Here is a 144,179-nt window from a genome sequence, read left to right as displayed (position 1 = left end):
GCAATGGTTTAGAAACAGTGCCAGACCACCAGCTAATTCACATAAGCATCACAAGAATCTTAGTCTTGCACAACTACAGAACTTATCCTCTGGGAAGAGGCACCAATTCTGCAATTGGGAGAAAACATTGCTGCGAGGAAACAGTCCAGTACTCTCTGATGCTTCTTACCCTTGTACTCCTCTTGTTTTTGGACATTTAAGCCAGGTTGCTGTTACCGCCCTGATTTTAAATCCCATTCTTTGCATGCAATAAACAACAAATGAAGCTGCCAATGCCTAACAAAGGTCTTTAAGCAGTATAATAGTTGCCTGATCAGGCCTCTTGCAGACTCGTCGTGCAGTGGAATATGAGTGGATAAGCATGGCGTAATTTGAAGAAAATAAATGGCTTGTCAACAATCTGAAGTCTGGGACAGGTCCTGATTAAACATGCTTGTTTAACTCAAGCACAGAATGTCCCAGCACTTCTGCAGACTTTCCAATCCTCATATGGAAATCCCTTTTGCAAGACCCAAACCTTTCATTTGTTACACTTTATGATGTAAAGTGTTTAGTTAACTGGGCTTTTTAGCAAGGGTCTATTAGTGTCACTTTAAAGTGATGTTTTGATAGCAGTGAATCTGAAATTAACTTCCTGATGTAAATAGTAGTTTTTAATGAATTGGGGTTGGCTCATAAATTACCTGTTTCAAAGATAGGAAAGCATTTGTGCTTTTGCATAGAACTAAATATTTACAGTCTTCGCTTTTGTTAGAAGATATTGCTTGACACAGTGTAGGTCATATACGCACAATTTGACAATATACACAGTTTGACTACACAATGTTCATTGGGAATGGAGTCAGCACAGCCTGGGGGGTCATTTTATGATCTCACTTCCCAACAACTCACTCTTTCTAGTTCCTGAGCAGCTGTGAAGCTCAAAGAGATTATGGATCCGATTTGGCCAGAACCTCATTTCCCTTTAAACCCCATTCCCTGATGTGCCAAAACATAATCCCTTAAATGGTTGATTTGAGTAGTCGTTGCTGATCACTTTGCATTACTATGAGGGATATTCCTTTCCTTGTTTGGCAGGAGATCTTCAGATGTGATGGTGCTTGTGTTTATCTCTTGCTCGTTCACTAAGTGCCAAACAAATATATAGCTTCCACTGATCATGCATTACGCTAGTCAACTTGATTTCAGCAAATGTTTTCTTTCAGAAAACTTTAAGTATAATTGCAGTTGGTCATAATAAAAAGAAATGCATTTTTACAATTGATAGACCAACTGTATCAGCCAGACTGATTAGCCTGTCAATATTTAGCCATTTTAATCTAACTTATACTTACAGAACAGAGATGTTCTTTAGAGATTCTGATAACACCTGATAGCAGTATCAGAGAGTAAGCTCTAATTTAAACTTGAGATGAACGTATGCGTGTGTTAAATGAGGATTTGTCTGTAGTGTTTGTTAAACGGGTTAATTATTCTTGTCATGAAATGCAGACATAATTGAACGGCTTAAGGTGGCAAACCTGCTGAGTGCGCAGTAGACCTTTGCAGATAGCAGTGGTGATTTCCAGGTGAATGCAAAAACAGTTCAACACAAATAGATGCAGTGTAAACCTGTGATTTCAATGACTCATGTTTAAAGCTTACGTTTGATTCTACAAAGCGCACAGTAACCCTTAATCTCCATAACATCAGTAAGAGGACTGTTTCCTCCCTTCAAACGATTCGCTGTCTTTGAAGGCCACAGCATCTCTCTTCACTAGACATTAGACAGATGACAGTGTATGAATGGGATCCTAAAATCACCCATTTATAGTGAGATTTCTGTCACACACAGGTTCTGCTCCAAAAAAAGTCCTGTTTCAGTTATTGAGGACAGTTTTACGCAAAATTTAAATTGAGAAACTGTTTGAACTTTACAGTATATACTGAAAATTCTGGCAGTAATTTTAAAATATTCATATAGCACAATTATTCAGACCTTGAAATTACCTAAAATATTAATTTAATTTAAAATTAAAATGTAATGAAATGCTTATAGATTTGTTTCAGGCAACACTGATTGAGTTTTCTGCTTCACTTTTAATTTTCCAAGCTGATTAACTATAAGTATTTCTAAACAGCGCTGAAAGACCCACTGACACTTGTGGAGATTTAGGCACTAACATGCCTAAGACTGACCCCATTGATGGGGTAATTGAATGGGCCATTACACAGTCTTCGGTATCCAAAAACTACTCCCAAAAACAAAAAAGATCCATGTCACAACATCTAAAATCTTTCCATGTGTTTTCTCTAGGGGTCAGGGGTGTGTTCGACCCCCACTCTCTGCAACCACTCAATAAAGTGAGTTCATTTCATGGACTCATAAGTCAAATCCATTTGTTACAGGTGCTATATGCAGCATATTTGTCTTAAAATGTATTAATACACATGGACATTTTGCATTCTGTGACTCAAACAAATAACAGACTTGAAAACTAAAAATGATTCATTATTCATCTGTTGTTCCAAACTTGTATGCCATGATGGCAAGTGAGATTTTATTATGTATTGTTTTCTGGCTTATAGAGCAGGGTTAAATAGGCTTCCTCGATCTCTATTAAAACGTATTCTAATGTTTCACTGTGTTTGAGAAAAACATGCAAAGGTCAGAAAACAGTTCAGCCATTCATAATGAACAATAAGGAGATGCTCTGTTCTAAATAATACAAAGAGTCTTTCTGATTTCCTACTATTTTGTGATGTGTAGCAAATGACTGAGAAATCCTTTTTTTCTGAAAAAGAACACTGAATAATTTGTGCACGATGTAAGAAGGTATTTTAGAAATATCCTATTTGATCTCAACATGGCAGCCAATTAAACATCTCATCTAGGGCACTGATATGACTGCAATCTCATGTGAGTGGACATCATTGGAGGTCAAACTACGACGATAGATTTCCTACAGCATTCATCAACATCTTCCACGATTTGTGTTTCCTAATGGTCAGAAATTTGTTGTGACTTATATTTGTATTTACCAAACTGTTTGCTTGCACCTATATGCAACAATGGGATTGAAGCCAGGGACGCAAAACATAATTATTATCCTAAAATTAGTATGTTTACTGTACTGTGGCCACTTGTATTTACTTGAATATTTACTGCCTGCAGCTATATTTTTGGCAAGTATTAAATGCAATATTTTAAGTGGAAAAACTTACTGCATCTTTAAGGCTGCATTAGTTTCATTCACGCACCATTCATTTAATGGTGGGAGGGAACGCCAGTTGTGTAAATATAACCTTTTCATTCAGCTTGCACATGCTTCTTACTGTTCTGTAAGTATGTTCCATGTTCGTTTAAGGCAATGTGCCTCCTATTCATAGACTGCAGCATGAGGAAAGGTTCTGTGCTGAGTGCATAAAGAGCCTTTGACTTGGCAGCACTACCTGGGTGTGTTAACAAAGGTGCTCAAAAGGTGGACTCATAAGGTGAGGCTGATGGACAGCAGATGGACTTTTGATCAGGCAGCAGATGGATACTCAGAGGGCAAAAACTGGGTTACTATTGGTATATCTGTTTTATTTGAAAGCTAAATATTCTGTACTACAAATAAACTCTTAGTTTGAGAGATTATTTCTCCTAGCGGTACATGGGGCGGGTTCATGGTGGTCCACCCTCCCGGCATCTCATTAGAGTTCTGTGGGTTTTGACGTCACCCTCGCACCACCTTAACACACACAAAGAGTCTTCAGTGCTTATGCATAAACTACAACCGTCTCTCTACCGCATCTCCAACCAATCCACACACTGCCTCGATAACCCGGATACTCTTCCACATAATAAATGAAAAATTCTGTAAAGAATTGTGCAAAATACTGTCTAGTTACTCTGACTGCATGCGTTACTTTTACAGGAATGAAGCATATTTAAACATCTATTAAAACTGAAATATGCTATTTAAAGCATCCTCAACAAAGGTCAGCCTGTAACGGTCTCAGTCCAAATAGACGTTTTAGAATGTATTGCAATCCAGTCTTAAAAGGCATGTTTTTATTTAGAGTGCCTGTTGCCATCTTACCTTTTGAAAATCAACACACCCTTCACTAGAAATGAAGGTCCCACTTAAAACGAATAGAATTTTATACAGTATAGCTTGATGCTATAGGAGAACCTTCGTAAGTTTCACCAAGGCTTTTATAGTGTCCAAAAAACCATAACTTGCTATCCCGATACAATGAAAAATGTGACCCTGGACGACAAAACCAGTCTTAAGTGTCAATTTTTTCGAAATTGAGATTTATACATCATCTGAAAGCTGAATAAATAATCTTTCCATTGATGTATGGTTTGTTAGGATCGGACAATATTTGGCTGAGATACAACTATTTGAAAATCTGGAATCTGAGGGTGCAAAAACATCAAAATATTGAGAAAAACGCCTTTAAAGTTGTCCAAATGAAGTTCTTAGAAATGCATATTACTAATCAAAAATTAAGTTTTGATACACTTACGGTAAGACATTTACTAAATATCTTCCCGGAACATGATCTTTACTTAATATCCTAATGATTTTTGGCATAAAAGAAAAATGGATAATTTTGACCCATACAATGTATTTTTGGCTATTGCTACAAATATACCCCAGCGACTTAAGACTGGTTTTGTGGTCCAGGGTCACATATGGTTCTTCAAAACCAGATGTTCCTTACTAAAAAAGAACCATTAAAGAACATTCTGATCTGCAGAACTAATCTCTGGACAAAACACAGCGATAGTTTTACTCAAATCCACTTAACAGCATGAAATGAGCAACGTTTAATGAGATAAAACAGACTCTCTGAATGATGACCAGGGGTGAAATGAATTGCATCGCCCCAGGCCACCCTCCTTTACATCACAGCACTGTGGAGAATAAGGATGAAAGGTCACGTGGAAAATCGGCAGGTTTAATGTGTTCTGCCAACCATGTGAGGAAAAAGTCAGAGTTCAACCATGGTCATCACAGACCACCAGACACATCTTTGAGAAAGCTGTTGATATGACCTTGAGATCAGCAGCCAAACAGCTGCCAGACAGATCCGATTAACCACCGCTAAATAGCAAACAATGCAACATGCATTACATTAACCAGCTTTACATAAAGAAACACAGTGTCTGCTGAAACAATGGTGCTACCAACTTAAAGACCAGGCAGATTGAAAAGGAACTATGTAGTTGCAGTTGTACATACATTTGTAAACTTTTAGCATGTCATAAATGACATAAATATATGAAAGTGCATTGTTTCAGCTCCAGGTCTGTCTATTTTTAACTTGGGTAAAAAAGTTGGGCAAGTTTCACCATAGTGGTTCACTGAAGCTCCAAACCGATAGATGGCAAACTCAGCACTTCATGCAACACTGAGTGCTTCATTCATGTCTCAAATAAAGCCATGCATTATTAATTTATACTTTTAAACACTCTTGGCCCCCAATATTTGTTTAACCAGCTGTTCCTTCTCAGCACTTTTGCCTGTATTGAAGTGGACCCTCTGTATGCGCCTATTTTGCGCTGTAAGAACATTCTGTCATTGCATTGACTCAACAAGCAAGCTTTTCACTCTGCAGAATGTGGGCTACACTTGTTGGTCTCTTTGGAGCCAGGCTGTCTCATAATTCATTGAGAAATAACAAGGGGAAGTTGTTTGTGTTAATGTTAATGGGAGTATTCATGAATTGACTCAACTGCTGGTATACCACTAAAGAGCCATAAAGATAAAACAAATTGAGGGAGAGATTGAGACCAAGATGTGGCCAACATGAATGCAATTACAGTTCTTATTAAACCTCAAAAGATTGCCAAATCATAATACCGAGAAACAATATTGCTCATATGTAAATAATAGGCTACTGGAAAGCAAGTTTACATGGCCTGCTTTAAAAAAAAAAAAAATTGAAAAACATTTTATACCCATACACATTTGATTTATTATTGGTTTAACAATCATCTGAAGAACACTAAATATTTTCTTTCCAATACTTGATTATGATTTCTTGTCACATGACAATAAAATGGGTTACTGTATGTTGGTTATACCACACTGACACGTTTTTAAATATGCATATTTTAATATTTAAAACAAAAATTCTTTACTGTTTTTTTTTAAAGAAGTAATAATAAAAGTGTATTCCTACTATACCTAAACTTTTCTTTTTTAATATAAGCCATCAGAACATATCAAAAGAAGTCACTTTGTATCAAATGCATTTGAATCATACTTTTTTACGTAAAAGTTATAGTGGATTTCCAAATTCAAGTATGCTAAAATCATGCAACAGTTTAATACGTTTATGAATGTGAGGAACATGCAGACGGTCGGTCATTAATAACATCGGTTGTTCTACAGGTGTTTTATTCGTATTGCAAAACTGACGCGTCTTTCTTAAACAGCCTATATTGTGTTATGATCGCTAATAAACGCGTAAATTGCCTGAACAGTCGGTCTAAATGAAGAAGGGATGTGTAATGACAGGCTCTTACCTAGTGAAGCAGAGCTCTGCGTCCTGCTGAATGATCTCTGGTGGGCTCCAGCATCAGAAATGCTCGCTGATTTTCACACACGTCACAGAACGAGGCAGACCCCGCGGGAAAACACGCACGCGCGCGCGCGCACACTGACAGAGAGGTGCTGAGAGAGACGCTGTGCGTCATCAAGAATGTTACAAAGTTACAGTAACACGTTACAATACCCTTACGAAAAAGAAGTTTATTCAAGTGTGCTATACTTCTTTTAAACTAAAAAACAGAAAAGTATACTTTGTCCACTTTTCATGAACTTCTCAGAAATGGGCTTCATGTACTTCTCAGAAATATATTTAAAATGTTTTTTTTTAAATGTTAAATTGTTTTCATTGTTATATGGTAGGGGGTAGTACACATATTCTGTACAGAATTTCCACAACAACAACAACAACAAAAAAAAAACACGCACAAGCAGTGTTGGGGGTAACGCATTACAAGTAACGCGAGTTACATAATCAGATTACTTTTCTCAAGTAACTAGTAAGGTAACGCATTACTTTTTTAATTTACAAGAAAATATCTGAGTTACTTTGTTTCCCCATTTATTGACTGACAAGTCTCCTGTCCCCATGTTGGGAGAAATAAGAAGCACAGAGGCATTGTATGTGAACATGATGTTACTGTAGATGTACATCAAAATGAATTAAAACAGTGAAATGCAAACTCAGAAAATGACCTGCAATAATTAAATATGTTAAATAAAACAAATGTATCTAATCTCATTTTATTAACCAATGTCTTTGCTGCTGACCTTTGATGATCCAGTTCAACCTAATAAGCAAAAATGACTTTAGATAAACTAACAATTGTGCTTCATTGTTTTTTATTGCTGAAGAGTGTTGAACTTTCTTCTCCTGTATTCTACTGTACAGACGTTAATTTACTTTTCCTTCAGCCTGAGGTTTATTCATTACACGTTTCGGTGTGAAAGGGCTTTTACATTTGCTATAAATAAAACTTTTTATATTAAAAACAAAAAATCAAGCCCTGCTCATATTTAAAAAGTAACGCGAAAGTAATGCAAAAGTAGTGTACTTTCCATAAATAGTAACTAAGTAATGTAATTAGTTACTTTTTTAGGGAGTAATGCAATATTGTAATGCATTACGTTTAAAAGTTCCCCAACACTGCACACAAGTGAAGAAGAAACCAAAACAACAGATGCTTCCATGTGTTACAGTCTATGGTTAAAACAGCGTCAAAACTGTGTAACGTTATGGAATAAAATGTCGACCAATGAAGAGGTAATAATGACTGTCAAGCTTTGGGGTGCTAATCGACTCCATCTATGTTTTGATTATCATTCTGAATCCAATTCATAGTCTTTTTTTCAGCTTTTTGTTCAAAATGTTGTTTATTTCTTGATTGTTTATTTATGAAACTTAAAAATAAAAGAATGCATGAAACTAGAATAAAATGTTTTTGTTTACAAGCAGATACCATGTTCTTTCTTTTGATGTTTTGTACCTTCAGATATTCAAAATATATACAAATTAATACCTAAATAGGGACATAGTAGTATACTTAAAGTATGATGTAAAGTTCACTTAAAGAAAACTTACCAGTATACTTTCAGTATAAAACTACTAAACTGAGACTATATTTCAAAGTGTACTAAAAATGCTACTACAAGTATTTAATTAGTAAACTATCAGTATACCTATAAGTTCACTTTTAGTATAGTTGCAGTACAAGCTAAAAACAATGATGTAAACTAGTTGTGTGCTCAAAGTCTACTACTGTTATACTTCAAGTATACTTAAAAGTATACTTTTATATACTAGAAAGTGGGCCAATTTAGTCCCAAGGAGTATTGAAATAGTACACTTACAAGTGTACAACTAGTACACTGATATTTGTATACTTACTACATAAAGTATGCTTGAACTTTACTTATACTTAATAAAATAAACTTGAAGTATACTACTTTTTGGTAAGGGTAGCAGTGGCGCGATAAGTTGTTTTTCACGTATAGCTCACGATTATTTATATATGGTGAATATGAGGTTAATTGGTACATTTTTTCTCTATCAACTCAATGGCAAGATGCCATTACCTGAATTTAACTGTAAGAATATATAAAGAAATGATTATTACACGTTTCTTGTCAAGTAATCATAACATGCTTTTGATGCTTCTTATTGAAATATCTTTTTTATGCTCCACAGAAGACAGAAATGCATAGCGAGTACAGGTTTGCATGGATATGAGGGTGAGTATACGATGACAGAACTTTCATTGCTTTGTAAACTGTGACTTTAAATATAGCCTAGCATTTGTTTTACTTCTGTTTTCTGTCATTGTTAATATCCTTCACAAACACACTCTCTAAGGACACTTTGCTCATTATGTCTAGATTGTTTCAAAGGTTTTCAATCCTCTGAAAGGCTTGCTCAGTTGGGGACACTTCATTTCTAGCGATTATTGTCGATTTGATTGCACAGATACTATTTAAACTTAACTGAGATAGATAATGACATCAATGAATTCAATAATGAAATGCCTTTAACTGAAAATTGAGTGTTTAATCTTATCATTATACATTACTGACACTTTATCCTCCAGTTTGATAAAGTTAAGTGCTTTGACGCAATCTGTATTGTTAAAAGCGCTACATAAATAAAGGTGACTCGACTTGACTTGAAATCAAATATCCTCTCTGCAGGTTACTAGATATGGTCAAAATTAAAATTGATGGTTGACATAATGTTGTACTTTTTTGGATAGAATTTGGAAAGCATGCCGATTTAATTCCAGCCTAATTTGGTAAAAAAATCTTAAAACATCATTTGCAATATGCCATTGCTTCACTTAGAAAAAGCAGTCTTGGATACCTTCATCGCATAAAGATAAGGTTGCAACTCTATTTTTGGTGATTTCTTTCAGCACAGTTTCTTGGAGAGTTTTGGCAGCATTAGGGCATTCGTTCTTTCACCTGAAGACATTTTTAGCTTTAGAAGGAAACTTTCACCCAGCTGGTTTCCACATGACAAAGCATTCTTTCAGTTTAAGAGGTAACTACAAAACTAAACATAATCATTGCTCAAGGATTAATGCAGAATAATTCCACTCTGAACATACAATAAGATTGTATGAAGAAGATATTTGTCCTTCATAATTCATAATGTAGCAGGATGCCCAGTGTAACAGTGATCACAGATCTGTTTAATTGTTGCTACATAGTCTCAGCTTTACACCTGTGTTTGAAATAATCAGTATTTATTTCTTTTGGACAGAAAAAAAACAAACATTTATATTAAGTCTATGTGCATCTTCCACATATTTCTGTTGTGTTTTCTCAAGGTGTTTTCAGACTTTCCTGCTCTTGAATGGCATGTAAAACAATTGTAAAACATTCATTGTTTTTCAATATTGTTATTTTATTCAAATATTTATGAAAATGTATATGAATGCATAAGGGAAAGTGTATATTTAGGATGATGAAACTGTAAACTGTAAGTGGGTGGTTTTTGGCCAGAATGCACTATGTGGACTTCATTTCATGCCAAAAATCTGGCTGTGCGAGGCTAGATCCAACACACTGGTCTTATGTCATCAACACAGCTAATTCTCCGACCACAAGACAAAATATGAAAATATGACATTCCATAGATGTTTCAGTACTTGAATCACTTCTGTGTCCAAAAGACAAGATTATTTCATAGATCCAAAATATATAGGGAAATTGTTGTTTTGGGTCAAGGTATGTCGTGCTAATTTTAAAGCATTTCTTCTGTGCCCACAGCCAAAAGTTGGCACAGGCGTAAGTGGAGGGCCGTAAACACGAGAGAATGCAAACGCTGAGCCTGTAAAAGTTCAATCCACTGGGAGATGAACTGACCACTTCTCTGTGGGGTTTATTGACTCTGGCATACAACCAATTGCATTATACCTCAATCCACTGTATGTCGTATCCCAAGAAATTCTAGGAGGCTGTGAAGAGGAATGTTATACGTATTGCCTGTTTAGATTATGAGCTCGACGGAAAATACAAACACAGAGTTATTGGTTACAACCGTTTAAAACAACCTATTAATCGCATAGCAGAATAGCTTGAATTGAAAATAGCTTGGCATTGAGGAAGCAACTTTTGCGAGAGCAAACAACTCTGAAAATTGTATCAGCAACTCATTTACATACACACAATGAGGTAATCTTGTTGGATTTGTTGAATATCCATGGTCTATACTTTTCAGATTGGCCTGTCTATATAATTCTCTATTTGTATTTCAAATGACCCAAAGATTTAAATGGATAGATCAGCCAAAAAAAATTAAAAAAGAAAAGAATAAAAAAAGCAATGAAATTTTATGAAAAAAACAAACAAACATTTGTATAACTTCCCAAAGGATTTATCTTCTGTCAAAAAAAAAAAAAAAAAAAAAAAAGTGGACTAGACTTGATGTGAGATTACACTGTAAAAAGTGATTAGTTGACTTAACTTAAAAAAAAAATTGAGGAAACCCGTTGCCTTAAAATTATTAAGTAAATTGACAATTCACTTAACTTATTTTTTTTAATTATCATTTACTTAAAAATTTTAAGGCAACGGGTTTCCTCAATTTTTTTAAGTTAATTCAACTTATCACTTTTTACAGTGATAGGTGCCATACAGTCTATGATGATTTACTTTACGGTTCTTAAGAGAATTATGAAATATTTCTGAAATGATAAGCTCATCTTCTCAAAATTCTTCTACATTTCCCTTTTTGTGTTCCATATAAAAGTTTGGAATGACACAAGGCTGAGTATAAATAATGAGAGAAGTTTGATTTCTGCGTAAGCTCTCAGTAAGTAAACAGCACAGCACTTCTGACAACTTCAAAGCTAGAGTTCATCAACTCTATAAGTCCACAAAAAGAGGAAAGACAGAAAAGCATTCGACGTTCCTCTATGCCTGAACTTCACACGTGCTGTTTTTGGGACGCACGCATGAGAGCCGCCGCTGTTTACAATCAACACACACAAAGACACCTTTCTGCTGCGTTCGTACCTCACAGAAAGAAACACGTTCCATTGCGTTTCTCAGAGGCACAGGTTTGCTCTTAGAAAGCCGGTACTGTATGTTGGCTACAAGGTCTGATTCATTTTAGAAAAGCGAGCCGCGAGGAATTTCGCAGCGCAGCTCCTTGAGGTCGGCGGTTTACTTTCTTCCTCGCCTGCTGAAATTGCTGGGGGCTGAGCACAAGGAGTTTAAGAAGCTGTCAGAAAGCTTTGTAGGCTCCTGGGCTCGGATAATCTTATCGTTTCGTAAATGTCTGTTATGTTAGTTTCAGGAATGTGTTGAAGAGCAAATTTTGGAAGAATTGCTGAGGTATAAATCATCACATATGGCATCCAATGTCACTTAAAGATCCAATTTGCTGCCTTTTATTGACAGAAGACCATCCGTACAGAAACGTGTAGCAGAAAGTCCTCAATAGAACAGACACGTGGCGGCAATCTGGGTTAAATGTCGCGGCTCCAGGGCACGAAGGTCATATAGGAAGTGGCTTTCGGTCAGAGAGAATGAAACGCTGTTCTGTGCGTTTATTGTTGCTTTACTGTGTCTGCACCGGCACATTTTGACTTCTTACACTCTGAGATTGCAAAAGAACCGAGGAAACATTTCTTCAAACTGTTTGTGATATGTATGTGAAAACAGTGAAACTGTATGTGTTACTTGCAGTTTTTAACATATATATATATATATATTGAACAGTGCAGGAGAACGTTTGAGTGAAAACTCTTTCTACACCAATTTTTTTTTTTTAAACAGCAAAATTGTGAAATATTATTGCAGTTTAAAATTCATGATTCATTTGCATCACCATTCAGAAGTCCGCTTGTGGCATTTTTCATATATTCAAATGTTTTTTCTTTTTCTTTTTTTTTTTTGTAATAAATAACAATATTTACCTACGCTACTATTCAAACGTTTGGAGTCTGCAAGATTTTTATTTTTAATGTTTTTTTTTTTAATGATTTTAAAAGTATCCTATGTGATCAAGGCTGCATTTATTTGATTAAAAATACAGTACAAACAGTGATATTTTGAATTATTTTGAATTTATTCCTGTGATGTGCAGCTGTATTTTCAGCATCATTACTCCAGTCTTCAGTGTCACATGATCTTCAGAAATCATTCTAATGAATATTTCTGGTTATCATCAATATCAAAAACATTTGTACTGCTTCATATTTTTGTGGAAACTGATTTTTTATTTATTTTTTTTCAGGATTCTTTGGTGAAGTTCAAATGAACAGCATTTATTTGAAATAGAAATCTTTTATTACATTATAAATGCTGTCATTTTAACACTCTTCTCAAGGTGAACCACGATGAGGAGCTTTCTCACGTCTATAAAGGCATGACGTCTGTCCCTCGTCTGGCCCTAGAGTTTTTGTAAATGTTTAGTTTTTAAGTTATGTGCACCAAAAAAAAAAAAAAAAAGTATGGGATAAGGAATTGTTGCAAACTGCTAGGCCACAGCTTCAACATTTGAATTGCTTTATAATAAGTATACTATTATTATTATTTTTTTTTATTTTTTTTTTTAAGCAGAATTCTGTCATCTTACATTGTAAATCAGGGTCACTCTTGTTCAGTTCAGTTCCAGTGATGTGGTTCTTCCGGGAGTGTTTCTGCTGATTTTTCCAGATGTTCATGTTAATTGGTTTCGGTAGTCAGCAGTTTTCCAGCAGACACACCCCGTAACACAGTCCAGTCAAACGGCTCCGCTAACACACGCCCCAAAATCAACATTCAGCCGCTGGATGCCATGAACAGCCTATTTGTCCTGATTTCCGCGCCGAGCTGAAGTTGGCTGAACGCGTGTTAGGAAACCTTCCACGAGACACACGGCCAACATCCACTGCTACGAGACGTTACACCTCAGAATAGCTCAGAATCTCTGAAGCTAATGAACAGGGAAACTGTGCTAAAGTCAGTACAAATCACAGCGTTGTCAAAGTGGAGTTTTTCCAAAATTTCATTAGTGATGCTCACATGCTATTTTTAGCATCGAGATACCATTCTAGTTTTTTAGTTTATTTTAATTTAAGTTGAATTTTAGTTTTTTTTTGTGCTATTTTTAGTTTAGCTTGTTTTTATTTTGTTTTATCATTTCTATTCATTTTATTTTTAATTATTTTAGTACATCTAGTTAACTGAAAATGAGAAATGTTGGCAACTAGCTGAAATAAATTATGACTGGATAAATTTATGAATAAATTTATTTTATATGGCCTATATATTTTAAAATTTATTTCATAATAGTTTTAATTTCTGTCGTATTTATATATTTATTTATTTTTTAATTTGTCTATAGTGTTTTTCTCCCCTTTTTTCCTTTTTTTTTTTTTTTAATGTATATAACCTCTATTCATTTTTAAAGGTATTTTGGTGCATTAAGCTACACTAAAAAAAGTTTCCTTGGCAACTACCTAGTATGTTTGTACTATTATGTTTTTGTCATTTTTAATATTGTTTTAACTTTCAAATGTTTATATAGTGTTTTTGCCACCTTTTTTTTTTTTTTTTTTTAAACATACAGAACTGTGAGCAATCACCGAGTAACACCATAGAATCCACTCAAAACACATTAGAAATGTATTAGCATACGTTCAGCTTTAAGTTTAGCAGGCATTCTCTGAGTTTGCATTTAATGCATGTGTTTAGCTTTTCATGTGAGCAAGTTCCGGATCTGAGATCACGGATTCTTCTTCTTTTTTATCGCGCTCTGTCTGTTCTTTATCACTAAACTAACACAGCGGGTCTCAGTGACTCTATTGTCACGCGGCTGATTTGAAGTGGGCTCTTTCTGGACCCAAAGGAGCTCTTTGTTTTCACAGAAGCCTCTGTCACTACTTCCTGTTGACACAAGATGAATGTCCATCTCATCCTGTGTCCAGCGCTGGTGCCTGGTGTTCGCGGTCTGATTGACAGCTGAATGAATGAAGCCAAAGCTATCTTCTTTAACAGAGACAGAACTGTTTCCCGTCTGCGGACGTGACCACATTCAACTCGGTATGACAGGTTATCCTAATTTGTTCAAACACTATATTCGGACACTTAAAAAAAAAAAAAATTATATAACATACCTCACATGTGCAGTTGTAAACTATCAGTACTAATGCACTGTAATGAATCTGAACCGTCCTGAAACTACCAGTAGAGGGCAGTCGTGTTCTTTGATGCAATTGCCATCTATCACCACGAGAGGGCGACAGCAGTGCACTTTTATTTTTTAGCCTGCTGTCATTATTGTAGCAGCACAAGAGACTCCAAATAACTTTATTGATAAACCAAAGTGCTAAATAATAATAATAATAAAATCTTGGTTGCGAAATGTGGTTAATAAATAAATATAGTAGTTAATAAGTAAATAATAAAACTGCCTTGGTCCTTGGTGTACAACTCAGTGTTATTTTAGCATCACTGATATACATATAGTTTTTGTCAATTTTTTTTGTCCAGATTTGTTTTCATTTTAATTTTAGGTAGTTTTGTTGTGTGGTTTTGTATTTTGTATTTTATTTATATATTTTTAATATATCTTTATACTTTTATACTTTGTATTATGTTTTAGTTTATTTAGGTTTAGTTTAGTATTTCAAGTTGAAAATGAAAAATGTTGCAGTTTTTTTTTAATTTTTATATTTTAGTTTTGGTTTTACTTAGTTTAGTACTTTAACTTTAAAATAAGACGTTGCCTATAGCTGAAATAAAATACATTTAGCAATTGGCTGAAATGGAAAGTTGTTTTTTTTCTACTTTATTTTATTTCAGCCAAAATCGTTTTTTATGGTTTAGTTTGTTACCGATAACAATCCTGGTACAACATTCAATGTAACAGATCAGCACAATTTACAGTTGTTATACACATTGTGTTTGAATGATTTAATTAATGATAACTAAATCATGCTATTCAAAACTTCAACCCTGTTTTTCTTGCAACCTCTGCCTCGCTGATTGTATAATTACTGTAGATTGAACGTACAGTTACATATAAAGTCACGATTTGCTGTATACGTAAGCAAACGTATATTGCTTCATGGTTCCGTTTCTTGTTTGCAAAGTTATTTCCAGAGCTGCTTATGTGGTTCAGACGGTGATGGAGATGTTAGTGAGGCCTGGTCTCTGAGGAACTGTCCTCTTTCGACATGATTTACAGGCTAAAATTTACCCTCGCTCCTCCAGCACTTAGCATTCGCTCATGATTTCACAGACACTGGGGTCATTTTCATCAAATAGATCATAACAGCAGCACAGATCGTTTAGTCCGATGAGAAATGTTCATATTAAGATCTGACTGATTTCAGACCTAGAACTACAAACCATGTAAGACTAGCTACCGCCTGTTTTATCAAGAAATACAAATATTTGGATTATTGTGCCATGATAGTCATCTGGAAATTGAAGTGCAAATGTGCAAAGATGCAAATCGACTGTCAGCATGTTAAGAAGCTAAAAAGGAAGAAAAAATGTCTCACATTAACACCTGAAGACTACACTCGTCTTCATTCGCCTGCTTCATAATCAGAACTGACAGACGTGATAAACAGAGACTTTGACTTCATCTACACGAGCGAAGCAACAATGCAAAGATAAAACACAATGTGATCACACGGAATGTGAGACTGTTTCAGTTCTCAGCTGTAATGGACAGAGGTTAACATGAATTCATAAGGTTTCTGAAGCAATTAAACGCGCAGGCGCTTCCTCTGAGCCGAAGCACATGAAAAATGCATGAGCCAATCTTCTTCTGCATCTCTTGATAATGTCAACAGTAAGAAAGCACACTGCGGCTCTCTAAAGCGCAGAAACATCTGATGCTTTGCTAAATCACTTCAACTCAGATCATTTTCAACTTTTTATTTTTTCACAGTTTTATAGATCACATGAGGTTGTGCATAAAGTTTTTGCATAAATGGCTCATGTAGAATAAAGCGGTTTATTTAGACAGTCTAAAACTATTAGCAGTGATGTTAATTAAAATAAACTGAAAAAAAAAAAAGAAAAAATTTTAATGTTGCCTTGGCAACTAACTAAAATAAACATGTTTAAGTATAAATGTACTAAAAATATATTAAAGCTAAATAATTAAAAATTTAATTAGTAAATGTCAGCTATTGTTAACTAAAACTAATACAATTAAACCAGCTGCTCATTTATGGTCATTAGCTGGTCTGCGCTGGTTTAGATGGTCTGGATTTCGATCTGGTAGACCACTTTAGACCAGCAGCAAACCACATGCCAGGTTGCATAAAGCAGTTCACGCATTTCAGATTGGTGTGAATCAGAATTAATACACAGCACAAAGTCTTGCAGAATATACATGAAACTCCAGTCCTCACCCAATAACTTTCCCATGCATATGTTTTGAAATTTCAGGGATCGTGCGCTCAAGGTCAGGCTTTGTGCTTGTTGTGGTTATTGAAGTATGCAAAGTGAAAACATCAGCGAAAACGGAATATATTTGCAGCAACTAAATGTCCTTATACATGTTCAGACTCGGTGGATAAAGAAGCGTAACTTGCCAGAACGGTCTCACAGTTTGATTTTTATTGTTAAAATGACCATTAAGGGTTCAGTAATATTACAGTACGGTATAATCAGGTCTGTTCAATAACTGTCCAGTGAATACAGCAATGAAGAAATAGAAAGCTAGTATAGATTATACCAAACTGCTCTTGCGTTATATCGTCTTGTATTTACAGGTTTTCAAAAACACTACAAAAGAAGGAAAAAAAGAAAAAGATTGTTGGTTTATTCTCACTTGTTCAAGTTAAAGTCAACATGAAACCCATTTGACGTGACACATTTTTGAGCAAAATGGTACAATGGAACTGATTTAATTTTGATTTCATGTTAACTTTAAGTTGTTTCTGTGGATATATATATATATATATGGAATACTGAACGCTACATTGTGTTGAAGTAATTCTACCTGCAGATGTAGGAGAGAGTGGGGTAAGATGTGTCACCCCTAATCTAGCAAACTGCATCATTTTTGTAGAATAAGCTGTAAAAAATATTCTGAATATTAACCCTGTTTTGGGGCTGGTTTGTGAAAATCATGTCAAAATACCTTTTACCCCTAACATGGGGCAAGTTGTGTCACTGAACCACTATTATCAGACACTTATTCCTTATTTCAGTCAACGTCCCGAAATATAAGTATTAAGGTGCGGTCATTAGCAATATTTTGCAGCAAAAAAGGTCCATTGTCTATCATCAATACAGCCTAAATTTTAAATTTCTGAATTTGAGTTGCATATAAAATTTCCATCCATTTGAAATACACCGTTTTAACATAAACTAATAAACGTCTTGAGATGCATATTTGTTAGTTATGCATAAATGGAACGGATCAAATTATGGCATGTTTTTTTTTTTTTGTATTATTAACTATTGCACCTATTTGATTTCATTTAAATAATCGTGTTTTCAAAATGCCTTTATTCAAACTGCTTAGAATTGGTTTTAATTTGTTCATTATGAAATCAAGTGAATTTATTCACTTAAAAAGTATGTACATGAATAAAAAAAAAAAAGAAATAGCTAGCTGTAAAAACAAGCAATTTAAAATGTATGAGATTGAAACAAATTGGTTTTACTGACAATAAATGTGGTTATTGTGTATCTAAATATGAATCATTTTAAGTTTTGAAGGTTTTTTATGTTAAAACTGTGTAATCCAAATGGTTGGAAATTTTATTTAGATTAGAATACATAAATCAATACAAATTTAGTTTAGTAGTGTGGCCAATGTGAAACCGCAGGTAAATCACTGAGGGAAAATCTTGCAAACATTCCCAATCGTGGATTTTACCCACAAAAAAATTGCTAAACAACCGTAGATCTGACAACAAACTGCAGTGCGTGCTTATAATAAACAGAATGATATCATGCATTGCATGGACGCTAATATAGTTAACATTATTGTTTTCGTTATAGCCAATCCATGTGAAGTCAATCTTGATATTCGGCACGGTTTACCCCACTCTCCTATACTTCTCATTCATCAATTTTGCATGATTGAATTTGAATAAATTACAAATGACACCATTTAGTAGTTAATATACATAAATTTATAAGAATAGCAACAACAGTTCTCAGCTCCTCCTTATATTCATAAATCATGTACTTGAACTATTCTAGCATGTGACCTTTGACCTGAGTGAATTCAATTGACCTATTTCTGATAATATTCTAAATTAGTCCGTTGTACAGTGAGAATAACATTTGAAAAGCATCGTAAGTCGTAGCAATTTCCAGAGCAAAAAAAAAAAAATCCATTCAAAGTCATCACAATCATTGACTATCATCGACTGTAATCAAAAGATCTTTCATTTTCGATTCAGACCTTGAAAGATCACCATTAGAAATGTTATTTTTACACAGTCATAGAGTGTGCCGCGGTTTCACTGGTCCTCCGGACACCCCAGAAGCTCCGCCCTCATAGTGATGCGTCCGTACCACGACCACGGAAGAATCCGGATGAATCGGGCGTAGATCGGCGGATCTAACACATTCTTTCTGTGTGTTTCGTTGTCAAAGTTTCCTTGGAAGATCTGTCAATGACACAGAAGGACAATGCATAATTAAAAAAATGCTGAATGAGGCGTTCTGATGTCATTTAAGAGTGCACAATAATGTGGCGGTAAAATATAAAGCGGACGTTTGGCTTTCATACACCCTTAACCTGAGCTCTTTTAATAGCACTTGTTAAAGGACGTCGGTCACAGATTAGTCCTCTGAGAGAATCTATTCCAGTGGACTGTTTCTTATCAGCGCTGTCAGAATAGATTACCCAGCCAACACCACTAACCACCCCCAACCACCACACTCATGACCTTACAGTGTGTGTGTGTGTGTGTGTGTGTGAGGACAAAAACTGTGTCTCTGTGTGTTGAGGCAGAGAGGAAAAGATCACATGACTGAAAAAATGAAAATTCTGAAAAATTCCCCCACATGAGTAAATCTGTATGACTTCATTTGTTTGACGTTATAAATGCAGGGCCGTATCCACCATAGACATTGAGCTTTTTATATATATACACTGCCATTCAAAATCAGTTAGACTTTTGCTGGAGTCTCTTATGCTCATCAAGACTGTATTTATTTGATCAAAAATACAGAAAAAAACAGTAATATTGTGAAATATTAAATATTGGTTTCCTATTTTAATGTAGTTTAAAATATAATTGATTTCTGTGATCAAAGCTGAATTTTCAGCATCATTACTCCAGTCTTCAGTGTCACGTGATCCTTCAGAAATCATAATAATATGCTGATTTGTTGAAACTGTTGTGCTGCTTAATATTTTTTGGAACCTGTGATACTTCTTTTTTTATTCTTTGATGAATAAAACGATAAAAAGAATAGCGTTTATTCAAAATAGTAATATTTTCTAACAATATACATCTTTACTATCACTTATCCAATTAACACATCCTTGCTGAATAAAAGTATTCATTTCTTTCTTTTTTTAAAGAAGAAGAAAGAAACAATTTACTGACCCCAGACTTTTGAATAGTAGTGTAGCCTATATTGTAACACAAAATTTCTATTTTGAATAAACACTGTTCTTTTTAACTTTTTATTTATCAATGAATCCTGAAAAAGGTATCACAGGTCCCCCCAAAAAAAAAAAAAAATGACGCAGCACAACTGTTTCCAACATTGATTATAAATGAGCATATTAGAATGATTTCTGAAGGAAGACTGGAGTAATATTGCTGAAAATTCAGCTTTGTTTCACAGGAATAAATTATATTTTAAAGTATATTAAAATATAAAACCGTAATTTTAAATTGCAATAATATTTCACAAAATGACGGGTTTTAATTTTTTTTATTTTTGATCAAATAAATGCAGCCTTGATGAAAGAAACTTCTTTAAAAACATTAAAAAAACTTACTGATCCCAAACTTTTGAACAGTAATGTATTTGTATTGATGCATATAAATGAAAATGTACCACATAGCAGAGGTGTAAAAAGTACTCAAAAATTTTACTCAATTAAAAGTACAAGTATTTGTCCAAAAACATACTTGAGTAAAAGTAAAAAAGTACAACTTTTAAATTGTACTCAAGTATTTGAAAAGTAGAAGTACTTTCTTTTCTGACAGACGTTCAGAAGTTTGGTTAAAGGGAGTAAACGAAACAAAATGCAATGGCACAGGTCAAACACATATATCTAGTGCAACAACAACAATTCAAATGCAGCACAACAAAATACAGGGACAGGGATTAAAAACAAACTCCATCCTTTCCACCCTCATGCCATCCCACATGACTTTGATTTATCAGATGAACACAAACTAAGAGTTTTAGAAAAAATCATGTGTATGGGACGTCCAAAAATGACACTTCAAAAACTACACAAAGTGAATATGACAGTAACTCATGCAACCCCTGCTAATGAATCAGTGTCTTCTCAAGTGAAACGATAGGCATGTAAGATGGATACAAATATACTAATATTTTAAACTTGACCGTCATGTTCACTTTGTGTGGGTTCTGAAGTGGTTCTGTCCCCTTGCATTATATGGACTAAAAATATTTGCCTGTGTTCATCCGAAGAAAGAAAGTCATAAACATCTGGGATGACATTTTCATTTTTGGGTGAACTATCCCTTTGAAGAGCAAGATGTGATTCAGACGCTAGAAACATATTCCAGGCAGAATACAAGAATGTGTTGAATTAATGAGGAGAGTCATAGAATTACAACATTAACGTTTTGAAAGGCCAATTTTTTTGTGTGTAGTCTATTCAACATCACTGTCTAAAAGGATAATTAATTTTTTTATTGTTTATTTGGGGTATTTATAATTTTTTTCTCAGCAAATATTGATACATGATTATTTGTGACTAATTAATTAATTAATGAGCAAATCATGTAATTATTAAAATTTTAAAAAAGAATTAATTGCCTAATTCCTACTCAATGTGTCATATAATGACATTTATAAATACAACTTATCCACTACCTGGTAACAACATCACTAAACATGAATTACAATTAATTAAACTTACAATATTTATTTAAACACTTTTAGAGATTTTTATTTAATTAAAATATATATATATATATATATATATTCCCACAAAAATATTAATTGTATTTAAATTCTCATCACTGATTATATTTGCACTCAATCTTGTGCATTCAGCCAATATATTACACAGCTATGGCTCTATCAAAACAGAACGAATAATGAATAACATTTTTTTGGGGAAAACTCAACTTTGCTACCTCAATATGCTTCCTCGGATTTGATGGTGAACTTTTGAAACCAGACATTTACCTGATGAAACTGGAGTAGAAATGTGTGTGCTTGATACATAAAAAAAAGATCATTGGTTCTCATGTCAAGCACGCACGTTTGAGCTTCCGTTTACCGTATTTAATGTGCATAAGATAAAATAAAAATGTAATGTACTTTTCAAGATGAAATAAAATTGTAAGGAGTAAAAAGTACAGTTTTGTCTTCAGAAATGTAATCAAGTAAAAGTAAAAGTAATCAGTTTAAATTGTACTTGAATAAAGTACAGATCCCCCAAAATAATACTTAAGTAAAGTAATCAAGTAAAATTACTCAAGTATTTTACACCTCTGCCACATAGCAACACTGGCAGCCATGTACAACACTAGCGTCAGTCTAGTTGTATCTGTCTAATGAATGCTGAATTTTCAATAGAAATAACTCTCTCTTTTCTCCATAAAAGGACTCATTGCTGGAGTTTTGTGTCTGAGAAAAGCTGCCGCCGCTCCGGATGGAAAGCATGGAGGTGATTCTTCAGCTGGAGGTGAGAGATTGTTATAAAAATGCTGAGAGGTTGGAATTTTTCTCACGGCTAATGCTCATGTCATGTCCTTCACAGAGTCTGTGTGAGAAGCTCCATCTATTCCTTACAATAGGGTGACTTTTTAAATTTTTTTATAAAAGACATTTAAATATATACTTTAAATACTTTAGAATACTTTATAAATACTAAATACTTTCATAAAAAATGATGGCATCTCCCTCAAATGTTCATGTACACAGCAAGTGTCCTACCTTATCCTTCTGTTGTTTCTCATCCTGATATATGATCCATTTCTCTCCATCATTACTGAACGCCACTTTATAGGAACCGACAAACTGCACATGCCCGAAATCTTTGGCTCCTTGGGTGATAATTCCTGTGATTTTGGTGGTAATCAGCAAATCCACCTGGTGATAATGAGAGAGAGAGAGTTTTGTGAAGAAAACAGCAGATAATGCATTCAAGCCCACATATATTACTGCAGAAGTACATTTTGCATCTTTAAGAGCCCTCCACAAAAAAAATAAATAAAATACTTGTAAAATATTACTGTGTTTTGTCAGCATGCACATCTAATTTTTAATGGCAGTTCATGGAAAAAATTATGGAAGTCTGTTTCTCCCACAGAATAAAAAAAATATAAAAAGGTAATTTTGACTTTTTTTTTTACCTCGCAATTCTGAATTGCAAGATATGAACATAGAATTCTGACTTACTTTCTCGCAATTCAACTCTAATCTGAGTTTATATTATAACTGTTGTGACTAATGACTTTTTATCTCAGAATTCTGAGTTTACATCTTGCAATTTTGTGTTTATATCTCACAATTATTAATTTAAAAAATAAAAAAAATAATAATTTGTGACTTTTTATCTCACAATTCTGACTTTTTCTCACAATTGACACAAGCCCCCCTTTGTCACTTTTGCTATGCGCTTTCATGTTCTCACGCAGTGAAAAATACATCGAGGAGCAAAGAGCAAACTGACAACGTGCTGACAGACAAGACAGAGCAGGTATGAAAAAAAAAGTCATTTCTCTTTGTCATTTTTTAAAGAAATTCAAACAATAATTACCATTTTGTGGCTCTTTAATGTTTTGTGACAGATCTCTGTAGAACCTCAGTTCAAGTGGCACATGAACGATTCCTCTTTACTAGTTATATCATGAAATAAACATGAATAAACATCAGAAGGTATCTTGTTTCAACCGCGGAAAGACATCAACACACACCATTTTTCAAGTTGAAGTCCCCCGACGTTAATCTACTCTACTGTCTGGTTTGTTTGTCGGACAAAAATGGACAGAAATTTATATCTCACAATTCCTATTTTTCTTCTCAGAATTGCGCATTAACGTCATGAAATTCTGATTTCTTTTCTCAGAACGGACTTTTTTTGCACAATTTTTATTTATTTATTTTTTCTCAGAATTGCAAGATAAAAAGTTGGTTGCCTTTAAAAAATTTTTTTTTAAATTAACCCATGGTGGAAATGGGCTTCCACTGTAAAGAGTGTAGTTATGGTGTCATGAGCTCAAAGATAGATTTCAGCAGCGATAAAATAAAATGAGAAAAAGGAAAAAGTAAAACTGCAGGAGTAGCTGTGCAGAAATAGAAACGGGGCATCCGACATCAGCCGCTTGCGATGTAGACAGCTCTGCTCATGCCTAAAAGTGTCATTGTAAAGTAGGTTATACCTCTGCAAATGACGAGAAAGGTGTCTGAAGGTAAAACAAATCTCACACCTGCTTTGGTGAGACTGTCTCTCAACCTGTTATCTGTTTAATACAGCTGGAATTCACTGCCCTTCATGGAATGATGGACATCAGACTAAATCACAGCCCTCGTCTGCACTGCAGAGTTCCCCTCGGAGGACCGGAGTTAATCAGTGCCACTGACACCGCAGGAACGTCTTCAGGCCGCTGAATTTTGTAAGTCTATTACTTTAGTGGTATTACAGGATTTCAAGGCTGCTGTAATTAACTGCTCTGGAGCTTCTTGTTTTTGCTAAAACAGCCAGTCCTGATTAATGAACTTGGCTTTTATTAAAATAAGCCGTGCCTCATGAAAATAAGATGACATGATGCCTAAAGCATGCTTCTCTAAGTTCGCTATATGCATTTCTGCATGGTTAGGGTTGGCAAAATTCAGAATTTGTCTTTTTTTTTTCTATTGATGAATTGGCCACACCCACAGGGTGTGTTTATGTAAATATTATGTATTTAAAACAATAAAAAAATACAGCAATTTAGACTATTTATGCTTAATTATTTAGGCATAATTACTCAAATTATTTGATCATGTGACTAATTATAATAATAATAATTCTAATTATTTGAATAAGTATATTTTAACTGAGTACTAAAAGTAATTAACATAAACAAAGCAGAATTTAATTACACTATATTGTTTTCAGAACTCTAAAAATGATGACATCAGAATTCTCATTATTTAATACATAATTTGAGTGAATTAAAATTATTAAATATGATGAAGAAAAAAAACATACTTAAATATGCAATAAGCACATTTGTATATTATTTTTAATGAATTCTCATCATAGAAAAACTTTTTTTTTTGTTGTATTATTTTTATAATTTTATTTTAAAATATTACTTATTGTATTGTTAATTGTTTTTACAGTATTGTAATTAGTTTACAGAAACATGTCTACTCAGTTGGGAAAAACATATTGGTCTGAATAAATATTAAACTTTATATAATTTATATAATTGAATGTTTCTGGAAATACCTTATTTGATAACATTTATGCACTGAAAAAAAAAACTGGTGTAGAAATAATTTTTACTCAGGAATTGTTAGTAAATGCCACAAATAATTAGACAGAAATGGCAAATAATGCATTGAATTAAATATGAAATTTAGAAGTAGAAAGACTTAAAATAATCACTTTTTACAGCATAGATAATTCATATTAAACAATAATATTTAGGCATACTATTAAAATCTACAGCTATTTTATGAATATTTTTATTTGGTTTCCTGTATTGTGAATAGGACACAACTGTGCAGTCAGTACGGCCTCTCTCTCGCTGTATTATTCTTTCATGAGGACTCAGGTTCTGCTTTCTGACCTGGACCGACGTGAGCGGCATTCACAGCAGCTCTGCAATCTCAGAGGACCGTTTGAGCGGCCGGGCTCGGCTCTGCAAGCGTGCAGGTGTAATATAATATATACATTAGCCTGTTCTCTCGGATCCAATTTCCCGATCTCAGTTCAATGGCAGCAGACTCAGCCATTTAATGATCACGGCTCTTGGGTCTGAGAACGAGCTCACATTTACAGTCCGTTATAACGGCAAACAATGAGCAGCCCACCGGTTTAGTTAGATTAGTGATGTTTGGTGGTACAGTAGCTGACCTCAGACTGACCTGTGCGGGTGTATATGCAGAAATGAAAGACTGTCCTGCAGTGTATTGAATGCATAAGGATGAATGTATTTATGTGGCATGGAAAATCATATACTGAGCAAGGTTGATGCCATATGATATATCCTGCCACCCACCCTGTGTTAAATTCAGCACACTTGGAGCCCTAAATGATCCCATTGGCTGAAATAACTTTTGTGATATGGTGTAACCTATTTGGTGCCCAATTAGAAATCCCAAAATCACCACGTAAATATTCTCTGGTTGTCTTAACAATAATACTGTCTGTTTATCACTCTGAACATGTTTAACTCACTCAGAGGCCGAACCTGAACAGGAAAGTTTCTATAGCTGTGCTAAGTCGTGTGAATATTTAATGAGGCAAGCATTGTTTAGTTAATGATAAATTAAAAATAAAATAAAAAATATATATATATTACCGTTCAAAAGTTTGGGGTTGGTGTGACTTTTGCTCACCAAGGCTGCATTTATTTGACGAAAAATATAGTAAAAATTGTAATGTTGTGAAATATTATTATAAGTCTTATAATAATATATAATATTATATAATAGTCTATATAATAATATAAGTCTTCAATGTCACATGATCCTTCAGAAATCATTCTGATATGCTGATTTGATGCTTAAGAAACATTTCTTATTATCATCAATGTTGAAAACATTTATGCTGCTTAATATTTTGGTGGAAACCGTGATACATGTTTTGATGAATAGAAAGTTCAAAAGAACAGCATTTATTTGAAATAGAAATCTTTTATTCCATTGACCAATTTAATGTCCTTCCTGAATAAAAGTATTAATCTCTTAATAAAAAAAACTCACCCACAAACCTTTGAACTACAGTTTTCATATCTGTCTCACCTGCAGCCATTGGGATTGGTCATTATGGGCTGATGTCCATGCGTTGACCTTGCCCTGTTTGTCCAGTCTGGCCTTGGTTGGTTCCCAGGAGAACATGTCCATGTTCAGGGTCTGAAACACACTGGAGGAGGTGATCTGATAGTCCTGGATGTGTCCGGTCTTCATCCCCATGGGCTCTGAGCATCCTGAAAAATACAATCGCAAGAGTCAACATAATTCTAACTCAGGAGTCAGGACTGTGTCGGAGACGAATACTGCATGCTTCAAAACACAGACCTGTGAGCTCACAGCCCAGAAGCTCCGTTCGAAGTGTGCAGTGCTTCCTGCAGACTTGTGGGTAAATGCGGATGTACTGCGCTTCGATTGGTGGACTGAAGGAGTTGGCCGAGGGAGCGTTATTATCAGTATTTCCAGTGAATATCTGCAGTAAAGTAACATAAAACTTGCTATTACTAAAATAGCAAAATGTTTAAAATTTATACCTGTATACTACCTTTCATCCACTGTTTAAAAAAAAAAAAAATTATTAATACTTTTATTGAACAAGGATGCATTAAATTGATCAAATGTGACATTTAAGACATTTGTAATGTTACAAAAGATTTCCATTTCATATAAATGCTCTCTTTGTAACTTTCTATTCATATTCATATTTACACATAAATATTAAGCAGTTTTTTGAACATTGATAATAAGAAATGTTTCTTGAGCAGCAAATCAGCATATTAGAATGATTTCTGAAGGATCTAAAGTAATAACGCTAAAAATTCAGCATTTCATCAAAGGAATAAATTAATTTAAAATATATTCAAATAGAAAAAAGTGATTTTAAGTTGTAATAATAATTCAAAATAATACTGTTTTTCCTGTATTTTTTATAAAATAAATGCAGCCTTGGCGAGCATAAGAGTCTTCTTTCTTTAAAAACATTTAAAAAATCGTAACGACCCAAAAAAGTTTGAACACGTATTTTAATGATTTAATATTATATTATCATTTTAATGATATAATTTTAAATCAAATCATATACATTTATTTATCATTATTGTAAAACATGAACTAGCTGTCATAGACTTCAAGAAATTATAATAAATGCTACGTATAAGTAATAAAGTAGTTCTCATCCACATTACAGGAAGATCTCTCACAGATATCTAAAACAAGAAGAGTCTGACTGATAAAAATAAAACCTGAAAAAAGGGGCAAGTTGGCAGGAGAACTTCTTAAGCGGACAGTTTCTTAATTTAAAAAAATCCCCCTCGGGCTCTCTCATCTCATCTGGAACGAACAGCGTGCCCCGTCTTACCATGTCCTCATCCGTGTCCTTGACTTTAAACATGCTCCAGGCCTTCCCGTCGTCGCTGTACGCCACTTTATATGATTTCACGTACTCTGGGCTTCCGATTCGCTTGGCACCCTGTGTTATCAGTCCGGTCACCCTCATCCTCCGCTGTAGATTTATCTGTGAGGGGACAGCACAAAATCGATGGCCTTAGCTCACAAGATGAACGAGTGAAGCCTTGTGGGCTGTGGAGTCATAATTTGTCCCTATCAGAAATTGCTGTGGTAGAGACAATGATGGCCATGCATCTGGAGAGGGGTTTTGTGGAGGTTATGTGTATGTGTATATAATATATATATATATATATATATATATATATAGTCATGGCCAAATATATCGGCACCCTTGGTAAATATGATCAAAGAAGGCTGTGAAAATTAATCTGCTTTTTTTTTTTTCTGCATTTATTTGCTTCCCATTATCAAAACATGATAATGGGATAATGGGATGATATACATATATATATCATTATTATTTATTTTTAATAAATATTTTATTTGTTTAATTAAAAAAATATTTTAATAGTTTTGTTTTTAGTACGATGACATTTAATTTTGAAAACAAAATCTTTGTCATGCTTAGTTTTATTATTATTATTATTATTATTTGGGGATCTAATCATTTGAAAATCCATTGTAGGCTGGAACACCACCTGATGTCCAATGCAAACACAAAAGCAGCTCTAAAGCAGCAGTAAGAACATCTAAGGACTAGACAAACAGGTACCGCAGTTTTCCAGCAACAAATTGAGGTCTTATTTAAAAGCATATGGACATCAAAGCCATCTTTAATCTCAAAGGCACAAAAATAGAGTCAGGAGCACACAGGACGCCAGCAGAATAAGGCCAGGACGCTGGTGTTGTGTGGGCATAACTGATGGCAGTGTGCAGTTACCATTTAAGTCATTACAGTGGCTGTGAACATTTTTTGTACACCCACACTGTTCTTTCTGTGTGTCTCCTAATGAAATCTCACACGGACATGCCTTTGGAACTCCTAAAATCCCTAATGAGATTTGCCTCCTAGTATAAACTAATTACTGTGGGGTGTTTATGCTTTTCCTTGAAAGCTGTAGTTGTGTTGGATGGCTGGCACACAGCTCTGAAGTAATGCTATAGTGATTTGTTAGTTGTTAGCAAGCATTGCTTTTACTGTTGCTTGTATTCTACTCATGAATTGATATTCAATTATAAAAAAGTAGAAGTTTCTTTTTCCATTAATGCAGTCAAAATGTGGCAGGATTACCTGAATCCATGGGTATCGATCACCCTCGGCTGCGCTCCAAGCATTGACGAGGCCCTTCTTGTTGAGTCGGGCGAAGTAAGGAAACCACTTCTGCAGGCCGAACAGAGCTCGATGTGTGGAGGAAGCTGTTACCTGCTGGTTCGAAATGATCCCCCCCTCCATCCCTAAAGGCCCAGAACATTCTGAGAAAAAGATTAGAAAAATCACATGTAACATCTCTTAAATATTCTCATTTTAAAATACCCAGTTGTTTAATTCTCATAGACAATTAAATGGAGGGATTTTGCTCAAATATCCTTCTTAAACGCTTGTCCTCAGAAAAAGCCCTGTATTCTCTAAAGAGAGTTTCAGGAAATATCTAAGCAATGTCTCATATTCCAAAGTATACAGTCAAATGTTGAATAGTTTTATATAAACTTAAATGTTTCAAATTAAAACTAAATGTTCACCTTCATTTTATGACTCCATAATATTACTGTGTGTCAATGATTGTATAATTTTTTGGACCGTTTCCATTTTTAAAACAAATATCGGTAACTATTCTGACGGAGTTTCCTGTGATATTTATTCAACAGTGCTACACGAGGCTAGTGTAGGCACAACGCATATGACTAATTTTGTCGTGTTGTGGCTTGTTTCTGTCGTACTGTGCTAATTTCGTCGTGTTTGTGTTAATTTCGTCGTGTTGTGCTAATTTCGTTGTGGCTTGTGTCTGTCGTACTGTGCTAATTTCGTTGTGTTGTGCTAATTTCGTTGTGTTGTGGCTTGTTTCTGTCGTACTGTGCTAATTTCGTTGTGTTGTGTTAATTTCGTCGTGTTGTGGCTTGTTTCTGTCGTGTTGTGCTAATTTTGTTGTGTTGTGCTAATTTTGTTGTGTTGTGGCTTGTTTCCGTCATGTTGTGGAGATTTCTTTTTGTGCTAATATTGTTGTGTTGCGACTTGTTTCCATTATGTTGTGCAGATTTCGTCGTGTTGTGCTAATTTCGTTGTGGCTTGTTTCTGTCGTACTGTGCTAATTTCGTTGTGTTGTGCTAATTTCGTTGTGTTGTGGCTTGTTTCCATTGTGTTGCAGATATTTCGTCGTACTGTGCTAATTTCGTTGTGTTGTGCTAATTTCGTTGTGTTGTGGCTTGTTTCTGTCGTGTTGTGCTAATTTTGTTGTGTTGTGCTAATTTTGTTGTGTTGTGGCTTGTTTCCGTCATGTTATGGAGATTTCTTTTTGTGCTAATTTTGTTGTGTTGTGCTAATGTCGTTGTGTTGTGGCTTGTTTCTGTCGTACTGTGCTAATTTCGTTGTGTTGTGCCTTGTTTCCATTGTGTTGCAGATATTTCGTTGTGTTGTGTTAATTTCGTCGTGTTGTGGCTTGTTTCTGTCGTACTGTGCTAATTTCGTTGTGTTGTGCTAATTTCGTTGTGTTGTGCTAATTTCGTTGTGGCTTGTGTCTGTCGTACTGTGCTAATTTCGTTGTGTTGTGTTAATTTCGTTGTGTTGTGGCTTGTTTCTGTCGTACTGTGCTAATTTCGTTGTGTTGTGTTAATTTCGTGTTGTGTTAATTTCGTGTTGTGGCTTGTTTCTGTCGTACTGTGCTAATTTCGTTGTGTTGTGCTAATTTCGTTGTGTTGTGGCTTGTTTCTGTCGTACTGTACTAATTTTGTTGTGTTGTGCCTTGTTTCCATTGTGTTGCAGATATTTTGTCTTACTGTGCTAATTTCGTTGTGTTGTGTTAATTTCGTCGTGTTGTGTTAATTTCGTTGTGTTGTGTTAATTTCGTCGTGTTGTGTTAATTTCGTCGTGTTGTGTTAATTTCGTTGTGTTGTGGCTTGCTTCCATTATGTTGTGGAAATTTGTTTTGTGCTAATTTCATGGTGTTGTGGAGATTTCGTTGTGTTGTCCACAATTGCTGTGCACCGTGTAGTTTGATTTCTGAACTAATGATTCTTATGAATTGGTTCTTACTGAATCAAAACCCTAGAGCGCCACCCGTGTAATTTGATTTCTAAAGGGATGAGTCTTATGCGTCGGTTCTTTTTAGTAAATCAAAAAGCTCTACCAATTTAGTCTGATTCTAGCACAAATGACTCTCATGAGCTGATGCGTTTTAGTGAACAAATCACGTACAGCTTACAAATGAAAGCTTATTAATTTAAATATGTCTACATAGTTTTTATTAAATTATTTTAGTTGTTATTTTAGCATATCGAGTGAAACTATTCAAAAATTAGAAATGTTTTCTTGGCAACAAGTAGAAATAAGCTTACGTTTTTTTGTATATTTTATTCTATTTCATTTAATGTTTATTTCAAGTAACAAAAATGCTTTTTTTTACCATTTTAAAACCCCATTGGATTGCATATGCCACCTCTAAAAGATTAAAAAGATATTTAAAAAAGTGAAAAACTTTAAAAAGTAAACAAAAAAATATGCAATAATTGATTTAAATCAAATTATCATCAAAAACATATTATTTGCAAAAGTCTCCTGAAATATATATTTTTTTATTATTTCTTACAAATATAGTTAACAAGGTTAATTATTAAACAAATTTAACAAATATAGTTAGTTAATTAAGCAATTCAAAAGAATACCACAAACGCAGTGTTCTTTGGCCTCGAGTGATAATATGATAACATTATTCTTGCTCTCGCTGGTTCTTGCCACAGACTCCGTATCGACCCCTGAAATGCCATCTTTCTCTGTTTTGTCCTCAAAAACATCCGGCAGGTCTGAAGTTTTGGATGCAATGTCCTTGGAATCGTCGATGGATATCGTGTCCTTGCTCTCACACACAGAGATGCTGTCTTCACTCTCGAAGCCTAACATGTCCTCTCTAGTGTCATTGCTGTCGTCGGTTCGTCCACCTGCGGAGATGGCGCCCGCTCGCTGGTGCTCCGGGGAGAACATTAACAGAGTACTTGAACCATCTCCGCCAAACGATCGCACAGACTGGGGAGATTCGAAGAGGAGCCGCAGGCTGCTCAGACTTGCCCGCAGGGAGCTTCTGCTGCTGTGTTTGGACAGCATGATTGCAAATCAAACCTTCTCGAGGGGTGTAACTTTATATACGCTCCTCAGAGCCGTGTAAGTAAGAAAGCATGACAGTAATCTTCAACTAATTCAATTATATGTTCATTGATGTGTTAAGCTACAGCTGGGACCTTCTTGTTTTGAGTCAGCACAAAACATACCAGCGAACAAGTCATAGTTACACAAGTATTGGCAGTGCCACGTTAAGCCTTGGCGGGCTAACACAGCTTCGGGGGCTCCCTCCCGTTACACGCCAATCAAAATCAAAAATGCAATCAAACACTGTATAAAGACACGCACGATATAGGCCTACTCGTGAAATAAAAATAAACAAACAATGCGCACGTCACAATCCCATGGGAGGCTAAACATTATGTACATAAATTAAAAAATATTATCAAGTAATAATCTTACAAATCAGCAACAGCCCAGAAAATACAATTAAATATCACTCACCACTAAAGGGCTTCTTCCTGCTCTTCTTATAATAATTTTAAAAATGTATAATTTTGTTTCTCTATTTAACAACATGAACTTACTACAATAGTGAGAGACATTCCCTCGGGTATTTGTATTTGTATTTATTAAGCACCGATAAACACAACAGCAGTTGACCATAGTGCTGTACAAATAAAATAAAAACCAGTAAAAAGAATAACATCAGTAAACTCAAAAGATCATTTAACAAAGTTTAAAAACCCAAGGTAAGAAAATAAGATTTCAATTTAGTTTTAAACTCAGACAGAATTTGAAGCTTTCACAGATAAAGGAAGGTTATTCCATAGCCTCGGTCCAACTAATGCAAATAGTAAAAGGTAGCCAGATAGGATGTTTTCTAGCTGGATGTTGTGCTTACGATCAATAATCACGTCTCACGTGAAGTGGGAGCGATAGGCGGCGGAGGATTCCGCTTGGTCTTAAAGCCTTCCTTGAGCGGCTACGTTCGCAATTCAAACAATGATGTGTAAAAAGAAAAATTTATTTGTTATTTGTATGGTTTAGGTGGTCATACGGTGTATGCCTGCAAATACGGGACAGACTGATGCCTTAAATATGGGATGATTCCGTGTTATACGGACCGGATGGCAACCCTGTATAAAATGCAAAAGAGAATTGACTCGGGGCCCCCTAGTGTTCGGGGCCCTGGGCTGCAGCCCATGTTGTCCATTAGGATAATGCGGCCCTGAGTATTGGTATCTCTCAGTTTCTGGCACACTTTCTGGAAACCGAACGTCCAGGAAATATTGCATGGACAAAAATACGCAAAACAGAATCAGTTCCCTGCCTGAATTCATGGAAATGACAGAATGATTTCACAAGCGATGTGGTTCCCTACTCAATCAATGTCATATTGGCCTCATTCACTCAGATTCTCCCAAAAAAAAGCTGTCGAAGGCAGATGGCTCCCATCCCCAAGCCAAGCCACGCTGAATCCAGTTTTAGTTTGAGTTTGCTCCTCAAGAGATTCCATGGTTTGATAGTGAATATTTAAACACATGGGTTTAATTAAATGAGGTGATGAAATCGATTCGCACTTACTGTACTGACAGTTCCGCCCCATGTATTCGCCGGGACACTGGCAGGTGTAGTTTGCTCGCAGATCTGTGCAGCTGCCTCCATTTTTGCATGGATTTTTCTCACACTCGTTAACATCTGAAAATACAAGCAGACATTCACAGACACATCGGGAAATTATTCAAAGCGACAACCTGGAAAAAGCTACAAAAGGTCAAATATTGTTTCTCATTATGGTTGATTTTTAGACGGTGATGAAAAACCTCTCTACCATCATACCAGTTTACATCGAAGGGTGCTTATTTATGCATTGAATACCGAGAGGGAATATATTATTGCTTAAGTGTTGCTCACATGAGACTTTGATTATTCTTTATGTTTTAAGTATCAATAATTTTGTCTCGGATGTTTCTTGCTAAATTGCTTCAGATATTGACACAGAACAGGAAAGCTAGTGTAAAGCTATAATAAATATACATAGTAGAATATACATAGAATATATATAATGAATGTACATAGCAGCTCAGACTATTTGTTCATGGATGAAAATGTTCATACTGAGATCTTGGACTTTTGATTGCAGGCTTATCTTGATCAATGAGCACAGTTTTGAGACATTGTTGAGATCTCTTCTGAAAAATCTCTTCTTTAGGAATCGTGAGATTACTACAGTGTAAAAAATTACATTTTAGAAAAGTACATTTTAGAGTAAAATGCAAATTCAGTCTTTCAAATTCAAAATTTCATGTTTCAACTTAGCGTTTCTTTGTAATCATATGTGAAATATACTAGCAATTACTAAGTGAAAAATTAAATGACCTATGTTTTATCAGATACTAAATAATGTTGCTCACTGAAGACTTCAATATTGAAGTATCAACTTCATCTCAGACGTTTCTTTTTTGGTGATACAAAGCAATTTGTTCTTGGAAAAATATGATGAGAAATCTTTGAGCTCAAACTGAGACTTTTGACTGCAGAATTATCTTGACAAATCTGAGCACAGTTTGAGGCGTTGTTGAGCTCATTTATGAAAGATCACTTCTTTAGGAATCAATAAAAATGAGTTTTCGAAGTTGTAAATTAAGCATTACTGGAGTACGTTTTACAAGAAAATACTATCTCAATCTTTCAACGGTAAAACTTCACATTTAATTCAGTGTGTTACTTGCCATCTCTTTGTAATCTGTGAAAAGTGTAAATCCTAAACTCCTAAAGTCCCAAACTCTCCAGGTGAAACAGTTGAGATATTAAAGAGACCTCATTTGCATTTTTTTTCTTAATATGCAAAAACATATTAAGCGTAAAGGACACCCTTGATTCATTTCCAACTCAAATTTCTTTTGGTGAATTGGTATGATTTGAGTCATATGGTAACATAGCATATAGCATAAAGGTCCACCTCTAAACCGAAGGCTCAGTGGAACGCAAGCAGATCAAAGGTAAACATAAAAATGAGATCGTACAAATTCATATGATTTCACCATGCCAAAGCGTAATTTTAATGAGAGTATGTTGTTCATTTTATAAGCAGGCTTTGTAACAGCTTGACTCCTGGTAGCAGAGGTCACGGTGTCCTATCTCAGAGTTCTACATCTCTCTTTGATTTTTAAGCAGAACGAAAGGAACTCAAGAGACTTGTTACAGACAGCAAGCCGTGGGGTCGCCCGAGCAGAAATTCAGGGATCTGCAAGGTGGAGCACAGGCTCAATTCTATCAGGTATCTGGCAGAGATAAACCAACACCTTTGGGTTTACCACAACAGAAGAGTACTGGAGGGCAACAACCAAATCCACAGCTTAAACAGGGTCACCTCATGAGCACTGAAAGCATGGATGAACACAACAAATATGGGATTTAAGGATCTGATGTTAGATTGCACTGATCCTCTCGTGAGGTGGTGTCAAAATAAAAAGAAAAGCTAAAGGAACAAGACTTTTATTGTCTATCAGACATTATATGCAAAAGAACTGGATTTGCCATTTCAAAACCAGACTTTAATTTTTCTGAGGTAAATGTGAGTGGGTCTTGCACATGTAAAAACTGTCGTCACGATGCGGAGTGTTATGGAAGGTTTCCAGCGCTTTGCTGCAAAGGCTTTCTGAGTAGTTTTAACATGTTGCTATGCAGTTGCCATACTAAATCAGATATTCTGTTCTCTACACTCAAAAACATTTGGTGTAGAAACAGTTTTCACAAACTATTGAACACATTGAATTAAACGTGAAATTTTAAGTCTAAAAACTGAAATCTTGTAAATCTTACTCCAATAATCTTTGGAAAGCCTCAGGTCCCCTTTCAGAGTAAATCTACAGGATTTTCACGTTTTTTAAACATGAGGAATAGTGATAATGGTGACACAATCTCACCATAAATGTATTTCAGTTTAGTCCTGGAACATTACAGGGGCCACATTCTATACTTTTCTTGCATTTCAGGGACCTTTCTTTCACTAAAGAGTATTTTACCCCAAACCATGCTCTATTTTAATCAGAATAAATTTGAATCCAGTAAATGTAAATCTAAATGAATTATTCAAGTTTTTAATACTGAACCTTTAAGGCCTTAAGTACGTTATTAATGTCCTCCGTTATGAAAAGCATTGATGTGAGTGGTCATATGTTAATTTGCTCATACTGTACTGGAGTTTAGTTTTGCATTGTACACTACCGTTTAAAAGTTTGGGGTCAGTAAGGAAAGAAATTAATACTTTAATTCAGCAAGGATGCATTAAATAGATCAAAAGTAACAGTGAAGACATTTATGTTACAAAATATTTCTATTTCAAATAAATGCTGTTCCTTTAAACTTTTTCTTAATTAAACATCCAGAATTAAAAATAGCAGCACAACTCTTTTCAACATTGATAATAAGAAATGTTTCTTGAGCAGCAAATCATGATTTCTGAAGGATTATGTGACACTGGAATCACAGAAATAAATTATATTCATAAAAATATTCAGATAGAAAGCAGTTCTTTGTACTTGTAATAATATTTCACAAAATTTACTGTATTTTTGATAAAAATAAATGCAGCCTTGGTGAATAGAAGAGACTTCTTTCAAATACACAGAAATTTTACTGATCCTAAACTTTTTTTTTAATGGCTCTGTAGTAACTCTTTTATTTTAAATCAGAAACAAAAATACTGATATGACTCCCAAAACAAAGCATTGTTTTTATGTTGCCGCATTCATAGTGAGGAACGACCATTGGCATTCAGCTTCATGCCAGTCATGTGCATCCAAGCACTGCTGTCAGTTGCGATAGAACGAACTCGTCCTGATTGGTGGGATTCCCTCCGTGGGGCCAAAGTCCAGCCAGTCAAGCAAGTAAATTGGTGTGAGGAACAGAGGGGGGTTGGTCAGCTGTCACGCTGGATTTGTGGTACTGGACGCTTCTTCCATAGTAAAACACAGAGCCTATGACCCAATAAATGTTGAGATGAATCTGAGATGCCCAAGTTCCTTTTGGTTGCCTCTTCTCCTGATCAGAGCCCCGTCTGGGAAACGATTTCCGTGCCATTATTGAATGCATGCTGATTTTAGCAAAGAAACGTTTAAAGAACGCATATTCAATATGTCGAGTTTTGCCAAGACAACTAGGTTAATGAAGTCAGTGGTGCTTCACTCAGTCAGAACCAGCGGCGGATCCTGCCATAGTTGATATAGATGAGGATGGCAGCGCTCCCTGAGGTGGCACGTACTTCACTTCTTTATGGCTCTTCCACAACACTTTCACCAGATTGCACCAGCTCTCCTGTGAACCTCTTATTGAAAATGAATTGTGATCTAGCAGGTAACTGTTTCAGAGCAGCTCTCTGTGCTATAATTTTCATTCCCTCTTCTGCTGCTGTCTGTCTGTCTGCTCGTGGTAAAAGTCACCAACATACATGTGCAGTTTTTCTTGGTCTATAAAAAATAAATGAATAAATAAAAGGAAAATATATATACAATCATAGCCAAAAATATCGGCACCCTTAAATATGATCAAAGAAGGCTGTGAAAATTAATCTGCATTGTTAATCCTTTTGATCTTTTATTAAAAAATTCACAAAAATCTAATGTTTCATTGGGTAATAAGAATTAAAAATGGGGGGAAATATCATTATGAAAAAAAAATGTTTTCTCTATAATGCACATTGGCCACAATTCCTTCATCCAGAATCACTCCAGACCCTTTAGATTCCCAGCTCCACTGAGTGGAGTTCACTCATTTTCTACAGGGTTCAGGTCAGAGGACTGGAATGGCCAGCAGAAGCTTGGTTTTGTGCTCAGTGACCCATTTTTGTGTTGTTTTTGAGGTTTGTGTTTGGATTATTGTACGGTTGGAAGATCCAAACATGGCTCATTATAAGATTTCTAACAGAGTCAGTCACTTATTGATTTTTTATCTGTTGGAATTTGATTGAATCCATGATGCCATGTGTCTAAACAAGATGTCCAGGACCTCCAGCAGAAATATAGGGCCACAACATCAAAAATACAGCAGTATATTTCATTGTACACGTGGGGTACTTTTTATCCCTGTGCTCACCAAACCCATCTTGAGTGTTTGCTGCTAAAAAGCTAATTTTTTAGTTTCATCTGACCATAGAAGTCAGTCCCATTTGAAGTTCCAGTCGTGTCTGATAACTGAATATGCTGGAGTTTGTTTTTGGATGAGCTAAGATAACGCTTGTGAAGCTCAGATAGCGCGGATTCAGAACGCCGTTGCCTAAGCATCCATCTGGCGAATCTCCGCTCTCTACCCAACAAAACGGAAGAACTCCTTCTGCTCTCCCGGATAAACAAGGATTTTTCAAACTCGGTTGCTCTGTGCTTCATGGAAACCTGGCTGAACGACGCCATTCCAGACAGCGCGTTAAGTCTGCCGGGCTTTCAGCTGTGGAAATCGGCTTTACAGAAACTCACTGATATGATCACAGAGAGTGAGCAACAACACCCGGACTCTGTTTTAATCATTCTCGGGGACTTTAATAAAGCAAATCTCTCACGTGAACTGCCAAAATACAGAGAGCATGTTACATGTCCCACCAGAGACAGTAATATACTGGATCACTGCTACACAGCAATAACGGATGCATATCACTCCGTCCCACGGGCAGCTTTGGGGCTCTCTGATCACTGTTTAGTTCATCTCATACCGACCTGCAGGCAGAAACTGAAATCAGCTAAACCTGTATTAAGGACTGTAAAAAGATGGACTAATGAAGCAGAGTGGGATTTACAAGCCTTTCTCTCTCTCACTGATTGGACTGTTTTTGAAGCTGCTGCCACCGATCTGGACGAGCTCACAGAGACTGTAACATCATATATCAGTTTCTGTGAGGATATGTGCATTCCTACCAGGACTCATTTAACTTACAACAACGACAAACCATGGTTCACTGCAAAACTTAGCCAGCTCCATCAGGCCAAAGAAGATGCTCGCAAGAATGGGGACAGAGTCTTGTACAAACAGGCCAAATACACACTGGAAAAAGAGATCAGAGTGGCAAAGAGGAATTATTCCGAAAAGCTACGGATTCAGTTCTCTTCTAGTGACACTCATCTAGACAGACCAGGGACTTATGTGAGGATCCTGTTTGTGGACTTCAGCTCGGCCTTTAACACTATCATTCCAAACCTCCTCCTTCCCAAACTAACTCAGCTCTCCATACCCACCTCTGTCTGTCAGTGGATCAACAGCTTCCTGACAGACAGGCAGCAGCTAGTAAAGCTTGGTAAATTCTCATCCAGCACCCATACGATCAGCTCTGGTGCCCCTCTACACCAACGACTGCACATCTAAAGACCCCTCTGTCAAGCTCCTGAAGTTTGCAGACGACAGCACACCGATCGGCCTCATCCAGGACGGTGACGAGTCTGCCTACAGACAGGAGGTTAAAGAGCTGGCTGTCTGGTGCAGTCTTAACAACCTGGAGCTCAACACGCTCAAAACTGTGGGGATGACCGTGGACTTCAGGAGAAACCCCCCTGCTCTCCCCCGACTCACCATTATGAACAGCACTGTGACTGCAGTGGAGTCATTCAGATTCTTGGGCACCACAATTTCTCAGGACCTGAAGTGGGACAATCACATTGAGTCCATTGTAAAAAAACGCCCAGCAGAGGTTGTACCTCCTTCGCCAGCTGAGGAAGTTCAACCTGCCACAGGAGCTGCTGAAACAATTCTACTCGGCCATCATTGAATCCATCCTCTGTACTTCAATAACTGTCTGGTTCAGCTCAGCTACCAAATCTGACCTCAGAAGACTACAGAGGGTAGTCCAGACTGCTGAGCGAATCATTGGTACATCCCTCCCTACTCTTCAAGAACTGTACTTATCCAGAGTGAGCAAAAGGGCTGGCAAAATCACTCTGGACCCTCACATCCAGCACACTCCCTCTTTGAACTGTTGCCGTCTGGTCGATGCTACAGAGCTCTGAGCACCAGAACGACCAGGCAAAGAAACAGTTTCTTCTCTCGGGCAATCCATCTTATGAACACCTGACAATAAACGTGGAACACACAACACTATTTATACACTTATACACTTATTTATCTAACGCACATACTTAATTTACATTTCGATTTTCCGCATAATATACCTGTACATACAAAACTGTCTATTGTAATATACCTGTACACTGTAAAAAATAAGTGTAATTTTAACTGTAAAATTTTGTAAAAACGCTACTGAAAAAAAACTGTTAATATGTTAACAGTGAGTTCCTGTACTATTTACAGGGAAAAACTGTAAAAGATCTAACCAGACATTTCATGTAATTTTACAGCAAAATGCTGTTAATTGTACAGTTTTTAGAAGTAAAAATAACAAATCAATGTATAATTTACAGTCAAAAACTGTAAACTGATATTCCCAGAATTCCCTGCATGACACTCCACATTTGAAAGTATTTTGTTTAAATAATCATGTTTTTTTATAGTTTTTGTTATCAGTTATGTACATTTGGGCTTTATGTTACATCTTCTGTTGTTTAATGAAAGTGTATTGCATTATTTAAATATCGTGTGTGTTACCACGATGGTGTTTTGTGTTTGCATGAATGACTCTGCGCACCTTCTATATATTAGTTTATACTTCTACTTGTGGTGAAGCTACCTGTGATGAGCTTTGATTCTTTGATTCTTCATGTGGCTTTACCACCTGCATTATTATGGGGGTTGTCAGTATGTTAAAGGTACAAAACAGATTTTAATAGCAGTGTGTGTTGTTGAATGTAGTGGTTTACATTCAAATTTCCTTGTTTGTAAATTACAGTTTTATACTGTAAATTTTACAGTTTTGTTCTGTAACCACAGCTGCCAGAATTATTTTGTAAAAACTACGGAATTTTTTTTACAGTGTACATAAAACTGTCAATTTGTATATTGTTATTCCCTATTGTTCTATTTTTATTCTTTTATTATCTGTGTTTTTGTTCTGTCGCTGTCATTCTGTTGCACTGTGGAAGCTTCTGTCACGAAAACAAATTCCTCGTAAGTGCCTCGTAACATACCTGGCAATAAAGCTCATTCTGATTCTGAATATATTATTATATATATTATAGAATTTTATTGAACTGAATTGAAATTTAATTTAATAATTATATGATTCTTTCATTTTTCATTGATTTTTATTTCATTAAAAACTTTTATTTCATTTTTTCATTTTCTTGGTGGAGCTCTAGCCATTTGACATCACGTATTATTTTCATTTATAGTTTACATTTAATATAATATCAGTTTAGTTTAGTTTAATTTAATATTTATTTTAGCTGTATTTAATTCTCTGTGGGTTTTTTTCTTATCTTTTCAAAAAAGTCTTCCTGAAACTTCATGCTTGTAGGTAGGTTTTTTTTTTTTTTTTGTCTAGTGACATCCCTGGGTTTTTTTTTAATAAATGTCACACTCAGATAAACATCCTACATGAGGTCAATATGCTGTGAAGTCTAATTATTATGACAAAAACTGAACAGGTCATGGGGTCCGGGGCAGATAATGAGACCGAATGTCATTCTCCAAAAATCCGACCAAAAAAATAGTCTGAAATTTCTAAGGCCGCTGCTCAGTCTGTTTTCCAGCCCCCTGCTACTAACCGAGCCTCAGTGTCTTATCTTAGCTGTACTTTCACTCCGGCATTAATTATAGACTACTCATAGAAGTCATTTCAGGAGACAGTGCAAATTAAGGTCACGGATGCACATGTGTGATGTGTATTAAGCAGTGCAGAACAGAGCTGAATATTCTTTCTCCCAATCCATGAATAATGCAGGCGGTGTGAGGTAACCACAGAAACAAGGGAATCAGGACAAAAACAAAACAAATAAAAATAAGCTCTGACAGCAAACAGATAAAAAATAGCTCTTTGTTAATTACGTTCCTGTCACTTTGCTAAGTGTTCTGGCACAATATGCTGTAGAAATTTTTTTGTTTGTTTTGTTTTTTTTTTAGACTAACTGAGACAGAAATTTTTTTTCATATTAATGTGCATTGTGCATCTACATTAGTGAAATTAAAGCCATAAAATACACTACAGTAAGTGAGCGCACTATATTCACTATACATATATTTGAACCCAATTTTTATATGTATAGTTTTTATATATATTATTAATTATAAATATATATTTTTATATTTATAAAAAATTCAGATGTATATTTTTATATATTTTTAAAACAGTTTTCAAATTTTACCCTTTTTATGAATTTAATCATTTAACAAACTAATAAACGGGAACAAAAAGCTGTTATATTGATTATATTATATTATATTATTAGATATATAAAAGTATATATATACTGTGTGTGTGTGTGTGTGTGTATATATATATATATATATATTCAAACGTTTTACATTCATTTTAATTTATTTAATTTTAAAGTGTGTGTGCATATGTGAATAATAAAAAATAATAATGAACGTTAAAAGTAATGTTTATATTTTATTATAAAAATTATATAGCATTTTAATTAATATAATTAATTGTGTTGTGTGTATATATATAATATGATCGAAAATAAATATATAAATTAAAAAGTCAAAAAAATTTAATTTAAAATTTAATAAAAAAATTGTAAACATTTATTTCACTTTAAAGTGTGTGTGTGTGTATACACAGAATTTAATGATAGAAAATATAAAGTTTTATTTCATATACACACAATTTTTCATAATTGAAATATATTGAAATATCTCTAAAAATGACAAAGTTTCTTACTGTGTTGGCAGTGGATACCATCGAAGCCAAGTGGACACCTGCACAAATACCCGACAAAAGTGTCGCCGCGGTAGGTCTCACTGGGTTCACACACCCCTCCGTTGTGACAGGGGTTCGGGCGGCAGGGCCCTGAAGGACAGAAACACACAGTATCTGAAATCTGCAGGGTTCATTTGAAGTGCTATTTAAAATCCTACTAGAGTTTATAGCAGGTTGATGTGTAAGTGAACTTGATGCTCAGTGCGCTTGATGATGACATGCACTTTCCCCACACGGTCATTATTATTTCATGTTTTTGAGCTCACTCTGAACATCACACTAAATACTACATCAGCTACAAAAGACGACTCCAGAAAGTGTGAGTTTCTAATGAACGCTAAGCAGATGTTTAAATATGAATTAACTAGTCAATGGAAATCGAGGCTGACATCATTTATGTTCACGGCTCATAAGCCGAACACGAGCCATCTGTTTAATATGCCATTCATATCTGAAGTCTCAACGAGCAAAGCGCTCTCGAACCTTTTTTAAAATGAGGAAAACAGGCTACAAATAAACAAACTCACCAATTACAGATTGCTCTTCCCAGCCTGATGCTGTTGAAAAAGCAGAACGTACAATTTGTGAGATTCTGACATATTCTATCTGCACTATTAAAAATAAAAATGTCAATTAGATGGAATCTTCTACAGCTCCACTACAAACTTTTTATTATTTAGTTCTTTAAAAACATCATTTACTGCACTAATTTTTACAGGGGGAAAAAATTTAAAAATGCTGGAATAAAAACATGGTATTCACTCCAAAGATGACAACTACAATGAAAAATATAAAGTTTTATACAATATACAATACGCTAACAACACAGAGGAACGCTAGTATCACTTTCAGAATGATTTTTCCCCCCAGCTGATGAATGATAAAATCACTGACAGCCAATCAGAATCAACCTTTAAAGAGCTCGAGCATTTAAAGCACAACAGAGTGTTATTGTGTGTTATGATAATATCTTTATTGTTTTAGTTATCTTTAAATTTAACATTCTTGGTGTGAACGTGTGAAGTTAACTTATCATATATGTTTTATATGTTGCATTATACTGCACGTAATTATGAGGTAAAATACTCTAAAATATAGATTTTGCAAGTAAAAACTATGAATTACTATTTCATTTATGGTGAAAAACTCTAAAAAGACATTCAGTCACATTTGACACATTACATATGATTATATTTTATATAAATAATTGTGTTTTTTCTAATTTTTTGTTATATAATGCACATTAAGTGTTAAATGTTCTATATTTATAAGCCAAAACTCTAATCTGAAGAATTTACACTAAATTTAAATTAGAATTTATTCTAATTTACACTGTTAAAAAGTAAGGTTCTTTACTGGCATCTACAGTTCTATGAAGAATCTTTAACATCCCTGAAAACTTTCCAATCCACAAAAAGTTCTTTAGTAGAAATTTTTTTTTTTTTTGATTATTACAATATACACACTAAAAAAGCGGGTTTATGGCTTTTAAGAACCGTTCACAGAAAGGTTCTTTGAGGAAATAAAATAGTTATTTCTATTGCGTACAAAACCTACATTTGGAACCTTTATTTTTTAGAGTGTGTGAAATGCCAAACTTAATCTTCAAAAACCCATAACTCAAAATATGATTCTTGATAAATCTCGTCTACGTGTAAGAGTGTGGAGAGTTAAAACATCTAAATCATGTGAACTCATGAATGATATGTTGTCAGATAATGAAGAATACTCATAGCGATGCAACAGAAGAACCATTTTTGGTTCCCCAATGAACCTTTCCATGAACAGTTCCTAAAAAACAACTTTTTTCTTAGTGTGAAGAACATTTCAATATTCTAAGGAACATTTTGTCCAGAGGAAAGGTTCTGTGGATGTTATACGTAGGTTCTTCATGGAACCATGGATGCCAATAAACAACTTTTATTTTTAAGAGTGTAGGTAGGCAAACTCAAGCTCAACTCAGAGACACATACTGTACAGTATCACTCCATAAATTTTAAAATGCGTTTTTAAATTGCAAGAAATGAAATCTCATGGGCCTTTAGGGTTCTCAAATCCAAAAGGACAAAAACTCACAAGCAACATTTTCATCAGCTGGTGCACTGGGACAGTCAGCACTGTTCTCACACGGAACCGGTTCGCATACTTCACCTACAAAACATGAAGAGATATAAACAGGAAAGACAAGTCACCTCTACAGCTTGGAAAAAGTGTGTTGCGGAGTGATGCACGAGAGTTTGTGATGCTATATACATACAGCCACGCTGTCATTTCGGCCTGAATTATTCAGCCACAAGAATCTGGAGTAACTTTGAGTGTTTACACAGGTGTCCATGTCGGCCAAACTTTGGAATACACTTGCCGACTCTTAAAGATGCAGCGCAGATGTTTGGCGATGACAGAATGCCAGTGCTTCAGAAGTGTGTAAGGTTAAGTGAGGTGGAAGATTAGAGAAAATCTTTTGTGTTAGGAAAGAAACACGGCTGACGGAGCTGTCTTGTTTCACACTGATGCGATACAACCTGAGGGCATGAAACTCACTGTGGATTATAGTAGCACGCTACACACTGCCTTGTGCTTTCCAGTACAATGAATTTCACACTGCCATGATATTTGTTGTGTTACTTGCATTGATACAAAAACACTGGCACTGGAAACTTGTAGCAATTTGATTATGAATAACACAGTGAATCGGGAAGGAAATGAATGTAACATGGTAATTCAGTTTCCACTAAAAAAGTAGTTATTGCTGCTGGGATAAAACTGTGGTATACTGTAACTTCAAAAAAATTAATACAGTTACTATAGGTCATACCATAGTTGTGTCAATTACCATGATTTTTCTTTTAAGGACTCACTAAATTGATCATAAGTGACATTAAAGACATTTATAATGTTACAAAAGATGTTCTTTTGAACATTCTATTCATCAAAGTTCCTAAAAATGTACCAAATGTATCAGTTCCCACAAAATATTAAGCAGCACAACTCACATTTACAATAATAAGAAATGTTTCTTGAGCAGCATATTAAAATGATTTCTGCAGTGAAGATGCTGAAAATTCACAGGAATAAATGACATTTTCAAATATATTCAGTAATATATTTGAAAATAATAATATTTCACAAAATAGCTGTTTTTAATCATTTTTGATTAAAATGCATCCTTGGTAAGCATAAGAGACTTTCAAAAAAATCATACCGACACCAAACTTTTGAACAGCAATACTACTCAATGGTAAATACTATGGTAAATTAATTTGATAATCATATACAGTTTGAATGAGATCCCACAATGCATTACATATTTTACTGTAAACCTGTAATAAGATATTTTGCTTGGAACTATGATTTATAAGTACTGTTTTTGACTTATAAGCACAACAATGATTATAATCATTGTATTAAATTACTGGCATGCAAAAACAACAGTTTTGAAGCTAGAAACAGCTCTAATTAGTAATATTACAATATAACAACACTAACCCATGCAGGTGATTTCATGAAAACTCAGTGACAGTCCAAACTGAGTCATTCTATGTAAAGGTCAGCCAGAGATGCACAGTATGACATTTAACACAGTCACATTGGGCTCAGCTATTAAAAACACAAGGAGATGTTTCAGGCTTAGTGTTTAGATGACTATTTATTGTGCAGATGACCTCTGGATCACCTTAAAGTAACATCAAACAAATATCCCAGCACTGTAACATGCACAAGCAGGCGCTTTACTATTCATTGCCATCTTTAATGTGTCAAGCAGATGTGCTTGCATTAATGTCATATTTAATTGAGCGTCTGTTAGAGGGCGCTGATAAAATCATATGCCAGAAATAACCCGACATCTCATTATCGTCTCCCTCATGAATTATATCTGAGGACATTTGAATAAAACGCTGAAGTGATGCTGCATATGTCCGAGCTGTGAATAAACGCACCAAACGTTGTCTGGAAGTTCTGATGTGTGTTATAAACTTGGTTCTGTGCAAATGCGAGGTGTATGTTGAACACACAAGAGTTGTGTTCCGTGAACTCACCCGCGGATGTCGGATGTGGGATGGACGCGCCAATGCGGACGACCAGGAACAAAAATAAAGGCACCATCGCGGGGAAACTTGTGTATGTTCTCCTGCTGGTTCTCCTGTGCAGCCCCGATGCGTCCCGTGTTTCAGCTGTGATGCAGATCTAATGGCAGAGAGACTCGCAGATGCTGTGACTCCGAGCAGTGATGCTGATGCTGCTGCTGCTTCTTACTGCAGTGATGAAGATGATGATGGAGACTCGACACTGGCAGGATTCACAGCATCAGTGTAGACGCACCCACTGATCCATGCATCCTCAGAAAAACACAACTTTTCATAGAGTGCATTGAAATGTTGCTACTTGATGTAGCCTACTTTACAAAACCAACATTAAAAATATTAAAAATTATAAAATAATAGAAATGGGGGCCCTTATTTAATTTGACTTCCGATATTCCTGACTGACACGTGCAAATGTAAAATGTTTTAATGTCCCATAAACACATGATAATATTATTACTTCGCACAATTATTGTATTAGGCTACCTAAAAAAAAATTAAAAATCACGTTTTAAATCACGTAGATAATCGTGTTTTTCCACTGGCGTGCTCTTAATTATTACAAAAAGGTTTATTTATTAGGCTACACATATTATAGCTACTACTTCATATAGCCTAGCGTATTATTCATATATTTAACAATAATTATTTAAAAGTTGTGTGTGTCTGTCGCCCTCTGTAGGCCCAAAGGAGTAAGTAACAGCATTCGACAATAATATTCGTTCCTCCTCGAATTAATTTATCATTTTAACCCGATTAATGTGCGTGTTTCGAATAGATTGCTTCTAATACTGTGACTTGTTATGAAACCGAGAAAATATTTTCTAGAATATCATATTTTAATATAGTTTATACAGGCGGTTACCTCAGTAGGTTATTGTAAATCTGTGGTATTTCGCATAAATTGCCTCTTATACTAAGCAAAAGGAATATTCTGATTATACGTGTATAATTATACTCATCTTTAATGATTAAAAATGTATAACTTGTTATAAAACCGAGAAAATTGTTTCTGTATAACAATTTATATTGTTATTGTTTTACCTCAGTATTGTAGATGGGCGAGATCCTTTAAAAATACATTAATTACATTTAAATACAAATTAAATTTAAAAGAAACCCTCATATCTGTAATTTATTGTGATGACTTGGCTGTCGCAACAATAACTTAAGGTGACTTTTGTCAGAAACTTGTTACCATGGTAGTTTTTTGTGACGCGGCATAAAACGGGCGCGCGCCTCACGGCAGTCAGGAGCACGGCAGGCAGGCGGGCGGGCTCACGCGAGGTGGGAGTGTTTGAGGGGCGCAAGGGCTGCGCGAGACTTCACAACAACTCTCAACATGAAACTAGCCAAAGTGAGTGAGACAAAAGTAACGCAAAGCTTCCTTAACATCATCTTTAACATCTTTTCCCAACCTTTTAACACTCCTACCTCACTGTAAATAAGCCTAAGCGCTCAACTAACCTTAAACGCCGGACTTTTGTGGTGTCAAACTTGGCCAGAACCAAACTAAGCTAACGAGCTAACGCACATAGCCGTCATCTGTATGCAGATTTAACTTTATTCTGTTTTTGTTTAGTCTTATTCTAGCCGAAAATGCAGTTCCTCATAATAGATCTGATGTTTATTCCCATATAAAAAGATCGGGTTGTGATTAGAAAGGCAAAAATGCGCTAGCATCATGTGTAAACAATGATACTTCTATTACAATATTTGAGTTTTTCTGACTGTGTTCGTCCTTATTTTCAGATTAGGAGAAAAGCAAACAATGAAGACCTGAAGCTGTCTGTCGTGTGTTAGACCCAAACCACCACAGTGAATTAGAGAAAACTCTCCTAAAAGGGAATAAAGGTGTAGTTGTGGGTTTCAGGAGGGGAAACCCTCCTGAACATTGTCAGCTTTCATTGTCAACTTCCCAGGGTGACAATGATGGCAACCCATGGTGGCAGCGAGGAGCCTGATCCCTTTTCGGTGGTGACCCGGATGGCTGGGGCAGGGGGAGATGGGTCCACACATTTACCAGCCTGTCGTGGTCAGGGTATACAGATCTCGGACCTGGGCTCAGCTTTGGCCGTCCATACCACGGTTTTACCTCCTAAACAACCTCCTGGGGTCACATATTCTGTATTTGGAAAGGATCCGAGACCTGGAACAGTCATGTTTGCCTCAAAGGCAGGTGGTATTAGTGCTGGACATGTTATATTGGGGTCTGTTTCAGGAGTTGGGAGGGGGATGTCAGATCCTCCACATGAAGGTGCTGTCGGTCGGATAGCATCCGCATCGCTGAGTCCTGAGGTGTGCCTGGCAGCCCCTTCATTTCTTCCGCTGGGCATCGTTGAAGAAGGTGATGCTCTGGATGTACAGGAAATTGGGGAGGATGAGGAAGTTGTTTTAACCCTCACTGCGCCGCCTCCAAATCAGTGAGTCATGTAATATGACATTATGCATCCCATGAGTGTTTAAATAAAAACAATGGCTGAAATACTAGCCTCAGGCCATATAAGATGTAGATGAGTTCATCCGAACAGATTGATCATTACAGCACTTACTTACTAAAGGATCCTCTGCAGTGAATGGGTGCCGTCAGAATGAGAGTCCAAACAGCTGATAAAAACATTACAATAATCTACAAGTAATCCACACCATTTCAGTCCATCAGTTATCATCTCATGAATTAAAAAGCTGAGTCTTTGTAAGAAATATAACCATTATTACACTCTTTTAATTTTTAACTGTTGCTTCTTTCCAAAATATAAGTCTGTAATCCATAATAACGCTTCCTCCATTGGAAAAGTCCATCTCCTTTGGTCTTCTCACATCAAAATCCACCCACATATTTGTTTAGAACTATTGCTTGATCTGTGTGTATTTCTCTCCTGATTCAGATGACTTTTTCACTGGAGAAAGCAATATTATGGATAAACAGATCCATAGAATGATGGATTTGTTTCTCACAAACACACAGCTTTTCTCTTCACAAAATGTTAATTGATGGACTGGAGTGATGTGGATTATTGTGATGTTTTTATGAGCTGTTTGGACTCTTATTCTGACGGCACCCATTCACTCTATAGGATTTATTGGTGAGCAAGTGATGTAATGCTAAATTTCTCCAAATCTATTTTATTAATGAAACTCGACTACATCTTGGATGGCCTGAGTGTGAGTCAGTTTTTAGTACATTTTCATTTTTGGTTGAAGTATTGTTTTTACTTTGATCTGTGATAAAAAATAAAGATTTGTAATGGAGTTTGTAACTCGACAGGTGGTATCATGGGAAGCTGGACCGGATGATCGCAGAGGAGCGTTTGCTTCAGGCCAGGACAGCTGGCAGCTACCTTATCAGGGAGAGTGACCGCCGACCCGGCTCATTTGTGTTGTCTTTCTTTAGCATGACCAACACAGTCAGTCATTTCAGGTGTTTGTTTATCTGTTATCTTTCTCTCCAGCTTCAGAATCGAATCACGTCTTTAAATTGAACTAATCACTAATGATCATTGCACATCTTTATTTGCAATGTGCTTACAGTTTAATCTGAAAGGTTTTGTGTTTAGATAATGAGATGGTTTCTGTGACCTGAGTAATGAATGTTTGCAGGATCATCGCCATGTGTGGAGACTACTACATTGGAGGCCGTCGTTTCTCCTCTCTGTCGGATCTGATTGGTTATTACAGTTACGTGTCCTGTCTGCTGAAAGGAGAGAAGTTGATATCACCAGTCGCCCCTCCAGAGGTAGACATACTGTGTAAACATTTTGTAGTATTTATTAACAGAAAAATTGACAGTCATTTTCACAATATATTGAAATACATTTTTTTTTGTTTGTTTGTAAGCCTGTTGAAGACCGCAGGAGAGTGCGAGCAATTCTCCCATACACCAAAGTGCCGGAAACTGATGAGATCAGGTCATTTGATTTATATAAAGTTTGGGGTCAGAAAGTTTTTTTTTTTTTATGAAATTAATACTTTTATTCAGCAAGGACACTTCATATTGATCGAAAGTGACGGTATAGACATTTATAATGGAATAAAAGTTTTATGTTTCATAAAAGAAAAAAAACAATGTATCATGGTTTCCACAAAAATATTAAGCAGCACAACTGTTGTTTTTTCTATTGATAATAAGAAATGTTTCTTCAGTATATTAAAATGATTTCTGAAGGATCATGTTACACTGAAGACTGGAGTAATGATGCTGAAAATTCAGCTTTGTCATCATAGGAATAAATAGCATTTATAACAAGTATGTTCTGAAAGTTTACTTAATTAGACTTCTTGTGCTCACAGTTTCTTCAAAGGCGACACATTTATAGTTCATAATGAACTGGAGGACGGCTGGTTGTGGGTGACGAATGTCCGAACAGATGAACAGGGTCTTATAGTCCAAGACCTGGTGAAGGAAGTGGTGAGTAGAAACACTGTTTAGTACAAAAAAAATCAAATAAACACATGTCCATAACTGGATGAATATGTATATATACAGAATTATGACAGTGTGTCCTATATTGACACATTCACAGGGGCGTGAAGAAGACCCACATGAGGGGAAAGCGTGAGTTTGATTATTTTGTTTTGATCCCTGGTTGAGTGGTGTTAGTTTCCAGTAGTAATACAAACTATACACTGCATAAAGTTAATAGAAATATGTGACCCGGGACCAAAATCGCCTTTAAAGTTGTCCAAATTAAGTTCTTAGCAATGCATGTTACTAATCAAAAATGAAGTTTTGATATATTTACGGTAGAAAATTTACAAAGTATCTTCATGGAACATGATCTTTACTTAATGTCCTAATGATTTTTGGCATAAAAGAAACATCCATACAATGTATTTTTAGCTATTGCTACAAATATACCCCAGCAACTTAAGACCTTAATATGTGGTCCACGGTCACATATATGATTATATTCATGCCTTATCTCTTATGATCTGCTCAACATCATCTGTCTTCTTCAGCTGGTTTCATGGCAAGATCAACAAGCAAGAGGCTTACAACCTACTGATGACAGGTCAGTCCGAAAAATGTTAAAAAGCAATAAACCGCGAAGGGTTACACCTGCTTAACTCCTGTAATCGCTCTCCCCAGTTGGGCAGGTGGGCAGTTTTTTAGTGCGCCCGTCTGACAGCACACCTGGGGACTATTCGCTGTACTTCCGCACCACTGAGACCATCCAGCGCTTCAAAATCAGCCCCACACCCAGCAACCAGTTTATGATGGGAGGCCGATACTACAACAGGTACATGCGATTTGTGAGCATTTTATGGCGTTTGGAATGTATAAAATCGAGTTTTATGACTCATATTGCTTGTGTTTTCTTGGTTTTGTTTGTACAGTATTGATGACATCATTGAACACTACAGGAAGGAACAGATAGTTGAGGGCCACAACCTTAAAGATGCCTTATCTGTCCAAGTATGTGCAACCACCATTTTTCTAAAACTCTGATTCATTTTATTGATGTTATTGTGTGAATGATTTGAAATGTGTGATTTCATCAGCACCAGGAGCAGGTGCTTACTGACACCGTCGAAGGCAAAGAAATCTACAACACCATCCGTAGAAAGACCAAGGATGCTTTCTATAAAAACATTGTGAAGAAAGGATATGTCTTGTTCAATAAAGGTATTGCTAACATTTCAGTGTAGTTTTACATTGAATACATTATCAAAATCATTATACTAAGATATTTAGTCTTGTGTCTTTTATAGGAAAAGGAAAAAGATGGAAAAATCTATATTTCATCCTTGAGGGAAACGATTCCCAGCTGATCTACTTTGAGAGTGAGAAACGAGCAACCAAACCAAAGGGTTTAATCGACTTGAGTGTTTGTTCTGTGTACGAGGTCCATGACAGCATGTTTGGCAGGTTTGTTTCCCACTATATTATGCACTGATAATAGTTCAACTTTAGGTTTGAGTGAAATACATTTAGCTATTTTATTTAATTTTTTTTCTGCAGGCCAAACTGTTTCCAGATAGTTGTACAGCACTTTAGCGAGGAACAGTGTATCTTTTACTTTGCTGGAGAGACCCCGGAACAAGCTCAGGTACTGATGCCTTCATTAATACACTTTCATCAGAGTAACACTGGGTCCAAATGATAGATTTTCTGTCTTGAGTTTAACACATGAAATACTGCGTTTGTCCCAAAGTGGAATTTCATACAAACCCAAATCCAGCTCCACATACACTACTTTTCAAAAGTTTTTGGGTCAGTCAGATTTTTATTTTTATTATTATATGTGACCCTGTACCACAAAACCAGTCTTAAGTCGCTGGGGTATATTTGTAGCAATAGCCAAAAATACATTGTATGGGTCAAAATTATCCATTTTTCTTTTATGCCAAAAATCATTAGGATATTATGTAAAGATCATGTTTCATGAAGATATTTTGTAAATTTCCTACCATAGATATATCAAAACTTAATTTTTGATTAGTAATATGCATTGCTAAGAACTTCATTTGAACAACTTTAAAGGCGATTTTCTCAATATTTTGATTTTTTTGCACCCTCAGATTCCAGATTTTCAAATAGTTGTATCTCGGCCAAATATTGTCCAATCCTAACAAACCATACATCAATGGAAAGCTTATTTAGCTTTCAGCTTTCAGATGATGTATAAATCTCAATTTTGAAAAATGTACACTTAAGACTGGATTTTTATCAAATAATTGCAGCTTTGGGGAGCATAAAAGACTTCTTTCAAAAGTATTACAATATCTTACTGAAATCCAAACTTTTGAATGGACGACGTGTGTATATATTAAAATTAGATTTAAAAATCTGTTTGGCTGTAATAATGTCATCTTGCAGCAGTGAGGATAGAAAAATTGCTTTTGTTGAACACTGTAAATATAATTCTGTTCCATTTATTCTTGTTCATTCCTTACACCCTTCAATTGTGTAGGACTGGATGAAATGTCTGCAAACTTTTTGTAGTAACCTTAGGAAACCGAGCCAGCCCTGCTCAAACAAACGCCTGCGTCAGGTAAACTCTCAGTTGCTTCCTGTTGTTTAATGTCATATGAATTCCAGCTGTGTTACTCCTCATGTCTTACTCACATGTATCTTTACAGGTCAGTAGTTTATTTCTAAATGTTGAGGAGGCTCACCACCTTCCTAGTAAACATTTCACAAACGCCTACTGCAACATTTACCTGAACAGCATTCAGGTAGCAAAAACCCATCCGCGAGAGGGCCAAAACCCTGTGTGGACAGAGGAGTTCATTTTCGAGTAAGCCACTTCCTCAGATATTGATAGCAATTCTATAAAATCCAAAGTTTTTATTAATGTTTCTCGATACTCCTGCAGTGACCTATCCAGCGAAATCAACAGGTTTGAGATCAGCCTGAGCAACAAGACGAAAAAAAGCAAAGAGAACGATATTTGTACGTTCCTTCTTATTACTTTATGCTCAGACTCTCAAAACTTTCATATAAGGAATAACGCATGCTCTTCTCCCGCAGTGTTCATGTGCTGCCCTCTGTGTCGGCTACAAAGGGGTCAGATGATTGACGAGTGGTTTCCTCTGAGTTCCCACGTGCCTCTGAAGAACGTGGCGCCCAGCTCACTCCGCCTGAGAGTGCGCTACTCTGTGGAGAAGATCATGCCTGTGGAGGTGTACAATGAGTTAAAAGAGGTTGGCTACATACATGAGTTGATATATAAACAGGGTCAACATTTAACTAACATTCAGTGACTGGACAGTTGACTAGTAGTTGTCCTAGAATTTACAATATAAGAACATTAATCTGACCCCTGCTGATGAAAGTGCAATTATTTTTATTCAAATAAAAATAAAAAATGCTGATACAAGTAACTGAGGAATCAATGCAATGTTGCGACAAAAAAAATCGATATTTTATTTTATGATATTGATTATTCAATGCAAGTTGAAGGTTTTTTTGCCCATTTTATTGTCCGCCATATAAAAGAAAAAGAAAAAAAGCCACATTAATTAAGGTATCATTGATCATCCTGTCATGTCCTGAATGCACTATATAATTTCCCACAGAATTTCCCTAATAAATATTTCACATTATTATGAAAGCCTATTTCTGCCATGGAATAAAAAAGAAAAAGGTAATTGTGACTTTTTATCTCACAATTCTGACTTTTCTCTCGCAATTCTAACAAATAAAAACAGACTTGCAAGATACTGTTAACATCATGGCTAAATATCAGCTTGTATATGCAATAAATTACTGTTTTTATTTTATTTTTATTTTATTTTTTTGGTGTAAATAAAAAAATGTCACACTTGAAAAATGTAAACTCAGAATTCTGAGGAGATTTTATTTATGAAAATACAGCGTATGGCCAGTGAGAAATATTTTTGGCTGTTGAGACCATTTGATATTTTAGTTAATTGCTTATTTATATATTTTTAAAGTATTTTATGAAACATTTTTAGAATTAGATTTTTATATTTTCAGATTTCCTTTTGAATTTTAGTTATATTTTTTTAGTAATTCTGTTGTGCTTTTGTCATTTTTATTTTTTTATATTACTATTTAGTAGTGCTGGGCAACAATTAATCACGATTAATCGCATACAAAATAAAAGTTTTTGTGTACATAATATATGTATTTGTACTGTGTATAATTATTATGTATAAATGAATACAAACCCATGCATGTATATATTTAATAAAAATATGTTATGTTTATATATTTATATATAATATAAATTATATTAATATAAATATATACATGTAAATATTTTTGAAATATATACTTTATGTGTGTGTATTTTATATATACATAATAAATATACAGTACACACATAAACAAAAACCTTTATTTTGGATGTGATTAATCGTTTCCCAGCACTACTATTTAGGTTTGACTTTAGTTTAAGTTTTTGTTTATTTCCAGTTAGTGATTTTAGTGCTTAAACTTATTTCTGTTAGTTGTGAAGTAAAGTATTTCGTTTCATTTCAGCTGTAATTCAATTAACACAAAAGTTTTTAGTAGTTTTAAACAGTAATAACTCTGGTAGAGACAAATAATAATTAGTAATTGTTTTATGTTAGAACTGGCAACTCATTCCAGCATATTATATTTGATCTTTTCCAGCTGGTTCTGCTGAAAGAGTTGCATGTGATCAGTGCTTTGGCCCACGTGTGTGGACAGGACCGCACTCTCCTGGCCAGCGTCCTGCTCAGGATATTCAGACACGAGAACATGGAGGCCCAGCTGCTCAGAGAGCTCAATGACCGTGAGATCAGCGCTGAAGGTACTTCTTTTATTCCTCTTGTTATGCTGCATGACTGAATTCATCAGAATTATTCACAGAGTTGCTTGTTTTTCCAGATGAAGCGACGACTCTTTTTCGTGCCACCACTCTGGCCAGTACTCTGATGGAGCAGTACATGAAAGCCACGGCCACTCCATTCGTTCATCACGCTCTTAAAGACACCATCCTCAAGATCATGGAGTCTAGACAGTCCTGTGAGGTATTGCTTAGATTTTTTTTATGTTAGCCAAAATCACATAGAGATCATCATGCTTAAATATCCATATCCTCCTTTTGTAGCACTTTTTTTTTTTTTTCGCTGAGGTCCTCTGATAAGAGGTTTCTTGCACGAAAAACTATGGATTTAAAAAAAAAAAAAAAAAAGGAATTTTTATCTCACAATTCTGACATTTTTTCCCGAAACGTCTGTATTGTGGGATACAAATTCACAATTGTGGAAAAAAGTAAGAATTGTGATATAAAAGAACAGTCTCGATTACCTTTATTTTCGGCATTAAGTGAAAGGAGGTCAGAATTCTGAATTGCAAGAAAAAAATCTGAATTGTGAGATTAAAAAAAATAATAATTATTATTTATACTGTAAACCCAGAGGTTAAAAAGTCTGAACTGTGAGATTAAAAAAAGTACCTTTTACATTTTTTTTTATTCTATGGTGGAAACAGTCTTCCATAAAAAAACAATTTAATTATTATCATTGATTAGCATGTTATATTCCAATTATTTAATTACATTTAATTATTAATTAGATATTAACATCCTCTCTTTAACACTTCGAATTAACCAGAATATTTTATGTTTAAAAATCTAAATGACCTATTATGATTTATGACAGGCTAACATGTTTGCATGTCAAATTATGTTATCAAAAAGTTTAAAAAATGAATGAACCCTTTGAAGCGGACGCGTCTTAGTTCAGTCTTGTAGATCAATCATTTGCCTGCTAAACATATGTTGTTTCCACTGTAAATTAGCTCAATCCATCTAAACTGGAGAAGAATGAGGATGTGAACGTGAATCTCGCTCATCTCCTGAGTATTGTGTCTGAGCTGGTGGAGAAAATATTCATGGCTGCTGAAATCCTCCCTCCGTGAGTCACTGTGTATATATAAATATACTTCTGCCAATAAACTCTGTGATCACAGATATAATGTGAGAGTATGGAGGTTTATACATGTTGTTGCCTTTTTTGCAGGACTCTCAGGTTCATATACGGATGTTTACAGAAAGCTGTACAGCAGAAGTGGCCCAGAAACACAACCATGAGAACTAGAGTTGTAAGGTATGGAAATATGTTTTGTTGGAGGACACAATGTGATATAATGGATTTAATACAATTAAAATAATACATTATATTAATTAGTATAAATGTATCGACAGCTATACAATAAAATGTTTTACAAAAGTAATTTTTTTTCTTTTCCAGTGGATTTGTCTTCCTCAGATTGATCTGTCCTGCTATTGTCAACCCCAGAATTTTTAACATCATTGCAGGTGAGCTGTGATTGGGCAATTCAGTTTGTTCAGTTTTTATTAATATACATGCATCAGCAACATTTTGGCAGACTTTAAATATAGAAACGTATACATCTTTTTAATGTAAAAAAAAAAAAAAAAAAACTTGGTCTATTTCTGCAGATCCACCTTGCCCTATCGCATCCCGGACTCTCACTTTAGTGGCCAAAGCAGTCCAAAATCTGGCCAACCTGGTGGAATTTGGTGCAAAAGTAAAATAAACACTTTTAAATGGATTTGAATAGATTTTAAAGACTTCTCTGGTTGCTTTCTTTAAATATTTCATTTTGTCCCATCTCAGGAGCCGTACATGGAAGGAGTAAATCCATTCATCAAGAGCAACAAACACAGAATGATCAAATTTTTGGACGAACTTGGGGTTTGTCAACTTCTCTAAAACTCGTGTAGTAGTAATAATTACAACGAAAAAGCAAGTAACACATTGAATTAAACAAGGATTTTTTTTTTTTTGTAGTCTTTTGAATAATACCTTTTTTTTTTTTTTTTTTTATTTACAACTTCAAAAAATTATGTTTATAGTGTAACTCAGTCTTATAAGAAAGAAATTAGATGTCCTCCAGGGGGCGCAAATGCATCATTATCTTACAGTCTATGATCATTATCCACATTTTTCCACACAGCCATGAGTTAAAATGGAATTATAGTCAAATGTATTTGTTTATTTATTTATTTATTTTCCAGATAACCACAATGATTGTCATATTCACATGCCCTGTGCCATATTTGCATGCATTTGCTCTTTTCAGAATGTCCCAGAGCTGCCTGAACCCACAGAGCACTTTAACACTGACCTGGCCCGTGACCTCGCTGCCCTACACCAGCTCTGTGTCGCACACTTAGATGAGCTGAGGATACTCAGTAATGAGAGGGGCGCGCAGCAGGTACCATTATAACTTAATAAAATGTGTAACGATGATAGCCAGTTCTTGTGGTCTCACGTTGGGTGAAATTGTTCTGTTTCTCTCACAGCACATCTTGAAAAAACTCTTGGCAGTCTCTGAACTTCTGCAGCAGACTCAAACTCAGTATGCAGTGACCAACAGCAGCCGATAGACTGCAGGATTTCACTGTGCTACACACTTTAAAAGCTTTCATGTGTCTGGCATTATAAGCCACTTTTGATCATAGACGTCACATTAGACAGACAAGGCAGTGAGCGAATGTTTGTTTACCTGCACTCCCTTATTTACTGGATGTGTTTTCATAAAGAGAAAAACAAATATGAAGCAGAAGAAACGTTCCACAGTTGTCATGAAAAGGAGGGTGATGTTTTCCAGATTCATAACTACTGTTTGCGTTCTGCAGTGTCAAACACTATTACAGTTTTTCCTCTGAAAACAAACTAAAACCACATTTTACCTAAAAATCTGTAATGCTTGACAAGTGGAGAAGGAAAAAAGCATGTAAACTAACTGATGCTGCGAAAAACATGCCTTAAAAGACCAAATATGCTTTATGAATTTACACTCTGACTGGTTTGTTTTCTTTTTAAATGTTGTGCTTGAGCAGGCGATCATGAGAAAACATCTTCATATCTGATTTGATATATATATATATATATATATATGTCCGATATAGGAACTACCAAGAAATGCAGAAGAAGGTATTTTGTATCAAAACTATTTTCATATTTGGAATCATGAAATTGAAAATAATGCTTTTTGCTTTTGAATTTTTCCAAAATGATTTCCTGACAATATGCATAAAGATGTGAGTGAAATTACACTATCAGGTATGCATGCACTCATTTAATGTTCTTGTAAAAATACAGTGATTATGTTTTCTAATATATATGCAAATAAATCAAAGGAATTTTGTCATTTGATTTCTATGAATTTCTTAACATTTTTTGATTTTGGTGTCCTTTTAATATGTTGTATTTAAGGTGGTGATCTTGCAGGATCCAGGAATAAATCTGAATATTCAGATTAAAGTACATCTTTTATATATATATATATATATATATATATGTGTATATATGTGACCCTGGACCACAAAACCAGTCTTAAGTGTCAATTTTTTGAAATTGAGATTTATACATCATCTGATACAATTATTTGAAAATCTGGAATCTGAGGGCGCAAAAAAATCTAAATATTGAGAAAATCACCTTTAAAGTTGTTCAAATGAAGTTCTTAGCAATGCATATTACTAATCAAAAATGAAATTTTGATATATTTACAGTAGGAAATTTACAAAATATCTTCATGGAACATGATCTTTACTTAATATCCTAATGATTTTTGGCATAAAATAAAAATGGGTAATTTTGACCCATACAATGTATTTTTGGCTATTGCTACAAATATACCCCAGTGACTTAAGACTGCTTTTGTGCTCCAGGGTCACATATATATATATATATATATATATAACATACACAACATAAATGGTTAAAACAGACACACGACAAAATGAAATTAATGTGTTCTGAAATCACATCAAAACATAATACACGTCTGATATCCTGTGACTGAATATAATCATAGTCCAAAGCTTTAAAAAAAGAAATAAAAAAAAATGCTGACTTGGCAAAACTTGTGTAGTGTACTCCAGCCTTAAGATCGCAAAATTAATATATTTTTAGGTAATAACATAAATATAAAAAATTAAGTTCTCTTTAATGTATTTACAAAAAAAACCCAATAATAATAATAATGTTCACAATTGTACCTCTAGATGGCATCATTGTACTATATTCACCGATTCAATGACTGTCGAAAATGAGTCCTCTGTGCCTAACAAGGAATTCAAAACTGCTGTTAATTCTGCTTTTATAAAGCGTTCACAATAATACATAATTGCATCATTGAAATGTAATATACAAACATATTTAAAAAAACGCAAACTGTTCAATCCTTCCGCTAGAAGATATAGTCCCGGACATTATCGTTAATATAGGCTACTTTACGTTATACGAAAGGTTTTTTTTAACTGTAACTATCTGTTTTTTTTTTTTTAAAACATTGTTAGCTGTAGATAAACGCGTTTATTCACACACACCTCTATGACCTTATTTTTCATTTGGTACTCAGATATTTCTCCGCGCTCAAACCCGCAGGCCCCGCGTGAGCAGCCCGGCAGAGGACTCCGGTGGACTGATTTAATTGTCCTGTGACGACGCACAATAGAGATTACAAGCACCCACCGACAGCACAGTTGGTCAGCAGAAGGGACTCTATATGCTTAGTATCCCTGCCTCAGTTTTCTCTTTATTTCCTCTTTCAAAGGGCCCAAATAGAGCCCAGCAGGTTCGAGTAAAGAGACCTGAAAGAACGTCTTCCGACCAATATTTCAGCCAGGGAACAGACGATTAACATTTCTTCCAAGCAATGATTAAATCGATGTCAGCACAACTAAGATCAAATGAAAATGATACTGCCAATATGAATTCCAAAGGAGAAGAGGTTATCCATGGATCATTTCAAAATGGAAAATCTTACTAGCTGATAATGTAGATTATAAATGTAGATGCATGCATTTACACCATTTGTGTGTCTTCAGGCAGAGAATGAAAACTGCAGCGAAGAAAATTTGATCAATAACTATAATGATTGATGGAATGTGGAAATGCAACATGTCTATAAATATCTTTAGACTATGACCTTGTGCCCAGTGGACTTCATATGTCAGACCCCGTGACCTTAACCACTCTACTGGTTTTGTGAACCTAAAGGAGGACAAGGTCTATTTTCAATTATGGGTTTCGGCCCCTCTGACACAAACCATTTAACCCCTGACCTCCCTTAGGGCAGCCGGACTGCCTACCGCTGGGCCGAGCGTTACTGGCACCTTGTAATCCATACGCTCTGAATGACCAAAGTACCGCAAGCAGCTGCCCTCTCACTCCACGCACTAACAACCTGCCTAATCCATTGAAGTCAAAACCAACAGACCTGCCCTCCACTTCAGGGGACTAGTTATTGAACCCTTTCTGAGTTTACAACGTCCTGCTGGCTGTGCCTGCGCTTTTCACAAAGGAATACAGAACTGACTTAATTATGAACTGTTTGTTCTGTTACAGAAAACACATACAATTTTATTATAGTACATTGACACTTCAAATTGGTAAATACACAACTATTTTTAAGTAGCCTAACATTTGGTGTGGGCAATTTAACAGTGGTCAAAATGGATGGATTCTGGGTAAAGCAGTGCATTGTGGTTCATTTTGAGAGCACACTTCCCACAAGAGCTGGAATTAGCAGGATTTTAGGACTCTGGGAACATAATGGTGACAATGTCATCAGCCATTCAGTTGCTATTCAGTACATAATTATTGCTCACAGATGGTTTTAACAATATGTTAAAATTTGCATTTTAGAGAGACAGCCATGGGGGACACTCGTTTCTCACGGAGTCACTCATTTATTGCCTGTAATTCTTGCTGACATTAAACTATTTTTAATGCTATTTAGAAAATTATTAAATTTAAATTTTGTGACCTTAGTTTAGTTTTGCGATTAATTAATCATGCGTTCAATTCTGCATGAAAAATTTTATAAAAATAAAAAAAAGCTCATATTTCAAATTATTATTTTAAAAATAATATATATTTTTTTTAACAAATACTATTTAGCAAAGTAAATTATTTATTTATTTATTTTTTATATAGCCTTTTTTAAATTTTGTTAACTGGACTTTTTTTTTTTTTTTTTTGGAATGGGTTAAACTTTTAGATTATTACAGAATATACCTTTGACTAATATATAAAACTAGTCGCAAAATGTTTATTTTACCATTGTCATTGACACTGACGTGTGTCGTGGTCATGAACAAGGCCGGCTGGTCAGCAGGTCAAACCAATAGTTGACCAAATGGACTTCAATGACTCTCTGTGAGCTGTGGTCACTTCACATTTGTGGTCCACTGGTGCCCTGGACCTGTAAAATGAAGACACTCACCAGATCTCACTTGACCTGCTTCATTGTCTGTCCATATGGACATGCCAAAAGCATGTTGTCCTGGGGTCAGAGGGGAAGTGGACGACACATATTTATAGGCCCCTGTAGACTTATATGACATTAAATGATTGGTATTTGAAATCTAAAAGGGTGAAGTGAATTTACTTGGATTTGAACATTGAACATTTAAACGGTCATCACAAAAAAAAAAAAAAAAAAGTAATTCTAAAAATGCTCATAGTGTGTGTATGTGTGTGTATGTTTGTGTGTTAGCGACTGTGCACCAGACAGCAACAGAAACTGCCCCTGATGAATATAGTTGTAAAAGAAAGGCTTTGTCTCAAACCGGCCCTGTTGGGATGAAGCATTGTCGCTGGCTGACCTTTTGGGTCAGTGTGAACTCTCCCAGTACCAGGAAGCTGACGGACCACTTTTTCCCACGCGTTGTAAAGCTCTTTGTCCCATGCAGAGAGCTGCCATTAACGTTTGAACCTTCCCTTTTGGGCTGCTGCAGTCGGCCACTGGGTCGCAGGGCGTCTCCCCGGTACGTTAGATAAAAACCTACCAATAGCTCCCTTGGAAACGTGGATAATAAGGATCAGCTAAGCTAACTGTGACAGCGTGGGCCAATTTTCCGGCCTGCTGAGTCTGTAAGGGGTTTTTCTGGAACACACGACTGGAGCCGAGGAGTTTTCAATGGAGTGTTTGTGTGAGAGGGAATAACAAACGGAGTTCAGAGCGAGAGTTTGGGGAAACGAGGGATAGATAGATAGATAGATAGATAGATAGATAGATAGATAGATAGATAGATAGATAGATAGATAGATAGATAGAAAAGATGATTGATAGATAGATAGATAGATAGATAGATGAAAATTATAGACAGACAGATAGATAGATAGATAGATAGATAGATAGATAGATAGATAGATAGATAGATAGATAGATAGATGAAGATAGATAGATAGATAGATAGATAGAATGAGAGAAATAATGATAGATAGATAGATAGATAGATAGATAGATAGATAGATAGATAGATAGATAGATAGATAGATAGATAGATAGATAGATAGATAGATAGAAAATTATAGACAGACAGATAGATAGATAGATAGATAGATAGATAGATAGATAGATAGAATGAGAGAAAAATGATAGATAGATAGATAGATAGATAGATAGATAGATAGATAGATAGATAGATAGATAGATAGATAGATAGATAGATAGATAGATAGATAGATAGAATGAATGAGAGAAAAATGATAGACAGATAGATAGATAGATAGATAGATAGATAGATAGATAGATAGATAGATAGATAGATAGATAGATAGATAGATAGATAGATAGATAGATAGATAGATAGATGGAATGAGAGAAAATTATAGACATACAGACAGATAGATAGATAGAAAAATGATAGATAGATAGATAGATAGATAGATAGATAGATAGATAGATAGATGATAGATAGATAGATAGATAGATAGATAGAATGAGAGAAATAATGATAGATAGATAGATAGATAGATAGATAGATAGATAGATAGATGAATAGATAGATAGACAGACAGACAGACAGACAGACAGACAGACAGATAGATAGATAGATAGATAGATAGATAGATAGATAGATAGATAGATAGATAGATAGATAGATAGATAGATAGAAAATTATAGACAGACAGATAGATAGATAGATAGATAGATAGATAGATAGATAGATAGATAGATAGATAGAATGAGAGAAAAATGATAGATAGATAGATAGATAGATAGATAGATAGATAGATAGATAGATAGATAGATAGAATGAATGAGAGAAAAATGATAGATAGATAGATAGATAGATAGATAGATAGATGAAGATAGATAGATAGATAGATAGATAGATAGATAGATAGATAGATATATGGAATGAGAGAAAATTATAGACAGACAGACAGACAGATAGATAGATAGATAGATAGATAGATAGATAGATAGATAGATAGATAGATAGATAGATAGATAGATAGATAGATAGATAGATAGATAGATGGAATGAGAGAAAATTATAGACATACAGACAGATAGATAGATAGAAAAATGATAGATAGATAGATAGATAGATAGATAGATAGATAGATAGATAGATAGATAGATAGATAGATAGAATGAGAGAAATAATGATAGATAGATAGATAGATAGATAGATGAAGATAGATAGATAGACAGACAGACAGACAGACAGACAGACAGACAGACAGACAGACAGATAGATAGATAGATAGATAGATAGATAGATAGATAGATAGATAGAAAATTATAGACAGACAGATAGATAGATAGATAGATAGATAGATAGATAGATGAAGATAGATAGATAGATAGATAGATAGATAGATAGATAGATAGATAGAATGAGAGAAAAAATGATAGATAGATAGATAGATAGATAGATAGATAGATAGATAGATAGATAGATAGAATAGATAGATAGAATGAGAGAAAAAATGATAGATAGATAGATAGATAGATAGATAGATAGATAGATAGATAGATAGATAGAAGATAGATAGATAGATATATGGAATGAGAGAAAATTATAGACAGACAGACAGACAGACAGATAGATAGATAGATAGATAGATAGATAGATAGATAGATAGATAGATAGATAGATAGATAGATAGATAGATAGATAGATAGAATGAATGAGAGAAAAAATGATAGATAGATAGATATAGATAGATAGATAGATAGATAGATAGATAGATAGATAGATAGATAGATAGAAGATAGATAGATAGATAGATAGATAGATAGAATGAATGAGAGAAAAAATGATAGATAGATAGATAGATAGATAGATAGATAGATAGATCGATAGATAGATAGATAGATAGATAGATAGATAGATAGATAGATAGATAGATAGATAGATAGATAGATAGATCGATAGATAGATAGATAGATAGATAGATAGATAGATGAATGATAGATAGATAGATAGATAGAATGAATGAGAGAAAAAATGATAGATAGATAGATAGATAGATAGATAGATAGATAGATAGATAGATAGATAGATAGATAGAATGAATGAGAGAAAAAAATGATAGATAGATAGATAGATAGATAGATAGATAGATAGATAGATAGATAGATAGATAGATAGATAGATAGATTATAAATCTTATAGAAAATTATAGAAAAAATTATAGAAAGATAGACTGATTTATTGATATGGATAGGTTTGCTTCATGGATTTGTTTATGAATAATCTTACCTTTAGGTTGTCATCTATGAAAAATAATACTACAATGTTTCAGACATGAGAAGGAGTGGCGGCTGAGAGACGGAGCAAAGCGTTCACTCGCCGTCGCCTCTGTCAGCTTTTTCAAGGCTGCAGCAGAACATAATGGCGGAAGTCGAGGCGCTCAGACAGGAAGCACGCTGCCTTTTAATCAGCGACTGAGCGAGAGAAAGCCGGACGCTGCCATACAAACCCCCATAATGCTAATCACCCTCAGGCTCAGGGTGCTAATGGAGGACCTAGCTCGTTAGCCGAGCGCTAATTAGCGTGCGCGCCGGGGCGGGGGCCATGAATCACGGTGTGATGTGAATGTGTAATGTGCGAAGCCTCAGCCTTTTTAAAGCCTCTTTACATTTGGCTAATGCATTAGAGATCCGCGTATGGCGCTCTCTTGTACATACATTAGTACAGTTATACCACCGCGCGGGTTTTTTCCTGCCTCTTTGTCCTCCTCGCCGGCTGCATTCATTTCCAAAGACAGCCTTTATACCTCCAACCGTACCTTGTCTAGATCATGCCAGGAGTCACGCTGTGGGATACCAGACGGGGAAAGATAGTTTTGGCCCTCGTACCCTGGCAACTGTCGTCAGAGACAGCGGGTCGACGGCTACAGACTCTCCTTTCCCGGGCCGAGGCCGTGCTGGAGCCCAGACGTGCCTCTGATGAATGAGGCCTGGCTGAAATAAGCAGGCCCTTGATGTTTGAAATAAATCTGACAGGCTTTTCTAGCAAAGGCCCAGCCTGGTTTTCATCTGTCTCTGCCGTCAGCTCGTTTCGTTATATATCATGACAGTTGCACCATGTAGCAGCATGGCTGCTGACGTCATAATTTACAATCATGCATTGTGTTCGATGAAAAACACCCAGGCTGAAGTATTATAAATGCCGTCTCGAACACACTAAAAGCCTTTAGGTTTTGCACAGCTGGATGGATGTGAGGTCATTTTTTTTTTTTAATGCTAATGCAGTAAGATCAGCTAATCCTATGGATTTATGTTGGGGGGAAAAAAAAGTTTTTTCTTTTCTGCACATGAGTCATGTTACATTACCATTCAAAAGTTTGGGGTCAGTAATTTTTATTTTTTATTTTTTTGAAATAAAGAAATTAATACTGTTATTCAGCAAGGATGCAAATTGACCAAAACAATAACGACTTTAAAGACAGACGTTTTTTTTTAAACTTTATACTTATCAAAGACTCCAGAAAAAAATACAAAAATATTAAGCAGCACAAATTTCAACCTTAATGATACAATAAATGTTTCTTAAGCACTAAATCAGCATATTAGAATGATTTCTGAAGGATCATGTGACACTGAAGACTGGAGGCTTTGATCACAGAAATAAATTACATTTGAAAATATATATCAAATAGAAAACAGCTGATTAAATTATAAAAAATATTTTACAATTTTACAGTATTATTCATATAATAATATATTAATGATAAAAATAAATAATAAATAAAATTATGAATAAATATAAAAATAAATGCATCCTCAGTACACATAAGAGACTTCTAAAAGCATTTAAAAATCTTACAGACTCCAAACTTTTGAATGTGCACATGATTTCAATGAGTGGTTCTCAACTGGACAGCAGAAAAAAGATAAAAAATAAAAATGGGAAATTACAAACTAACTATACTATCAAACAGTATAATATTTATTCCTTTTAGAAGGGAGAAGAAAATGCTTTCTACATCTTTTGTTCTTGACACCTCACACCAAAGGCTTTGTGTTCATTTAAACTCTCCAACATTTTGCAGCAGTCACTTAACCAAAAACCATGAAGAAACGTACGCAAAGCAAAAGAAATTTCAACCCAGACTGCATTAAACATGGGTTCACATGCAACACTCCAAGTACAGTGTGTTTCGTGAAGTGAGTTATCGACCACTGAGAGCATGAAACTATTAATCAAGAGACATTTAGAAACTAAAGTTTTGTTTAAACTCAGGCCTGTAGAGTTCATACTAATATTAATAAATGCCAATATTTGACTTGAATAGCATTTGTGCACTTTTGTACAACAAATAATGTCAGTGTTGTGTTGGGTCACCGCTGCTGTAGATTTTGCTGAAGTGATTACTGGGTGCTCGACCCTCAGGACTGGCTGCTCTGAACAATTAGGTCTGTAGAGCTGCTGCGGAGGTCTTTTGTGAAGCAGCACTTTGAGTGAATGCGCACAAGCTGTCAGAAACCGCCCTTCGGATCCTGGCCTGTTACCTCCCGCGGTGACACCGGTGACACACAGATTTCTGGGATAGGGCTCCGAATTCATACCTGAAGTCAAAGTTTGCGAAAGAAAGCATACCTTGCAGTGATGCATTTATCCATTGGTAAAATACAGAATGATTAAATGCAGAATTGTTGTTTAGCCATGCTTTAAATGCAGCTGTTGTTTCAAACTGGTTGGATTTACATTTGTGAAAACAGAGTCAGTAACACTTTATTTTAAGTCCTCTGAAGTCTTTTCATCACACATTACACTGAAAAAATAAAATAAAAAAATAAAAATCTCAGTATTTTTCAAGTACAAATATCTAAACATTCTCAAATCAAGATACATTTATCTGAGACAAAGTCTTGTTTTCTGAAAAATATATCAAAATTAAGAGACTTTATGCTTAAAACGAAGAATGTCTACCAATGAGGAAAGAAAAATAAAATAGTTTTCTCTTTAAATTAAGTTTTTAATTTTTTTCCTTAATTGGTTTGAGCATAGTCAATTATTTTGATACTTTCCTTTTCAAGACTTGTAAGTAATTTTGTTTCTGAAGTAAATGTATCTTGATTTAACAATTTATAGATATTTGCACTTAAAAATAAAAATAAAAATACTGAGGAAGAGAATCTGTTTTGCTGTGTAGCTTATAGCTTAAATCAATATTTGCTTAGAAAAAAAAAAAAAAAAACTTCCACTGTAACCACAATCTAATTTACTAATTGGCTTGAGAAACACCAGATTTGAATATGCAAATGAGATTTGAGTGCTAGAGCAGGCGACTTAAATTTTGGCTAATTTTCCCCACCCAAATCTGCTATTTGAGAAAATTTGTATCATTTACATTTATTCATTCAGCAGACACTATTATCCAAAGTGACTTACAAATGAGAAACATCACAAGCAATCTGTCATACAGCCAACAGTATTCATTAAGCATAATCAAGCTTGACTCGTATAGTTCAAACATTTCTGTAACCACAATTAATAATGTTTTCTTTCGCCCGAGGATAAAGGGTGTTTTTTCGTTAGGATGACTGAAACATTAACAGTCATCGTTTGGCTTTTTATTATATTACATTTGATTATAGACTATCAGGGAAAGGTTTTTAAGTTAGTTCAAGTCAGCTAACCGCTCCAGGAGCACGAAAAGATTCATGCAAAACCTCAACAGATTGCGCCCTAAAAGTTTCCTATCTAAATTTCTTTCAAAAATCGACCCCTCTGAAAGTCACTGTACAAGTCTCACACTGCATGAGAATCTTAAATGCTTTTTAAACACTTCGAAAATGCCACAAATTTTATCCATGAAACCAAATGACCAAAATACCAATATATCTCCTCTGCTCTGGTCTTCGGATTGTCCTCGTTCAAAAATAGGCCGTCATCTCTCATGTCACTTCCGCCGGGCGTCAAGCACCCTCAGATGCTCGAGTGTCCATTAGGTGTGATCTAGATCTCGATACATTAGGGGAGTTGAGCGACTTGACTCTACTCACAGTTAATTGAAGGCTGCAAATTTCTTAGACACGTCACCTCTCACCTCTTCGAGCGCTCGCGACAGGACCTGTGCCAACATACCATGTAGAGCTATCTACATAACAAGAGTGCCGATATTAAGTGATTACTTTGTTCCAAACCAGCTAGTGCTGCATAGATTACCTGCAAACCGTCTGTTACTGATTACAAATTACATGGAAGTCAGTAATGCAATCTAGATTACTCATTTTAGAATACTTTTAGATTACTTTTGAACTAATTTGTTTATAAATTTTAAATGGGATTATTTTATTTGTTTGCATGCATGTCAATGTGACCATTACCAGACATCAGAGAACATGCAAATGTGTTTAACATGCAAATTATTAACTTTACATCACAGGGATATATGTGACCCTGGAGCACAAAACCAGTCTTAAGTCGCTGGGGTATATTTGTAGCAATAGCCAAAAATACATTGTATGGGTCAAAATTATCCATTTTTCTTTTATGCCAAAAATCATTAGGATATTAAGTAAAGATCATGTTCCATGAAGATATTTTGTAAATTTCTTACCATAAATATATCAAAACTTAATGTTTGATTAGTAATATGCATTGCTAAGAACTTCATTTGGACAACTTTAAAGGTGATTTTCTCAATATTTAGATTTTTTTGCGCCCTCAGATTCCAGATTTTCAAATAGTTGTATCTCTACATACATCAATGGAAACCTTATTTATTCAGCTTTCAGATGATGTATAAATCTCAATTTCGAAAAATTTACACTTAAGACTGGTTTTGTCGTCCAGGGTCACATATACTGTATTTTAGGTCAAAGGGGTTTGATTGACAAAAGTTTGAGAATCCCTGCATCACATGAACAAACATTAACAAACATGAAAACAGCAATAACAAACAGTTTATTTCATATTTTTGTCAGTTATACATCAGCAGTGCTCAGTAATACATTCTCATAATACATTCTAATTACAAGTAATACATTTTTGGAATCTGATTACGTAATCCATAATTCTACCCAGCATTGCTGGCAGGAATACAGTGGACTTCCATGAAAGTTGTACTTTTCTGAAATCACACTGAACACAAGTACAAATAGGCTGCTTTTTCTTTCTTTAATGTGTCACCAACTGGTTCGGCTTCAGCTAAAGCAATGGAAAAACTCTGGTGCATGTGCTCTAATTGTGTTGCGGCTGTAGATTCGCTGCAGTGTTCTTGAGCTCATGGGGTATGAAGCTCTTGTTTGACGAGCCGATCACAGGCTCATTATGTTGGCCCCAGGCTTGGGTTTAAGTCAGCGGGGGCCCAAGGGCCCCTTTTAAACAGTAAGAGATCCAGTTGTTGCTACGGAGATTGTAAACCATGTACGGCTGTGACTTTCCTTATGCATGGCTAAACCGAGCACACGTCTTATTAAAACAAGATCAACCTTATTTATGATGTTGTTTACTTATGGTAATGTACTATTGAAAACCATTTTACCATGGTAACCATCATTACCCGCCTTTGTTAGGTAATATGAAAACCAATAAAAACATCATTTACAAAGAAAACAACCAAAAGATTGAGTTAAAGAAAGCCAGGATCAATTGTCAGTGTACATCCATGATACTCCTAGTTTCACAGTAAAACTGTAGTATCTTGAGATTAGCCATCATATATGCATTAAAAAAATTATATTAATTTACTATGGTTTTATAGTGGTAACAGTAAGTGTAGAACTCTATTCTCCATTACAGAAATTACCATGGTAAATTTATCACTACTTCAGGTGCATCACTTCAATGCATTAACACAAAACCAGAGATGATATTTTTAACTAAAACCAAAACATCATCTAAACACAATTGCTAAAATTGAAACTAAAATTTAAAAATAAAATAAAAGGTCATTAAAAATACTATAATAGCATAGAAATAATATTAAAATACCACTACACACAACACTAACAAAAAATACTACCACAAATGTACCATGGGCCTATGGTAGTACTATGTTTTTAGGCATGTACCGTGGTATTTTTGAAGTGCCCTGGAGTATAATAGCAGTGTATACATATCAGAATATATACTGCAGGCCATTACTGCGACATGTAAGAGGAAGCCTCGCTGCTTGTTTCGTTTCATCAGAATCGTGAGGAAATTCTTGAACTTTTGATGTAATTTTGTTCTCCTTATTTCGTCTCCTTGGTGAGATAAAATAATGTAAGGGTGGCAATAGATCTGCCCCCACAGGTCAAGCACGTCTGCTTAACCTGTCATCTGAGAAAGGCCACCTCACAAAGAGCTACAGGAAAATGATCTTGTCATTACCATGGTAACAGGCGGTTGGATACCAATCAGACTTGAGAGGGGGAGGATGTATTCAAAGTGCTACATAAATCTGAAATTGCTGCGCAATTTTCTCTGGCAATTATCCCAAAAAAGAGAGAGAGGAGAAAGTAAAAAGAAATAGGGGGTGACTATAACACCCCGTCTACACTGAGAGCGAGCGAATAGGACAAACTAAGACATTCCTGTTATTAACAGTTTAGTATATTTTAGTAAGTTTAGTATATTTTAAAATGACAATTGCCAGTTACATCAAAAAATGTCACTAACCTGCTGATTTAAATCATTTTTCTAAACAAATGAATGAATAGCTTTCCTGTAGCTCAAATAGTAGAGCATGGCGCTAGCAACGCCAGGATCATGGGTTCAATTCCCAGGGAAAGCAAGAGCTGATAAAATGTAAAAACTGTAACTTGAATGCAATGTAAGTCGCTTTGGATAAAAGCGTCTGCTAAATGCGTAAATGTAAATGAATAGTTCACCCAAAAAATGAAAATTTGCTAAAATTGTACCCATGCTCAGGTCATCCAAATGTAGATGGGTTTGTTTCTTCATCGGAACAGATTTAGAGAAATGTAGCATTACGTCACTTGTTCACCAATGCATGCTCTGCAGTGAATGGGTGCCGTCAGAATGAGAGTCCAAACAGCTGATAAAAACATCACAATAATCCACACCACTCCAGTCCATCAATTAATGTCTTAATGTCAGTTAAGTAAAAAGCTGCGTGTTTGTAAGAAGCAAATCCATCAAGACATTTTAACTTTAAATCCATAACTTTTCCTCTGGTGAAAGCATCCAAGTCCTCTCACATCAAAATGTTTTGAACTGTTTTATACAATTTTGGTTGTAAACTGTGAATGGAGGAACAATATTATGAATACAGGATTCATTAAAATTAAAAATATCCTAATCATGGATTTGTTTCTTTCAATCATGTAGTTTTTTCAATCATGTAGACATTAACTGATGGACTGGAGTGGTGTGGATTATTGTGCTGTTTTTATCAGCTGTTTGGACTCTCATTCTGACGGCACCCATTCACTGCAGAGCATCCATTGCTGAACAAGTGCTAAATTTCTCCAAATCTGTTCTGATGAAGAAACAAACTCATCTACATCTTTGATGGTCTGATAAATGTTCAGCATTTTCAATATTCAGTTGAGCTATTTCTTTAATCATGTAATTAAGTCCTAATCTTAAAAGCACTATTCTAAAATAGCACTTACAGGGTATAGACCTATTCTAAAAATGATTCAATTTTCAGACTGAATTGTTTATCATATAGTGGATGTCCATCTCCTTGACTTGATCCATAACTGACACTGACATTCACCTTCTGCTATCAATTAATGTCTCACAAATAAGACCCAAGAGAGACATAATCCACTGCACATCATAGAGGGTCATTGATTATCACTGAACGTGACCTATGAGGACGAGCCATGTTGACCTGGATTTAAACAATGGTTGACCCATCAGTTACTTGCAGTGTGGAGCGGCTCTATGGCTCCCCAAGGACGCAAAGCAGCTCCCAGTGGACATTCAGCATTAAAATTACATCTATTTGCTCTTAAAACAAATTTTAACCATAATTTCTGAATTTTTATATTTTTTCTGAAAGTTTTAGAAAGAAGTTTTACATCTTACGATTTTGACCTTTTTTCTCAGAATTCTAAGTTTACATCCCGCAATGCATTTTTTTTCTATTATGCAATTCTTACTTTTTTTTCCACAGATTTCTGAGTTTACATCTCAAAATAATGTTCTTTTGTTTCTGTGGTGCCACAGAATAAAAAAAATGCAACACGTTATTGTGGCATTCAATCTCACAATTCTGACTTTTTCAAGTGAGTTTCACAGATTTCATAATCCTGACTCTGTCCTCAGAATTGCGAGTTTATATCTGTGAAACTCACGAAACAAGTTTGCATCTCGCAATTCTGACTCAGAATTACCAATTGTGAGATACGAACTCAGAACTGTGAGGAAAAGTCTAAACTGTGAGATTAAAAGTTGCATTTACCTTTATTTTTTTACCCTGTTGTGAAAACAAAGCTTCTATATTCGCAAGCATGTGATTTGACACGCACAAAAAAAAAACGATCTTCTTGACATTTTGTCGTCGACCCTCAAAGTCGTTTTCCGTCCCATGGATGGAGGTAGTAGTTTTTAACGTGGCAGGAGCAGACGGCAGACCCCTGGTCTTGGGGGGAGGAGGTGGTGTGGACGACAAACTCGCTGAAAGTTCTCAAGGAATCATTTCTATTTCACACTCCACTTGGCTGCTGATTTGAGATTGTGTGTTAGCATAACAAAGCCGCAGAGCCTGTGAACTTGGGGGACCTTTCGACCCCGCCGCTCTGCCGGTGAATAGGCTTTGGCTCTGCCAATAGAACCCCTCCCTGCCTCTCCTGTTCGTGGCTAAATTGTTAATCAGGGTAATTTAATATAGTTTTCAATATGCCTCATCTCTCTTTGGGAGGGCATTCACAGCTTCCCTCTCCGCCCCAACCGAAAAACACCCTGCTCTTTCATGCGGCCCCAGACGGGCAGCTGCAGTCTGGCCTCCTCTGCGGGCTGAAGTGAGCTGGTATCATGCATTGCTGCGGTGAAGTGGGGAGCGAGTTGAGGTGGACGTGAATGTGGAAACCTCTTAGCCTTGTCTGACTCTAAGAATGGGAGAGAGACTCTAGTGGGGTTTGAGACCGTGGCGGGACAATAGTCTGTCTCCGAACCGTTCTGCACACAAGCAGACAGCCCGGCCCACCCTCTGTCCATTGAGATGTCCAGCTTTAATGCTCTCTGGATTTGTTAAGCCGTGGTTTAGCTTCCCCCATTGCTCATGGGAAAATATGAAATGTTTTGTCGTTTTTGTTTAGATAAATTATATACACTTGCCAATTTAGCATAGAAATCATATGCCTTTTTATTCCTTTTTCAAAAGTTAATACGCACCTTCATGTCCAAACTCTCTTTCATGTATTTTAAATAGAAAATGTGTTTATTGAAATCTTTTAAGGCTCCTTGAAATCAAAATGACAGATTAGTCCAAGCCTGTTTTACGGCAATATATATGTTAGTGTACTTGATTAAGTAAACTAGAAGCTGATATGCATATTTACTTTCTCTTCAGGTAAAATATCTTGACTGTAGGGGCATATACTTATGTTTTTTCCCAATTAAATGCTCTCTAGAATGAGTATAGTATGTGTGTGTGTGTGTGTGTGTGTGTGTGTGTATAATATATATATATTAAAAACACTGTGATTCATGTTTTGCTTAAGCGTGTGCTTAGGTTTTCAGAATAGTTTTTTATAAATCACCTCATATATACTGTATATATTACTTATTTTATATTATATTACATATTTACAAATATGGTGTTTTTAAATACAGATAGATAGATAGATAGATAGATAGAATATATATATATATATATATATATATATATATATATATAATTTTTTGCATAAATTAATTTTAGCCCCACCCATTACCCAGCATGCTTAGCAGCGCGTGCACGTGCACACACACACATAATTTAATATCACATTTTTAAATTATGCTAACTTCCACAATGGTAACACTCATACAAACATGTAATACTTATCTGTAAACACGCCCCCAACGATGCTGGATAATGGGTGGGGCTATAGTATGAAGATTATTATTTGGAACATTTATTGAGCCTTTTTTAAACCTGAGGTGTGATTGTTCAGAGTCAGTATAGAGGGGGTTTCATGATGCTTTGAGTAGCCTAAATATTAACGGCTAACATTTGTACAGTTCATAGTCAGATTTTACACCAAGTTGAAATTACGTTTGGACTTTTCCTGAAATACAACAAATATGTTCCACTTTAGAACCTTTAGCCAGATGAGCATGTTCAAAAACAGAATTATTGCAGTAATGCAGAAAGACAAAACATGCACACATTTCTCCAGAGACGGCTAATGTGCTGCTCACTGCTGGCATCTCCATTTATAAGAGATGTAAGCTAATTACTGGAAGAGCATTGTTAACTTCTTCTCGTTATTTGATCATTATCGGCTTGTCTAGAGTTTAATGAGAGTAAATATAAGCACAGCATTCAGAAACACTGATTGGACAGGCACAGTCTTTATGAAGAGACATGATGGTTCTCCTCACCTGCAGGCTGTGGAATAGATTGTGAATCACGCTAATTCATTTCAGCGGCACCTCGTCTAACAAGGGCCTCCTGAGAGGATGAGAGGAGGCTGTTAACACGAGGACCAGCGTCCACTCACAAACACGCACTGCCCTCAACTCAATGATGCTGATACTGGCTAATCATTCATAATGGTGCATTAATTATCTAGGTTCAATTTTTTCCCCTTTTCATTTTAATGACAGTTTTCCAACATTTTTTATGTCAGTATGTAGATTTGTTTTTTTCCCATATCTTGTCTACAGTCATGTAAACAATTATATTATTTGCTGCACAATTTGAAGTACGTTTTTATTTAAAGCTTAAAGAGCTCCAAAACATTTAGCAGATATATGCATTTAAATATGTTCTCTTCTGGGAAAATAAAATGAATGGAATAAATATATATATATGCACATTTTTGTCCAATCAAACACTCTCTAGAATAGGAATGCCACTCGCCCTAAATAACCTGAATGTGATTAGCAAAAACATGAATTTACCCACTAATTATGCAAACTAAAGGCTTTTGCTTCATGTGTACTGAGGTGTGAGGGCTACACTCATATCATTCATTCATGCAAACTGACATTCTTTTATGATCTGTGATATTTGGACCATTGAATTGATAGATTGACACACACACACACACCTGAACAGTGGCATGAAAAAAGAAACAGACATATTTTGATCAAATGTAATTGTTTATTTAAAAATGTGTAAATTGTTATATATCATCATAAAAATATACATGCATATAAAAAAATAAATTAAACAACAAGCATATGCATTGTGTTAAATATAATATACATGTCTCCAATGTCTTCTAAAATATTGGTATATATACACTGCTGCTCAAATGTTTGGGATCAGGAAGATTTTTAATGTTTTTTTAAGGGAGTCTGTTATGCTCATCAAGGCTGTAACAGGCTGTAAAAACAGTAATATTGTGAAATCTTATTGCAATTTCTAATATTGGTTTCCTATTTTAATATAGAATTTATTTCTGTGATGCAGTAATGAATTTTCAGCATCATTACTCCAGTCTTCAGTGTCACATGATCCTTCAGAAATCATTCTAATATGCTGATTTATTACGAGTGTTGAAACTGTTGAGCTGCTTCATATTGTTTTTGGAACGTGATACCTTTTTCTTTGATTCTTTGATGAATACAAATTTAAAAACAGCAGCATTTGTTCAAAATAGAAATCTTTTCTAACAATATAAGTCTTTACTATGACTTTATATTCATTTAACACATCCCTCCTGAATAAAATTATTAATTTCTTTAAAAAAAAAAAAAATACTAAACTTTTGAATAGCACTGTATATTTTTAAACAAATGCTGTTCTTTTTAACTTTTTATTAATCAGAGAATCCTAAAAAAAAAAATTATAATAATCACAGGTCCCCCAAAAAATATGAAGCAGCACAATGGTTTTCAACATTGATTATAAATCAGCATATTAGAATGATTTCTGAAGGATCATGTGACGCTGAAGACTGCAGTAATGATGCTGGAAATTCAGCGCTGCATCACAGAAATAAATTACATTTTAAAGTATGTTAAAATAGAAAACTGTTATTTTAAATTGCAGTAATATTTCACAAAATAACAGTTTTTTTTCTGTATTTTTGATCGAATAGATACAGCCTTAATGAGCCGAAGAAACTTCTTTAAAAACATTAAAAATCTTACTGATCCCAAACTTTTGAGCGGCGGTGTTGGATCAAATATATTTTGAATTGAAAAAATGCAGTTTTACACATATTACCTTTTAAGGAATTTTTTTTAATTTATTTTATATTTTTTACCATTTGATTGCACCATCTTCTGCATCTTCGTATGATGATATGCGAGCTCTGATTGATGCTATTTTCACCATCGCTGAAGTGATATGAAAGTATCCAGATCACATCCCTCCCGTGATTCCTTTTGCATCCTTCATTTGTCTCCCATCCCTAGAAAGACAAAAATATTGAGCTATAACTGTAACGTAAAAACAGTTTCAGACACAAAGTGCATGCATGCTATCTGATTTTTGCTGACGTTTGTCTACATGTGGTGGCTCTAGTTATGTTCAAATCCACTGAGCGCCGTGTAATTAATGAACACGCTGTGATTAGTTCAGGAGGACGTTTGGAACAGGAAACTGAATTCCTGATGCACTGCTATCCACTTCCACAGAAGACAAATACAAGCTTGATGGATCAGCAGAAACTCATTTTCTAGTACTGTTCCGTTGCATGTCTTATTTTTTTCAATTGTGAAAAATCGTGTCCATTTGGCCTTTGGCTATGGTGAACTTGCTATGTTCACTCATTACATTAGACATGGGAATGAGATGCGGAAATATTCATTTCTGAGTGAAATTAAACCATCATTGATCACGATGAGGGAAAGCGATGGCTTTTAATCCTTTAATTACAGTCAGGATATAAATTTATCAATGTAACTATCGTGCTTTTTTCAGCTCAGCGGATCCTGTGTTGTGTCAGGTGTATGAAACGCTCTCTGGACTATGATGGAGAAATATATTGCTTAGCCGAAGCCAACATGAGAAGCTTTTACAGGTACAAATGCTATTTTAAGGGTTATGAATCTGAGAGTGTGTGTGCTCACAGGAGGAGTCAGTCTTGTTAACACATCGTGATTTCACACCTAACCACCGCCATCCTTTCAGCGAGCGAGGTGTGCGTGTGAGCAAAATGCAAAAATCTACTTGCAGTTGAGTCACAAATATCTCTTAAACGTTATGAATATGAAGTGCTTTTGGCCTTTTGATTCTTCTCAGATCATTGCAAACTTGTCTGATGCATAACTTGACAAAGAACTGGCATTCATGTTATCTTTTTAGAGGTATACCTTCTGCTATGCTTATTCCTGTATAGAAGTCTTAATTTAGAAAAAGTTAGTAATGATGAAATTTCAGAAAACTCATTGTATCATGCAGTGAGTTTATATAATTTGTTAAATAAATGATCATATACATTTTCCTTAATAATAAACAGTGTTTTTAATATATATATATATATATATATATATATATTTATTGAATCAGTTTATTTAATTATTTACTGAATCAGTGTGGTTTTGCCTTTTAAGTTTTAGCTATTTTAGTAAAACAAATTAAACCAAATTAAAATAAGAAATTGTGAAATTAAAAGTTTCTTTTTTATATTTTATACATTTTTTGCAGTTAATAGTTATTTTATTTCAATTAACGAAAAGTTTTTTGTTTTTTATGGTTTTAATGTTAGTTTTGGTTTTAGTTTTAGTTATAACCCTGAAAATGAACAATGTATAAATATACATAATATTCTTAATGATTTTTTTTTTTTTTTTTAGTGCACAGTTTTAGTGTGTTTTTATTCAGTTTCATTGGTTGTTTTATTCTCTTGTTTTATAGCCTTTTTGATGTTTGTATTTAATTGATCATACATAAAATTCTGATTTATTTCTCTGTAATTCTTCTAAATCCTTTGTGTACGTCTGTCCTTCTCTCCTACACAACCCTGACATTGTAAGACTAATTTAATGTATCAATTATTCTTATGCTAATTAGGGTACAGTTTCCCAAGGTTAGCATCACAGATGGCGACAAAACCTCACATGCATCTCATCTCCTTTTACTCTGTCAAACTGTCTCACAAAGCCTGTAAGAACTGAGCAACAATATTTGCATACTTTTGTCCACTCTAATCCAGCATATCGCATACAACACTGGTGCAGTGTAACAACACCACCCCCTCTGACGACACACACACTCACACGCCTTTCTTTTCATTGTGCTTTGCTAGCGTGTGTCATTTTCTCAAGTCTGAATCCTCCATACAGCAGTCAAAACGGTGGCAGCTTGAGAAAGTGATGTCATAATTATGTTTATCCAGACGCCAGCCATGAGGTCACAACAACAGGAAGTGTTGCCATAAAACGGTCATATCAGAGAATAATACCAGCAAATATTTTGCATTAAATATTTAACAAATAAAGCTGGAAGAATGTATATGATTATGCATACTGTATATTAAAAAATAAATAAATATATAAAAAATATTGTTTTTAAATATATTTGAAATTTTAAAATTATATATATATATATATATATATATATATATATATTTATTTTTTTTTTTTAATATAAAATATATTTTATGTTAGTTTAGGCTGATGGACAGACTTATGCAGTTATTTACAGTGTTTCTATTCTTATATATACACATATACATACATTTTAATAAATTATTTTAATTATTTAAATTTTAATTATTAATTTTAATTGGGGCTCATATTATATATATTACAGTTGGTCAGTATTATGTAATTTTCCTATATATATATATATATATATATATATATATATGTGTGTCCATGATTTTATATGGACAGTTATGTTGAATGACATCAAAATTTGTCATATTTACTTTAATAACATTTTTGGTCTTATTGAAAATTATTCATAAGCACATGAAGTGTTTGTTTTCATAAACTAAAAAAAATATTTTAAATCTAAGTGATTCAACAGTGCATGTTATTAATGATGAAAATGTAATATTTTTTTCTGCCTGACACCTTTCCTGCTGATGTAACCAAGGTGAAGTAAATCAAATTAACCAATAATATCACAGGCTCTTTTCACAATCCAATCAAATGTGATGTCTCGGGCATGACAGGGCCTTATGTAGTCTTTTATATAGTATTATGCAGGATTTGGTGAGACCCCTATAACCTCTGGCTGTACACAGCTAAGCTCGTGTGAACTCATTAGGGAACATTATCTGAGAGCAACGAACCTCAAAATATCTCCAACAATGGAGCTAATCACAAACCAGAGCGCCGAGTTCCCTTTCTCCGAGCCCGGTCCTGGTTTAATGGCTCGGGGTAGCAGACGCTAGTTCCTCATTTCCCATTTCACACACTAGCTGAATTTTACGATGAGTTTTCAACCCAATGTGCTTTCTGAGATAACAGAGATACTACCGACGGAAGCAATGGCACGAAAGAGCGTCCATTTTCCCACACACAAAATAGTAGATAAATGGTTCGCAGCGCTCAGAAATTTCCCAGATTCTAAAACGAACAAAAGACCCCCATTTTCAGCACATACATACTCATTAAACACACATATAGAGGCCATGTCATGACTTAAGGAGAGATTTTATGCCTGCCGTGTCTTACTATTATGTAAAATTAGGTGGAGGAGAGAACAGGAAGATGAAAGGGTTTGGGGGGAAATTATCCTTGCGCCAAACTCATCCGCTGTCTAATTACAGTAACATGCTTTCTTCATGGGAGAGTGTTACATGAACCTTTCTCTCCCTCGCTCTCCCTCTCTCTCTCTCTCTCTGTTGAGTGCTTAGAATAGGAAAAACTGCATATGTGTGCCAAGGCTGGAACCCAGATTTGGATGAATCCATAATTCTCTGAATCAGGAGGTCACACACACAGGAAACAAACCGAAGAGGAAAAAAATGAAAATAAATAATAAATGATAGCCAAATGTATGCTGTGATATTTCCACACAATTTAAGCTTTTAATGCGTTGTTAATAGTCATCATTTTCTCAAATGTGACTCTGGAGCACAAAACCAGTCTTAAGTCGCTGGGGTATATTTGTAGTAATAGCCAACAATACATTGTATGGGTCAAAATTATTGATTTTTATTTTATGCCAAAAATTATTAGGATATTAAGTAAAAATCATGTTCCATGAAGATATTTTGTAAATTTCTTACCGTAAATGTACAAAAACTTAATTTTTGATTAGTAATATTCAATGCTAAGAATTAATTTGGACAAATTTAAAGGTGATTTTCTCAATATTTTGATTTTTTTTGCACCCTCAGATTCCAGATTTTCAAATAGTTGTATCTCCGCCAAATATTGTCCGATCCTAACAAACCATACATCAATGGAAAGCTTATTTATTCAGATTTCAGGCGATGTATAAATTTTGAAAAATTGACACTTAAGACTGGTTTTGTGGTCCAAGGTCACAAATGGATCTTGAACTTGAATTTTTGCATTAATAATTCAGGTTTCGTATTACCGTAATTCATATGAAACATGAAAAGTATAAAGTATCTTGAGTTATGAAAAATCTCGAGGTAATAGCACTCTTGTCAAACTGTTTTCTGCTCTCAAAATGCCGCAGGTAAAAAGAGTTTTCATCAATTGTTTTTACAGTTACGTTGGAAAACAGTATTTTCCCTGTAGTCAAGTTTTAATTTTGTGCTATGGAGCTATGATGGAACTATGATGTAATTTTGCAGGCAAAAACCCGGAAGCGAGTGCATTTTAGCACGTCTGCTTCCATCGTCCCAGAGTCAATGGGTTTTTTGAATGGGATTTTGGTTAAATCCCTTAAATAAGGTCCGTGGTTCACACAAGCTCAAGATACTTTCACGTTTTATTCTACGACATAAAACACACCAGTTACACCCCACTCGTGATTTTTTAAAACTATTACGTTTCTTAAAAAAGACGGTTGCTAACAAGTTGCTAAATGGGACTACAGGCGCTGTCGGAGACGTTCAACGTCATCACGCCGAACAGTTTATCAATTTACAGTATTTTCCAATTGTAGTATCATTTGTAATACAATTAATTGTAGAATAACCAATGAATAGTTTCCTGCATTTTATATTGTTGTTCGACAAAGTTTTTTTGCTTTGCCCCAAAATGCGACAAGTTTTCGGATGAAAGATGCTCGTTTTATCGCTTACTGATGCGGAGACTCTGGGTTCGGACCATAAGGTAAACTCATATTACGATTATTACATGTAAACACCACATTTACCGGCTTTACGGGGTGAAAAGTGAAACTTTAATCATGCATAGTGCTTAAAGCCACGTTAAAATGAAATGTTAACGGTCACATGAAGCTGTTAGAAAGCATATAGATTGAGGATTTTCTAGAAGCAAGGACAAACGAGAGCTGAAATGTGGTACTTTATTCACTAAAATAAATTTAATCTTACCATATCCCAAAACTTGCTCACTCTGCTGTTATTTAACAGATTAAATGCACTAGAATTTTATCAAATAGTACATGGAGACACATTTTTAATTAAAATATTCATATCAATCAAGGATTTATTGACTTTTAATGCACCTCATTTCGAAATGTACAGAAATACGTGCTTTCATGTGTCCTTCAGTTATGATTATTTCATTTATTCACTATACTATTTATTACTAATGTCTCATTTGAGTTTGGCTCTAGTTCTGTATTTATTCCAGTTTATATGAAAAGGTTCATGTAGCGTGGATTAAAATGCATATATAGAGTAAATACTTTTCACTGAACGCGACCGTGGTGCTGTAGTTCGTTTATAGCCTAAGTTTAGCTTTTCAGTTCTGGCGCTTGTATTTAGGCTTCAAAATTCATCACAGTTATATTATTTTGTGAAGATTATCTTGATGAAGTTTCATGAACTATGATTGAACACAGAGCTTATTTTCTGCGATAATCCAAAAGCCTATGGAAAAATCCTATTGGCTTTTTGTCGAGGAACCAGTTTCATGCTAACCGACGATCCGCATACAAAATTACATCATAGTTCCTCCTCTCTACTATATATAACAACCAGACCTTTTTTCTTTATGGTCAGATGTGAACATGCACAGACAAATGACGGAAGCAGGCAATTTCCCGGCAAATGTATCCCCGATATCTATAAAATATCAAAGGCTTACCGTGATCAATCGGGGTGAGACAACCACACGGTTTGGAGGACGGATGTTTAGTGGATTTATAGCATTTTTAAGTGTATTCACACATTAACGACATTTGTTCATTTCAGTTTATTCATACATTCTATTTTTATTTTTTTAAGTTAAGAGCCCCAAACGGTTTATTGCTTTAAAAAGCATACTTTCACTAGCAACAGAATGAAAATAGGATATATTTCATGTAGACACCATCTGGATTTTATTGATATTGGTTATAGATGACCATAACTCCCTTTCTAATGTATTTTCATGTCATCCTCTCCTGTTGTGAACTCTCCCCCCCCCTCCAACGAGAGCCTTCCGTGAGATTTTGACGTGAAGATGTCATGACAAGCTTGGCCTTTCTCTCTTTCCTGCGGCTTGTGCGGCCCATGGCCAAAAGGTTTTGTGGCGAAGGGACTGTGAGAGGCCTGTTCCTCTCCCCCTCCGCTCGGCTTTACCCCTCTGGTTCCCATCCGCTTCCGAAGCTCTTAACAGCCCGAGCCGAGAGCTTGTAACCCCCAGCACACCCTAATGAGAGACCCGGGGACAATGCTGGCATTGTTTGGTACCTCAGCCCAAGAACAATGGATGTTTACCCAAGCAGTTGTCCGACCCAAACTCTACCGTTGATTACTGTTGGGTCTCCTGATTAACTCTGCTCCTCGCCCCAGCACAATGGATCCTTTGACTGGGCCACCGTAAGCCCCCTCCAATTTGTCCTCCCCTCCTTCACTTTTCTCTCCATCGCCACTCTTAACACAGAACTCCATCATGGGACCCGAGAGAGAGCAGCGTCTCTCATAGGGCTGAAATATTGCTGCTTAATCGCCACTCACTTCAGCAGAGAGACATTAAGAGAGGAATGAAAACTGTCTGGAAAAAGACAAGTATGGACTTGAACTTCAGTATTGAAAAAGAAAAAAAGCATGCAAAATGATTGAACAACCCTAAAATAAGGCCTTTGTGCTTCAAAACATGGTTTTGGTATATCCTCTGCACATAAAAGATTTTCTGAGAATATCAAGTGAAAATGCTTCTTAATCTAATATATGTTTAGCAGAGTGTTTAAAAGCGGAAAATAGCTTCTCCTGTCACATTTTCATTTGAGTGTATGCGTTTACACGTTGCATTACTTCTTATCAAATTTCATACATATATACACCAGCACAATGATAAATATGCTTTAATATGCATGATAGCCATAATTTGTCTTGCTAATATGAGCAGCACGGGAGGAAGTATTACTAGCTATCAATTTAACAACAATTTGACTATGTCCTCATGCTTTAGATATAGTTCAGACCTTTTCACTGATCTTGTAAAACTGCTGTTTGCCGATGCAAAAAGATGTGTTGCATTGCTATACAAGTCATTCAAATACATAACATTTAAAATGCATGATACCGTTTAAATGTTTGGGGTCAGTATGATTATTATTTTTTATGTTTTTGAAGCCACGCCAAGACTGCAATTTATTCAACCAAGAGATTAAAAATGTAAAAGTTTTTTATATACATGTATATTTTAATATATTTAAAATGCAAGTTATTAAATTATTTTTAAGCAGATTTTTCTTCAGTCACATGATCCTTCAGGAATCATTTTAATATGCTGATTTGATGCATTTTTATCAATCAGTGTTATTCTGCTTTACTTTTTTTGTGATACATTTTTTTTCTATAGACAGTTCAAAAGAACAACATTTATTTGAAATAAAATATGTAGCATACATATTTCACTTTTGATCAATTGAATGCATCGTTGCTGAATAAAAGTATTTTTGTTTTATTACTGACCCAGTACTTTTGAACAGTATATTCGAATACTGTTTCCCATGGCATAAATTACAGCAACATAAATGTCTGTGGAAGTTAATATCATCAAATCTAAGTTATGTTATAGCTATACTGTACCACAACATACACAAAATGGTTTATGTTCGCTTACATTTGTACATACAAGCAGCCATGTTTTATCAATGATTTGGATGCAAAGTTTCACACAACATATTTCAGATGTAAATCCCTGTGTAAAATGGGTTTAAAGTAATCCTGGTATTATAAAGCCTGTAAATTTCAAGTCCAGTTTTGCACTCTGGCACCTCTTCACACAATCACTGCACATACTGTATGGAACAGCTCTCAGACTTTGTGCAAAATGCATTTAACAAGATCTGATGGGCTAAAACTCATGCATCTTCTAAAACAGTCACTAAAGATGAATTCTTGCATTCAAGCTTTTCTCTTTCAATTTAATTTCTCATGCATATTGCACGATATCAGCTTATCAATCTACTCACTGCAATTCATTAATGTGTCAACTGATTAACAAATAACACTGAAAACGCTCACTGCATGAATTGATTTTCAAAATTTTCAGACCCTGGTCTGTTGCCTTTTGAAATATCGTGCAGCTCTGCAGTGTGTGTTTCTATGGCCGTCAGCACTGCGACATGCACACACACACACACACACACACACACACACACTGCGCTGAACGTCTGCAGTCGGCCCATCTGCCCAGCAGAGCTGCTCAGCATCCAAGCTCCGATATTCAGATGAGGGCCGCGCAGATTAATAAATCATTAAGACGGTGGGGTCTATAACGGCCTCATTCACACGCTCTCCGGACACTGTGTGTCTGCTGCGAGCCCGGCATTAGACATGCAAGAATGTTAATGTCGACACGCATTATAAGAAGCTTGCGAGGCGTCTGTCTGCACGCTGGGCCTGTGTGCATCTCGCCATATTGTGTCTGAGAGAGAAGCCCCTCTAGTCTGGAGTAAGAAAACCCACTTTAATGTGGCAAAGGACAGAAGTGCCGATAAACATATAGAACGTGGCCTAAATATGAAGCATTTTGTGCCTATTATTTTAAAACAAAACTCTGGTCTAAGAATGTTATATTTATTTTTAAACATAAATAAATTAAAAACAAATATAAATCAGAGTGATTTTAATAAGAGATACTATTATAGTTTTTATTAATATTTTGAATCAGTTTTTATAATTTTTTTATTTTAACAGAATTAAAATGAGCTGAAATAAAAAGTTTGTTATATGGTATTATATTTCAGTTAAAGTTTAAGTAACTTTGTTGTGTGTTTTTGTCTATATAGTTTTTATTCATTTTTATTTCAGTTTTAGTTCTAGTTATTTTAGCACATAAAGTTGAACAAAATTAAATTGAAAAATGTTGCCTCAGCAGCTATCTGAAATAAAAAAGTTCTTTATACATTATTTTATACATACACAAGCTGTACAACAAAATACATTTACATCAGTGTTATAATAATTAACAACCCTGATATAAATATATACATTTTCTTATACTGCGTGCGTGCACAATTTTTTGAATTAGCAAAATATTTTTCCCACAAAGGTGGATAATTTAATGTTTCTTCCTTTTTCTGCATTTTTCTTTTTTTACATTAAAACATTAGTGCACAGGAAAAGACACCTGTTTTTCTTTTTTGTTCTCCTTTCTGGTCCATTCAAAGCATTTTGTCTCCTGCTTAACCCAGCACTTTAAGTACACAGTGAGGGGGATGATTGCATCACAAAGGAAAGCACCAAGTCCATACCCCTATTTTGGCTTTGCAATTTGCATGCATTTGCATGATTTTATTATGCACATGCCTTTTGTTCCCTGGGTGGGAACCATGGAAAAAAAAAAATGGAGATGGAGCCCGTGCAAATCCACCTCACACACAGAAATACACATTTGTGGTTGGATAGGAAGATTATGATGAAAGCTGGGTTGCTAATATTTACACAGCGGTGCATGTTTAGCAACAATCAACAAATTAGCTGCCGAAAAAGTATGAATATATTTATTTGTGGATTGTTTTGTTGTTGCTTATTGATATTTGCATGCTGTTTTATTCTATTATTACTCCTATTTCTGTGCAAACACACACACACCCACCGTTTCATAATTGTAATCTAAACATCACATCATTAGCGTCTGCTATCACAGAGAACTTCAATGGGAGTCTAATGTAACAGTCCAATTCGACCGACTTGATTTGAAGAAATAGGTCAGGGGTTTAATGTTGCCTTTGGCCTAGTTTTCTAAACCACCCTGATTCAGACACACACACACACACACACACATTGTGATTGTTGAGTCTTCTGGCTCGATAAACATTTCCTCTGACCACGGTAATTCTTGTAGTGCAACAAAGTCTTTTTTCGAACACGTCATTGGCATTAACACTGCAACATGGCATTACAATAATATTTACAGCCTGTGAGCTTGAGTTTCTCACCTTCAACCCCTATACAACCAATCTTTCCACCAATATTGTTTTGTTATGTTTATTTTTCCACTCATGTTTTTTTTTTTGTAATTTGCATGCATATCTTTGTGCTTTTGGATGCAGTGGGAAAACAAATCTCAGATGTGCTACGAGCATCTTGAGCAAACACACACATGTGCATGTGTCTATGAATGGTCCGCAGAGGATGTTCACATCCCTTTTTCTGGCCTCTGGCTCTCCACTCACCTCATGTTGCATCAGCCTCATGAGGCAGCGCTGCCTCCACTTCCTCCTGCGGGCGACTCCGAGCTCCAGCTGCCTCTAACACACACAGAGAAACACAGAGATTTCACATTACACCCACAATAAAGACACATACTATTCTGTTAGCTTTCCTACATAATGGTGAGCTCAGTATCTCGTGTTTAGAGGTGTATATATACTGTCTAGAATTATATTTGCTATACATGTTTATCCAAAGCAACTTGGGATTCAAAGAAAACATTTGATCAGTTCATGCATTTCTGAGGAATTGAACCCATGACCTACTGTTGGGGCTACATTTTATTTACGCCATACAGACAGTTTTTAATGCAATCGCTTTTAATGGCTAATTGTGGTCTGAAAGAAAGAAAGAAAATTTCACGCTTAAGCCACTGATGTGACTCTAAAAGTGATGAAAATTCCTCTCTGGTATCACTGTGCTATGAAATGTTGAGCATGTTTGAAATGTGTGAACAGAATATTTGTGCACTTCTGATATTTATGCACTTTAGGGTGAAATATAAAACTAATGTGTAAGCTAAAGAAGTCATGAAACATGTTTTCACTGAAGAAAAGCAGAACTATGTCTTCATTCATATGGTCTTTTAAAGTGGTTTATGCATGACACGAGACTCTTTATAATGATGAGCCCTCATATTTAGAGATAGATTTATATTTGACATACGTTATTATATAAAACCTCTTAAATTGGATTAAAAGAAAACATTTTTTGGGGAATCAAACCCATTTCCTACTGGTTCAGCTACATTGTATTTATGCCATACTACTTTATGCAATAACTTTGAATGGACATTATTTGATTGTAGTCAGAAAGAAGGAATAAAGGCCACTAGCAAAATCTATTCATGCTCAAACCACTGATGTGCCTCTAAAATGATCAAAATTCCTCTCTGGTTTCACTGTACTTTGAAATGTTTTATATTGTTTTTATAGTGCATGAGTATCAGTGGCACGTATTATTGCATGAACATCTTAATGTGTAAATTATTAACGGCGTTTCTCGTCTCTCCCATCTATCTGTATTAGTTTTGTTCATATTTCATGCATGCCACTGATGCGACTCTAAAAGTGAGCAAAATTCCTCTTTTTGCTATCACCAAACTATGAAAAGTTGAGCATGTTTGAAATGTGTGCACTGTTGCAATATATAAATGCATTTAAAATGCATTTAGGTTGAAATATGAAACTAGTGTTTAAGCTATAAGACACATTTGTTCTCATTGTAGAAAAGCAAAAACTATGTCTTCATCCATTAAGTGGTTTATCCATGCAACAAGACTGTATATAATGGTGAGCTCAATATCTCATATTCAGAGATACATATATCTAATTTACATGTAATGTCTAAATTTACATTTACCATACATTCAAACAATACATTGGATTCCTGTGGAATTGAACCCATGACCTACTGGTTGAGCTACCTTTTATTTATAACATACAATGAAATTTTAATGGAAACTTATGCAATAACTTTTAAATGGACAGTACTTGATTATAGTCTAAAGGAAAGAATAAAGGCCACAAGCTTAAGATTTGTTTCACAAGTGCATAACTATCAACGACACCTATTACTGCATGAATATCTTCAATCTGAATTAATTATTAACAGCGTTTCTCATGTCTGCCATCTATCTGTGCTTCTTCTGTTCAGTGGCATGCATGAAATATGATGTGACTCCAAAAGTAATCAAAATTCCTCTCTTTCGTATCACTGTGAAACATTGAGCGTATTTAAAATGCATGCACTGTTAAGTAACGTGTAAGCTAAAGAAGTCATAAAACACATATTTGTTTTTGCTGTAGAAACACAGAACTACAATGTCTTCATCCATATGCTCTTTATACTGTACATGCGACGCCGAATCAAAACACAAATGTTCATCAAAAGCGGCTCTCCTGAGAATCTCCAGGCAGTGTGATTACCACCAATCATACGCCGGAGCTCAGGGTGCTAAACCAATGAAAATGGTGCTAATTAGAAAATTGGTATTCATGGTAACAGGCAGCCATTGTGCTGTGACATATGCAAAGCGTGCGACGTGTGTGTGTGTGTGTGTGTGTGTGTGTGTGTGTGTGTGAGTGTGTGCCAGCAGACATTTTGGGATTGCCCTCTCAGTCTCCACTGCCAAAGCCATAAGATGGTGGCAAACAGGAGACATCGCTTCCATGGTGGACAATGACGTGTTTGGAGATGCCCATGAACCGCTGACGGTTAATTAAAAGGCTCGTACTGTACGGAATATCCTTTTCAGATTACGTCTTTTCAACATCACACAAATCAGTGCTTCTGTTGCTTTTCCTGCAGTCTAAAAAAAAAGCTTTTTTTAAATATGTGATTCTCAACTGAATCTTGGTTTTGTCAGAATACAGAAATATATCTTGATTTTTACTATATATTTTTTTAATTACAGTCAATTTGCAGGCTAGCAATAATTCCAGGGTTAATTCTGTTGTATTCGGTCTTGCTATCCGTACATCTGCGTGTTTGCCGTCAACTAAAGGAAAAGCGGCTCCTTGTGTCTCTCCATCAAAATCCCAGAGTCTCTCAGCAAATTAGCAGTCTCGTTGTATTAATGAGCCGGCTCAACGTTTATGAAGTACAAAGTCATTTGCAGATTGCGCTATCAGCTGTTGTTGAAAATATTAGAAGATTTGTTCTAAATCAGAGATGGAAATACAATTACAGGATATCAGGATTTGATCTCAGTATATTTGTAGCCCATTCATTCAAGAAAATCAGCTTGTTTTAGCTGTGAAATGCAGCTGATCTTTATTAACAGCTGATACGGTTCGGTATTAATATCCTTCAGTGTTGATGACAGATTATGTTCTCATTATAAATTGCTCTCAGAAGATCTAAGATAGTAATATCTCTGTGACTAAAGCACAGTAACATGAGGTGATTCTCATTACACTTATTGCAGCTAAAGACACACTGGCACCTCCGGCTCATATAGAGTCAGCTCGCCTCATCATCTCCATGGAAACCCCAATCAGCTCAAGAGTTCATCACACATGACAGATATGCCAAAAGTGGGCGGGCACATCATAACTGCAGATATTCTTATGCTCTCTTTCACTACTAAATCATGTACAGTTTCTTTATTTAGTTAAATGGGAAGTGGTATAAATTTCAGTAATTATATTAATTTTTTTTTTTCATTGGAATATTATTTAACTAAAGTCATTTAAATGTCCTCCCCACCCCAAAACAATGAATGAATTAAAAAAAATAAAAACAAAATGCAAACTGTGCGATCTACTGAATGATTTGGATCAGATCACTTTTGAAATTTTATATTTTGTTCAGGCAAATGTTCTGATTAACCAAAGTGGCCCGTTTTCTTTGCTTGTGAAGCAAACAGTCCTTCTGTGACCTCAAGTGGTGACCCGTCTGACCTCTGATGTCCTCTGTCCCAAAGGAATCAAAGTTCAGAGTTCAGCATGTGCTTCATGGTCAAATTCAAGTTCAAGCTGACCATCAAAACCGATTCCATACGGCCAAATACACATCGAACAGCATGCACCCAGAAACCCTGATGACTGTATGTTCTCTCAGAAGGGTTGCGCTGCATGGCACATAAGGAATTTGTCTAATAAAATATTTTACTGAAATTCAAAAAAAAAAAAAAAAAAAAAAAGGTAGCACAAAACACTATGAGAACACAAATAAAAAGTAACTTTTTAAATAAAATCCAAACAAAATGTGATGGTTTGCACTGGAAATTCTGGGAATTCCTCTTCTGCGTTAATAATGATTTATGAAATGATTCGTTCTTTTTAATTATAAAACATAATTTAAAAATACATTTTCTTCAAAAACCTATAAGGTAATTCATACTTACTACTTACAAAAACATATTATAAAATTTGTTAAATTTAATATATTCCAAAATATATTTTTTTATATTTAGGGGGGGTTTACCATACATTGTCTTTTAAAATATTATTTTTTTCACTATATATGCTAAGATAATGGTGTGAAATCTAATTGAGATATACATAGCCCCTATATATATATATATATTCAATTTATGAAATTTTTCAATGAAAATTGCTAACATTTTTTACTGTATTGAGGGAACTAAATGCCAATAAGAACAATATATTAAATATATTAAAGTAGGGATTGTGTATACGTTTTGATAACAGAAAAAAAAAAAATCTTTAAATAGAAAGAAGAGCAAGAGAAAAGAGTGAACTGAATGTGAAAGAAAAACATGGAAACAACTTTTTGTCAACGATGTTCCTAATGTACAGCCAGCTGCTTAATGATGTGTGAGAGAGAGCCTCTAAATCAGTTGTCAGCTCTTGGGGCCTCTAGGTCGGCCTAGTCGTGGATAGTTTACGAGTCGTGTGTGGATGTGTAAGTACAGCATCCCGTTCCACATTCCCGTCACACACAGGCTCTCCAGCATCCTCCATTCACTCCATCTCCGCTGTTCCACCCTCCACAGAGATGCAGATGAGCAGGGCGCACTTGGGCCCCCCTCCCCTCCCCTCCCAGGGCTGTCTGTCATATTCTGCCCCAGACAAGACATTGCCCACTTGCCCTCGAGCGTGGGAATGGGGGTCCACGGGCGTTCACATCATCTCCCCCACGTGCGCTCGACCGCATCAATTAAGGATGAGTTTCTATGCCAATTCCTTCCTCCATCCCATTATGTCCCAATTATTTCATTTGAGGAGCTTGAATAAGTCCAGAGTCAACGATACTCGGACGCACGTGGGTTCCAATGAGCTGACAACTACAACAAACTTACGCCTTTGTCTCCTACGTGCTTTGCATTCACCCTTTCATCCAAAAGCTTTAATAATATAACAAACAAATCATCCTGAAGCGTTTGCATGAGCAACAATACATCTAACGCCGGTATATTTAATGCTCCACGTTGAGATGCTGATAGAAGCGGTTCTTACTTTCGGTTATCTAGCTTTATGACGACCAGCACACTCATACAGCTAGATAACCAAAGATAACAACACGCCTCCAACGTGATGTGTCACACCACAACAAGTGCAAAAAGCCCATTTGCCCCAATTACTCCAAGTCAGCAGATGCGAGTAATTAGTTGCACGCAAAAAAAACCCCAAAAAACAGAAAGTTCATCCAAATGAGGTCGATCCCGTCCAACTTGGCTCCCGCGCGTAATTGTTGAACTTCTTAATTATTGACTCGAACGATTAAGGCAACCCTACAAGACGCGAGCCTGCTACATCCATCCATAGCAGCGAGGATGCTTTTTTTTTTATTCCAGTCGGAGCTCGGCTTGGCTGGATTTACAGTGCGGTACGCATGAAATCCTGCGTATCCAGGCAAGAGAATAAACGGACGCGCAGCAAAAAACGCAAGGCATAAAGACAGCATCGGGCAAAGAGCGAGAGCTGGAGAGTAAACACATGCGTGCTTGGGTTTGGGCTCCAAATATCACTCTCGCATCATGCGTAAAATGCGCGCAGGTTTGATCCGGAGGCATTTTCTCTCCTCTTGCTCGGGGTAACATCATGACGTCCTTATGGCACACGGATGACGTGCTCACGGATGACAGGACTGACGCACTCAATGGGCTCCATCTCTAGTGCCCAAAATGCGCACAAACCTCGTGAGGTCAGAGGTCTCGAGGTCGCGCCGGATTTAAATGTCCATTCGGAGACGCACGCGGCGACGCGCACCGGCTTGCCCCTTTTCTGCAGTGTGCAATTATGAATATAGACCAGGATCACAAATTAACCATGGGTTGGGGTAAAAAAAAATATGCAAGCCTACATGAACTGACCCCACATATTTAAAAATGTCAATTCTTCTGCTTTTCGAACATTTTATATATTTTATAGCATATTCTAAACTACTCGTTTTAGTAACAGAGAAATATTTGTACGCATAAAAGTAAAAAAAAAAAAAAAGCAATGATATTGCTCAGTAATGTATGATACTGTTACAGACCTCATCTTTTCCGTTCCAGTTGTTTAGTTTTAGGCACAAGAGTGGAACTTCTTGCTTGTTTGTACAACAAAGTTTTATAAAGAATCATTACGCGTCTCTTAGATTTCAGAAATACTTCACTGATCTATTGCAATGTAAACAGGCCTGTAAACGTTTCAATATTATAAGCATTTTGCCTTATTAGATTCGTTTCAGCAGCTGATTCCAGTTCACTCGTCAATAGTAATACAAGCATAAAAAATAACGCTAAATAAAATATTATCATTAGAAGGATGCACAACCATTATTCACAACTAATTAAAGCAATATCTGTATGTAAATGCATGCATATGTAATCTTAGTCCACATACAATCGACACATATATAAATGTTTTTCACACTCTTTATAAACAAAAATGTCCTTAGACATCTAAATGAGAAAAAATAAAGCAGCTGAATGAAGTAAATTAAAGCATCACTTCTACTCACATGGATGCAAAGGTTCAGCTTGATTTTACAGGCTTCTTAAAATAAATAAAATATTTAGCAGCATCCTTTTAAAGCATAAAACCATTCTTTTTCAGCAGCTCTTAATTTAACCACCCTGAAGCAATTAACCACTTAGTGTGTTCGGCGTGACGTCACACAGAGGACAATTAACACTTATTTATCTGTTATCGTTTGTTGAACAGCCAGTGACTCGCAGCTCAATGAAGCATGTGTGTTAACAAAGTATAAAGATTTACAGTTAGCCACGAGCGTTTTAAAAACAGAGGTTTCATTTTTTTTAAATGACATAAAATATGCCTATTGTTTAATAAGCAAAGCATTATGTTAGAAAGTAATAAAGCATTTTAAATTGGCTGATTTATCAACAAATTTCTTTTTTCCTGACAAGGACACCCGAGAAAACACAGGCCAAATGTTTTAAAAATGAAAACGCACGATATTAAAGCTACAGATTTCAGATTTCACGTGGCCTATTTTTGGTAAATTGGAAGCATGAGGTAGGCTATACTTACATTCTCCTCGGACTCCCCATGGCACCGAAAAAGCGCTCATCTGGATGTGAAACGGATAAACGAACATCCTCGATTAGAAATCCTTCCAAGACTGGTTTGCTGGAGATGCACGAGGCATCGTCGTTTGAAAGCATCTTATTCCATCCACAGGATGAGAAGGTGTGAGAGAAGAGCAGAACTTCATCACACGGCTGCCTGTGCGCGAGAGCGAATGGAAAGTGCGGCGCGAGCCCTGCAAGTTTGGGGGGGTTTGGGTGGGTTTGAGAGGGTGGGGGGCGATTTATGATCCACCCCTTCTACCCCTGCATTATACGTGCGATGAAATTAATATATGATTCAACTTGCTCAGAGTTCTTGTTGCACGAAACGTCCAAATGATGTGACCAGGTGTGACTTACCTGAACAGGATGTGTGTTTCATGCCTTTCATGCGTACTGACATTTTCTACAATTTGGGAACAATTATCAACTTCCCACTTACGAAGGGTAGCGTTTTTCACCTAAGTGTTTTAATTATTTTCTTTCCATCGTGATGCATTTCTGTGGTCTCGAGACTCGTTTGATGCAGGACTGGAGGGGGGTCACGTTCAATGACGTCGTCTTGTTTGTTACGTGCAGCCATATTTAGATACACCGAGGAAATTAATGATGCTCAATATGCAAATCAAGCCATAATGACTACAACATTCAGACGAAACAATGTCTCGTGCAAAAACCGTAATTTTCTAGGAAGGATGTTGGTCTGCGAGTTTATTTCTTAAGCAAACATATTTTGGATGTTAATGCCGCTGGAAGAAGGAAATCAGAGCATGTGAGAAATTAACGCCTGTAATAATCATCTGCTTGATGTGTCTTTGTGTTTGTCACCAGGCAGAACAGCGGCTTCATTTGCTTCAGGAGCTCATCTGTATTCTTTGAGAATTTCAAAGCACCTCAAAGTTTTTTTTTCTTTCTTTTTTTTTTTTTTCCTCTTCAGCAGGTGAGTATTTTTATTTGTCTAGAGATTGGAATATTAATATTACATTTTTTTGTTTTTAACTGTGCTTTATTTCTCACGGAAATCAAAAGGAATTTTGTTTTGATTGAACGGTTTAGTTTTTAGGAGAACAGTCGAGTTTTATTAAAACACATTGTGCATATTATGCTGCAATGTCAGACAATTTTCATTGCAACCAGATAATTTGAGATTAGATTTATGAATTAAGACTAAAGGGAATAAAACATATATATATATATATATATATATATATATGTTGTATTCTAAATAAACTAACAATATTCCCAAACTTACATTTCATATGAAAAGGCATTGCAATGTTCGAGTGAACGTGAATCCTGCAGCTCCAGGCGTCAGATGTCTCGAGTTCATGCTGATTGTCAGGGATGTGCACGCGCGCATTATGGGCACACAAGAGCAAATTGCAAACATCTTTTATGTTTCTCATAATGCAAAATGTCAATTACTGATTACACTGATAAAAAAATAAAAATAAAATGATTATTTTGTGTCTGAAATAATGTTTTTAGGAATGTCTTTAAAATAAAATATAAAAATCTGTATTTAATGTGCAAAACTAAACGAGCATATATATTGAGTGATTTTTGTTTTCTTAGGCTATTTATATTTTCAGTACGTTCATAAGCATAAAAGAGAAGGACAAATAGGAGAACAACGACACACTCTCTCACACACGCTCTCACACACTCACAGTCATGATGGTTTTGTTCAGGTTAAAATAAAAAAAATAAAAATTACAGTCGTCTTTAAAACGTAGAATGTGACATAAAGACCTTTGTAGACATTAATAAAGCCAAAAATAAATAAATAAATAAATCTCATAATCTCAGAAATTTGGATGCGAAATCTGTGTGTTTAGCCTATGGTCATTCATTCTTATTTTATTTATTATTTTTATTTAAAATGCATTTCTTATTAATTCATGTATTTTAGCACATGCTATACATTACTTGAGCTTTATATTTCGACAGTTGTTCATTCTGACAGGAACCCATGAATGCGCGCGCGTGTGTGAGTGTGTGTGTGTGTGTGAGTGTGTGTGTGAGGCGGCGCACAGATCTGTCTGTTATTGCGTTACAGCGACACCTGGCGGCAGCTTCAGTCCAGCAGGAGCTTTTCCATCAGGAATCTAAATATATATTCGATTTATATGATCTTTGATATTCTATAATGCACCTCTTTCATTTATCACAGTTTTCAGACAGACAAATTCTTAATTTTCACAACAGATTAAAGAACAGTTTGATAGGATATTTTGAGCTGCACTTCTTCATAAAATTAATAAACTGGTTTTCCACCAGCTGAACAAGGGATGATATCTATCTATCTATCTATCTATCTATCTATCTATCTATCTATCTATCTATCTATCTATCTATCTATCTATCTATCTATCTATCTATCATATCAGAGATTATAGCCTATCATATATATATGCAATGCTTTAAACCTAATTGATGTGTTCGTACTTTATTTATATGTATTTGACTATTCTCAAAAATAAAGATGATTATAGACGCAATTACTGGCTGTTGGGCATGATCCGAAATATGTTTTATTGCGATAGGTAAGGAATTATTGTTATTTGGTTTATCGTTTTTGATGGCAAATTTATTGGCATAAAGAAAGATCTCCGTAATTAATATTTCCTCGTGCTGTCGATTGGAGAAGGTTTTCTTGTTTAATTTCAGCTCACACGTACAGTGTGTGTGATAACTAATTTCGTCGATTTTAATTTCACGGGAGAGCATGTCTTATGAATTGAGATGTCGATATATTTCCAAACCCGAATGATATTTGTATTATTGTAAATAATAATAATAAATAAGTATGATTCAACAGCTATTCTTTTTTTTCTTCTTTTTTTTAAATGGGGGGAAAAAACGCGCGCGTTTACAAACATATTCTGTTTATTTAAATGGTTGTATTTCGAACCAAAAAGTCTATCTTAATTTTAACACAGAAGCAGAAATTCTGTCCGTTTCTCTTTTTTTAATTCCTTGTCTGCCTTCATGCAGCTACTATGATGAATAATTGTATGATAATCAAGTCACATTAATTCATTAAAGGTGTTGAATGTCAGTTTCAGTCTTCCAGCAATAAAAATGTGAAACAGAACCATACATGTTTCTAAAAAAGTGTTTATCCTTGCAAAATTATTTTAAAAGAGCTTTTGATGTAACTGCATATTTAGCAAAAATAAAGGTAGCAGGAATTACTCCATCAGACCAGAAGAACCCACCACCAGTGTCAGCTACCAGCCTGTGCTTTTCTGTAAATATTTCACAAGCAGTTTACTGTAGACTTATGTTTTAAATATCTCAGTTTAGGCTGTGAAGTGAGAATGAACTCAAAGCTGAATGTGTCATGATGGTGGAAATCAGGATTTATGCCTCTTAGTTTTGATGCTGAAGCTGCAAATGTTTTACCACAGTATTTTTAAAGCTCAACCTACAAAGACTACAAACTGAGAGCGGTAGTATTTTGCACCAACACAGCTAACACCAAACCTTCTCAGAATTTGGCCAACGTTAAGTAACATTAATATAGTGGGGAAAATCCAAATGCAACATTCCCATAATGTTTGCAAAAATGACAAAATGGAATGTTCTCTTTTAAAACATTGAAAAAAACTGTACATTTTTAGCGTTCAGAAATGTTTTCATAACATGTTTCACAATAAACAAATGATTTACTGTAAATACCAACCAAAATCCAGCATGTAAAGTCTGATGAATTAAAGAAACAAAAAATTCTGCACAATTGTTTTCAACATCGATAATAATTTCTGAAGCAGCAAATAAGCGCATTAGAATGATTTCTGAAGGATATCTGGAGTAATGATGCTGAAAATACAGCTTTGCATCGCAGGAATAAATGAGATTTTACAATGTATTCAAATAGAAACCAGTTATTTTAACTTGTAAAAATATTACTGTTTTTACTGTATTTTTGATCAAATAGATGCAGCCTTGGTGAGAATAAGAGGCATACGTCCATAATCTGATGAAATAAAGAAACAAGCAATCAAAAAAGGGAAGAAAGCCTGATGTGAAATTGTTTATATGGCTTTATTTTTGGAGCTCACACTGCTTTACCTTTCTGTTCAACATCGGCAAAGCTTGAAATCACATTCTGACTCATGTGGTCAACAGGTAGCAACAAATGCTCTGCATTTTTATGAAAATATACGCAAAATGTATTGTACATCTCTTCCACCGGGGATAGGCAATACATGGCCAGGAGAACTTTAACGTTGTTAACACGGCTCTGAAATATCAACAACATTTACAAGAGAATTTGTGTATTTGGAAGCCTTCCCGATTCCATTTCGTACATTCCTCAGCCCCGGGCCCGTGCTAGTCTTCAAATGGTGCGTGATGGCTTTCTCTCTCACTCCGTTAATCGTAAAAGAAGCCTGCAAATCCTGGCAGGCTCATTTACCCAAAAGCCTCATTGTTCTCTATTTACATAAATACGTTGAACCTGCAACACAACAACGTCTTGTGATAACATACATTTGCAAGTGAGCATTGACGGTGAGCGTAAGGCCCCGGTCTGTACGGGAATATTACTTGTACGAGCCCTGAGACACGTCAATGCCTCTATTAATAGTTTAATTATGCATAATATATTACTGAAACTAAAAAGTAGCTTTACCAAACAAGAGTACCAGACTTCTCTTTTTAATCCTGTATGCTTGTATACACTGCATAAACTGCATGTATCATTTGTTTTTTTTGTCTTTTGAGTTTTCCCCACACGTGGCACAAGCAATGCATGTCCCATGCCCCCGACCCCAAATCACAAACACACCCACCCGCCCCGTTTATCATATATATATATCAATTTTAATACTTGATGTAGCACTCGCACTCCGCAGAAACAAATAGAATAATACTAAAGTGAAATCTTTGCATAGAAAAGCCGTCCGCGATCACGAGGCCCAGCCCTCGGACAGACGCATGCGCTTGACAGACGGGCTCTGCCGCTCGTCCGGAGAGGGTCTCAGCAGTCCCATGGGCGAGTGGAAGTCGACCCGGTGCTCCTCGCGGTCGCTGCCCTCGTACGAGCTGCCGCAGCTGCTCAGGCTGTCGACCGGAGAGCGGCCCGCGTCCAGCCGCAGCTGACCCTGCTGAGACGCCGGCTGCTGCTGGGGCGGAGGAGGGAGCGGAGGCTGGGCGTAGCCGCCCGGGGTGCCTCCGGCCCGGTCTCGGGGAGGAGACACTGGTTCGGACTTGATGTGCAGGCTCTGATTGGACGGCAGCGAGAGGGTGGAGCTCTGACACAACGGCGTGCTGGTGCAGTTCCTGCGGACGGAGAGGAAAGACACAGTTAGAGGCCGAGGAAAATAACGCAACTGCAAAGACTGATGAGTTTCCCACTATTTTTTTTATTTTTTTTTTTTTAGAGATCAACCCAAAAAGGCCCATGTTTCAAACGGTAAAATCCAGTGAGCTACGTATTTAATACAAATACTTTTATGAGAAGTTGTATTATGAGCAAAATGATTCAAGTGAAAAGTTTAACTTACATTTTGAAATAATAAATTATATTGGTTTCACATTTTTAATGCAAAATGTTGCATTGTAATAAAATTTTTTTTTAAAAACTGAAAAAATGAACATGGATTTGAGAATGTTTAAATTATATATTAGTTTGACATTTTATTTTAAAATTTTGCAATCTAAAGTAAAAAAAAACAGATTCCACGCAAATTAAAGTGAAAAGTTGAACTGCAAAAATTAACATGAATTTGAGATTATATTATATTATCAGTTTGACATTTTATTAAAAAAAAATGTGTAATCTAATAAAAAAATAAAACCCTAGATTCCTTGCAAAATTAAGTGAAAAGTTGAACATGACATTATATTATATATTGGTTTCACATTTTATTAAAAAATTTTGCAATCTAATTAACATAACACCCAAGTTTTCAGCAAAACAATTTGAGTGAAAAGTTAAAGTAACATGAAAATGAAGCTAACAAAATTGACTTGAGTTACGTTCTGCTATATTAGTTTGACATCATTACAAATAAAATCTCAGATTCCCAGCAAAACAATACAAGTGAAAAGTTGAACTGAAAATATTAACATGAATTTGAGATTATTATTATTTTATATTGTATTAGTTTGGCATTTTTTAATTTAAAATATTGAATTTTAAAAAATGATTATAATAAATTAATAATAAATGATGAATTTGAATAAATCACATTATGATATGAGGCACTGCACATGCCCACGGTGATTTTCTTCTTCTTCTGTGGTTATAGTGAGCGTTACAGCTGGTATCCAGTGTGTTTTGGGTGCATGGGTCAGGGCGATTCTGCTCACCCTAGATGTCCAAGACCAGAATGCTGCATGTTTTGTGGCCATCCGGTCATCGAACCCAGATGAAGAGAAGCCGAGCTGTTAAAACCGGTCAGAGAGGACAGGTCTCCACTGCTGAGAGAATATTCTAGAAGGGGAGAGAAAGATCTCTGTTCAACTCACTGCTTTCAATCTTCAAGGTTACTGCAACAGGAAGATGCTCAAAGAATATCAAGTCAATGGCGCCACCTGGTGGTGTATTCAAGACTCTCCAAATACTTCAGATTAACTGAGCAATAGATAAACTGTTAATGTCAAAGAATTGACAGTAGTAAAAAAGTCAACAAAATGTACATAATAAAATAAAAATACACACTACGATTCAAAACTTTGGGGGTAGTACAATTAATTTTTTCTTCAAAAGTTACATTTATAATGTTACAAAATACTTCTATGTCATAGGTCTGAAAAGAACTAAATTAAAAAAGAAACCAGTATTAAATTGTAATGATATTTCACAATATTACTGTTTTTAAGCCATTAATAAATGCATCCAAACTACTGAAAGGTAGATATAGATATATAGATATGATATATGAAATAATAATAATAATACATAAAATATTTTAATATAAAATAATATAATATGATGCTCTATGTCTATAGTAAGCTGCTTTGGATAAAAGCAAATATTCTGGTTCACTCCAAAACTATGTGACATTTGTGAAGTTATCCATTTTTAATATAGTTATATTATATTGTATTGTATCTGAATTGTCCTCAGCTCTCACCTGTACCGTATGAGGTAGAGATGGCTGATGGGTAGCCGCCCATTCCCTGTCCTGGCAGAGTGGGCGTGGCTACAGACACCACCGGTGTGCTCAGAGACTGGGCCGACTGGGAGTTGTTTATTCTCTGGTTCTGTGGGAAAGAAATGCGATATTTAAAACAACAGCAACAACAATTCAATCGGCCTCGGTAAATGTGCAGGAGGTGTCATATCTGCCCCATCTAACTGCTTAATAGATCATGTGACCAATAACGGGTAATTACCCTCCACCCCGAGTTCCACTGTTGCTATGGGAACCGCTAAAGCAGTCCCCTTGGCAACAGAGGAATGAGACTGTTGTGTGTGCATTTGACATAAGAACTATAAGGCCACGTACACACTACAGCTAAATTCGGTTGTCAATTCACCTTTTACTCCTTGATTGCGTTCTGAACACATAATTCACTAAAATATGGGAGTGACAACTGCATTAACTTCCGAAAAATACAGGTAGTTTTACAGAAATTCTTCGCAGTGTGTACGGAACTGAACTAGTTGTTAATGACGTATTTAAACGCACATCAGAAATGTGTCTTCGTCTGTATGTAAGACGCAAGAAAATAACAGTGAAAGAAGTCTTAACCTCAGCACATTTTGACACGGCCTGCGGTAAAGTGTCTGTGTTGCCAGATCTTCACAGAAATTAGGACAACAAACAAGGACAAGCACAAAAACACCCAAATGCTTTATGTTTTGTAACACTAAAAAAAAAATCTCATCTCTCATATCTACAGACCACTTTACTAACTCCATAAAGTGCCTAGCTTTATGAACTAAGACCAAACAACATGCCTAAAAGCATTTGTAAATATGAGGACGTGGCAACACTGCAAGACAGCGCTCTCTAAAGCAGCCTCCCGAGCAGAAACAGCACGTCTATCAGCGGTAGTTCGGTTAAAATCGACAAGCGAGAAAAAAAAGCCAAAAAATGGCAGATACCAATCTTCTTCACTCCTGCAAGAAGCCAAAATGTTGCTATGGTTACAAATGCGGGAGTGACTGCTGTTCCGTTCACACATGGAACGATCATTTACGAGACTCACTCCTGAAACTTGCAGTGTGTACGTGGCCTTAGTTTGTCTTTCTAATGGTTAATCGTGTTTCACTGCAATTTTGATACTACTTACCAGCAACATGTCAACATCCTCCGACTGGTGAGCAGTTAAAAAGAATACAATTCTAATTAGTTCTAGTAAAACTGCAATTTATGGCATAAATCCGGTCTGGTCTGTATTGGTTTTATGTGGGCAATGCTGGTCATCTAGGTTTAAATCTCAACCTAACTGCAGCTGAACTTGGTATTGGATGTGTGGTAATGGTTGTGTGAACTCACGATGGAGGGCATGGTGTTCTTTGAGCCGGGAGGGATGAGGACGCGCAGGTCTGGCTTGCGGTTGCTCATGGTCATGGTCATGGGCGGAGGAGATTTGCCCTGCATGTTCTTGCTCATGCTCCCCGGAGAGACCAGCAGACCAGGGGAGTTGCGGTGGTTTCCATACCCGTTTCCTGTGGGACAGTCGGAGAAGACGCGTCAATCTAACACTAGTGACCATACAGAACACATTTATGGTACTATACTGAGTCTAAAACTATACTGTCAGAGCAATTTCACATAAATACGATATTGAGCTTATTCAATTTTTTTTTATGGAAACATAATTGATTTCTTTTTCCGAAATGATTATGAAGAAGAGAAAATAAAAACAAATAAACAAAGCTTTAGACGTGTCCCCACAATGCATTAAATGACAATTTAACCACATGAATGTAAGCTTCACACAGTGTCTTTGGTGAAAATAACAGATTACAAACACAGATTAACACTTTTTTTTTTTTTGCATTGTTTACCAATTTGGTAAATAAAATAAACAAATAAATATGCATAATATATAAAATAAATTTTTAGAGAAATTAATTTGTCACTTTCTTAAAAGGTCCAATTCTCGCTATTAACAAACCATTTACTACAACTTTTGCCTCAATAAACTCCTAATTTGCTGCTTATTAATCATTAGTGCGGTAGTTGTTAAGTTTAGGTGTTGGGTAGGATTAGGGATGCAGAATATGTGCTTTATAAGTGCTAATAAACAGCCAATATGTTAATAATATGCATGCTAATAAGCAACTAGATAATAGAGAGAACTGGTCACTATAGTAAAGCATTCCAGTTAATTTTAATTAGCAAGGAAGCATAAAAAATAAAGGCATTTATAACGCAAAAGATTTCTATTACAAATAAACATTGTTATTTGACTATTATTATTATTATTATTATTATTATTATTATTATTACTACTACTACTGCTCTTCTGCATTGCTTACATTTCTGGATAATAATAATAATAAGAAGAAGAAGAATAAGAATAGATAAAAACTTTTCTGTATAATAATAAAGCTAAAAACTTTACAATAATAATTGTAAATGTTATTTTATCATTTATATATATATATATATATATATATATATATATATATATATATATATATATATATATATATATATATAATTCAAATTGAACTTTAGAAGATTCCACTTCTGTGGTGTTATGAAGCACATCTTTAAAAATAATCAGAAAGAGCTTTTGAACTACTACTCGTTTGAAGAGGTCATAAAATAATTGTCCCTTGAACCTTAAAATGACTCGGTGGATCTGACAGCTGTCACAGCGTTTGATAAAACTGTCTAAAACATAAAAAAATGTCGTCACATGTTATTGTACCCGTGGTTGTTTTCAAGATATTTTATCTTTTCGTATGTTATGTTTCCACATGCTTTCTAAGAAGTCCGCTACAATATTAGCTCTGTGGTCTTTTTCAAGACGCTGTCACTAAATTGTTGCCATCTGTCACAGTAACACCACAGAACTGTCTTACAGCTAACGATTGGGGGAAAAGTGAACATTATGGAAGAAAAAATGGCAAATGTTGGCAAACGTACAACAGCACTTTACAACAGTGAACAAAGAATCACTTTTAGATCGTGCATAAGTCTTAAAGACAATTTAGACTTCTAGTTTTCAACATTTGCTTTTCATTACGGTCCGTTTGAGTCTTCTGCACCGAACCAGTGCTGGTGTTGACAGCCAGTGAGTTGTGACAATGTGCAAAGTCCATTTTCTGCGAGCTTCGTTAAAACTCTTTCGTGCTTGCGCCGGCTTTTAATCTTTTTCATCAATGAAGCGTGTTCACTAACAAACGGTACATCACTGAGACTTTTTTGGACCTTTTTGTGGTGGAATCAGGGCCTGCAATCTGGACGTTCTATGAATACGTTGCGTTATGTTTCGTCTCGCCTAACGAAGGTGTTGACGGCTTCATCATATTAGAATTCAGCATAGGATGTTTTTCATGAAACGCTTCTTTAAATATACTATTTAAGGCCCTTCACCGCGACATCCTACAGCGGCGCGCTGGGTAAATATCCGGGGAGGAACTAGCCGAGAAAAGGAAGCTTTGAATCAAACCGAGTGGCTCCGTCTGTCTATTGAGACAGCAAACACACACGTATAGTAAACACACATGACTCTTACCAGCGCTGGTGCCCACTCCGCTGCTGAGGTCTGGACCCATAAGACCACCTGAGGATAGGACAGAGAAGACATTAAACAAGACTGACACTCAAAACACGTACGCCACGCCTGACTGACGCCTCCTTCCTGTGGCCAGACGGGCCGCTCGAGATATATGTACGAGAGCCAGTGTGCAAAAAACCATCTGTAAGTCTATCCCAAACCACAAACCCCTGTTCGGCCCTATGGAGAAGATGCCACCGTCCAAGAAAAACCTTTGAAAAGTCTGCGCGGTTTCAGACGTCGCGGTCCCTGCCAAGACTCATATTTAGTTTTGCTCCTGTAATACGAAGCAAATTGTTCCAGGAGGGCCAAGGATAATGACAGGACAGACGCTGCGGTCAGAAGGACTCTGACCAGAGCACAAAATAGATCTTTTAGACAATAATAACAAGCCCACAGAAGGATTACGCTTCCCACACGTATGTCACCACAGACTGTCTTTTTCTACCACTTTGTTCATTTTTCTTCCCATTGCTTCCTCTTTCTCTTTCTATATACACTCTAAACACACATATCTGGATGTTTCTTTTGGCCCTGTGCACTTTTTGAAATGAAACACTGCTAAGACTTTTCACACTGTCACACTTGTCTACAAGATCCAAAGGTGTGTTACTATACATGCATCACAAGAGAATACTGTATTTGTAAATGTTGTATATGTAAATGTTTTTGGAATAAAATTGCCTCTTTTTTTCGTACATTTAATTTAAATCATATTATTTATACTTCTGTTTATATATGTATCGCATGATTGTGTGTAATTGTCAACATCTTTTTTGTTGCTTGTTTTTACAAACTGACAGACAAACGCTTCGGTTTCTTTGCTAGTTCTTCTGTACTCAAGTACACAAATGTTTGATAAGTTATTAGTTGAAAAATGGTTGTTTGCGATATTCAATTGACAATTTGTATAAAAATCAGTATAAATAATTTTTACATGATGATTTCACTTTTTGTTTAGACTGCTGTAATTAAATAAATGTCATTAAATTGAACTAATTGAATACGTTTAATAAATAACTTAATTTTTAATTACATTTAAAATATACATTATACATTTTTTAAATAAAATTACACTTCATTTAAATTAAAAATGTCATTCAATATTTTTAATAGTTAAAAAATTAATAAAATTTTTACATTAAAAAAAAAAAAAAAAACAAATATATATATATATATATATATATATATATATATATATAAATATAAATATATATATAAAAGTTGGATGGATTTCCAAATTTTAAGATCGATAGGGTGGTTCTGGTAAAACATAAAAGGAACGAAAACAAAACATTTTGATGAAAGCAACATTCCAATAACAATAATAAAAAAAATCTGTCTATCTGTGTTTTTATAAAAATCAATCCTTGTGACAGTTGAAGAAACACCCATGTGCTCAGAGTACGGATAATGTGTTTTGATAAATCCTAAGCTGACCAAACTTCCTCTCGATGAAGCCTAGACCACAAACACAGATCTTTCAAAAGTCAGAACCGGAGTTAAAAGGAAAATATGGTCATCTTTATTTGCCCGCTGAAAACCGGGAGTTCCTTTACAAGCAGCCAAAATCTCCCATCGAGACAGACACTTTTTTTCAGCTCTGGGACAGCCTCAGGAGTTCTGCTGAGTCCACACAGTGTTTATATTACAGGCCTGGCCCGGCGCAGCTGAATATTTGAGCGCATGTAATGATCTGTATGTGGTGTTTGAATACATGCGAGGCGTGTTTTCATAGCCTCGGTGGAGCTGTTGGTGGTCCTCTCTAATGATGTTAATAAAGCGTGGAAATGAACATTATTTGAAACCATACCAGGAGTCCCTGGCAAAGTGGAGAGCCCGGTGCGGGTCAGTACCTGTGTTGCCTGCACTCGGGGGCCGGTGGGTCACTCCAGGGGACATGCTGTTCCTCTGGAGGGAGGGGTGGGCCAGCGGCAGCATGTTGGGGTTGCCCAGGGACGCTCCCGGGTGGCTGTAGATCAGGCTGTTGGGGTTGCTCACAGGGATTGAGACGGGCATGTCATAATTAGACTGGGGGATGGCCTATAAAACAAAACGTACTGAAATCAATCATCATTCACAAAGATGAATTCATGAAAAACAAATGACTGAGAAATACATAAATATAGTATGCAAATGGAAAAGAAAAATCATGGATGTAGTGCATTATCAGCCAGGTCAAATCAATCTGCTAATAATTGACTATTTTAAGATTCCAACTTGGCTCAACCATCAGTTCTGACACTGAAAAGTTACGACACTTACACACAGTCTCTGCCTGCTGATCATCAGGTCAATGTCCTCGTTGATTTTACGATATTTGTCCTCAGATTCTGGACTGTGGCCTGAATCTTCAGCATCAATATCAGGACTGTCACAGCCGTTTAGACCCTTCTTCCTCAGAGTCTGAAACAAATACACAAAAATATTAAAATATTGTAAAAATACTTCAAAATATATATTTCTATAGATTATACCCAGGACAGAATTAGAAAGAAACTTGTTTGCAGATGAAAAAGGAAAAAGCATTTTTTGGGGTTTAAATGAAATATAACAATACAAAAATGCAATAAAAATATATATATATACATACACACACATATATATATATATATATATATATATACATACACACATATATATATATATATATCAACAGTATCTGTTGCTTAATATAAAATATATTTTTTTTCTACAAGTCTAATTATTTTCCGTAGTAATCGACAACATGCCACAGATGCTGATAAATGACAGATGAAAAAGGAAAAGGTATTTTCTGAGTTTAAATGAAATATAAATAATACAAAAATGCAATAAAAATTAATTGATCTAAACAAAAAATAAAGAATTAAGCATAAAAAAAAAAAAACATTAAAACCAAAATTGTAGTAACTGACAACATGCCACAGATGCTGTTAAATGAGCTGATCTTGTATTCAAGCACAAATATCTCTTCAGGACTGGAGCAATTTCCTGTTTGACCACATGAGGGCTATATCTGAAAACAAATAAAGCTTTTCCTGCTTGTGAAACGTGAGCCTTTGATTCCTCAGAAGAGCCTAATCCTTTCATCTGAAGCTTTTGAGAGTCTAGTTTGAGCAAACGTTGATTTAAAACGGAATAAAAATGTGCATTAATCACTCATTAATCACTCATACTGTCATTAGCGGAGCTACTATGCAAAACAACACTATTACTCCTATCCATACTAAAAGCTAAATGTTTGATCTTACGTTTTTAATGGCCATGTCAGAATAATCCACCTTTTTGTGTATTGTCCACGTTTTTGGGAGTTAGTTTCAAGGTAAAAGTGAAATACAGCAATGCAGCTTGGCTTTTCTTTCTGCCTGGTCTCAGCGTTTCGCTCGTCGGCAAGCAGCCACGTCGCTGGACCACAGCAATTCCACTCATTCAAGACATCTCCACCTGTCAGGGCCCTCGCACCTGTCCAACAAATCTCCTCGGCTCAAGGGGAAGGGGCAGAGCCGGGGCCACAGCCAATCACGGCCTCAAACCCCAGGGATGGCCGTAGAAGGCTATTTTTTGCCCCAGTGCCACCCAGCAGCGTCCCAGCAACCCTACACCAGCAGCCATCCCCCCAATCACGCTGCCTGCGGGTCGCTGACACCTCCAGCTCACAGTCCGACCCGGCTCGGTGCTTTTAGCAACACGGCTGGATCCCAAAGCCTGACATCAGCAGACTAAACATTCAGACCGGCACGGACCGCTCCAGACCAACAGGGGGAGGGTCGTGCTCAGCCGAGCATTCCTGTTCAGTTCATCACACACCAAAGACAGGACAACGACGAGAGCGTGACACAACTTTAAGATCTCAATTATTCCTCCTAGATGACAGCGAGATTAAATTGAGAACTGAAACGTGAAGACCTTATAAATGATAGTTCACCCAGAAAATCACATTCTGTCATTTAATCGCCTTCATGTCACAAAAGAAGAACCAAAAAAAACATTGGTCACCATTGGCTTTCATTCTATGGAACAGCATCGTTTTAGTAATATTTATATACTATCGTGATTTTTATTAATATTTTCAAATACGTTTTAGATCGTTTCATTTTTTGTAATTTGTCATGCACGTTTGAGATCATTCATGTCACAAAAGAATATACTTTTAAGAACCAAAAAATATTGGCCATCATTGACTTTCATTGTATGAAACAGTGTTGTTTTAGTATTATTTATATACTATTATGTTTTTATTAATATTTTCAAATTGGTTATAAATATTTTTAGATTGCTTAATTTTAATTTCCAGTTAGATTGGTTTTCTTCAACTTATTTCCATAATTATTTCAGTTAATTTCAAATTTTCATTTACAGTAGTTTAGGTTTTTATTACATTTTATTGCAATTTTATTTTATTTTATCGCATTGTATTTCAGCTTTATTTCAATTAACAATTTTTTTTTTTTTTTTTAAATAATCTAATACGGACAAGAACAACAACAACAACAAAAAAATTTAAAATACCTTTTGTGTTCTGCAGATGAAAAAAAAAAAAAGTAAAACAGGTTTGAAATAACAGGATAAATAAATGATGAATGAACTGTCATTTTTTAGTGAACTAATCCCTTGAAGTCAGATTTTTCACCTTGGAAAAGGACTTCATGCGTCTTCTCAAAGAGATCTCCACACAACGTCTCAAAATATGCTCATATTTTTAAAAATAAATTCAGTATGAACTCAAACATTTCTCTACAATTTCTCCCAAGACCAAATCTTCTGGCATATGCTACCGAGATTCATTTTACAGCTCAATATTCTTACTGTATGCCAACTCTTGACTCATGTATGCATATTTTACCTTCTAAAAATTACTTTAGGAGAAACATCCCAAACAAAGTTCATTCTTATATCCAAAACAGTCTACATGAGTATATGAACCAAAAGGCATAACGTTTTGTTGTGTCACAAAAAGTCAGAGTGAGATTCCAGTTGCGTCCCATAAATGTCTAATTTCAATTTTCTCCAAAGGACTTGTAGGAAAACCATATGAGAGCTGATTGATTCTTAGACTAAAAATGTGAATATCTGAATGCAAATGTTTCTGGCCTTAAATAAAACTTCTCAAAACTCTCCTGCGCTATGAGAGAGCAACCTCTGAGCACTTTTTACAATACATTGGCCACCTAAAGGTTTCTTGCATTGCTTTGCAACAAGTTAAAAAAAAAATGCATTCAGCTATGACTAAAGTTGAAGCGAGCCGTCGTGAGGGTGGAGAGGAGAAGAAAGGAGAGGAGAGACAGCCATCAGCGCCTCCTTCTGCTCCTAGTCTTGTCAACTCTATGGAGACTTGCTCCTAATTAAACCAGCGCTGCATCGCTCTCCCACATGACAAAGACAGCCCCAGTCTGTCCGCATGTAGACATGGCGTCCTATATAGCGTGCTAGCCGGTAACCTTCAGCGGAGAAATGATGTTGTACGTGCAGTAGCAGGTGGTAACGTGTGGAGACAGCTGACTGCTGTTTGCTGGCCAGCAGCTGACGGACTGACTGACTGACTGAGGGCGTCACGTCACCGTGCACCCTGCTCTGAGGACCACGTGGGTGGTCTCGCCTCACCTCAAACCAGGCTCATTACAGTCCACTGTGTCAGGAGACACTTTAAACAAGGGCAAAGTCTGAGAAACTGCATTCAAACGGCACACACACCACACCAACCCAGAGGAAAATGATATTACTCACAGGTTGCTCAATCATCGCTCGGGACTGAGACTTCATGGAGTTCTCATTCAGATCTCCTTTAAATCTCAACTTTTTGTTGCCGAGGTTTCTCCTCAGATCTACATGTTTATAATGCTTACTGTTGTTCTTTCATTGCTCAGGAGACTTCATGAGTTCTTATTTTTATTCCAGGATCAATGCCGTCTCAGATGTTTCTCATAAAATGGATACACAAAAGGATATATAAAAATATTTTTAAAAATGAGACAAATGACATATATTTGTAATGTGTTGCTTAGAGTTTGCTCCTTCATAACTCTCAGTTATGCTTCATTTAAGTATCATCTTCAACTCAAGTGCCTTAAGAGAAACCAGAAAGAGATTTATTGACATAGGCCTACTATATTGCTCATAGGTCGCTCTTTAAATCAAGAGAGCTCTCAATTACAGTATATCTAGGTCTCAGATGTTTCTTATCAAGTGCCTTGAGGAAAAAGTAAGAAATCTATTCATAATTGTTGACATACAGTAAGAATATGTTGCTCATGGGTTGCTCTTTCATTTCAAGTCTCAAGAGACTTAATGGAGTTTTATGTTAAAGTATCACGTTTGTCTTAGATGTTTCTCCTCAAAAATGAAAAAAAAGAGGTAATTGTTAACATGCAGTAAGAATATATTACTTATAGGAGACTCATTTCCGAATAAGACGTTTCTCCTAAACGCCTAAAGAGACAAAACTATATTAGAAACAAATGAGACGATTCCTGACATGCAGTAAGAGTGTATTGCTCAAGAGGTGTTCTTTCATAGCTCTCATGCTTCATTTAAATATCAGATGTTTTTCTTGAGGAACATAAAAATGTTAAAACACAGTAAGAGCATAGAGCTCAACAACATGAGATGCAGGAAACATGCAAAAATCTCTAGCTCCACCGCAATCGATACATTAAAGATGTCTTTCCTTTAAGGAACATGCACACACGCCAAGGTGGCACTGCATTTTGCCTGTCAACAGCAACAAGGACCACATCCAAGACACCCAAAAAAGCAATCAAACAGAGCATGTGACCACAAAAAGGCAGCTCGGTTGAAGGAAATGTCGCCTTATTGTCTCACGTGTCAGTAGGGATATTCGACTAAGAACTTCTTCCACCTCTTCAGACGTACATGTGTGCGTGTGTCATGTTTGCCTGCGTGGAAAGTTGTTGATTTACACAGTGAGTCACACAAACTGGCAGCACGACACCGTGCACAGACAAGTGCAGCAGCTATTGTAACAGAAACGCATGTTGAAGCGAAAGGAAAAGGCACATTATCAGTTCACAGAAAAAGCCCAAATAAGACTCGATTTGTGCTGCCTAAACACTGGTGTATCAAGCTGGGTTTATCAAAAGCAGATGGATCGGGGTGGAAAAACGAAAGCCGTACTGATTCCGACCGTCAAAGAGGCGGAATCCTATTAGAGCCGTACGGGTGAGCCAGCGGGGACGCCCCCGTTCCTGCGGCAGGTCACATTGGCCAATGCGTGGCGCTGTCTGGCCCTCCTCCAGGGCTCTTTCCACCAGCTGCTCCGACCACAGCAGCTGGGCAACGTTTGGAAAATGCCACATTGGGGACCTCTGGGTAATTTACCTCCTTTGATGCTCTCAGTACCCTATAATAACGAATCAAAGGCCCTCTCTTTTACTGCCACGAGTTGAGCGCCGCGTGTTTGGTATTAAACGCACTTGAGAGCGTAATTACGACAGTAACCGGCCCGGTGGATATCCAATCCGACCGCGAGGAAGCGGAAGAGTGTCCTGAAACAGAGTTGGGCTCGAAAAAGCGAACGTTCTGTGCTCCCCGGTGTTCTTGGGTGGTTTGATTGTCAGCTCCCGGAAAACGACACCTCCCGACTTCTTTGCAGCAAGAATTCCTCACCAGAATCATTCCCGAGGTCAAGCAGGACCACGTTTATGAATTTTAATGAATTCCCTCTGTAAATAATCGCACATTATCACATACAAGCATGTCATCTCTTTACATTTGTTGTCCTGTGACCTCTCAGAAGCCTTGTTTTTCCATTGCAGCATCTATAGAGGACAGTATGCGTATTCATGTTAAATTATTACTGATCAAGTCTTTTATGAACACAAAGCCCCTCACTGTAGCCCAATAATGGGCTCTCAGTCACCAGACTGACACGTTGCATGTGTTGCGGTCCTACTCGCCCCGCTCCGAGCGGGATTCGAACCGCGGTCTCCGGCGTGGGAGGCGGACGCTCTAAGAAGGAGGCTAAAGGCCATGTCAGTCACTACAGCACCTCCTGAGAACAGGGGAGTGAGGTTTTACCCCGCTGGCCTCACATGCCACAGTAACGGCCGACCTTACGATCTACGATCAGTTGCAACACCAGTGAGAAATAAAGCATTCATCCCTCGCCGTCAATTAACAGCTTTTGTCTCTGAAACTCCTTATCAAGGGTAGCCTATCTGGAAATGGGCTTATTGTGACCAGCTAACAATTAGCACTCTCAGAAAGAATAGAGTCTTGGTAAAAGCGAAGCATTTTGTGCTGCGCTGGCTCGCCGTTGGGTCTTGGAAAACCTGACTCACGCAACAAGGTTCAGATTAATCGTGGAATGTAAAACCGCCCTCTGATGTCGTTCAATCGAGGATGAAGAAAACAGGGCAGTAAATACTGCGTTTCAAACTCTAAGCATGAGCGGATCAGAACAATGACCCAAATGTGGGCTGAGGTCACTGCATGCTCGAATTTCACACCATGTTTTCAAGTTTACATAGCTGAACAGATGGCAGATATAAGCCGACAGAAACAGTCTGCGAAGTGCAGAGGAGCATGCCACGAGAAGTCACGTAATCAGAAGAACTCCTCTCTTAAAAGTGTGAAAACGGCATCCTAACAAGTTTGATTTAAGCTTTATTGAAGTACGCCGCCGTCTGTGGTCAGTTTTTCATGGAGGGAAAATGGAGTGGGGGGAAGAAAAAAAACAAGCGCGGCTGTCCTCTCTCTCTCTCTCTCTCCAGCACTCCACGCCTATTCTTCTCCATTTTCCTTGGCACGACTGCCGGGCCGGAGCTATTTTTAGCTGTGCTGCTTTCTATTTTTAGAAAACTACCGGTTTTCAGGCATTTAATGGGGAAGGACCACATAAAAACACAAAGGGTTGGAACGGGGAGGAGGTCTGGCACACAAGTTGGGCGTCTGCTCCTTATTTCCAACGCTATGAGAACTTCAGCTGCTCTCTGCCCAGGACAGAGGACGGAAAAGAGGCAGAGGGGTAAAGAATGTGAAAGACCTCCATCTTATAAATAACCACGAGTCTCAGGCCAAAAGCGCAAAATACAACACGCTGTTACTAAGTGAAGCAGTAAACTCATGTTAACCCGTTTGAGGAAAAGGCGGGGTGAAGGAATGCAAAACAAAGACGTCTCTCTTTTGGTGAAATTCCTGAAGGGATGAGAGTGGCACAGATTTCTTTTGGGTAAAAATATAAAAATTTGTTTATTTGTAACTTGTATATCAAATTCAGATCAGATCAAAACCTGTCTGTAACGGCAAAAAGGTCTAGTTCCTGGCATCCTCTTGATGTTGTGACTGCAATGTGACAGTGTTAACACAGAGCAGTATAAGCCCAGCAAATCTGATTCACGGATTTAATCTGTCAATCGTCATCAAGGTTCAACAGAAGATCAAGAGCTATCATGCGTGCATGCAACCAGCACCTCCGAATACACAAGGGAACCGTTGCCGCAGCAAACAATCCCATCAAAACACTTCCAAACATAAATTTAGCCAAAGACGTAACAAACTGCACAATGGAATGTGAAGCAATGACTTTAAGGCAAACCTTCTCGCATGGAGAACTGGGAGTGAAATGGGAATGGGGAACAAAATGAAGTGCTTAAGAATGCATTGGCATGCAACTACATGAAGACAAATTATCTAAATTAGCCGAGTAGAAAAACGTTTGAGGCAAATGTGCCTGAAATGGAGCCAGTTTCTAAAAGTAGGTTGACGATGTTTTCTTCGTTACATTTGAAATCGGATCGATGTGCCAAGCGCCGTAGGCATGTTTTCTCAGAGGTTTGTGTGGGTGAAATTGGAGGAGGGGAAGGTTGCCACCTCTAATGCCTTCCAGCACAAGACCAAACACAAGAGGTCAACTACCATACGCACAGAGCTTTGCTCAATCTCATTAGCCGGCCATGTATAGTCATTAACAACGCGACCTTTGGAAATAATTAACATTTTCCTTCCTTTGCGCCAACGGCCTCGTTGACAATTCTCAGTAGAGGTGTGGGGTCTAGAAAGCGTGCGTTTCAGGGTGATGACATGGGGTTATAGTGCAAGCTGTCAGTTTTTAGGATTAAAAGGAGCATTTTCAGATTACACTAATCGAGGAAATGGGATTATCCCGGCTCCTTACTGGCTTGGCAGGGTGTCCGTGAGATTTGCCTCGTGGAGACTTGATGTTTCTCCTCTCATGAGGCAAGCCATGCTGTTTTCCCTCTCAGCCTCATAAAAACCCAACTAAGTCTGACCCCAGGGCTTTGCTTGTAATGCATGTGTCAATGTTGCAAATGGCCTGTCGAACGATGTTACACTAGACTGAACAGTCAAAGTATAATAATAGAGTTTGAATTCACAGCTTGTTATGTGCAAGTGAAGTGAGTTGCGAAACAATAACCGGCTCATGCTCGAACGCACAAAGATAAAGAGATCCCTCACCACAATTGAGCTCCTAAAAACGCCCCTTTCAGCATCCACACTGTTATTCCTCATCCTTATTGCGTGTTTATCTTTATCCCTTACTTAGTTAGTAAGAGGAGAGAGTTTGTTTGTGTGGCACCACCAGGCCTCTACGCAAATCAATCGGGTGTTTTTACTGAAAAAGGGACTTTTCCAGGGGAAATATTTTTCCCACTGCTCCCAATGGGAGCGCCATGGCCTTTCATGCATGTGGGGTGGGAACCTTCAAGTTCTCTCTTCCCAAAGTCGGTCTTGACAGGTGGTTTGGAAGAGCTGAGAGCAGTTTCGCAGTTGCTCTTTGGTCGTTCGCTGGCGATTTCAGCAGAAGACGCTGAAGTCTTAGATTAGCGGATGAGGAAACCCTTACCTAAAGCTACCCACGCTTGCCCCGTGACCTTTTCAGGAGCTCACATGTCACAAAAGGTGGCGGTGATGAGCAAGCATGATCTTAAGTCTCTGTGCAGACCACCTGGCTTGGACAGTGGCACCTGACGTGTCCTCTTAAACCGGTTGCATAACGTGCTTCTGATGAGATACGGTAAAGTCCTCATCCCTGCCCTTTAGCCTGATCCGTTCTTATAGAGCACAACGGCATGTGCCAAACATCTCAGCATGTTCCCTAACAAATCACCACCAGACACGGGCCAGGTGTCAAATCCTACAACTCTACCAAAACGAACCCTACCTGATCTCTCGGTGAGGCATCGGATTCAAATTACCTGAATTTATTTGTCAAAAAGATTGTGCTTATTGTCAAGGGAACTCACCTCCACGATGTCCGAATTAGTCCGACTCTCATGGGGCTCATTGTACTCAGTGTATTTAAGCAGAACTTTGTCCATGTCGGTGCTGGCGTACTGGAACAGTTTATTAGTGCTGTTGAAGATGATGAGAGCGATCTCACAGTCACACAGAACGCTCAGCTCGTAGGCCTTCTTCATTAGTCCAAACTTCCTCTTTGTAAACGTAACCTGATAAACAAAAGAACAAAGGGAGGGTTAAATTGGGATAGATTTGATACCTCTCATTTAATGACAAAACGTATTACGTGTTGGACAACGATAGCATTAGGTTTTACATCCTAGGTTGCTGGTCAGCCTTGTTGAAATGAGCAACATACTGTAGATGGTCACCAGCATTTTCAGTCCTCTTAACTAGCTTATTTACATTTAATTTTTAGCGACTTCCACTGCATGGTATACAGTTTATCGGTTCATGCATTCCCAGGGAATCAAACCCATGACCTTTCCATTGTTAACGACATGCTCTTCTGCTTGAGCTAAAGGAAGTTCTGTCCAAGAAAGGCTCGTAAGATAAATACAACTCCATGGCTCCAATTTAGCTACATTTTCTTGTGAACTGATACAATAAAATATGAACTTTATTGACTTGGTCTTCAAATGCATTTGCAATTCTTTTCATTGGCAATTGCACGCCTTCTGTAAAATGCCCCATCAAAATGAAACTTATAGCTAGAGTGTACATGGCCCCATCCGTCCAAAACCAAATTGTTTGACAGGGTATTCTGGTTAGAGAGCTATCAGAGCTCTGCGTGCCATGCTAAATTTAGACTGGGGAGTTCAAGGTGAAATTCTGCCCAGCACGCTTCACAAATTGACAGCCCCTGGGTGGCAGGGTTCATAGGATTGCTTTGGCTAATGATGACCCAGCATCACCTAGGCACGCCGGCAGCGTTGCGCACATTCCATTTGGAAAGGACAATTTCCCAAAGACACCATTTAAACCCTCACAGAACAAACTCTCCATCTGTGATGAGATGGCTATGAAATTCAGTGAGAAACAGCCACACAAAACCCAGAGAACTCTCTTGGGCATCCGCCTGAAATATTCAAACTCTGGATTATTCAATTCTGGCATGAAATGTTATTGCTCAGAGTTGGCTTTTAGCTTCGGAGACTTAATGGAGCTCTCAGATAGGTCTCATTAAAGCAGCAGATATTTCTCCAGAGGAGGAATGAACGAATTGAAACAACTGAAGTGACAAATCCCCAAACACATTAAAAGTGTATTGCTCAGAGGTTGCTCTTTCGTAACTCAAGAGTTTTCAATTATGCAATTTTCCCCAATTTTTTAATCTTAAAATGCAATAAAAGAAATATAATGGATGCAAATGTGATGTTGACATGGATGCATTGCTCAGAAGTTTATTTTTCATAACTCAACAGACTTATTGGAATTCTCAATGTCGTCTCATTTAAGTATTAAGTCTCATTTACCTATATGCTTTCATCAAGTGACTTTGCATATAGAACTTCGCAAGTTCTATATTTCATCACTTCATGCATTCCTGAGAATCGAACCCATGATTTTGGCGTTGCCAGCGCCATGCTTTACTGTTTGAGCCAGAGTTATTTGTCTCGAATGTTTTTTTTTAAAACTCTCCTCAGGAGAAATAAAATTCCAAATAGACACACATGTAAGAATACAGATGAACAAATTAATAAATTAACATTTATCACATAGCTCAGATCATTTGGTTAAACCAAACCAAATTTTTAACAATTTTGAAAAGCAGACTGTTCTCCAATTAATCTCATTTCTGTCTAAGAGAAATAAAAGACTTTTCTCTCCTTCTAGAGTTTGTACTTCATGCATGCATGTCAATGCGTAATAGACATGCATGTGAAGCTCTAATCTACATGGTGTTGGTGGTGTTTGTGTCGCTGATCCCTGTGCGTGAGTTCGGACGTCATGCTCTCTGTCACAAACAAACTCCAGCAGGGTGATCTTCTCACTCCTACCGCTCAGCACGCTGATGCTCTCACCTCCACATGATTTAGATTATGCTCACACTCACACACACATGCACATGCACCGGGAGCGACAGATGTCTTACACATGCTCACTGAGACGCCCCCACATGCACATACGGGCAAAAAAACGTTCGCCTTTCGCGCGCTGCGTGCGTTTACTGCCATGTTCAGCCTGTCTTGATTTACCTTAGATGTCTGAGTCACAAAGACAATTTTTTTTTTTTTTTTTACATTTTCCTACATGCTTTCTGATGCTAAACTGCACTTTGAGGCTGCAGCTGACTTTACACGACCGTGCTTCCCCTGTAAAGATGCATGCAAGTTTATTTGCCTCGAGTTAAGACATCTCAGACAGAACATCCACGAAGAACTTCACCAGCACAACAAGGGAAAGGGTGGGCGCTGAGAGGGGGTTAATCGTGCCACTGCGCTGGGGATCAGGAAGCACATTTGAGCGCATTTCCTGTCATAACAGGAAGGGTCCGATGGCTTCCCCTCCACAATGGCTTTGCCTCGGCTTCCGGCCCTATGCTGGCCATTGAAGTGGGGGGTGGGGTGGGGACAGGTGGGGAGGAAACATAGATGACAGGCAACCATTTATCCTGCACCCTGAGCTTCTGTCCACTTGAACACTGATGCATTGTTCAGAAGTAAAGAACAACACGTAAAGCAACAGTCTGAACACTTAACCTTTCTTGCAAGCGCAAAACCTCTGAGAAAAATGTACAATAATTTAAAAGGTTCTTAAATGGAGGCTCCTCATGTTACTTTTTTTTTATAGCTATATGGAGTTCTTGAGTTGACTAAAGATCTTGATGTTACATTATAGGTCCTTCAGAAGATCTTGTTTATACACTACCAATCAAAAGTAGTTTTTTTTAAGAATACTTTTATTTAGCATTCAACCGATCATACGTGACAATAAAGACATTTACGCATAATGTTAAAAGATTTTGAATAAGTGCTGCTCTTCGGAATTTTCTATTCATCAAAAAATCCTAAAAAAAAAAAAAATGGATCACATTTCCACAAAAATATTCCACAATTATCAACACTCATGATAAGAGATGTTTCTTGAGCTCAAATTAACATATTAGAACGATTTCTGAAAGATCATGTGACGCTGAAGACTGGAATAATGCAGTTTTGCATCACAGGAGCAAATTACATTTTAAAATATATTACAATAGAAAACAGTTATTTTAAATTGTAATATTATTTCACAATATTACTGCTTATATAATCAAATAAATGCAGCCTTTGTGAGGGACTTCTTCCAAAAACATCAAACAAACAAACTTTTGAATGGTGCTGTAAATTAACATTTTTATTTTTAGGTCATTAAATTAAAAGTTTTAAACTACCATTCAGAACTGAATTGCGATTGACTTTTAAATTCCAATTCAGTTCCAAAATTTGAATTAAGGCACCAAACAGGAGGCAGAATTAAAATTTGAATGTCAGTAGAATTAAAACTGAAATTCAAGGAAATTTATATACTTGTAATTTTGTGAAGGCAAGTTTTGTTACAAGTTTATAGATTGAAAACTCAAAAACGTCATTTTCCAGAATTCATCACGTGCTACATTTCTTTGAACCACACGTCAGTAAATTCACCTTCCCGTCACTCCAGTTCAAATTCCAACAAGAGTTTAACTGAGTTCACCCTGGCTGAAACCTGAAGACGGTGAGTTCAATTCTCATGGATACTTGACGGTTATTAGCTTATTAAGAGCCAGCACTCTGGTGGTATGACCCGCAGCTATCAGCGTTAGCCATGAAATTGAACAGTTCCCGCTCCAAATCATGATTTCATGTTTGGCCCTGTGCTAGAGTTCCTGCACAACACATGCCCAGATTTATAAATGGTAAATAGAACTAGAAAAAACAGCTGCAGAAACCTATCTTACAAAGTTTGAATTAAATAAACCAACATCAGGCATGACAGGGAAAAGCTGGTTCGATCAGGAAGGTAAGAGGTTGATGTGCTTCGTAAGTGTTGTCAGATGTGGCTTCAGATGCTGCCCGTCTAATAGCCCGGGTGAGTAATAGTTTGGAAACCGCTAGCTGTGGTGAATGACACACCCGCTGGTAGAGGCACGGTTTCCTCTGCTCTGTTACAAACCTCAATTATTCAGACTCTCCACATCATATCCTCTAAGGCAGAGGCAATGCATTTAATATCGCAATTAAAGAAGTATTAAAAACAGCAATTATGATGATTTAGGACAATCATATTTCACATTCACACACAAACACGCAACACACATGTGCAAAAACGAAAGCAGCCAGTCCAAAACTTGTGAGTGTCTTGTGACGCTGTCGTCAGAAGCTGCTGGCACTTCCTTAAGTGATGCATACAGTGTGTGTGTGTGTGTGTGAGAGAGAGAGTATGTGCTTAAGATTTATTGCATTTCTGTGAAGAGAGCGCCACATCTCCATTCTTTCCGTTTAGATAACATCTCTTTTACCTGTCTGTTGCGTTCATCCATTATCCGCGCAATCTGAATCTTTTTCCTCCCCATTATTTCGGTCTTGTATTCCTTCCTATTCCAAAAGTACTGTACACACTTGTCTTCCTTCCTCTCTTGCTCCGATCCTCAATGCAGTCTTTTCTCTTTGCTCGTTCCTCTTATTTCAAAGACTCCGGCATTCGTTCCTGAACAGACAAGACAGAGAAAAAGACACAGATTTTATCAGTCAGATGTGTGATTTCGCTCATATGCTTGAATGTGGGAAAAACAAGGAGCGTCTTGCTTAACAGCATACCAAAATCTAGACTTTTTGGAAAACACAACTGATTTATAAAACATGTTTAACAGCCAAAAAAACAAAAAAAACCTCTCTATAAAATAATATTATTATAAAATATTATATAAAAATAAAATTATATAAAATATTATAATATTTAAAAAATTTAGTTTAGAAAACATTTTGATTTCAGAGAATACTGATTTTATTATTTAAATATGGATATGGCAGCACATTTTAAATCAACCAAGTATTTTTATTTTATTTATATATATATATATATATATATATATATATATATATATATATATATATATATATATTGATTTAAGATTGATTTAAAAAGCACTATATATATATATATATATATATATATATATATATATATATATAAATAAATTAAATTAATATTGATTTTTATATATAAATAAAACAATATTAATTTAATTATTTCTAACATTTGAACCTGAAATGTACTTGAGAAATAAAAAGGTGTTTCATATAATATAACTTGAACTAATTTTTTTGTTTTACACAATTATCATAAAATGTGTGTGATGTTTATGCTTAAATATAAATTAAACGTATGAATTATATTTTTTAACTTTAATTTCCTTAATTTCCCCTTGGGGATCAAAAAAGTCTAAGTCAATAGTAATATTTTAGGAAGCATTACACTTATACATGTATATTATAAATAGGTTTTCATCACTGATGCTGGGTTTGCCTTAACCCTACAAGTTCACACAGATGGCTGTGGTCGTCAGCGGCCCTCAGAGAGCAAGTACCCAGCTGAAGACCAGAGCAGCCAACACAAGAGGAAATAAAACTCAAGGCCAACCCACAATGCAAATAAGAGAAAGCAGAGAGCTTTGGGGAGCAGAGGTGAAATGCTCACACTCACAACGAGAGACAGGGAAAACACGTGGCCTGTACAGAAACCGAAAACCAGCAGCGCAGATCTTCAGGGGGCAAGTGCTTCTCTTCACTTAGACATGGTCATCAACTTGGCAATGCATGTGACCTTCTGATTACGCTTCAAGTCGACTGATAAAAGCCAGAGAGATGTGAAGGATTTATGAAGGAGGGATGGAAAAAGCAGATGATACATCAGAAGAGGAAGTTACAGGAATGTTGTGACAGCTTTTCATTTGAATTTGAAAAGCATACCAAACGATAAAAGCCTCGGCAAGCTCCGCTCGGATAAGAGAGTATGCCAATAAAAATGGAAACTTACAGTAAATTCAAGACAGTGGAGATCAAATGCTGAGTGTCTTTTGGTATGCGTAAAATCTGCATTCAAAGTCCCACAAAACACTATTTCTTACTGACTTTTATGAATCCCATTATATGTACTCAAGATTCTACATCTACCTCATCCAACTTAGCTAACAGCCTGAAGGATGGTGCACCTTACGTAACTTTAAGCTGTTCAGGACACGTAATCCATTAAACCCAGACTCAAAGAGTTCCCTTTAGCCACTCGGCCGATGATGTCCAGTTCACTCATCTCCAACTAAATGATCAGTCTGGTTATGTGTAGCGGTTTCATTTCAGGATTAGCCGTTCAAGCAGTTATTCAAAGACATCTTGTACATGCTGTGGGGTACATTGTTGTCTTGTTTGATGATAGTCATTTATGCAGTTTAGCAGCTATTTTTGACCACAGAATCAGTCACAATCAAGAAACGTTCTACAAAATATTATAAATGTGCAGTTGACAAGATGGTAACAATTTAGGAATATAAAACCAATGCTTTTAAAATAAAACCAATCAAATTAACAATTTTAATCACATAGAATAATACAAATTTTATTTTATTAATTTTTATATTTATTATATAATTAATTAATAAATAAAATAAATTTTACTGAAATATTTAAAAAAATAAAATAAAATAAAATAAAATAAAATAAAATAAAATAAAATAAAATAAAATAAAATAAAATAATAAATAAAATAAAATAAAATAAAATAAAATAAAATAAAATAAAATAAAATAAAATAAAATAAAATAAAATAAAATAAAATAAAATAAAATAAAATAAAATAAAATAAAATAAAATAAAATAAAATAAAATAAAATAAAATAGTCCTCACTTCATCTGCTTCATCTACAAAACAAAAAACAATCCTAACATCCTGCTGCCAACATCGGACCAAAGCCACTGGAAAAAAGAGGGAACTGCCAGGTAAATGTACTGAAATTGTGAACAAGCTTTCGGCAAAAACCCCACAGGAACTGGACATGCCGAGGCAAAATGGCTTAGAGGTCAGAGATGCCAGTGTGTTTACCCATGTGACGGAAAGATAAAGACGGAGAGAAACAAGCGTGGGAGGAGCCGCTGTGTTACTTGAGTAGGAGGGAGGGCGGCCCGGTGCCAAGAAACCAGGAGCAGGGATCTCCAGAGAGTAATGTGCAACATTAAGTCACTTTGTTAATCTGCCTCTCTGCTTCTCCTGAGGGCAGCAGGAGAGGACAGATATCTCCTCGTCCTGTGAAGAGCGGCATGGTGCCACCGAAATAAAACAGCGCTGAGATAACACCTAGATATGACTGAGACAGTCTCCTGAGGGGCCATTAGACCCAGGACAACTTCCAGAGAAGGGCAGAAAGACCTCCTAGCTAGCAGCTAACGCTTTGCAAATTAGCTGTGGTAAAAGGGCAAGCTGAAGGGGAATGTGTCGTTCATACCCACATAAGTACATTTTGAGCAAATCCGGTGTCTGACTGCACAGTTAATGAATATGTATTTAAAAAAAAAAAGTGCCTCAGAGTAGTAGATTAGCAGTTAGCTCAAATGCTAAACACATACCTCGCAGTCAGCGTAAATTCAAACCCAATTTACATTCATTTCAGATCAACCGTGTCCCGTTCTTCTAATCTTTTTACAAGATTTTATAATTTTCTGAAGAAAAAAGTGCTTGGCAACTAACTCACTGCCATAATGCTAATGTTTTTTTAGCGTGATGCTAAGTGGTTTCTAGAGCATTCTAGGTTAAGTAATTACCACAACAGATCCTTTAAATTTAGAAGTATTCAGAACAGAACAGGAATGAAAAATAAATATAAAACCAACATAAATTATAGTGGAATTAATTATAAATAACATATAAACAACACCGAGCCTAAACAATTAAATTTAGTGAAACTGACACTACCGGCATGCGGGAAATGCGCTATACAAACATATCTCATTTGGCACAAATGTTTTGCATGCTTGACGTTAATTGCATTATATAAGTCTCAGCAAAATTCTTTGTTTTTAACTTTTCCATGATATTCTGATTCCAAAATATGGCGTATAAACAATTTGTTTTTGCTTAGCAATTGCTTGTATATTTTGCAAATAATTACGAAGTATTGGCAAGTAATGCATTGAATTAAACTTGGAAATAGAAAGACTTAAATAGTATTTTCTTGTTAAACATTCTCTAATAATCCTACCACAAGAGTTATGACTTGTCAGGCAAAAATCGTAAGTTGGATCACAAAATAAGACATTTTAAAGAATGTGGGTAGTGATAAATATAGATGTTGGCAACGGTACCCATTGACATCCATGGTATGAACAAAGATACAATGGAAGTCAATGGATACTGTTAACTGTTTGGTTACCAAAATACTTCAAAATATCTTCTTTAATGCTCAACAGAAGAAACAAACTCGTTTTTGGGTGACCTATCCCTTTAAGGTTAGGGGATCCCAAAACGTAAATAAAAAATAATAATAATTTTAAAAAAAAAGAATAAAATAAAATAAAATAATCTTCCAATATCAGACCAATGCAAATAATTAAAAACTATTTTTAAAAAGCTAATATTGGCTATTTTTTTTCCTGAAAAAAGTAAAGTGAAGTAAAGTAAAGTAAAGTAAAGTAAAATAAAATCTTGAAAGTGAGATAATTATGAACTTTTTCATTTTTGAGTGAACTATCCCTTTAAGGTTAGGGGATCTCAAAATGGTAATAAAGACCGCTAATAAAGACCTCAAAAAGGCAGAAATAAACAAAAGAAAGCAATCTAAAAGCATTTCAAGACAGCCTCTGGCATAACTTGGCTAACGTCAGTTAACACAATTGAGGTTGGAGCCTGTACAACTTCATTATCACCATCTTTCAGGGCATCTGAAACGCTGAAGACGTGCCAGGCAGCGGAGGAACTTGTCGGAGCACGTCGGAGCAGATCCTCAGAGCTCTTGGCAGACCCGGAGGTGTCAGACAGCTGACTCTGACTCTCTCTGCAAACAACACCCATCAGCTCACACAAATGGACATAATGACAGGAAATCTTCGCAGACGGCCTCATAAGGAAGTGACATCACCGAGTAGAAACAATAAAAGATGCCTCTTCCCATAAACCGCTCCACAACACAGAAAATGGGAAGTACCGGCAAATCCCATCGTTCTGAAGGACCTGATGAGCTTTGCTGAGATAAAACACAAGTTATACCATCACTGCGAGGGTCTGATAGCAAGCCGGTTGCTAGGGTGTTCTGAGTGGTTTTAAGCACAGTGCTACAGTATGTGGTTGCTAGGGTGTTGTTATGAGGTTGCTAAGGTGTTTTGAGTGATTTAAAATCACAGCGCAACAGTATGTGGTTGCTAGGGTGTTGTTATGAGGTTGCTAAGGTGTTTTGAGTGATTTAAAATCACAGCGCAACAGTATGTGGTTGCTAAGGTGTTCTGAGTGGTTTTGTTGCTAGAGTGTTGTTATGCGGTTGCTAAGGTGTTCTGGATGGGGTTAAGCACAATGCTACAGTATGTGGTTGCTAAGGTGTTCTGAGTGGTTTTGTTGCTAGAGTGTTGTTATGCGGTTGCTAAGGTGTTCTGGATGGGGTTAAGCACAATGCTACAGTATGTGTTTGCTAAGGTGTTCTGAGTGGTTTTGTTGCTAGGGTGTTGTTATGAGGTTGCTAAGGTGTTGAGTAATTTAAAAGCACAGTGCAACATTATGTAGTTGCTAAGGTATTCTGAGTAGTTTTGTTGCTAGAGCATTTCTATGATACTGCTAAGCTGTTTTTAGTATATTTACTGCCTAACAACTTAGAAACGTATTGGTACACTCATGGTTTCATTCATGAATGCAGCACAGAAAAGTGTTTAATAGCTGAGTTTTGGGGTTTATCCAGGTATAAGCAGCATCAATGGAACCTAAGCAAACACTGCTAATCAACCTCAACGACCCAGCGGCCTTCAAATACCTACTGGAAATGTTCAAGAACATACATTCTGCCAGCTTTCCCCCCAGCTCTATCTCATGGAGAGGACTCCTACATCTCTTTGCTGTCTATCAAGGGAGTGTGCTACGGCTCAGAGCAGCGGCCGCCAAGAGACTGTATCAATCAGTGCCGGAATGGGGACGAGTCACTCTCCGCCCCACCCTTACGGCTCGCCTCAAAACTTCCCAAGGACAAAGAGGAGACAGCGTCTGTCTTTCTCAATGAGAGCACACGAGCTGTGGAGGTTAGTCGTACCACGGAACGAGACCAGCTCCCAGACGCCCGCTACATTCCCATATCCTGAACCCACGGCTCCTGGTGGAGCACTGTGCGTGAACAGCCGTGGGCCATGTGAGACCAGGTTGATGCTGTCCGCTTAGCGCGAGATTAGAGAGAACTGACTTTGGCTCACACTCCAAAAAAAAATATTCTTTTAATCATATGTAGTAGTAAAAAAAAAATAATAATAATAATAATACGCACACCCTTAAAATTAGATATATTTAACTTAATGTGAATGAGTTATTATTAAAAATACAATTTAAAAAAATAAATAAAATAAATAAATTTCAAAGAAACTTTTTTTTTTTGGTATTTTTACTTTTTTGTTTTTCAGTTAATTGCCAATGCAACATTTCTCAATTTTGTTTAGTTTAACTTTGAGTACTAAAATAAATAAAATGCAATAAACTAAAACTAATAAATTAAAAATTTATAAAAGCTATATAGACATCATTAAAATATTACAATGACATTTAATAAATAAAATTACATTTTAATAAAATAAATTAATACAATTAATAAATTAAATAAAAAATAAATTTTAATAAAATAAATAAAATTAAAGTAAAAAGAAAACAAATTCAAAATAATGGCAAAAACTGTAACAGTATATCCATGAAACTAAAATAAAATTCAGTTTTAATTATGCTTACTGGTACATATAAAACCTTTTATAGCATAAACTTACTAATGGGGTAAAATAAAGAAAAATAAACTAATTTTCCCTGAGGACAAGTTTAGCCTAGCCTGGTATGCTACACTTCCTTATACGCCCAAATCAATGGAAAATCTCAAATTATGTCCTAGATTTTTGCAGGCCTTTCAGTGACCTAATTACAAAAGCTAAGCTTGCAATCACTGTCAGCTACGATCGAGCTATTAGCAACAATTCGCTTAATATTCTGGCAAATAACTCAAAACTATGACAGCGAGAGCACAAGGCATTTTGGCGCATTGCTCATAGTTGGTTGCTCATTTGCATGGCTTCCTTTAGCTGTGGAGATGTGTGTCACACAGCTGTGTTCTCTCAGTGTGTGTGCGCCGCGTTTGCGCTTCACCGCTAACCGATACACACTGCCAACTGAAACTCTGTGGCCATTCATAGCCACATGCTAAGATATCACTTCTGTTTTCTGTTACATTATTTTAAAAGCAATGCATTTGTTACATTAATACTGTGCTGCTCAGTATGTGATCATTTAAATCTACACTTTTTTTAATCGATCTTTTTTTCTTTTTTACAATATACAGTTTTTTGCATAAGTAAATTCTACCTGATTTGATGCATAAATTTAGGGAAAATAAATAAACAAACAAACAAACAGGGAATATTAAATCGAACTAATGTTAATTTGTAAGAATAATGAGAATGAAGAATGATATGAGGCACAAAACTGGTACATGTAAGAAACTGATTACTACAATTGTCAATTTTAACATCTTAAGCCATAAATATTCGTCCACAGATTGCCAAGACTGACCAATCAAAATCAAGTATTCCAGAAAGCTAGTTTAGATGTTATGAAATGATGTATACTACAGTTTTAATCAAAAGCGACAGTTTTTTTCTTCTATTCTACTTGTTTTCTGTCATTTAAAAAAACAAAAACATCTTGTTACGTGTACTGCGTTAGACTAACCGAGACTTGTTATAGCACTTGCATATCATTGCTCTTTTGTTGATTTTGATTGCTTCCATTGTCCTCATTTGTAAGTCACTTTGGATAAAAGCGTCTGCTAAATGACTAAATGTAAAGAAATGTATAATGTTACAAAACATCTAATTCAAATAAACATTCTATTCAAAGAATCCTGAAAAAAGCATCATGCTTTCCAAAAACATATTAAGCAGCATAATTGATTTTAACCTTGATAATAAGAAATGTTTCTTGAGCATTAATTCAGTGAGCAGAGGAGACTTCTTCCAATTTAATTATTTTTTTAAATCTTAAAAGGCCCCAAATCTTTGAACAATAGATTACATTTTAACAATAATAATTAGTACTGTCAAATCGCGATTAATCGCATCCAAAATAAACATTTTTGTTTACATAATATGTGTGTCTACTGTGTATATTAATTATGTATATATGCATGTATGTATATATTTAAGAAAAATGTTTGTTTATATATTAAATATATTTATATATAATATAAAATATAAGAATATGAATAAATAAATGTATAAAAGTAAATATTTTAAATATATATACTGTATGTATATTGTATGTGTGTGTATTTATATATTCATAAAAAATATACACAGTACACATGCATACATAATGTAAACAAAAACTTATTTTGGATGCGATTAATCGCATGACAGCACTAATAATAATAATGTAAAGTTTGTTTTATTTGTTAATATGCAGCTAAATCTATTAGCAACTATATTATATATATATATATATATATATATATATATATATATATATATATATAGTATGTGATTTTTTACGTCAAAGCCGACTGTATATTATTTGCCAAGAGTAAATGCATACTTGCCCTGCAGTTAGCAGTTCACGGCTTAGACACAGACCTGTGATCGATATCCTTAAGTGTTTTTGTCAGACTGCCCGACGTGGAGAACAGATCTCGCCAGCTGGTTGGCTCTGACATCAGAGCGAGTCTCACGGTGTAGGCTGATCTCTCCGCTCTTGGCACTCAGAGCCACTGGCAGCGTGTATGGGACCGTGCTCTCACGCAGCAGGTAAGTGACCTGAAGAAAGCAGGTGGCCGTTTCTACCTCTGATCCTTTGAATTACACCCTAAAGTTTAATATTTCATTTTGGTGATTTGTTTACATCCTTAACCTTAAGTAAAGTCACCAGTAATAGCAATGCTAGCCTATTCACCTTATTTTGCAATGTGGAAGTAAGCAATTTTCTTTGATTGTAATTGTGTGAGATTTTTGTTTCATTGGCCACTATAGGTAAATAAATTGAAGAATAACAGTACAACCCAGTGAGTTAATAATTGTGACAAATTAAAATAAGAAATACCAATTTGCAATATCAAGCTGTTTTGTACAGCTAAAAATAACTGGAAGTGAATGACACCGGAAGCTTCACACATTGAAGTTATAAATGGATGCCCACTCTTACATTAAAAATATGGTGAGAGGATTTTCTAATGGATTGAGATGCAGCATGTTCTAGAGCTCACAGGGAGTTTTAGATGTAAAAATCAAGCCTAGAAAAACCAGAGGCCAAATTCACAAAATATTCTTAAAATTTTTAAAAAAAAATTAACTGCTATTTTTTTTTTACCTTTGTATTCCCAAAAACATTTAAGAATGTTCTAAAGTTAAAACTTAAGAATAATTTGAATTCCTGAAAAGAATGTTCTTAGAAATCATCATACAGTAAAAAACCTCTTAAAGTTCAGATAACCTACAACTATGTAAAACGTTTAATGAATTCATTGGTTTGTTTAAATTATTAAGCATTATAGCACAACTCGATATATATATATTACTTCTACAAGGGATGATAATGTAAACAATGATTGTTATTATTTTAAGTGACTTTTGCAAAATTCAAAATTCAGAAACAAGTTGAAATTCAAAAATCGAGTCTAATAGGGACCTTGTTTTTAATTTTATAATCTCAAAAATTTCTGAATAAAATTTCATGCTGAGAGATAACCCCTTAAAATTATTCTTCTTACACAAATGCATCGATTCGCTTCAGAAGGCCTTGATTAACCCCCTGGAACTGTGTGGAGTACTTTTGATGATGGATGCACTTTTTTGGGCTTCAAAATCTTGACTGCTATTCACTGCCATTATTAAAGGGATAGTTCACCCAGAAATGAAAATGTGATGTTTATCTGCTTACCCCCGGGGCATCCAAGATGTAGGTGACTTTATTTCTTCAGTAGTACACAAACGAAGATTTTTAACTCAAACCGTTGCAGTCTGTCAGTCATATAATGGCAGTCAATGGGACCCAAGGCTTTGAGAGAAAAAAAAACCTACACAGACAAAACCAAATTAAACCCTGCGGCTCATGACGATACATTGAGGTCTTAAGACACCAAACAATCGGTCTGTGCAAGAAACTGAACAGTATTTATATAATTTTTTTACCTCTGATCCACCGCAATGTCCAACTGTCCTGAGTGCGTTCACAACAGCCGGCACGTGACGCGTCAACGTGCTCTGGCATAGTAAACGCATACGTGGAAGCGATCTGTCGCATGTACACGTCACTCATTGTTTAGATCGTTTCCGTGCATACGCATGCCAGAGCACGCTGACGCGTCACGCGCCGGCTGCTGTGAACGCACTCAGGACCGATTGTTTCGTGTCTTAAGACCTCAACGTATCGTCACGAGCCGCACGGTTTAATTTGGTTTTGTCTGTGTTTGTTTTTTTTGACTCTCAAAGCCGTGGGTCCCATTGACTGCCATTATATGACTAACAGACTGCAATGGTTTGAGTTAAAAATCATCATTTGTGTTCTATTGAAAAAACAAAGTCACCTACATCTTGGATGCCCCGGGGGTAAGCAGATAAACATCAAATTTTCATTTTTGGGTGAACTATCCCTTTAAGCTTGAGAGAGCCAGGACGTTTTATAATAGAGCTCCGATGACTTGAGGATGAGTAAATCATGGGCTAATTTTCATTTTTGGGTGAACTATCCCTTTAAGTATTTGTCAAGAATTCCACATTCTTTAGGATTTATCTTAAGAAACATCTTAACGTTTTTCTTAAGATTTTTGTGAATCCAGCCCCTGAAGTTTACTGGCTAAATGTGCTTCACTAGATCTGTTTATCTCACCCAGTATCTGCATCATAAGAATTGGATTTGATCTGGCACTGGCGGTCTGGAGGCCTGGGTGTGGGTGTTTACAGCAGCATGGGAACGATCTCATGGGGAGGAAGTGACGTGGAAACTAGGGAGCATTGTAAACCAAACAAGGATGACGGCAGGTTCTCGGCTCGACGGCCCCCTCAAACTCCCCCTCACAGACTTCCTCTTCCAAATATACTGCGTGTGTAAACGCAGCAGATCCAAAAATAAAATTATGAACTTTTACCCTGAACAACAGAAGCAGTGGCTGAAATTGATGGCTCATCAAAACTGAGACAAACATTGTTCACAAGCGTCAAATCAAATGTTTTGGGATATGCGACTTCAAAAACCAACATACTTTAATTTACAGCTCTCAATGCTTTCTGTGCCTTCAAATGCAGAATAGAGATGCTAGTCTTCTCTAGACACTCAATTTGAAAGTAAACCTCATTGTGGGAACTGGCGGAAAAATTCTGACACATAATCAAAGTACAAACTTACATGATTCGAGCAACATGGTCAGGCCTAAAAAAGCCCACAAATATGCAAGTTTGCTTCAACCAAACGTGGATTGCACCTCTGTAATTTTGAGGATGGAGAAAAGTTGAGGTTTTTGGCTGAGGTCAGTGCTATATTTAAGCAATATGGCATGAGATATTCACCATATAGCACAGCCTGGAGTGTCTTAAAGGGATAGTTCACCCTTTAAGACACTCCAGGTTCTGCCATTATTTACTCAGCCAAATCTTTTCAAAGGAACCCAAAAGATAGATAGATATTTTGAAGGACGACACTGGACCACATTGACTTTCATTGTATGCTGTGTTCCACAGAAGGTTTGGACCAACATGAGGGCGAATAAATGATGAAAATTTTAAATTTTCGGTGAACTTTCCCTTGCTTTTCAGGAGATACTACAAATTTTAATTTAAATAATGTTTTATTAAGCCAATATAGTAATATATTAACTCAATCTAGTCCCTGATAGGTAAACTAAGGTAAAAAATTGCATGTTGTAGTAGCTGTTAAACCTGTACTGTCTAGAATGCTGTATTAACCAATTAGCATCCAGAAATGAAACTGTCAAATTTATAGACACACAAAGAATGGCTTTGACTCCTGCCGTCAAGCTTTGCCGCTAACCGTCCTTCATCAGCTGGACTTCTGTAAGACCTCAGGAGGTCAAGAATTTGCATTTGTCCATTGAGAGACACCTGGCTTGGGATTCTTGCACCGTTAGAAACCTGTCAGTGTGCAGATAACAACCCAGTCCAAAAGATGGACCGACATAACCAGGAGCCCAACGAAACGGCTGACTATCCCGTTAATGGGAAAAACTGGACAGGATTCCAGTGCCGTGTTACAGTGGACACAGTATCTGTTACCTCAGAGCCGACAAGTCACATCTTAAATACTTTAACTAACCTCACACTAAACTATGAACACATGATCCACTAAAAATATCCCCAGACGCACGCGTCGAGCAAGGGGGGCGAGTGTTCGCTGATTAACGCTATATACGGCCCACCGTACAAAGAGTTCTCTGTGCGAAACCTCCTCACTGGAGGATGTAACGCAGTGAATTGAGCATTTTACACCAGTGACAAAGATAGATTACATGACAGGGGAAAAATCTGAAGGTTTTTTAGTTTTTTGTGGCAAAATCAAGCTGTGCCGAAAAACTGCTTTGAGAGCAAGATCAGCAAAGCCACAGACCAGGAGAGCTTAGATTTCATTTATTAGCTTTTCTAGAGTTAAAAACCAGGTTGAATATGCAGAGTGCAAAAATAATGAACACACGCACTGCTTTTCTTCATTTACAATGAATCCATATTTTATTTTATTTTTTAAATAAAAATTTGATATGTAAAAAACTGATTTTATAAGTTTTATTTTATAGGTGTATTTATATAAATATTACAAGTACATTTCCATTTTTTTAATTCAAAACTCATTTTAGTGTTATATAATGCATATCAAATAAAAAAAAATATTTATGTTTAAATATATATTTAAAAAATCTTATGCAATAATAAGTATATATTTTACATTTTAATAGCATTGCATATTTTGTTCATTCATTTTACTTTATTTTTTGTTTTAATAAAAAAAATATTTATAACAGTTTTCATTTATTTTTTATAATATTTTTTATGATAGATACATGTTTGTGTGTGTAGATATACACCCACATCCATAAAACTTAACATATAATGCTTATAATTGTTACTAAAATATATATATAAAATAGTTTACAGATTTGTAATTCTAAAATTTTTACATTTGCATCAGAATTTTTTTTTTCAAATGTCTTCATTCAGGAGGTATAATCAGCACAGCTGTTTTTTCAAGAACGATGATGGTGACATACTTTTGAGGTTTCGCTGCATTTCACTCAGTGGCTAATGAAGAAAACCAAGGAAAGTGCCATGGAGGTCTAACCAGCACTCAGACCACCCAGCAGGATAACCTACACAACTCATATACTGACTGCACTCGTCTCTATAGCCTATACGCTACAACTAGCTGTTAACACCACAATTACAACTTCATCCCATCAAGCTCTTTACGAAACTGTTTTTCCTTAATACGACAGCAAAGCGACGAAGCTCCAGAAAGTAACTTAGAAATCACCAACAGGCCTCTCATAACATCTAAATCGAGAAGTTGATTAGCTTTTCCAAATGATAAAATACATGAACGTTAGCTTTACTTTTATTCATTTATTCATTAACATTTATTCATTAACGTCTCACCGTCAAGTGACTCCGTGCACAGCTGGTGTGAATGAAAACACAGTGGCTGTTGTTGTCATAATTTATTGCTGTTAAGTTGTCATCATTCACCGCTAACTAATGCAATCACACGTCAGGTTTATAGTTTCCTGATGGCAATAAACAGTTGAAGTGTGTGCCATACTTTGAGAGGCAAACTGCAGAGTCTCAGCGCATGGCACACGTTTCCTGTTTGTATACAAGCATTTCACCTCATCAAAAATCATGCAGATTTGTTAATTCCTGCCACTCTTTCAATACTAATGTGCATTTAAAACACTCTCAAAAAGGCCACAACGAATGCTATTAAGCAAAGGGAGGAGCACTAGGCTTTCCTGGATCACATTTTGCCCTTTGGTCATTATTATTGTACAAGCACCAGCGCGGAGTACTTCTCTCGTCTAAACGGCTGGGAACCCCATCCAGGATATTCCAGGTTAACTGTAAAGCCATTAGTTTCGGTAAGAGCTGCCATATAAAATAACTTGTTTACAGTTCTCCAATTACCACAGCTGGGGTATAAATAGAGATGCTATTCATATAATTACACCATTTTGGAAAAGTTGTTCATTTAGCGTTACCTAAAGCACCCCAGACAACATTTAAATAAAAAAATAAAATAAAATAAAAAAAATCACAGTTACTTATATTCCATACTACAGCAGCATACAGTATTATTTTTTTCTAGCATATAATATTACATGACAAACTATTCTATACTCTAAATTTTTTCTAAATTACTTAAACTATACTATATTACCTGTAAAACCATTCTTTTCTATACTAGTGTATACTGATTCTTTTTAAAGTGTACTATTCTAGTGTATATTACTTGTACTATTCTTGTATAGGCTACTACTGTATACTAATACTTTTCTATATTACTTCAGTATATACTATTCTAATGCTCGTTAAACAATACTAAGCTACTCCATACTTCAGCTGTGCTATTCTACTTTGGTATATAATATTACTTATACTTCACTAGTATCACGCGTAAAACTGTTCTGTTCTATACTCATTACACTATACTATTCAGCTGCTTGTTAAACTATAACATGGTATTCGATACAAACTAATCATACTATTCTATTAACCAAAAAGCTTCTAGTTGTGACAGTTCAACTTACTTTGTAATGCATGAGTGTGTCAGGTCCAGAAAGCATGCATGCGCTGGTGTTAATGGTCAGACACGCACCGGTCCAGAACTCCTCACACGCTCTCCAAATCCAGAACCGCGTCAAAGCGCTTCATGTGCGCGTCAATGTGAGAATGATCGCTGAACTCCGCGTCTCTCATTGGTTTTGACACATGTAGCGATGGAAGCGAAAGCGTTTTTTTTCTTTTCTTTAAATAACGGGAAAAAACAACTGAATGCGTCCAGAGTTATCCTGGGTGGATCAGCAGTGTTTGAGATCTCCTCTAGTTTACTGACACGATCCTCACGAGCGTCTGTTCGTCACACAGGAGAGAGAATCATTCTGTCTCGCTCTCTCTTTGTAAAGGGGGCGGGGCTAACGCGTACTGTAACTCACACCCGCACGCGCGTGACGCGACGCGTCCCACTAGAACGCTCTTTCACTTTACGCGTCTTCAATAACTGCACTCAAAGAGTTCATGTCCAGTTATTTTAAGGGAAACTTACTGTACTTAGTTACCAATTTCTTTGACTATCTTTTATATTTATTTTTTCTTCACCCGATTAAATACACGTTAAATAATAAAATGTTAAATCATAATTATTAATGAATAATTGTTGCAATCAATATTGTAATTTCATACAATTACCTTTATTGGTTAATTTTTTTTTTTTGTATAATTATTATTAAATTGAATAATAAAGCTAAATTGGTAACCTTATATAATGTCTAATTATTATATTTGTTATTTATACAATAAGCAAATATTAAATATTTAAAATAAATTGCATTAAAATAAACAATAAAAATGTCATTTATTAATTTGTAAAAAAAAAAAAAAAAAAAAATCTTTCTTACCAATCACTTGCTCAAATCCTTCTGTTTCAGCTTCACTATCTTCTCCCTCTGAATCCTCACTGCTTTTGTGTCTCCATCAAATGGGTTTTTTTAGGCTTTCAAATCCTTCGTTTGGCACCTAGAAAAATGAAATATTCATCAAATTATATGAATTAGTTATTAGTCTGGGGAATAATGCACATTAAAACGCATCAGTGAAGTTTAGTGACATGCGCACACTAGTGGCGGGTTGGAGTATTACACCTCAATCCAGACACCACACATCCTTTCAATAACCATAACAGCTCGATCAGAGGGCTTATGTATTTGTTCATTCAGCTGAGACCGGGTCTGTTAACGTTTTTTTAAAGTTTATCTCGATAACTGAGCATTAGGGAGAGAGCGGAAACAGTTTAACCACTCTTGTCCAAGAAAAGCTGTGTGTGTGTTTTAATAGACACAGAACACTGACAACCCCTTTACCTTTCCAACACTTTTCCTGGCAGGCCTCTAATGCTGACACTCACAAAGGAGCATGGGCACTCTGAAGGGGGCATGTTTTTCATTGAACAATTTCCCCTTAGGCTGCCAAGTGCGTGTAAGGGTAAAACCTCCATGTGAAGTTTTGCAACACTTTGAGCGCAATCTTAAGTGTCTGTGAAGCTTGGTGGTAGCCTAATTATTAGGATTTTGCAATTGTTTGTGTTTACTAAGGCCACACTGCAGCTAAATTCATGTTCTGTACATTCACGAGAATGACAACCGCATTCTACAACCGAATTAACTTCTGAAAAATTCTTTAGCCTACTACAGAAACAACATTTACTACACCTTTACTCAGTGAACGTCTGTTGCGGTGCAAGAAACCACAGGGGGAACGAGGTAGGTTTGTGTTGCCAGATCATGCTCTAAAAACTAGCAAATAAGAAAAAGCACATAATCAACTTCATTCCAAATGCAATAACTTGGAAACCTACACCTGCCTAGTTTATTAACTATATAAAAGCCCAAACAACAAGCTCAAAGACATGCAGCCTAATATGCATCGCTTATAATAAGTGCACATGGCACTTAAACACTTAAAGAGCGCGCTCTGCAAACCTTTCCAAATAAAAATAAAATAAGACGGCTATGTTGACAGGGATTTAGTTAAAAACATAAGGCGTTACTTTGGTCAAAAATAGAGGCTACCAAAAGCATGAGTCGCCAAAAAGTTGCTGTTGTTACCACAATGTCAGTCATTGCAATTTTAGGTCTGAGTTCTGTTCCATACACACAAGAAACTGTCATTTAGGGGGTTCACTCCCGTATTAAATGTGGGAGTGTGTGCATAAGATTCATGCATTTCCATGAATGCTTCATAAAATTAATATCGAGATGAAAATGAGTAACTCAGCAGAGATTCAGCACACATTTTACCTGCTGTCATAAAAAACGCATTACAGAGAGAAAGACAGCCAGCCAGTCCCCAGTCAAAAGATAAAATAAACAGCTTGTCTTCAAGTTCTATTTTATAGCAAATAACAGGTTTGCATTGAAAAGACAAATATTTTAACTTTAACTCCTTTTGGACAAAGTGAATATTTCTGTGTTAATTGAATAGCAGAATGAAGGAAGAACTCATACAGGTTCGGAACAACATGAGGGTGAGTAAATATTGACCACATTTTTATTTTTACTACGATTATTTATTTAATACCAAGTTTCCTGTTATACCAGTCATTTTTCTCAATCTAGCCTATTTTGTTGTAACTGTGCTGCAAAATTATTTAATGCAATCCCAGAGTAGTAGGAATCTCAGTCTTTTCATGTCTAACCCACTCACACATTATAGTTGTTTGCATGTGTCGCTGAGGCCACGGCTCACGGCTAGACACCTGTAAACCACAACACATAAGCCTGAATACAGAAAACATGTTTTCTATTGTTGTAGTTCACACTCTGGTTTCACTGGGGGAGTCCTAGCGTGCAAAACTCACTTCAAATCGTGCTGCATTATGTTGCTCACCTGACGACTTCTCAGGCATCGATGTCTCTAAACCTGCCCTAAAGCCACGTCAACCCCGAGTCTGTTACATAACCTGATATCTATGCTTACAGGTATGCCTTTTAAAAATATACATATATCATATTACACTACATTATGCCCAAAATGTTACATTATATTTATGTTGCAGCATAAAACCCATGTACAAAAGCACAAATACAGCATCAAACAAAAAGAAAAATGAATAATTAAATTGCAAATTGAGAGTCCACCTTCTCAAAAAATAAAAAAAATAAATAAAAAAATAAGGCAAAACAAGAAAAAAGTATTTTAACCAACATAACAAAATAATCTATATATGAACTATAAGAGAACATTTTTGGTGTTCACAACATTAATCAGAAAAGTATTTATTTATAAATTATACATAATTCATAAATACATATATAATTATATATATATATATATATATATATATATATATATATATATATATATATATATATATTTGTTAGTAGTATGTTAGTAGTGTGTGTGCATATGTAATGTATTTTTTTACATACACACTATATATATATATATATATATATATATATATATATATATATATATATATATATATATAATTTTTTATACAGGGTAAAATTGTAAGAATTATAAGAGAACATTTTTGGCATTTATCAAATGAATCACAAAAGCCATGTTTCATATATTATATTTATACATTACATATAATTAATATATTTTGTATATTATGTATATTTTATATATTATGCACACACATATACATAAATATCCATAGGCAAAATTAAAATACACCGTTTTCAAATATTTTAGTTAATTTTGTGTAAAAAAATTTTTTTTTTTTAAATTTTCATTTAAGCAATTAATGTCTCAGTTACACTGAATATAGCCTTTTTACTTTATTAAATTAGCAGACTCTTTTATCCAAAGTTTTTTTTTTTTTTTTTACAAATATAGCAATGTAATTAGAATACAATATTCTGTTAAAATAACCAGGCTGAATACACAGAGTGAAAATACAAACTCATGCGGTAAAAACTGAGCTCGGTGCAGCTGAACATGCAAATCTTGCTGCATTGACGTTCAGCATCCAAAGTGGGTCAGTTTGCGCTTCCTCCTCAAAAACATTCAGCTTTTTTAGAGCATCAACCATCGGGACAGCCAGAGAGTCTAAACTATATAAACACTGGTGCAAACACTCACACTCAGTACATAAGGATAGCATTATCACGGCGTCTTGTTTTGAAACCGAAGCTGTAAGCGGAGAAGGCTGCAGTGGTTGTGGGCAGGAATCGGTGGTTTTGTGGGCACCTCAAATGCCCTTGATGTGCCTTTCATTATCTCAAACACTCTTGATGGATACCCTACAGCTGTGGCCTTTATAGAGAAAGAAACCAGGGGATCTAGCACCAGTAAAGAACATTCGCTTGGGGAGATGTGCACAGTCTGCACACTTATTTAATCCTAATTTTAAAAAATAGTTATCTTTTTGTTTCAATATTATGTACACTTGTACTAAATTCACGTTTACATTTAAAGTACTCTTTAAAAAATATTTTGGTTTAATTTTGTAAGTAAAATTTTTTACTTTTTTTTAACTTATTTTTTATTGCAATATGTACACTGGTACCAAATACAGGAAGTAGAAATGACATTTAACCTTTGTGCCGAGCTTGAAAATCCTTTACCTAATTTGGTGTTCCTGGTCAAAAATGACTGACCTTTTAAAAATTTATTGTAAACTTTTTAGAAAACAAGGTGACAAAAAGATCCAAGATTTGGTAATAATATAGAATGCTGGTTTTCTAACAATTATCACAGGTTTTGCGTATTATTTGGAGCATTATTTGTGGAAAGTTTTGGCAATGTTCACTAAAAAATTGAAATGCATAAGCACAGACAATCAATCAGCTCAAAAAAAGAAATACAAAAACTGTGCCAGTTGAAAGAAAACAAGCTGACAAAAAGATTGAAACCAAAATTTGGTAGCATAACGAGAGATTTACAAGCAAGTTTTGGTAGGCCAGTCATTTTTGACAGGGAACAGCCAATTTTTTCGAAAAGTTGTCCGTCAGTCATAATATTAACAAGCATTTTTGGAAACAAGAAAATCCTCCACAAAATGTGGGTTAAACATACAGTGACTTGATAAAGTCCTCAAACAATCCGACAAAGAACGCAAAAGCTTTTTTGGTCATAAAAGGAGCCGTAAACAAGCTTGACACAATATTAGTCAACGGCGATCCTCTCCCGCATTCATCTCCTAGACAAACATATCTATTTACGAAGGCAAACCATCTCCCGAAAAAAAGCCCACCTCTCTAAATTTGTATCTTTCTATTTCTATTCTCAGGTCTGCATTCCCCAAACGAGACGTGTTGAAACACCGTGTCACGCGAGCACACACACTTTATTGACTTATGTTCGACCACAGACACGTCATTTTTTCGCCAACGTCAAACAATCGTTTAATTTGGACATTTTTGGTCACTTACCAGTCCGATAACTTTCTTCTCCAGGAAGGTCAACCCTCCAGCACCTGCTGTGGGCCAGTCTTTGTAAAAAAAGAAAAAAAGTTTGTTAATATGTCAAAAAAGGCTACAGAAAATCAAGCCAGACCAGCTGGCTTTGAAGAGAAACCCAAAATTGGGTTGCGTTTAGTTCAGATCTCGATCCACAGTGAAGGGGAGATGGCATCCTAGCCCCAACCGCACCCAACAAGGACATACACACTCACACACATGAGCACATAGACACTTGGGTACGACCTGCAGCGTATGCGTGATGTTCAGGGCGAGCGTCTGGCAGGGCCCCTCTCACCTGCTGCCGTCAGTCTCGTGTATATTTAGATGAAAGTATCACTGACATGCAGGCCTCTGTTGGCCTTGGCACAAGTGCCCAGGATTATTGCCCCTTACAGGAAGATATTGCAGCTTTTCATGCAGATTAATTTAATTTAGATGAAATTCGATTTGTATTTGACAGGACAAGAGCATACTGTTCTTGGGGAAGCGACATCTCTGCAGCCAAACAGGTAAATCTCTCTGCATCGCACAGTTACTTTAGTATCGTTGACATACTCAGGGTTTTAGTTTTTGAATTAAATTTTATTAAACTTTTTTTTTTTTTTACATTTTAGTTTTGGTTTAATTCATTTTATTATTATTTTTATATAGTTTTTTAGCATTTGAAAATGAGAAATGTTGGCAACTAGCTGAAATAAATGTAAATATAAATTATTTATTTATTATACATAATTTATTTCAGTTCATGTTTATTTTATTTAATAACCCTGTCTCACAGAAACATGCCCAGGTTAAATTTCATCCACAAATTTAAAAGAAGGTAAAAATGATTAATATTTTACATAAAGAAAATGTAGGTATATTTTATTAATATCTTTTTTTTTTTTTTTTTTAATTGTGACATTATTTTCAGGACAATTTCTCATTATCGAAATGTATCTTGACATTATACTTTTAATATTTGAATTCTAATTTCCATTATTCTCAGTGATGATCGATTAAATTCTCATTACTGTAATTTACTCAAATTATTAAAAATATATAAATTATTTAATATAAATTATTCAAAATTAAAGAGAGCACTACAAATGCTATCATCATGTATAAACAATTTAAATATTTTATTATATTTTATATAACATTTTTTTTGCATTACAGTAATGAGGTTTTTTTTACAATATACAAATGAAAATCAAGGGACAAAAATATAAAAAATAATGTCACCATGAAAAAAATAGTACTGCTGTTAAAAGTATAATACAAAATAAAATATCATTGGTAACACTTTACAATAAGGTGTCATTTGTTAACATTAGTTAATGTATTAACTAACATGAACAAACAATGATCAATACATTTAGTACACTATTTATTCATATTTGTTAACGCTAGTTAATAAAAATACAGTTGTTCATTGTTAGTTCACAGTGCATTAACTAATGTTAACAAACGCAACTTGAGATTTTAATGATGCATTAGTAAATGCTGAAATTAACATTAACTAAGATTAATAAATGCTGAAGAAGTATTGTTCATTCTTAGTTCATGTTAACTAATGTTGTTAACTAATGTTAACTAATGAACCTTATTGTAAAGTGTTACCATATCATTTTTATTTTATTTTACTGTCTTTTGATTTTGGGATGAAATACGACTGGATTATGACAGGTTTCCAGAGATTCATCCAAACATGACTCATTCAGTACTGTAGACTGATTAAAAATAGCATGCATTATTTCTTTGAGTAGCATTGCTTTGAACATACTGTCATAATCACCATGAATGTAAAGTTTGCGTTCACATGCATCTTTCGCAATGGGATACACTGGGAAAGAGGACACTAGCGGTCACATGACTCCTATGGAACATATCCCCGGTCACCATGTGGTAATGGGAGGGCCCTGCTGGTCTGTCCTGGTATGCATGTCGACCAGTCCCAGAGAGACACCGAACCTCCAGCTGAAACCAAAGATAACAAACATTTGCCCACGCAGTGGCCGTCTTAACATGGATGGGTGAAAAAGGCTTTTGGGAAATGACAGGTAAAACAAATTCACCTGAGATTTACTGGAACGGTCCGATTTGAACGATATGTTGACGCTGATCTGAAAACACCAAACGCCATGCAGTCGCCCAACGCTGGACGGATTGGATTTGGACTGGTCACAACCCATGTATACAGACAGACAATTTAAACAAACTTGCAGGGAATATAGAGAAACTCAATTATCTGTCTCCACAGCAGAAGTTCCAGTAAAACGCGTCTGAAGCGGTTATGGGGGAGGCTCGAGCGCTCTGGCAACAAAACCTGTGTCTCGTTGGCCTCGCGCTCAGCACTAGGAGTGGCGTGTGGCACCGGTGGCAAGGCC

At 35.9% G+C, this 144,179-nt stretch overlaps 4 protein-coding genes and 1 long non-coding RNA gene across 14 annotated transcripts in view; 1 reads left to right on the top strand and 4 right to left on the bottom strand.

The window, feature by feature from the left end:
• hapln1b (hyaluronan and proteoglycan link protein 1b) overlaps window positions 1-6,640 on the bottom strand; it is a 13,898-nt gene extending 7,258 nt beyond the window's left edge. Inside the window, exon 1 of one of the 2 annotated variants that reach the window (XM_058788492.1) lies at window positions 6,506-6,640. The gene's annotated coding sequence lies outside the window, so the exon portion shown is untranslated. Of the gene's footprint in view, window positions 131-6,505 lie in introns of those variants that run through there. The other variant, XM_058788491.1, reaches the window with a different exon arrangement.
• Window positions 6,641-16,559: 9,919 nt separating this feature from the next.
• Window positions 16,560-48,252, bottom strand: edil3b (EGF-like repeats and discoidin I-like domains 3b). 5 transcript variants are annotated; one of them, XM_058789651.1, is made up of 12 exons: window positions 48,118-48,252; window positions 47,029-47,244; window positions 45,068-45,142; window positions 43,519-43,548; window positions 42,953-43,081; window positions 33,772-33,885; window positions 29,209-29,390; window positions 27,928-28,083; window positions 26,898-27,042; window positions 26,622-26,806; window positions 22,599-22,754; window positions 16,560-19,105 (listed from the first exon to the last, which is right to left on the bottom strand). In XM_058789651.1, the coding sequence occupies exons 2-12, from the start codon at window positions 47,093-47,095 to the stop codon at window positions 18,956-18,958; spliced, it is 1,389 nt and encodes a 462-aa protein (XP_058645634.1). In that variant the 5' UTR covers window positions 47,096-47,244; window positions 48,118-48,252; the 3' UTR covers window positions 16,560-18,955. The 5 variants fall into 5 exon arrangements, with proteins under 5 accessions (XP_058645634.1, XP_058645633.1, XP_058645632.1 ...); XM_058789650.1 differs by having other exon boundaries at window positions 47,029-47,328; window positions 48,118-48,251; XM_058789649.1 differs by lacking the exon at window positions 48,118-48,252 and having other exon boundaries at window positions 47,029-47,945.
• A 33-nt stretch (window positions 48,253-48,285) lies between these two features.
• Window positions 48,286-59,692, top strand: rasa1b (RAS p21 protein activator (GTPase activating protein) 1b). Its single transcript, XM_058789648.1, has 26 exons — window positions 48,286-48,430; window positions 48,826-49,496; window positions 50,342-50,494; window positions 50,674-50,809; window positions 50,911-50,981; window positions 51,364-51,481; window positions 51,597-51,628; window positions 52,033-52,085; window positions 52,163-52,313; window positions 52,411-52,489; window positions 52,576-52,699; window positions 52,786-52,942; window positions 53,036-53,123; window positions 53,988-54,068; window positions 54,157-54,314; window positions 54,393-54,469; window positions 54,548-54,720; window positions 56,159-56,318; window positions 56,396-56,538; window positions 57,311-57,426; window positions 57,532-57,618; window positions 57,763-57,830; window positions 57,975-58,063; window positions 58,153-58,230; window positions 58,619-58,753; window positions 58,842-59,692. Exons 2-26 carry the CDS (start codon window positions 49,003-49,005, stop codon window positions 58,923-58,925), a joined length of 3,105 nt encoding a protein of 1,034 aa, XP_058645631.1. The 5' UTR covers window positions 48,286-48,430; window positions 48,826-49,002; the 3' UTR covers window positions 58,926-59,692.
• Window positions 59,693-77,363: 17,671 nt separating this feature from the next.
• On the bottom strand, window positions 77,364-96,052 carry LOC131547725 (uncharacterized). The gene is made up of 3 exons (XR_009272992.1): window positions 95,521-96,052; window positions 88,534-88,608; window positions 77,364-78,271 (listed from the first exon to the last, which is right to left on the bottom strand). It is a non-coding gene; the product is annotated as an uncharacterized LOC131547725 (long non-coding RNA).
• A 3,537-nt stretch (window positions 96,053-99,589) lies between these two features.
• On the bottom strand, window positions 99,590-143,606 carry mef2ca (myocyte enhancer factor 2ca). Of its 5 annotated transcripts, none has more exons than XM_058789116.1 (12): window positions 143,588-143,606; window positions 141,781-141,839; window positions 137,296-137,413; window positions 121,939-122,126; window positions 117,461-117,664; window positions 108,522-108,662; window positions 108,113-108,299; window positions 106,215-106,262; window positions 104,018-104,190; window positions 102,647-102,776; window positions 101,880-102,003; window positions 99,590-100,847 (listed from the first exon to the last, which is right to left on the bottom strand). In XM_058789116.1, exons 4-12 carry the CDS (start codon window positions 121,990-121,992, stop codon window positions 100,475-100,477), a joined length of 1,434 nt encoding a protein of 477 aa, XP_058645099.1. In that variant the 5' UTR covers window positions 121,993-122,126; window positions 137,296-137,413; window positions 141,781-141,839; window positions 143,588-143,606; the 3' UTR covers window positions 99,590-100,474. The 5 variants fall into 5 exon arrangements, with proteins under 5 accessions (XP_058645099.1, XP_058645100.1, XP_058645097.1 ...); XM_058789117.1 differs by lacking the exon at window positions 143,588-143,606 and adding an exon at window positions 130,262-130,441 and having other exon boundaries at window positions 141,781-141,997; XM_058789114.1 differs by lacking the exon at window positions 143,588-143,606 and having other exon boundaries at window positions 141,781-141,997.
• Window positions 143,607-144,179: the final 573 nt, after the last annotated feature.

The sequence above is a fragment of the Onychostoma macrolepis genome, chromosome 10 (genome assembly GCF_012432095.1).
Source record: "Onychostoma macrolepis isolate SWU-2019 chromosome 10, ASM1243209v1, whole genome shotgun sequence".
In the NCBI taxonomy this organism is placed as follows: domain Eukaryota; kingdom Metazoa; phylum Chordata; class Actinopteri; order Cypriniformes; family Cyprinidae; genus Onychostoma; species Onychostoma macrolepis.
This window is presented reverse-complemented; position numbering and strand designations above follow the sequence as displayed.

What these genes read in the sequence shown, in the direction of transcription:
- edil3b (XM_058789651.1), bottom strand. Translation starts at nt 47,095, where the DNA reads ATGGTGCCTTTATTTTTGTTCCTGGTCGTCCGCATTGGCGCGTCCATC. An exon ending in TGGTATCCACTGCCAACACA is followed by an intron (nt 33,886 to 42,952) that starts GTAAGAAACTTT and finishes TTGTATTTTCAG; the next exon opens with ATGTTAACGAGTGTGAGAAA. An exon ending in AGAAACAACAGAAGGATAAG is followed by an intron (nt 19,106 to 22,598) that starts GTAGGACACTTG and finishes TGTCATTGACAG; the next exon opens with ATCTTCCAAGGAAACTTTGA.
- rasa1b (XM_058789648.1), top strand. Translation starts at nt 49,003, where the DNA reads ATGATGGCAACCCATGGTGGCAGCGAGGAGCCTGATCCCTTTTCGGTG. An exon ending in CAAACAAACGCCTGCGTCAG is followed by an intron (nt 54,069 to 54,156) that starts GTAAACTCTCAG and finishes GTATCTTTACAG; the next exon opens with GTCAGTAGTTTATTTCTAAA. An exon ending in AATTTTTAACATCATTGCAG is followed by an intron (nt 57,831 to 57,974) that starts GTGAGCTGTGAT and finishes CTATTTCTGCAG; the next exon opens with ATCCACCTTGCCCTATCGCA.
- mef2ca (XM_058789116.1), bottom strand. Translation starts at nt 121,992, where the DNA reads ATGGGGAGGAAAAAGATTCAGATTGCGCGGATAATGGATGAACGCAAC. An exon ending in TGGATGAACGCAACAGACAG is followed by an intron (nt 117,665 to 121,938) that starts GTAAAAGAGATG and finishes TTTGTTTATCAG; the next exon opens with GTTACGTTTACAAAGAGGAA. An exon ending in TCAGCAGGCAGAGACTGTGT is followed by an intron (nt 108,300 to 108,521) that starts GTAAGTGTCGTA and finishes TTTGTTTTATAG; the next exon opens with GCCATCCCCCAGTCTAATTA.